Below are 134,081 nucleotides of genomic sequence, written 5' to 3' on the forward strand. Positions count from 1 at the left end.
GAACAAATAATTCTTCAGAACAACTATCAGACCCAGTCGCTACTTGCTATTATCTCACGGAAGAAACCCAAGAAAAACGAGGGAAATGCAGTAAGATGCTACGTGCAGTCTGCCGGAATTTCTTGAATCCTGCTAGACTGACCATGCTTTGTATCATAAAGCTCTGTTAAGGACCATAAGGACATGCTCTGAGCTCAAATCCCGAACTCTCAGATAGAATTTTGGCTGCTCAAATCCCATGCATCTGGCAAGCAAAATCATATCAGCTGGCAAAGAACACTGGACCAGAAGGAAACAACCATACTGACCTGCCACGCATACGTGCCAAGTACAACTGGTAAGAGAAGAAGAAAAGAACTCAAAGTCTTTCTGCCATGTGGTTTCACGTAAATGGGCAGCAAGCATAAATAAATTGTATTTTCTTAAAGAACCTCATCACACCACTTAAAGCAATAGACCTGACAGTGTTTTTCAAAAGGTTGATTTACTTTTCACAATACCTAACAACAATAACCTGACACACACACACACAGTTTAAAACCTCAACTTGATTGTAAGCGTAGGCTGCTGTCTGAATTCTTGCAATGCGATTTAAAATTCCAGCAAAATCTCCAGCAATGTGCAAATACACAAACAGGAAAAATAGCAAGGCAGACCATGAACAACAGCTAACGTACAGCTCACATCTACGGACATCTCTATGTGAGAGGAAATGTACAAATATGGCCCTGTCCTTCAGGAAGCGCCCTTCTGAACGACAACACTTCTGCCTCAGCAGTAACGTGAACCACTGAGAACCCAGCAGCACCACACAGCCCCTGCTAACCAGAAGAAGGGAAGAAATAAAGGTGGCACTATGCTTCAACCGGAATATTCCTATTTCTGAATTACGAGGAAGAAATTCCCAAAGTACTGAAAAGAGAGATGAATACAGCTTCCAATTTTCTTCAGTTTTCTCTTTGGTGCAACATGCAGTAGACTCGCTGCAAGCCTCATTTATTCCTTGTGGAGCAAGGAGACACACTCCTGGGATTATGCAGTGATGTCACCATTCAGCCCCAGTATCACATGTTCTTTTCCTTTGGCAAGTTTACAGGAGTGCTGGAGTTATGAATAATTTGCATGAAGTTGAATAATTAAAAACAATGCTCAACATAAAGATTGTAGGGCCACACACTCTCTCTTGCAAGCAGAATGCAGTACTGCAGGATCTGTAAACCCACACGCTAGCACTTCTGAAAATGATGAGACAGTTTTAATACCACGGAGCACAAAAGCAAGAGTAAACAGAAATTTATTCACTTAGGCAAGAAATTAGGAGCCAGAGCTCTTTGACTTCAGAGGAAGATGCTACACTCGTTACAGACACTCCTCCTCAACAGACTCAAACTGAGCAGAATGCAGGAAAATAGCACAGGATTTTTCACACCGTAGCTTTGGTGATACTGTAAAGCTCTCACCTTGGGGTCCAATAAAAAAATGTGGAGCACAGAGGACACATGACTCTCTGAAATTTGAGTATGTTCATTGACCAAGGGACATGAAGAGACAGCTCTGAAGGGATCTGAACATCATCGGATGGACAGAAGGAATAAGAGTGATAGCAGGGAAATGGAGTGAGCAGAAGGGAAGAGTGAGGGAACAAGAAACAGCTCTCTGAACAGCTATCAGAGGGAACAGCAGAGACCAGAGAGGAGGGAAAGGGGAGGAAAAGAGAATGTGCATGGAGAGAACTGCATGTACAAGGGAGGGGGGCTGTGGAAGTGAGAGAGAGGAGGGAGAAGCCTGTGCAATGGCAGGAGGGGGAGAGGCAGTATGGGGAGATAGTGAGAGAGAAAAGAGAGGACATAGGGGAAATAGTAGAGGGGGAGATAGGAGAGCAGAGAAAAGAGAAAGAGGAAAGAAAAAGGAAAGAAGCACAGCGGGCAGAGGAGTGTGGAGAGGGACAAAGGGAAGAGCATGAAGGAGGGATGGATTGGGAGAGTGAGTGGGAAGGGAGAGAAATGATTGTGAGGGAGCAAAGAGACAAAGGTGGAGAGCAGAAAGAAGCAAGGGAAAGGCAAGCAAGGAGCAAAGAAGGAAAGGGGAAGGCAGGCATGAAGCAAGAAGTGCAGGGAAGGAGAAAAAGGACAGAAGGCAAACAAGAGGACATAGGAAAATATGAGGAAAAGGAGAAAAGAATAATAGCAAGAGAATGGAAAAAGCAGTGAATGGGAAAGAGCACAAGTGAGCAGGGGATCATGGCAGAAAGAATGAATGGCAAAGAGAGTGTGAGGCAAAGGAAAAGCAAATGCATAAGCAAAAGCATGCAAGAGAGGGAAAGAGCTAGTAGGGAAAAGAGGGAAACAGCTAGTAGAAGGAGAAAGAAGTGCATGCAAGTAAAAGAGAAGCCCCAGAACTCAAGAAAGAAGTAGAGAGAAAAAGGGACAACTGAGAAACCTGTAAGAGAGAGAGAACAAGGTGGTGTGAAAAAGCATGCAAGAGAAGGGAAATGTACATGCAAGGTCCTGAGAGAAAAAGCTTAACAGAGAGGGTATGCTGGCTCTGGCTGGGGTGGAGTTAACTCCTCATAGCTCATACGCTGTTTTGAATTTATGACTAAAAAGTGTTGATATTACGTCAGTGTTTTAACTCTTGTTCAACAGAGGTTGCACAACATCAGGTTTCCTATGTTTCACATGCTGCCCCTCAGCCAGGGACTGCAGGAGTGCACAAGAAGTTGGGGAAGGCAAAGCCAGAACAGCCGGCCCAGACTGACCAAAGAAACATTCTGTGCTATATGACACACTCAGCAGTAAAAGCTGAAAGGGAAGAAGTGGTTCTGTTTAGGGAAAGCTCTAGAGAGCAAGAGATAGCATGTAAGCACATGAGAAAAAGGGAGGGCCCCAAAGCAAGACAAATGGAAAGAACATGACAGAGAGAAAAGAAAGGAGCCTGAAAGAGAAAGGGACTGTGTGTGCATGACAGAGAGAAAAAAAATTTCCTCCTTATTCCTTCTAAGAGAAGAAGCATGGAACTGAGGGAAACTGCATGCAGTCTAGAAGGCAAGCAGACATGAGAAAGAGGTGACAACAGCACATGCAAGAGGGAGAAGGAAAGCATGCAAGAAAGTGCATGCAAGAGGGTAAAAACAATATGCAGGCAAAGCCTGAGATAAAGTGTGTAAAATGGGTGATAAGTAGGAGTGCACAGAAAGGAAAGTGCAAGGCAGTCAAAGCAAAAGGAGGGAGAAAAATGCATGCGAGAAACAGGGAAAATGGAGAGGCAAGAAAACAGGCAAGGGATAAACTGAATGCATAAAGAAACAGAAGGCAGGGGGTGAAACTGCCAGAGAGAGAAAGGTAAAGGACAACAGACAGGAACAGTGTCACAGGAATGGGAAAGGAAGCCTGCACATGTGAGAAGGTGAATGGGCATGAGATGGACTTAGGGCATACGCACACAGAGAGCAAAACTAACTGGGTGATGGCACACAGAGAAAGAGGAAGAGCGAGGCACAGGGAGAACAGGGAAGTGCATGAATGGGAGAGTAAGAGAGGAAGGCATGCGGGAATGTCCATGTGAGAGAGAACGAGTGCACGAGAAATGAGCAAAAGGAAAAGTGTCAGCGCAAGGAAATCAGGCAAGAAAGAGAAAAGGCACAGGAAAAAGATATAAGCCATGGGAGAGAGAATGGATGAAAGAAGAAGATGGTTTGCACACACAAAAGAGAAAAAATGTGACAGAAAAGTGCACAGAAGAGAGAGCAAGCATGCAAGACAGTGCTAGTGTGCAAGAGATGGCAAGTACGCAAGAGACAGCAAAGACTGAGCATGGAGGGGGGAGGAAAAGACTAAGCAAGAGGGAGGGGGAAGAGCAAGCACCAGAGAAAAATGGTATGAGGCAGTTAAAGACGAAGAGCATCCTCTCCTTCCATCATGGAGAGAAGCTGCACTACAGGGGGAAAGCACGTGGCTGAAGGAATGCAGTGAAGGTGGGGGAACAGGCACAAGAGGGAAGAGAAAAGCATGAGGATGAAAAGGTGCATGAGAGCGGAAGTGAAATGGGAGAACCCACAGGAGAAAGGGGATGCGTGTGACAGAGGGAAACCAAGCAGAACAAAGGGGAAAAGCGCATGAGAGAAAGCATGTAAAAGAGGACATGGAAGCTTGAGGGTAAGAAACTGCAGCAAGAGAAGAAAAGCATGTATGAGAGGGTTATCATGCAAGTCTGGGGCAAGGGAAAGTTCACTAAGGAGGAAGGGAAAGTGTAAGGGAGTGAGCGCAAGGAAGAGGGACTATACGCAGGACAACACAAGCAAGAAAGGGAAGGGGCTGCATGAGAAGAAAAGTCAGAACACATAAACAGAAGTGAAAGAGTGAGGGGTTTGCATGAAGGGTGGAAACCTGCCCATGAGAGAGAGGAAGCATGCAGTGCAAAGACATGGAAAGTGTGTGTGCAAGAGAGAGGAAAACTTGAGGCTGTGAGAAGGAAAGGAGCACGAGAGAGTTAGAAGAGAGAGGGAGGCTGTGCCTGTGAATAAGGGAAGCTACAGAGGGAAGCCACGTTAGGAAAAAATGGTAGAGCATGCAAGAAATGAGAGAGGGGAAAAGTGTTGACAGAGAGGGAAAGCCAAACAAAGAGAGCAAACATAACCATGAGAGAAGAGAGGGAAGTGTGCCAAGAACTCCAAAGACAGTGAGGGAAGCCCAAGATACATACAAAAGGGAGTGAAGGAAAATGAGAGGTACAGAGAAAAAAAACACATGCAGAAGAGAGATGTGATTCATGCATAAAGAACAAAAAGAAAAGTACAGCATCACAGAAGAACACTTACAGACACGGAACATGAGCAAGTGAGACATGCAAGTGGCATATGCAGTTGAGCGAAATCACACACATTCAACACAGCAAAAATTTATTCTGTATTTCTATTTTATGTCTCTTCTTGTTTAGTTTAAAGCCGTTTTTATCCCTTATCCCACCCCTATGCTCCCTGACAAACAGCCCCTTCCCATGGGAAAAGAAGCATGTGCAAGAAAGGGAAAGTGTACGCAGGCAAGAGGAAAGGAAAGCACACACACAAGACTAAGAAAGCAAACCCAGGAGAGTTAAAGAGCAAGAAAAAAAGCACTGGAGAAAAGGCACAAGAAGAAGCAACAGCATGAGATGGACTGCACGAATAGGAGGCAGAGCAGACAAGAGGGAAAGTGGACAAGCCAGATCTCATGCAATAGTGAGGTTGCAGAAATTAGAAGAAAAGGATGAGAGTGGGCAAGGCAGCCAAAGATCTGTCTGATCTGTTAAGAACCAGGAAAAAAAAAAAGGCATTAAATGTCACCACATTTTCTTCACCTTACTTGCTAGGTGACCACCTTCACCAAGTGAGAGAATCACAGAATCATAAGGGTTGGAAAGACCATTGAGATCACCTAGTGAACGATCAACCCACGACTGTGACCACTGAACAGAAGAAACAGGCATCAGAGATGCTGGAGAAGGAAAGACCACAAAGACAGAAGGAAATCAGATATAGACAGAATCATAGACGGAAGGAGCAGGGAAGGAACGAGAAAGGGTCATGTGGTGGAGGGAGCAGTAGAGAGAGAAAGAAACAGTAAAGGTACACTGCCAAAGACATGGGAGGGAAAGTGCAAGTAGGTGTGAAAAGGAGCAAGCAAGAAATACTGCTGAAAAACAGCAAAGGGGAAAGCAAGGCTCTGGGAGAGCAAAGTGCAAAAGAAAGAAGGAACACATGAGAGCAGAAGTGTGCAAGTGAAATAAGGAAAGCATGAGAGAGGAGTATAAGAGGGAGGAAAAGAAGGAAAATAGGGTGGGCAATGTGTGAGGAAAGTGAGAGAAGCGGAGGGAGGGAGGATGAGTGGAGCGGGAGTATGAAAGAGACAAAAGCAGACAGAGCAGTATAAAAGTCCCAAAGAAGGGTGGCACAGAGCGTAAGAAGTAGATCGACAGCATGGCCAAGAGGGAAAGTGCATTCAAGAATGTTCCCAAGATGGAAAAGCATGCAAGCAATGGTGAAATGATGACAGACCAGAAGAAAGGGAGAACGGAAAAAAAGCAAGCATAATAGGGAAAAGAACGTGCAAAAGAACAGCAAAGCTGGGGGGCTTTAACGAGAGGTGCAGGGGAAGAACAGAAAGAGGGAACAGGAAGATGGAAAGGAGAAGCAGGAGAAAGGGGAGAAGAGTGTAAAGGGAGAAGTGCAAAGAAGAGGCAAAGTGAGAGAGAAGCAAAGCAAGAGTGAGGCAGGGGAAACGCCAGCCAGAGAAGCAGCAGGAGAGAGGAGGAGAGCAGGAGATGGAAGGGAAGGCTCAGGTTACAGACTGAAAGTGTGAGGGGTGGGGAAGAGCAAGAAATGGCGAATTTGAGAATGTGAGAGAGATTGGAAACCATGTGAGAAAGGACAAAATGGAGAAAAGGGAAAGGAAGACAGAAGGGAAAAGCAAGGGACAATCAGAACACACAGCAAAGACATACAAGAGAGCAAAAAAAAAAAAAAAAAGCTTCGACTTAGGATTTAAAGATTACTTCAGGCATGAACAGCACCTTTTGCCTGTCTTTTTTTTGGTCTGCAAATACATATGCCCGATGTTTAATAAATTCTATTATGAAAAGACATTAAACAGCTGCATTATCTCATTTCAGTCATAGTGATGAAAATACACATTTTTCACCACTCACAGCTCAAAACCAAGACTTCAGGTTTGTGGCTTAAAATTACACCAGGATACAAATATTTCTTGCTCCTAGAGACAGCAGGGCTCCAGTTTGGAGCCTGTGGTAGAACAGAAACCTCCCCTTCATCCACAACATAAGCTGCACGTAACTGGATTAAGGCTCACAAATGCAGAGATGTTTCCGATTCCTGACTCTGCACCACAACACTGGTGCTGAAATTGACAAACTGCCCAGACTGCTCAAATCATCAGCAAAAGGCATTTTTCAGAAACATAAAAAGCATACAACATTCACGTGTAGCTCATCCCAGGCATCTGTGAATTTGTTCCAAGTGATGGAGTGCCAGGAGAGCACTGGCAGAAGCAGGCAGCAGAATACACCTCACACAACAGCTGAGCTTACCAGGGCTCTCTGGAGGCCACGTACTGCAACCAGACTGCTGCAGCAGGGCCACTCAGAGGCCGCCCTCAACACCACATCCACGTAACTCCTGAACATCTCTGAGAGTTTCCACAACCTCTCTGGGCAACCTGTGCCGGTACGCCATCATCTGCACACTACATAAGTGCTTCCCCACACACACAGAGAACCTGCTGCGTGCAACTTTGTGCCCATTGCCCCTGTTCACTGAAGAAAGCCAGGCTCTTTTCTCTTTCCACTTTCTTCAGGTATTTCTGAACACTGATGAGATCCTCTGAACACTCTCCCACACTCAACAGTTCCAGCTCATACGTGAGATGCTCCAGTCTCTCAGTCACCTTGGTGGTCCTTAGTTAGGACTACCTTCATTAGCTCCACATCTCTTTTGTGCTGAGGAGATCAGAGCTAAACACAGTTGTCCAGATATGGCCTCACCAATAGACATGAAGAGACACCAAGCTTTCCCCCCTTGATGAGATGGCAATATTTTGGCTCACATGGCACAGGACAGCATTACCTTCCTTAGCAACACTGATGGTTTATGTACAACCAGGTGCTCATCACGACTCCAAGGTCCTCTTCTGCAAAGCTGCTTCCCATCTAGCTGGCACCCAGCAGCTACTGGTGCTGGACTCCACCTTGTTAACCTTCATAAGTTTCAGGGATCCACTGAGACTCACAGACGGCTCATCAGCTGGTATTGGAAGAGCTCTGCTGAAACATCTGCTCCTCGTGGCAGACACCTTTCTCCAAGACTAGCTCATCTATCTGAAGTGCATTTCTGCAGCTTACAGCTTCTAACACTCAGATGATACACGAGTAACTGACAATTTAGAGAACCTCTATTTACTTTAAAGTACCACTGAAACATTTCAAACTGCGCAATAGCTTATGGTCATAATGGCAGAAAGTGACGGGAGACAATTCAGTTTTGCATAAAAGCATTCCATGGCAATCCCTAATGATCTACATCAAGGAACAACAGATACAAAAACACTAGCTTGGGAAAACTAACCAGGGTATCTGCTGCATAACAGTCAAGAAGGTCTCCATAGACAGTAATGGAAGTTATCAAAAACTCTCCTCAAAGCTGCAATGATTTTTCTGAAAACATTTCAATTATATCATTCATCATACAGAAGTGATTAACAACAGGATCTCAAAGGACTCTCTATTAAACTCTTTATTAAACTCTTTAGTTTAATAAAGTAGCCTTTTTAGGTTCCAGCTGTCACAGATCTGCAAGGGCCAGCTGCTCTGCAAAAGAATGTAAGCTGGGAAACAAGCATGAACACCGGGCTGGTGACAGCAACGGATTCATCAACATTACTGCCGGCTCTGACACCTTACCAGGAGATGCTTCAGCTCATTAACGTGGACTTCTTTCCTTCCATCAGCAGCTGCTCCTGAACTGACCTTTATTCATACAGTGACACCACCAACTTCCAGCACGCTGGACCTTGACCTGCAAAACAGAGAAAAAAAAGGGGGATGACAGCCAACACAGAGACAACATGCTTTAATATTCACGAACAAAAAAAGCAACGACAATACAGAAGGGCAGCAGCAACAACACAGCAGTATGTGAAGAAATGGAAATCTGGCCTGACACCAGAGCGGCCCGTGGCTGACTGCCCCCCCCCCACCCGGCCCGGAGTGGCCTGGCAGCAACCGACCCCCTCCTCCCCCCCAGACTGGCCTGGCAGCGAACGCCCCCCCCCCCCCATGGCTTTTTTCCCCGCATGCAGCCGATTCTTTGGCCACGTGGGTTCAGTACATGGGGTTATGGGGGTCCTACAGGTCACAGAGTTATGGGGTGACATTGGGTCAGATGGGGTTCTGGATCACAGTGATGGGGTCAGAAGGTATGGTAGGATCAGATGGGGCGTCATGGAGTTATGGATCATGGGGGGTTAGATGGTGGGGGTGAGGTGGGTGCAGGGATCCCAGAGTTCTGCGGCCACACGGCAGCGGGTCGCAGTGTGATGGGAGCAGGCAGGGTCAGGGAATCATGGGCATGTGGGGGTATGGTTCACACAGGGCTGTGGGTCACGTGCAGCCACCTCACCGCCACCACCTAATCCCACATGACCCGTAACTCCATGATGCCCCATCTGATTCTACCATCCTTTCTGACCGCATCCCAAGGTCTCCATCCTCTGATCTTTTCTATTGCCCATCTCCCCTTCCCCATCTCCCCCACTATCTCGCACTCGTAATAAACTGGACGGGCTGACATCTACCCTTTGTGTATGAATCTCGCCGACAAGTTCACATAGACTAGAACCTGCTCTATCTCTCGTAATAGGAGCGACTCGGTGCCATCTCCTTGAAGAGGGACGATGGGGACACTCCCAAGACCCCCTGACTCTGACAGATATGGTGGCCACATTCCTCAGAGCCCTGGCACCCCGAGATCCTCATTTTCCAATGCGGTGCTCTCTTCCAGTGACGCACAGAGCAGAGCAAAGCCCACGATTTTGCAGCATGTGAAAGGTGTAGGTAAGTGTGAGGCCAGAGAGGAGACTTTTTCCTTCCAACTCGCTCTCCTTTAGATCCCTGGTGGGAATAGAAGGGGTTTTTGGGAGGTGCTGGGAGCAAGACACTGCAGCTGGGCTACTTGTAGGGAAGGGGTAAAGAGCAGCAGAGGAATGGCTGCCTCCCCTCAGCGTTCTGACCTTAAACCATCCCCAGGTTATGCATCCAGGAGAAGGAATGCCCTATTTTTTGAGAAGAATTTCTCTTCTTGTACAGAAACTCATTGGCTGCTGGACCACAGATGGAAGAAAATACGAGAAAGGCCTTGTATCAGGTCAGGCGTAGATTATCCTGATATTAGAATAGGAGGGACTATCACGACTGTTTCCAAGAAGCTATTATCACATCGCCCGCCGCAATTGCTGAGTTACTGTGACTTGCAGTGGGATTCCCAAGTCGCAGCCTGAACCAATACGTGAGCACGAGCGCCTGGTGCAAGAGGAGACAAGGCTGCATTCCTCAGCGCTTTCCTGGCGGCATGAATGCGGCCCGTGCTCGCCGCTCTCCAGGAAGGCCTGCACGGAGCGGGGCGGCGCAGGCTCGGCCTCGCCGCGGTCCCTCGCGTCCCCATCCTCCTCCTCCCGGGGCCCGACCGCCCCGGAAGTGGAGCGGGCGCGCGGTGACAAGCATCGCCGCGGGCAGCCCGGCTGGGGCCATCTGGGGCAAGCGCAGTGATGACGCAACGACGGCGCGACCGCGGAACGAAAGGACCCCGACCAATGGCGGCGCGGAGGCGGCGGGGCCAAGCGCGGGGTCTCCCCCAGTGGTGGTCTCGGAGCCGCCGCGATGGTGCTGGCGGAGCCGTGGGGCTCCGTGCAGGGAAAGCGGCGCTCCGCTGTCCCGCGTCCCCACCGCTGCCGCCCCCCCCGTGCCTTGGCGATGCCGGGCTCTCAGGGGAAGGCGGCGCGGGGGCCTGTCCGCCCCCCGTCGGCACCGAGCCGTCCTCCGCAGTCGCCGTTCGGACGGGAGCCGGTTGGGAACGCGGTCGTCTCTCTGTTTGTCGCTCTGTGCGTTCGTCGATTAAACGTTTTCCGTTCGTTTCTCGGCGCTTCTGCCCGCGGTCGTTTCTGCAGCTCCGGTAAGCCACCCCGTGCCCTCCGCCGGGTAAGGACGGGGTGGCGCAAACGGAAGAGATTAAGACTGGCTGCACAGTTTTGAAAACTGTGCTCTGCAGACCAGCTGCACAATAACGTCCTGCTGGCACGAATCCTGATCTTGTCTGCCTCAGAAAGTCTTCCTGGATGTTCCTAGAAGGCTGCTAATATTCTTGGTGCTCTTGGCCTAGCTGAATATAATTGGAAAACTCCCACTAGCTTAGCAGGACTGTCTTCTTATTTTCCGTGTGAAAGAACTGGATTAGTATTTTTCTTGCTCTCTTTTTTGGATTTTTCTAACAATCTCAAAAGCCTGTGAAGCATGGCTTCCTCACAGCTTTCACACCTGCTCAGTGACTCTATTTATGCATTTCTACATGAAATGAGCTTTATTTGTTTCTGCAATGTTGTTTTCACCTAACATATGTTTTAGTCTGGGAGTTAAATCTGAGTTGTTTATTTACTGCTGTGATAATGCTGAGTATCTGCACGAGGCACTGCAGCAGTGCAGTGCACGCTTACGCTCTCAAATCCCAGGGCCCCCATCCCAAGTGATAATGCAGATAATCTGGAGCCTTCTTAAATTCCAGCACCTTTCAGAGGCTGGCTTACCCGCTCTGCACACCAGTGTTTAGATATGCACACAAAAAAGCTGGGCATCTGCAAGGCTGAAAACGAGTCTTTCAGTGCTTATTAATTTTGCTGTAGGCCTTTTACATTAGTAAAGTATTCGGAAGGAAGGGCCAAAATACAAAGCTGCCACCACTTTCTCTAATTAATGCATGCAAAGCTTCACATCTCTAATTCCTTAGCAGTGTGTGCTGTGCAAATAAAAGCCCGGAGTCCAGAGGATGTGTAAGGAACTCCGAGCTCTGCACTTCCTGTGCAGTGCAGTCTGGCAAAATAAACTTCTGGCATTCGCTGTTCAGACGTGCAGTGTGCCTGAAGCAAAGTCCTTGCAATTCACTTCTATTCAGCAAAGGATTCTTCACCTATTTGAACAACTTGAAACATTTTAGAGTTGTGGAACACTTTTGAAAAAGGAAGGTCTTTAATATTGATATTCATGCCTATTTAGATTATCAATTTTCCATCCCAGCTCAGCTATTGATGGTTATGCCTGAGTAAGCCATAAAAAATCAGGTCTTTATTGGATACATTCCATGCCAAATATTGTTGCTGTGTTGTTTTTATTTTCTATAGGTAGGATGCTGCTGCATTTACAGTGCAATCAAATGAGAATGTGACAGAGACTCTGGTAAGTGGTGGATTTTGCTTCTTTTCTAAATGGTGTGTTTAAAAAAAAAAAAAAAAAAAAAAAGTACTGTTTTTTCTTTGTACAAAAATATTTGCTCCTTTGTACAAAAACATGGGTGTTTTCCATCCTCTAATTCATTAAATCTTGACCTGAAAGAATAGGTGGGTATATCATTGCAGCTGTAAATCTGTACTTTCTGAAAGTCTTTCACTAGGATAGCACTGCAAAAAAGGAAAAACAGGATGCCTTGACACTTTTAATTCTTGAAGGTACAGTCAGTTTACTTATTTATTGCACTTAAGAAAAGCAAGAATGAGTGCTTTGGTCCAATGTACAGCAAGGAAGTGCTCACGTGTGCTGTCGGTACACGTACCTCTAATATCACTGCAGCTTCATCTATCTTCCACATTTTAGCAGGTACCATCTTTTAAGGGGGGGAATGTTGTTGAAAGCGATCATACTTTGGTGGTTTCTGGGCTCCTCTTGCTAAATCCAGTTAGCCTGAATGAAGGATATGGAGTGGCAGCATTGCTGGGTGAACGCTGCCGTTACTGAGAGCAGAAGAGTGATTCTGTTTGTTGATGTGCCTTTGGTCACTGAGCACCGTGAGAGCATTCTGAGTATTTGTATTTGTAGTTCCAATGGCAAGTAGCCTAAAGACTGCTTGTGCACAAGTGACTCAGAGCACATCAGTGCCATCTGCATTGTAGCACATTACCTCTGATTTTAAGCCTGAAAGTTCCTTCCAGTATTAAGGCCCAGGAAACTCATTAGCCATCTGACCTGGGACAAATCTGCCTTTTGTTTCTCATTACAATCCTGTTTTTCCTTTGTGAAATTCCTTGGAACTGCTATTATCACACAGGACAGACTTCTGCACAGTGTGGTGTAATAGAATGAATGTTTCTTTATTCTTTGCCAAATCCTGAAGGTGGTGCTTAGGCAGATTTCCCTATACCTCATTAAAAATAAGCCTGCTAAAGGAATAGATGAGGAAGGAATTGAAAGATATGTTTTGGTGTGGTGGTGGGTTTTTCTGTTTGGTTTTGTTTTGTTGTTGTTTTCTGAAAAATGTCAGGGAGCAGATTTTCGTATTTTGAAGAATTTCAGAGATGTCTCTTCATTACAGAAGGCCTTCTGACCAGCTGCATCTTATCAACTGCAAAGCAGCTGCATAGATTTGAGGTTCATACTATGCTGAGCAATTTGTTCATGGCAAATTGATCTACTGGGGTTATTTAATCTGGCTGAGTCAGCCATCTTTATAGCTGGAATATGCTGAGCACAGCTTGCAGTTCCCTCCTTTAGTGTGTGTCCGTTTGCAAGGCTTTGTCCCCAGCAGAAATAGCACTTTTGCTGGGAGCTGTTTTGCTGCAGGACCAAACATCGTGCAGGACTGGTGATGTTTACCAGATACACTTCCTAAAGAATAAGCATAGGCCAGAATTTTAGGGGGTAAGAATTGCAGAAGAAGCATGGCCCATAAACGGAAGCTTTGTAGGTGATTGAGGTCTCAGGATGCAGTAAGCATTAAAAGAAACTAGGGATGACTTTTTTTCACTCAGAAGGTGGTGAGGTACTGGAACAGGCTGCCTGGGGAAGCTCTGGGTGCCTCTGGTCCTGATCATCCTGATCTAATGGGTGGCCCATAGCAGGGGGATTGGAACTGAATGGTCTTTAGGTCCCTTCCAATTCAAGCCATTCTGTGATTCTATGATGTTCAGTGTCAGAATTCATGCAGTTAGTACTTGCCTATGTGAAAACATGTCTGCAGCATGTTTCTTACTTTCAACAGAGAAGGGATCTTTTTGTCTGAGAACCAGTGGGATTAGGGGGATAGGGGATAATTTTAAAAAATCCTGTTTGAAATCATACTTTGGGACACTCCTCACTTCCTAGAGCATTTCTGAGCAAACTGAGTACTTCTCCCCCATTTCTGCTGCTGCTTTCAATAAGTCAGGAAGCTAGCACTCTCCTTCCTGGCAAGGGAGGGATGTAGGACTGACTCAGTTTCTGTGCAGGATGCTGAGAATGAAGACGCTCCGTAGATGATCATTAGTAATGTAAGGCTGTCCTCTTCCTGGCAAAGCCATTGGCACTGAGTCTGCTAGGAGTGAAGCAGCACTGTAATGCCAGGCAGAGCTCCCATTCCCTTCTTCCCTCCCCACCATCATGTGCTCCTCAACAAATTTTCCACTGTTTACTTAGAAATCTGTAAAAGAAAAGACTGAGGCTGAAGAAGCTCCACCTGGGGAAGTCAAGGTGGAGGAAACCCCTGCTGCTGCTGCTGTGGGAAAGGAGGCCATCCCTGCTGAGCCAGATGAGCCAACAGAGCAGGCTGCAGTGAGTGATCTGTCCCCCATGTCCATCTCCCAGCCTCATCTGGGCCATCTCTCATCACAGTGAGTGTGCCTGCTGTATTTCAGCCATCCCCTCCGTTCCTCATCATGGCTGGTTTTGTCAGCATCCAGCTGTGTCACAGCATGCCTCTCCAGCAACATTTGCTCCTGTTGGTCCCAAAATGTCATTCCTTTTAAGACTGGCATTTTAGCTGGAAGTTCACCTGCATGGTCTTACAGGCAGTCAGAGGTCAGTGCAGAGCATCAACAAAAGGTTTTCAGGTATGCAGATACTCTAGCCTTGCATGGATCTTTCTGTGGAGCTGATTGTGTTTCACATTCCTGCTAGGGGCAATGGCTCAGGCACTGCAAGCCTGATTGTGACATTTATTAACATAGGGGAACAGCATTAGGAAAGCGTACACACAGAAGTGAAGAGTGGCTTGGAAATGGTCTGAAGCTCTACTCAACCAGTGTCAGGTTGATTGTGTGCTGGTGGTGTTGGACCACTGCAGAAGCCACTCATGATACCAGGCAAACTGTGTGCAGCAGAAGGCTCTGGAGTACAGCTGTAGTTTAAAGGACTTCTCAAGGACAGAGAGATGATTTTGCCTGGATAGTTGCAACTGTGTCACTGGATTAAAAACTGGTATCCAATGTGCATGAAACGAAAAGGCAGGCTGAGCTTTAGTTGCAGCACCTGCCTGGTTATCATTTCTCCCTTGCTCCTATCTTCCTAACAGGGTAAAAAGAATTTGTTGTAGATGGAAATGGGGACAGTTTTCTGCATGCTGTTCTGGAGAACTTTGAGAGAGAGGGAGGATGATCCTTGTCTAATCCTTCCTATTTGCTCTGGATTCCTACCTGTGAGAGCAGCATCGTAACGGTAGAGGAAAGCAATGCCAATGTGTTCCCTAGAATTATGAATTGGACTTGATTCTAATTAAATCATGAATATTGAGTGTATTTAATTTTAATTTACTCCTTGTTCATGTCTATAGTAAACCCTAGAGCGAGTGACCTCAGCATCACCTTCTTATAATAACAGACACAAAGAAAGGCCCCATGGTCTGCAGAGATCAGGCTTTTCCCCATGCGTGTTTTCTTTTGAGTTGATCTAAATCACTGTAATAATTTGTCCACTCTATAGCAAAGCAAACAATGAAACTGCCTATCTGAAGCACGTTGTTCCAGCAGACCGTTGTTGAAAATCCTCCATGGCTAGGCAGAGTAAATTTGATGGTTTGGAATAAAGAAGAAGGAAAGGATGGTGAGTAGAGGAAGGATGGGACATCAGTCATTGGTCAGGAGGTCTCTTCTGGTACTCACTCTACTGAGTGGCAGTAAGTAAAGTGAAGAACAGATATCAGAGAAGCTTAAAAGGCTATTTCTGTATGATTTGAGTTTGTTTTTTCTGTAAGGATTTCGGGAAGGAAAGAAAAATTGTGACGGAAATATTTTTTTCTAAAAGGAAGCCAACTGCTTTTCTTGTACGAAGACAAAGCTCCAAAATCTTCATTGTCTGAGTGCTAATTAGATGGCAGGCTGGGGCGCAGCACCACTCATCCGTTCACTGGCCCTGTCCTGTGACCTGTTTCGCTGCCTCACCATCACTGAGGCATTCTCGGTCCGTGTTCTTTCATGCTCCAAATGGCTGCAGAGCTGTTGGAGAGGAAGACAGTGAGAGATGGGCAAGTGAGTGGCAATCCAGGAGGAAGTCATAGGCATTAAATAGAAGTCAGACAGTCCTGACTGGGTTTATTTTCATTTTCTGTTACCTTTAGAATACAAAGTTGTCTTTACCAATTTGGAAGAGATGTCTAGGCAAATGAGCTCCGTGTTGATTTCTTAAAAATTCAGAAGTAGAATTATTCTTCATTTGGCTCTGAGGGGCAATGATTCCAGGAATTGCTTTCCAGGACTTGCAAAGGAGAGTCTTGAACATCAGGATTAACAACAGCCGTGATCAAAGCTGAGGACATTTCACTGAGATGTAGAATATAAAAGCATGTCATTTCTCAGCAGCAGCTCAGCGTTCATTCAATTTGAGTGATGAGTTACTTAAAAGTGGAGTGGTAAAATATTAATAATATCTTTCTGATAGGAATCTTTTATTGATTTTAGTAATTGCAAGTTTGTGGCGACAGCCCCTCATCAGCACAATTTCTCTGTGATGAATTTACTGTCAAGCCACGTTAATTGGTAGAATGTATGGCAGTCATTAGTTGTTGCAGGAGCTTTGAGTAAATTTTCTGGTATGGGCTCTCATTTAAACTAGGAGGGGTAGTGCAGAGAACAGGGTACAATTCCCTGCTCAGGAGTTTTGGGTTCTGTTACTTGCAGTTTCATAATCAGCCTGAAGTGCATTGCCAAACACTTCATTCCCAGAGCTCATCTTAATTGCTGCATGGGATCTTACTACATGTCCTTGTTGTGATCCATCGGTGCCACAGAACAAATAAATTTCTGTTAGGTGCTGGCGACCTTTGATTCTTATTTTCATTGCAGGGAACAGAATTTTTCACAGTTAGAGGGACAGAATCACCACATGCTGCAGAAGAGCTGAAGCGAATGGCAAGAAGTCCTTCTTGCGTGGACTTTTGCCCACAGAAACTGTTTTGTTTCTTCTTTCCGTAGTATGTAAAATCCAAAGGATGCAGTCTAAAAGATATAGTTTATTAACCACTGATTGATTTCAGTTTCAAATAATAATATCCCTCTCACCACATCAATTTTTCAAAGTCAGGCAAAGATGACAAGTGTACAGGACAAAGAGAAATCGTAGCAAGTCTTGTTATTTTGTTCTCCTATCTGTGAAATGCTGCACCCAGAGTTCACAGCATTACTCAGAGATCAGCTATTTTGACTTCCAGATGCTCCTTGGTTTGGAAAGAGCCTTTTTGTGCTTTGGGTCTGATGCTTGCCTGGACTTTAATATTCTTTCATTCCATCAGTCAGACACTCAGCTAAACACAGTGATTTTCAAAGCTTTGTGTGGGCACATATGAAACTGCCAGCTGGAAGCTCTCTCAGACACTGAACAGTGACAGAAGCCAAGAAAGAGCCTTCAGCTTAGAGATGTCTAATGATGGCTGAATCCCACCGTAGGTACAACTCATGGCACCCAAACTGCAGACTGTATGATCTGGGAGAGCAGTGCAAAGAAGAGTGGTCAGCTGTGTCCTAACAGCTTATTAAGAATTAGCGTGGAGCCAAGTAAAGGTACAGCACTGGAGTATGAGGCCATTTAAAGGTGAAACATTTATTTCAAAAATGGGGGAGAACTGATGTAGAGCAGTGTTCTTCTGTTCTAAGTCAGCAGAGGCAGATTGCACTCTGTTTATGGAACTGCAGCATTACTTAGGCACTGTTTCAGTAAACCTATTTACTAGACGTTTACGCCTAGCGTGGCATAAAAATAAACATTGCACTGCCGTGCTTCCCTGCTAAAACTCAGTCATCCTTACCATCCTGACTCCTAACTAATCAAAAGATCAGTGCTGCTAACTTTACCAGTACAAAATAGTCCTTAAGAAGTAAGGGCAACTCTCCTTACCTTTCTCTTTCCCAAAAAATCTGCTTCCAGTTATGCTTGAAACGAGCCCTCATTTAGAAGTATATGTATGAATGCATCAAATTTTGAATGAGGCCCAAGCTGTAAGCTTGGTTGATGGAATTCTTATGGGAAAGAGTTTCCAGGTTACTGATAGGAGAAGGGTAGGGACAAACACATTCCTGACATAGAGCAGTGCTCATTTCTGAAGGCAAATTGGCTTCTAAGTACAGCTTATTAAGAAATTCAGCACTTTTTAATAGTACAAGTCAGAAAAGTGTTTCTGTACCAACTTGCCATTGCCATCAGACGCATGGCTTTTATGAGACAATGGATATATTTGTTTACCTCTCCTGTTTTAAAAAAAAAAAAAAAAAAAAGAGCAACATGCTGTAGCAAGCATGCATGCTTTGCTAGAGTAAGAAATAATTATATTTTGCAGTTGAAGCTTGTGGGATTTTTTTCTTTTTAAAACCCTCTACAGTCTGTTTTAAAAATTAATGTAAAAATCAGGTCTTCGCAGCATGGTTTGGCAGCTTGAAAGAAGAATTAATCCTGTATGTATAAAAGAAAAGGTGATGTCACACTGCAGTTTTAGCAGGATAAAGCTGTGAGGGGTTTGCATGGTAATGCTGCTGTCAGCAGCTGCCTTGCCCTGGCATCTGGACAGGTCTGGGTCTTATGAGGTGACTGCAGGAAGATGAGCTTAGAAAACACACGAGTGAAGTGAAGTTTGGATATAACGCAGCATCCTTTTATTAAACAAGATAACATGCAAACATTTCAGATGAAACTTGCAGGAGTTTTGGTGTGGCAGGTGTGTGGAGGCAGTGAGCTGGAGGCTGAGCACTGAGGTCTGATCACAAGTGCTGAAGATGGCGATCTGCTCTACCTGCACTCACACAGATCTGCATGACTTGTCTTCACCCTTACAGGGCTTTTGAAAAATCTGACATATGTATGTTTGCAGAGCAGCCTCAACATTTATTAGTGAAAGAGATTTCTATAAGGGGGCTTACATTTACTTTTCCTCTGAAAAGCATCTTTAGAAATATCCTGCAATCTGCGGGAAGCCAAGACTGAGCAGAAGAGAAAAGCACTTCCAAGTCTTCCAAACGAGACATGAATTACAGCCATTTGGAGTGTTTGTTGACCTAAACTGGACCTGAACCTCTTGATCCAGGCTGAGCAATAGCCAGAACTGAATCCAAGCTCAAGCAGAAGGGATGTTGCTGACTGAATCCCAAAATGCTACAGTGGAATTGGAAGCCAGCAGGAGCACAACTGTCCTACAGAGTTTAGGAAATTGTACGTTTTTTCCTCTTCCAAACCTGGAACTCGTGCAGTTTTATAGCTTCTGTAGCAAAGGATCTTGTGTTAGATCCCATCTGTGCTGTAAGAAGTATTGTTTGGGGTGGAGAGCATCACTGTTCAGAGCAATTGATTCCTTGGACATCTTCATGGGTGCCAGATTTAGAGCCACTGACACATGTCTGCTGTTCTAAATGTCAGGCACCCACTGCATGTACAGCTGAGTGTGGACCTGGAGGAAAGTGATTCTGCACAAACTGATGAGCTTTGTGACCCACCTCTTTGAACAATCCCCTGCTGTGTGTTTCAGCCCAACGCGTGTGGAAGAAGTGTTCCAGGAAGTTTTCCTGCAAACTGGTGAGTTACAGGGGCAGCAGCAGGTTATGATGGGAACATTCTGAGTCTTGGGTGGGAGAAATTGGAGGTAGCTGGAAAACTGTAAGGTCAGCAATGTTCTGGGCTGTTGCTTAATAAAAACATTCATCCAGTATGGTGCTACTATGGAAATACTGATAGCAAAAGTACATAAAATTGACATTAGCACTTCCAGTGTGGTGATCATTATGTAATTAACAGGCTTTATTTCTCGTGGTTTTTTGCTGTGTTCTTGTTTTGTTCTGTTTTTATCTTATAGCTACCTTTATTTCAGATATATAGCAGCAAGAATCTTTCCACTCCCTGTATGCTGTCCCATTTAGTTCCCACCATTCATTTCATCACATCCCATACATGCCATTCTTCCACTGAGCTTGATTAATGCCAGTTTCTCTGCAGTCATTCCCTCAGCATGAGTAAGATGATGACCATATTTCCTCTTTATACAGGAGAGTATTGGGGCAGGGGATAAGGAGACAACTGGAATTGCTGAGAAAGAGAGCGAGGTACGTATGAGCAGCCTCAGGAATGTGGTTGTGCTTTAATATCTTCAAGAGGAGCATGGCAAAAATATATATATGTCATCTGCATGTAATCATTGTGCAGAGAATACGACTGTGACACAGCTGTGGTACCAGAACATTTCTCATTCAATGCAAGACCTACCTTAGAAACTGCCTGTTGCAGCAGTACAGACTGATAAATATTTTGGGGCAGAAAACAATCAGATCCATGAACAGAAAGTGGCATAATGCTGTTTCTATTGACATTTGTGGTAAAGAGAGAATATGCTGCATAGATTCACAGTAGCTTTTATATTTCCCTCGAATTCGTTTGTCTAGCCTTCCTCTAAACAGCTTTAAAAAGGAAAAGGAATTTTGATTCATTTGTTTTTCCTTGCACAGCTGAAAATAATCATGCCACAAGTTCATTTTCTGAAATACAAATGTGGCACTGAATTAGGTAAATTACAAAGCAACTGAAACACTCAGGGACATACTTAATTTCTCTTTAGGTGGGCATGTTGAGGTAGCTCAAACCCAGTTTCTGTAGCTACAGGTGCTGATGCGCTGCAAATGAGAGTTGCACTGCTTGTCTAGCATTGTCTTATCACTGCCAAGTCTGGGCCAAGAAATGCCTTGCTCTGCCCTGAGCACAAAGGCTAAGCCTTTGAAATGCATCTTTCCTCTGTTCCAAACTAGGTGCCCTTGTAAAGTAACTTCTATCTGGTCAGCTTAACCTGCTTAGAGGAGCAGTATTACTGAATGCAGAAGAGATGCTGTCAGGGATCAGGCTGTTTGCTAAGCTGATATCCTGGCTCCAGTGGAGGACTGTCCTTCTGAGGCAACTTTCATAACCAGTTCTGCAGTATTACTCCAAAAGCCTTCCAAGACTTTGCAAGCAGTTGGTGTGCTCACTAAAGCATGATAATTAGTTCTTGATCTTATATGAGACGGCTGAGCTGTAATTATGACTAACTGTCCTAAAAATTACCCAGTCCTTTTCTAAATCAAGCCGTGGAGCAAGATCTTCAGCTCTGGAAAATGGGGAGAGCTCAGTGAGCTCCTCCCAGACCCCCAGCTGCAGACTCGGCTGCTCTCCTCCTCTTCATGGCCTCATTCTTGCTGCTGCTGAATCTGGGCACTGCACTGAGCTGACAGTTATATTAGAGGATAATGCAGCCAGCTGCAGCCTGGGTAAAGAAGCATTCACTGTTACTGCAACTCAAAGCCACGTGGCTCTGTTATCACAGCCTTCATTACATTGGATGGCCCTTGTTTTTTCTCCTGTGTGGCTGTGCAGATTTCAGTAGCACTTCTGCAGATAGCTGGTTTAGGATACTCTTAGTCTGTGTATTGTTATGGAAAACAGGTTTGTAGAGTTGGTTCTCAAAACGAAGACAGGAAATACCTGCAAGTACATGGCCCATTGCAGCTAGGTGTGGGATTCTTGTTCTGATTTCAGTGGAATTGAGTCTCCCTCTTTTTAGTTTAGTTTAGTTTTGTTTTTTTTTCTTTATCAAAGGCATTTGATACTAATAGTGAGGTTCATTCAGCACTAGCACACATGCTTTTGTAAAAGCCATTTTTTAATTATCTATCTTGCTTTGGTTCTGTATTCTAAGGCATGGGAAATACCCAGTTCTGCATATGTGAACGTGCTGTGCATTCAGTGAGTTACAGCTACAGCTGTTGAGAGCATCACCCTTTCAGTGCTGACTGTTTGCGAGCTGACTCATGTAAATTAAAATTCTCCTCCACTGCAAAAGAAAATTGGCTATACAAATGCAGTAAATAGAAAATAAATGTTGATCCTAATCACAACAGGCAGCAAGATCAGTGTCTGCAGCATGCTGTTAGAAGCACATGTGATGAAATCAATCTGATAGGCATTCTGTTCCCCTCCTTTCATACTGGTCTCTTCCAAGGCTTTTACAACCACCATTTATTTGAATACTAGCCTGGGTCAAGACTGCTAAATTGGTAATACTCTGTGAGACAGGTTTGCGTGCCTTACAAGTGACAGGAGAAGATGTCAACACTTGTCCATATCTTTTGATAATACTTCTGTTTGTGGCAGAGCATCCTTCCCTAGCAGAATTTTCAGTTGAAGCTAAAACTTCTCCAGTGGTTTCTGCAAAGCACTGGAGTATTTCCTGCTTCCAAGGACTGCAGAAGAAATTATTTACCACATCAGTTAATGTCAGCCACTAGGGGTAGATAGAGCTGAACAACAATGACTGAAGAATGATGGTGAACGAATGCAGGCAGTTCAGGTTGAGCTCAGAGAGCTGCATTAGTCTCATTCATGGGTGGAAAATCAAACTGAGGAAACAGAGCATCAGGCTGTGAACTGAATTTCTGCTGAACTTAGCTTGACGCTGGTACCTAGAAAATAGCTTTTCTTTAGTGTTAAAAACTTCCTGAAGCCAATTGAATTGACAGAATGTGTTTTTTTATTTACCTTCACCATCAAGACGAATCTCCAATAAACTTAATTCAAATGTATTACTGTAAACAAATACCAGTGTGTACTAACACAAATGTTGGGGTGATACATAAATTACCTCTGCTGGAGGAAGGATTTAACAATGGCCTTCAGGAAGGTACTTTTCTATCCACCTTTCAATAACTGAAATAAAATGCATGCTGACTTTTCAACACAGACTAATGACAAATGATTCAGTCATATCAAATCTACTTGGGTCTTTATTTATGTTTCTTTCTTTTTTAAAATCAGCCTAGCTATAGGCTAACATTTTCTGATACCTGATGACATCTGAATATTTCTAACCTTCATCTAGCTGTAGAGTATATTTGCTTCAGCTAACATAGCCCAAGTTGTACATCTCTGTTCAAAAGGAGTCTAACTAATGCTCTTGAAGGCAGTCCAGGTCTAGAGATGGCAGACAGCAGCTGGAGCAGGCTTGCAGCCTGTTCCCTAGAGCAGACTTTCAGTAGCACGGGGGACCTCCGGACAGTTTGCCAAGCTTCAACTCACCTTGAACCTGCAGGGAATTTCTCACACCACACAGCTTGGAGGCAAATCAGCCCTGAGAATGCAGTCCCATAACTGTTCCAGAGAACAGTGGAAGGAGGCCGTTGTATAGGCGTGAGAAAGAAGAGGCAGTGAGAACACATGAGCCTTGAGAAATGTTTCCTACGCTAGCAATACCCATCTGAAACTCTACTGCATGTTGACAGGAAGGTTTTGTAAATGTCCCTCTCCTGCCTGTAAATCAGCTTTGTTGTACAAGCCTACCCCTGTGCTCCCTACATGGTGCTTCAGGTATAGGATGGCAGCCTCCAGTGCTGCTTTCCCCCTTGGGTCAGGAGAAACCCCAGTGAAACCAAAGCCAGGGGCCGGCAGCACCTAAGGAGATCGCAGAGTACAGGATATCTCCAGCTGATATCCACAGCTCATGTCCTGAAAGGTTTCTCCTTTTATCCTGCAGGTGGTGAGTGCTGCAGATGGGGCACTGGAGTGGAAGACAGTGTGGTGGTGGCAGCAGGAGCTGGTGAGGGTGCTGCTCCCACGGAACAGGAGGCTGCTGCTGGAGGTGACAAACCTCAGGGAGAAGAAAAGGAGATTGATATTTCTCAGGTACCTCATGTTGTTGTGTGGGGAGCATTAGAGGAATCCAGCCAGATCCAGCAGCTCCAGCACAGGCGAGGCTGATGCAGCTCCATGCCCCAGGGTCCAACAAGCAGTGAGGATGAGCATGTATTCTCAGACAGTGCGCACACAGAGCACACAGACATATTTGTACACACACAGACAGCCATGGGAATCAAAGGCAGGCGCACGGGATACTCACACAAACACAAGCATTACCAGAGGCCTCATCATGTTCACCTTTGGCTGAGCAGGTAGAGCTCTACTAGTGAGAAGACATGTATTCGTATGTACATGCTGACGTCACTCAAGTCCACTCACCTGAATGTCTCCAGTGGCTGGCACCTGGATCTCTCCTGTAGCTGGCAGATGGGCACGCAGGCCCTCCAATCCACGGTCTGAGCCTAGTGCACACACAGGCAAGAACAACAGACAGCCCTCACCCTGGAGAGGAGTTAGCAAGCAACTTGATGAGAAGATAGGACAGACCACGCTCATCAGGTGCAGGACATGGCCAGGTAACATCTGAACTATCCATGCTTACATGCAAGCAGCCCATTTCTGCTGTTACCTGTGCCTTTGTTGTCCCACACTTGTTCCTCCCCAAATCACCTCAACCCACACACTGCTTTTGCTTTCTCCCTTAAATATCCCATAGTAAGTCTTGTACAGTAATGTGTCCCATGGCTCTTGGCAACAACCTCCCTCAGTCCTGAAGGTGCTCTGCTGTGTGATGGATTTCACACCAGGCACTGGGACAGCCCTGAAAGAGGTCCAGGTTACTTCTGCTTTTCACCTTGTGTTCCTCTAAGCTCTTAGAACTTTGACTTTTCTGCACAATTATTGTTCTCTGTCTAGAGGTAAGAATCCCACCTGCAGCAGAAGTAAAGAAACATGTTTTTCAACTTGAAATGAAGTAGGAAATACTCTTGTGGTGCTTTTGTTGTATTTTATTTCTTTTCCTAGGAAAAGGTCAGCAGCATCCCTTCAGTAGTAATGGAGTCAGCATTGAAGGAAGGGGAAGGAGAAGAACATGATGTCGTGATGAACGAGTCCAAAGATGCTGCAGCAGAGATGGGCACTCAGGCACTGACAGTGAAACTTGCCAAGTTGGAAGTGAGCAGAAACCAACTGAAGAAATGCAGACTGCACCTTCTCAAGATCAGCCTGTGTCAGCAGGAGGCACAGCTTCTGACATGCCACCGGGCTTTCTCTTTAAGGTCTGCTGGTTTGCTGTTCTTTTAGACATCTTTTCACATCTAGCTTCTGTGGATGTGTCTGAAAATTGAGTCATTGTGATGGTTTACTGAGGCCAAAGGATGCCTGGTTTCACAGCCACATGCTTGCATGCACATGCGCTCACCCAACCTTTGGTTGTTTCTTCTCCACACGTGAATTTTGAGAAACATATTTTCTGCACTTGGATTTTGTTGGTTATATCCCTCTGTAGCTGTAAGAATCATTAGAGGTCTCCTTTCATCTCGCCAAATCAGTACTGACAGTGAATCTTTTAAGTAAAATTCCACTGCCAGCGATTCAGTCAGCAGTATCATAGGATCATTTGCTAACAGTACCAAAAAGGTGTTTTTCTGGCCTGAGAATCTGTAGAGGAAGTTCCAGCCCTATTGAAATCTGTGGGACTTCAACAATTCACTGTAATGAAGTTGAAGTGTCCTTTTGTATGGGAACTGCTGAGTCACGGCCTGAGCCTCTGATTGATCACCTGAGGCGAGCCATGAGTCAGCCAGAGGAGCACAGGTGAAGGCAATTCAGCTGTGCTATCCTAGACCTATTGAAGAGCTGGCTACCAGAGGGGAAGGATCTCTTCTGGAGATCACCTCTCTTGGTGTTTTGTGGTGAGCAAAGCCGAAGGGTAAGCTCTTCCACTTATTCTCTTTTTGTTATCGTTGTCTACTTTGCCTAACTCTCTTGATTATATTGTGATTATAACATCTTGATATCTATTGATTATACACCTTTCATGTCTTTAGTATTGCTGTCCTTACGAACTGTTAGGGTATTCAGACAGAAAAGCTTAATGAAGCTGTAGGGAAATCCTCTCCTTGGCTGGTAAGAGCCACAGAGATTCCTGGTTCACAAGGTTCCTTCACTTCAGAATCAGTGAGCAGGAGAAACACTCCTTGAGGCTAGATGAACTTTATTTGCTTCCTGCTATTGTTTGCGTACTTCAGACTAGTTAGTCCCATAGCTCTCCATAAATATGCCATTCCTTCTGATCCAAGGTCACTGGTCAAGATTTTCAGCAAACAGTGAGGATGACATTAAGGTTAGAGTGCAGGAATTGTGCAGTTTTGGTGCAGACCTGCTCATCTGTTGTTCATCTTTTGTTTTTTGTCACGCTTCCTTGAGTCAAACGTAAATAAGAAGCAGCAGAATACATGACTGCCATCTGGTTCTCAATGCTGTATTGTTTCATTATTGCAGTTACCACAGAACTGTGCTTTGAGAAAACTAGGATAGTGCCTCTCTTCAGGAGAAGAGCTATTTAGTTACAATGGTCTGTTCAGGACAGTGTGCTAACCCCACAAATGTTTTAATGATCACCTCTTTGACAGAGAGATGTTTTTGGCATTCCTATCTGCCAGTGAATGGGAGTTCTTTCCAGGACAAACAGGAGCTGTGGTTCCCATTATTAACTTCTTTTGTCTTGTACTGAAACTGGTGCTGTACCTCTCCCTCTAATTTCCAGGGATGTTTCCATCAATCACAGTATCCAGCAGACAGCGTAAGTAAGGGTCTGAAGTGATATTTCTTGTGATTCTTCTCCAATTCTCTCTTATTGGCAAAATCCTGCCATCCCTCTCCTCAGGTCTAGGCATGATAGTGGGAAATGAAGGCAAGTTCCTTGCATGGTAGGAATAACGTAACAGGACTTGTCCAAGAGGCAGCACCTGTGGGATTCTGCAACCTTGGGAAAGGAGGTTTGGTTTCTTTCAGTAGTTTCAGGAAGATTTACTGAAGCTGTACCTGTTTTATAAACTGTGATTAAAAACTTTGATGTGGACATGAACAGTTTGAATGTATGTGTCTATGGCCATATATTTCCATAAAGAAAGAAGTGAAAGAGTACATTTTTCTTTTTTCACAGTGTCTCTGTTTTGATCATTTCTGTATATTTGGTATTTCCTTTAGGTTGAAGTTCTGCATGATTTGGAGGCAGCTAACGGTGATGAGCTTAATTTAAAATGAGGGGATATTGCACTAGTAATTCCTTCTGAGACCACAGCTGATCAGGTAACAACAACGTGATTAGTTATTTCTTTTGCTAATGTTTCCCTTTGTCTCAGTTTCCTTCTCACTCTTTATAGTTATTTTGAAATGTTGGTTCAAAACGTCTTTACTGTTAGAAAACACCAGCATTCTTATTTTGCCCTTTTACTTGGTTTGAATTGTGACCAAGCAGCACAGTTAACTAAGCTGAAGTCCCAGGTATGTACTGCCAGCAGGGTCCAACTTCAGTCCATTTTTCTAGGGCACTTTTATGTTGCTTTGTAGTGAATTTTATACAGGCTTACATACAGACACAGGCTGAATACAGAAGATGGCTTACAAATTGTGCATCCTGCTATCATTTTGTTGTAACACTGGGTCAGAACTGACTGTATTTCCCCACATGTTCAGAGTTTTACACGGAGACCTGGGGAAATACGCATTTGCCCAGAAAGAGCACTGAGACTGCACACCAACAGTTCTGTCCTGCAGCCAAATGGCACAGAGGTGTTCCTACATGTCCTGTGTGCCTCTTGGAACCTGAGCCTCACACAGCTGTGCTCTTGAGCTGCACCAGCAATCGCTTTGTCTTTGGTGCAAGAACCCAACAGTTCAGTGTCATTAAAGATGCTTTATTTTGTTTTAACAGCGTGTTTCAGGTTAATTTTTAAACAATTTAATTCCACACGTTATATTGATTTGCAGTCAAGTGAATGAATTTTTTACCTCCTCTTTAAGAGCAGCCCATCTTGTACAATTCATATGAGCCACTTTGTGGCTGCAGTGGCAGGAAGTGTTGATGAAAAGCATCCCATTGAACTGGGGGCTGGGAGGTTGGGCTCTGGACCTGCACAGTGAGACAGCCAGGTCTCTGCTCCGAATGAAGAGCAGTTCTTAAAACATGCCCAAATGCTGTCAGCGCATGTTTGGAGAGCCAGAGACTGTTCGTTATCTAAGCTGAACTCTCTCTTAATACAAGAGACAAGTAATTGCTTTGGTTTCTGATTCTTTTTTATTGTTGTTTCTGAATAAAAGATTGTTTTTACTTTCCTTTTCACTGGGACACTTTGTTATTTTATAGGGACAGATCCTCTTATGCTTACTCAAACTGTGCTGCGTCTCACCGCTTGGGCTGTTCAGCTGATTTCATTGTCAGTATTTGCAGAACCTACTCTAAGGATATAAAAATAGGCTGTCTTCAGTTATTTTTTCTTATAATGTTTTGTATTAAATCTATATAACCTTCCCTTGGTGAATCCATTGATTGTTTTTCTCTTGTGGTGTGCATCCAAATCCCATTAGCATTCATTGGAGTGAATCGTGTGCGGTGATGGAGAAAATAAAGCTCCATGTATTCGTGTTGCTGAGATTGTTCTGCTCATATCTTTATTACTCAGTGCATATTTGCCCTTTGTGTTTCACATCACCTAGAACTCAATTTTTCTCTTTTACCAGATAATTTGTTGATTTCAGAGAGTATTTGATCTTGGTTCTTTTTTCTCCTGCAAAATTGATCTAAAACCATCATCTGAGATAGCTAGTGCTGTCAGCCTGTGCTCCCTGTGCAAAGCCAACTCATCCCAGCCAGTGACTCCAACTTTTATCCGTAATTATTGAGTTGAAGTCATCATCCATTACAACTTCAGTCCTGAGCAGAATCTACTCTGTCCATCGTAGAAAACTTCAGTTCCCCCATCTCAGGTTTTCCAAAAGGTGACTTCAAAAATGTGCTGCCAGTTACTCCATCTCTCTCTGTACTGTCTGTAGAATAATAATGAATCAGCATTAGAAATTCCCTGTTACGTGTACTGTTAAGTGATGTTATCATCACTTTACTCTGACTCCTGTTCTTAAAAGGAACAAAGCACAGAGTTAGCCATGTGGTGAGATGAAAACAGGCTGATCACTGCAAAAATACTGCGTGGATTTTGTTCCAGGTGAAATGGATAGCGCTTAGGAGAACCCAGCACTTTCCAACAAGAAATCTTCCTTTTGATTGATGGATTTGGATTGCAGCATTGCATGTCAAGATCCGGCTTAGGCTGAAGCTTCCAGGAATTTCTGGAAAAGGTTGTTGAGTATCAACTGACTTTTAGTTTCTAGCAATTATGATGGCAGAGAAAACAAGAACTGTTATTTCTTCTGACTGTCAATACAGGAATGAGAGAACAGAACTCTCAGAAAAAAATAATCGGATGAAAACATGGGTTTTTTTCCCCCTCATCTGTGGCATTCTATAATGATTCTAGCACACTGCTGTGCTCTTACTGTGCAAGTATCCCAATATTGCTGTGAGAACTTTGAAAACATCTCCACGTACATTTGCACAAATGCAGGTTTGCTGTGACACTGGATGACTCCAGAGGCTGATTATCCAATGTTCAGTTCAGTTGGAGGTTAGGTGGGATAAAGGCCATCTAATGTGCTCACAGTCTCACAAAACCATGGCAGAACAGAGAAAACAGTCTGTGCAAAATCAGAGTATGCTGTGTAACAAATCACCACTTCTTTTAGCCTTTAAAACTTCTCCAGGCCTGAAGTCTGCAGAAAGGAATGGGAGAGAGCTGACCCTGAGGATGCTCTGTCTTTTCTCTTTCAGGAGGCTGCTTGACAGGCATTAAGGAATCTGAGTGGCTTCAGCACAGAGATGCGAATGGTTATAAAGGACTTTTCCCAGAGAACTTCACACGCCACCTGGAACAGTTCTTCTCACAGGACACGAAAATGGTTTGAAGCTCAGTCAGTGGGTTCTTCACCTCCTTGAAACACAGGAGCCCCCTTTTTTTGTAGTTCAGGCTGTTAATGGTTTACAGATTGGTTGCTTGTTGAAGCATATCAAAATGAGCACGAGTGCAAGCAGTTATGCTAGCCATTTCTGAAGCAGTGCGTGAAAAAAAATCAAATACAAACAGAAATGTCCTCATTTGTTCACATGCACGTGGCAACAGGTTTGTTTGTGCTTTGCCAGAGCTGTGGTGATCCTGTGTTTGGTCCTTTCCCATGAAATCCAAAGTTAGCCTCCTTGGTAGCAAAACCTGAACTTCTCTGCACTCAGTGCATCGTATTGAGTTGTACTGCAGAAAACTTAATTAGTAATCCTGTAGTAATGAGGTCAAACTATTACAAGTTTCACGTGTTTAAAAAATATAATTAACTGCTGCAATGTTTTCCAGTGTTACTTGGACGCGTGTCTGCAGGTGCATGTGGGTATGTGTGCATCTCAGCAATGTCATGCAGTGCTTTGGCTGTGCAGTGCCATCAGTGCATGCATTTCTCTCCCACTGTCTGGCATTACAGACAACAGTTTTGTTCCAAAGCAGAACCAGCTGCTCGATTGCCAAAGCACTGCACAGCATCCGTGTGAGTGAGGTGAGATTTTCATTCTGAGATGATGAATGGCATCGTTTTCAAAGCTGCTGAACCTTTGAGAAGGCATGGCTCGGTTTCCTCTTCCAGCTGCAGTAGTTACAGTGAGGTAATCTGGAAGGGGAACTGTTATGATGCTCATCTATACTTTTTAATTTAGTTGGCTGAATAAAAAAAAACACGACAAAGTTAATCTCTGAGAAATAAACATCTTTTCACAATAATATTTATGCAGCGCACCTTCACAGATCCTTTTAAATTAAGGTACATAATGTATGCTGTATCAAGAAGTCACCTGTAACTTCTGTTTTGCAGTGCTGTGTCATTAAAAATAAACCTGTGATCCACAGACGTTTCATCTGTGATGCTTTTGAAATTGTGTTACAATGAATTTCACGTGGTTCCTGTGTTCTCCTGGGGAATCTAACTTTAATTTAATGCCTCTTTTCCCAAAGAAGCACAGCACAGCTGGTGCACCATCTCAACTCTTGCTTTCAACCCCCAGGTTCCAGCAGGTCTGACTCCCAGCTCAGCACATCTCCTGGCTGCTCCTCCTGGAAATGGGCTCTGGCCACCAGCAGCAGCAGGGGAACTTGACTGTGCCCAGCTGTCACTCAGGCTGCTGCCTCTTATTCGTCTCTTGCTCATCCATTGATCTTGTGTGAAAAGAAAATTCTCCATCACTCTGCTCCGTTCTGTTTGCAAGCAAGGCAAATTTTTCTATTTTATTCTTTTGTTTGCTTGTTTGTTGCTGTTACGTTCAAGTGATGCCCTCCTCCCCAAAGCTGGATCAGCCCAGAACTGTTTCCCACTCCTGCACATCTCTGTTTAACGCACTGTATTGCACTTCGTGAATTACCAAATTTTATGCTTTCCTGGTGATTGTGAAGCAATAGCCGTTGTGTCTTTCTCTAGATTTCTCTAGAGACTTATTTCTGTCTAGGGCAGCACACACTGCTAACCTACAGCAGCTATCATTTCTATTTCTGCACTGAATGAACACTCAGAATATTTAGGGCCCCGATGTCCCGATCCTGTGGGCTGTGGACGCTGTGGGCTTGGAAGTGAGACAGAGTAACTGAAGAAGGAGGAGCGTTTCATGAGAGCGAACTGATCAATTGTGTATCTGCAGCTTGTCTCTCCAGTTTGCAGCCTTTCATGAATAATGGAAGGTGTGCAAGATGAATGGCACCTTTGTCCCAGTCCTCCTCCTCCTCCTCTCCCTCCCCTCGCCCCTTGTTCCACCCCTCCCCTATCTCACACCTGAATGCATCTGTCCCTGCCTCCAGGAGACAAAGCTGCTGTGGGCGCCATCCTGCTCGAACTGCGGGGGACTTGTTTGCACGGTGCTCTGCTTACTGATGCCCTAGCACCAGGAGAACACAAAGTAGATCATAGTCTCATTAAGCTCATGCTTAATGAATGTGTTTAAGTACCTTTCTGACTCGAGGAAGAAACATTGAACATTAAACAATGTTGCTATGGTAAGTGGATGAGGTGGTGGGCGTAGGTGCAGTTTGCAGGACTGGGCAGGCAGAGCACAAGCAGCCGTTCCACTGTACAAAAGCTCAAATAGGATTTTATTGTCAGTTTGCAAAACAGATTTAAAAGATCTTCTTTATTTGAAACAGTCACAGGTGATGACTCACCATTTGATAAGCCAATTCCTGTCTACAAAAAGTAGTTAGCCTAGCTAACATTTCTGAAAGCAGTGCAAAAGAGCACGGAGATGTTTTTCTATCTGCTGCAATGAGCAGAGCTGGCTCTGCTGTGTTCTTTGGCAGCAGAATGTTTGCTGCAGATCGGAAGCTGCAGGCAGCCCGTGGGGCTGAAGCCAGCTGCTTTGTGAGAGCAGAGCTTTGTCGTCATTTGGGGGGAGGAATTGGAGGTAATGTGATCTCTGTCCATGCCTAGAATCAGAGAATACAACGTGGGGGGTGGTTTCAAACCAAATGCACAGATACTTGATCAGATAGCCACTTCTCAAGCATTCCTCTCTCAGATCTGCACCCCCTGATTTCAGCTCCGATGCTGTCTTTGCATGTAGCTGCCTCCAGCAACATTTCAAACACACCTGTGTTATTCTTGTATGATGTCTTCACTCCGGCCCATCAGCACCACATGGGGAAAACCACAGCACTTCCCAAACACTTCCTCCTATGAATCGACAGGAAGACTTCATAATCAACATTATTCTAGCAAAGCTGAAATCAATCCAAAGGGGACTGTGCTTCGTAGTACAGTGTGCTTAGTAGCAGCTAACAGAAACTTTGCTGAGAGAAAATGCTTAGAAAGTAATGGAAGTATCACTCCATGCACAGACAGGACTTCTGCCCCGCCACAGGCCATAAATACAGAGCAGAGCAAAGCAGCATGCAGCCATTGGAAATACGGGCTGTAGGAGTCAGAGGCTCATGTGTGCCAGAGAGCATCAAGCTGCTCCATCCTGGTGGGTGTGTGCTGAAGCACCATTGTGCAAGGCCAGCATCTGCCATGCGCTCAAGCAAGGCACTCATCTACACTGCTGGGCACTGCTGGTCCTAATAGCCCAGGGCTCATCCGCCCGCACTCCTTACACAGCTGCTCAAAAAGTTTACTCCTTTACTCCAGCAGAGGGTGGCAAACACTAGAATTTGTGTTCATGGGATTGGAGATACCATCTGATTCACTCTTCAGATACGATTTTTTTTGCAATGACCTCTCAGTATCTAAAGTTGGCTCACAGCTGCAGACACACAGGGCAAATGAAATGAGTCTTATGTACACAGCAACTGGCTACTTCAGCATGCTGGAAAATGAAGACAGAGCAGCTCATTACCGAGCCGTTCTCTAACTCATTGCTGCAACACATCTCTGTGTTTCACGCGTGTTAAAACTTACAATATGGATCAAACTGGAGCAGCTGCTCATGGAAAATCTGTACCATGTAATGAGATATTTGGCTACTTCAATTCAAAAAGACAGTGTTAAGAAAGAAAGTAATTCTCTATGCTACCTCTGTTTAAAACAACTTTCTAGTTCATCTTGTTTAAATGAACAGCCAAATTACTAAAAATGAGAAGATTTTAAAACCTTTAAGTGGTCTCATGCTCTAGCTCCTTGGCACTACTTTGATCCTATTAAGCCAACATCCCTGACAATTTTCTTACAATTCTTACAATTTTCTTTTCTTTCTTTCTCCTGTTTGCAGCCTGGTCTAGTATGAGATATGGAGGTTGCTGGCCCTGCCTGTGGCAGGTGGGCTGGAGCTTAATGATCCTCGAGGTCCCTTTCAACCTTTCTGTGATTCTATGATCCTCTGCCTCCATCTCTCTCCGTTCACTTACCTGTGCTTAGCTCTGGCCTCACTGGGATAAGTGCTGTTGCCCTGCATTCACAGTGCTGTGGTATTTGACTTTCAGCTAAAACACCAGAACTAAATGAGCGTTAGCAGCCTTTTCATGCTGAGTGCCTGCAGCCAACAAGCCAGTCCCTGTGAGTGTCCTCAAAACAGAAAAGGAGGTAAAGGTGGGTGTAGGGATGTGCTTATGTAGGTTTCATGGACTCCTTAGGTTTCGTGCCATGATGACAGGGCATGTCATGTGCCCCTCTCAGCACTTGTGTGTGCCTGTGTGTCCCCTTTCTCTCACTGTCAAAACCTGAAACTTTCAAAGAGGCCTGAAGCATCAGCAGCTGGTAAATCTCATGGTTGTATCAGAGGCCTTGGGAGCCTGCCGCCTCTTGCTCTTTCAGTCCCAGAGCACTTATTGCTGGGAGCACTGCTTCTGTCTCCTGAGGAGCAGCAGCAGTAGAGGCACATCAGGCTTCCAGACCCAGCAGGGCACTGATGTCCAAGCACAGGGTCTCTAGCTGCTGTCTCCTCACCACTTCTCTCCCCTGTCACTTTCCAAACACGGCACAGTGGTTTAACACAGCCTGTGGCTAAGCACCACCCCTTCCCAGTGGGATGAGGGAGAGAACTGGAAAAAAAACACAACCACAAACTAGAACTCGTGGCTTGAGATGAAACTATTTACTAAGATAGAGAAAAGAGTTATAGTTGTGACTACATGTATACAAAGAATTATAGTTATGACTATATGCATATACAAATGCATATAGCAAGTGATGCACAAGCAGTTGCTCGCCACCCACCACCGAGTGCCCAGCTAGCCCCCTGAGCAGTGGAAAAGAGCAAGAAGAACAACTCACTTCCCCTTCAAAACTCTCCTTCTGCATGATGTCATATGGTAGGAATAGCCCCTTGGCCACTTGAGGCGGCTGTCCTGAATACATTCCCTCCCAGCTCCTTCTCCAGTTCAGCCAATCTTCTGAGAGGTGTTCAGGGGGCTGCCCACACTGATTGCCAGAGTTAGGGTCTTTGCCTTTTACATGGAATTAGTGATGGTGTTACAAAACAAAAAATGTCCAGGAAATGCTTGATAGGGAACTAGAGTTGTCCAAGAGAAAGAGAGCAAGGAAGGAAGAAGTGATATGGGAAGTGGCTAGGAGACAGAAGGGCATGAAGAATTAAGTCACTGAGTTTGCATCTCGAATGATTTCCAAGTTTCACCTCAGGACACAGAATCCTGAACCATGAGCATTCAAGCCTGGGAATTGTTACAGGATGAAAAAATGTAGCAAGAGCTCCAGGTTTCCCCTGTGCTTGTCTGCACCTTGCGGACAGAGCAGGAAAACCTGAACCCGCACTGCAGCAGTCCAACTTCCTCCAAGCTCCTGGTGCCTGGATGCCCTGACGCAGCACTGGGCAGGACTGAGGCCAGCACAGCACTCCTGCTCATCTTCCACTCATTGGACAGCTATAAATTCAACTTACATATTCCCCCCCCCCCCCCAAACCACGTGCATTTTTTCCAACAGAACTAGGCTTTCACTTCTGACTGTTTTGCCATTGAGGCAGGAAACCAACAGTGAGGTTTATAAAAATCTAAAGGTTATGGATGGTGAGCGCTTCATCAGAAAACGATCAGCTGTTGTCCTGGGATCTAGACCTTGCTCTAGAGACTCCCTTGGATGTTGTTTTGTTCGTTGACTGGTACTGCAGGAGGCCTGGGGCAGCTCCCAAGAGCACTGCCTACATGGCAACCAGGCTGCTCCTTGAGAATGAGTCCGATGAGGGGAAATTCAGCATCGAGAAGGACCTCGCCAAATCCCAGTGCACCCTGACAGTGGGCAGACTCACTGCACAAGATGCTGCTACCTACTACTGTACCAGATACCGGTACAGGCTGGGGGATGAGCTGCTGGAGAGGAGCTCTGTGGAGGGACCTGGGTGTCCTGGTGGACGACAGGTCGGCCATGAGCCAGCAGTGTGCCCTTGTGGCCAAGGCCAAGTGGGGTGCATTGCAAAGAGCGTGGCCAGCAGGTCGAGGGAGGTGATCCTCCCCCTCTGCTCTGCCCTGTTGAGGCCTCATCTGGAGCACTGCATCCAGTTCTGGGCTCCCCAGTACAAAACAGACAGGGATCTCTTGGAAAGAGTCCAGCGGTGGGCCACAAAGATGGTGAGGGGCCTGGAGCATCTCTGCTATGAAGAAAGGCTGAGTGATCTGGGTCTGTTCAGCCTTGAGAAAAGAAGGCTGAGAGGGGACCCGATCCAGGTCTATAAATATCTAAGGTGTGGGGGGCAGAATGGCGAGGCCGGACTTTTTTCAGTGGTGAATGGAGACAGGACAAGGGGAAACGGCCAGAAACTGCAGCACGGGAAGTTCTGCACCAATGTGCACAAGAACTTCTGTACAGTGAGGTGACGGAGCGCTGGAACAGGCTGCCCAGGGAGATCATGGGGTCTCCTTCTCTGGAGATGTTCAAGACCTGCCTGGATGCCGACCTGTGCAACCTGCTGTAGGGAACCTGCTTTGGCAGGGGGTTTGGACTCGATGAGCTCTGGAGGTCCCTTCCAACCCCTGCAATTCTGTGATTCTGTGATTCTATGATAATGTAAGGCAATACGATATGCAAAGGAGTCACAAGTGATAAATCAAGCAAAGACATCCGGACTGAGGATGGGACTGTGACTCTGCGGTGGCCCGTGTTTAACCTTCCCAGTTCCTTCCCGTGGCATGGGCAACATACTTGAGATGGGAAATCCCCTGCTGACCATCAGCCACGGTCTCTGACTTGTGTCAGAACTTCACACCAGCTCTGGCCTACTGTGCCAGCTGCTCAGAGCTACAGGAGGAACCGTTGGGCGACGCTGAGGATTCCTGGGTTCATCGACGGAAGCAGTTTTGTGAGACAAGGAAACTGTGAGGCAGCACATGCAGCAACTGCTGCTGACAAGGTACATGACACAAAGCCATTACCTGTGGGGACTTCCACTCGGCTGAAATAACTGCCTTGACAAGAACCTTCACTCTGTGGACAGATGCTAATTGTGCTTTTGGGGTATGGACTCAGCACCAGATACCCCAAGGAGACCAGCACAACCCAGAGAGCCCTCAAGTGCCTTGCGCCGTCCTGACATCTTCCTCAAGCCTTCAGAACCTGTACAGATAACTGGAGAGCTATTAGGAGTGCGCTTAAAGAGGAAGAGCCCAAAGTACATTTAACGAGTCTATTTATTTATGGATGTTTTCTCTGCTATTAAAGGCAAATTCAGGCAGCACGTTGCAGTCAGCATTCATCCCAGGCGTCTCCTAATGAGGTTTGCTCTTCCATGGTGTGGACAAACTTCCTTATGGACATTACATAACATCTTTCACACCTACAGCCTCAAAACAAACAAACCAACAAAACAACAAAAGCCCTCATCTATTTTGACTTGCACACTGCCAGTAACAACCCAGACTGTCCCTGTACAGATTAGCCATGATGTCCCTCCATCTCTGCACTGAATGATCCATACTAGGTTATGATAACTCCCTTTTGTTTAAATCTCTTCTTTGATGGTGATCACCGCAGGATTTTCCATGCCCCCTGAACATCTGCTCTCTTCCCATCAGCAATAGACCATGAGGTCAAACACTGGACAAACAGAGATCTCTGCTGGCTAAGCGTAAACTTCCAATTAATTAATGAACTTCTGACCCTCCCTCCACACTTGGTCCTTGTTTCTGGATATCTGCCTGGCCTCCCTTGCATAGAGATAAGCTCATAAGGAGGACAGAGGGGAGCACCTCGATGCCTGCCTGTCACACCCCAACCTTCTCACGGAGTCAGACAGTCCGGCCTTGTGTAGAGGCCATGGCTTCTTTGGTGCTTGTTCAATCTGTTTTCTTTAGCTGGCAGTTGCTTATCCTAACAGAACAACCCTACAAGATGTTTGCTATGTTTGTGGTACCGGGAATGGGAGGGTGGTTGGACTAGATGATCTTGCAGGTCGTTTCCAACCTTGCGATTCTATGATTCTATGATTCTATGATGCTAATCCCTAACACTATTCCCACATTGCTTGGAACATTTAACAGCTATTGCAGGTTTGCAGGAAAGACTTAGTCACATAATTCAGCAATTATGTTTCTACAGCATGCAAAACTGAGCAACTTCCTGACAACAGGTCATCAATGTTCCGGGCAGAGCACTTTGGAACAGTGCTTGTATCGCATGCTTGAAGATCGACACAGGCAACGGCTGCTGAAGGAGAACGAGTCCTAGCACACTGAGAGCAAAGGAGAGAAGAGAGAGAAAGCAGAGAGGGGTCAGCACTCCCAGCCGGGCTGGGCAGCAGCTGCCGGTGCCAGCGTCACAATGGGCAGCAGCCAGCACCGGCCATGCTGTCATCGCGTCGCCGTGGCACCGTTTGTGACACAGGTCCCATGTCCTGCGGTGGGTCCCACATCCTGAAGGAGCATCTGGCAGAGAGCAGACGCATCTGAAGGATGAGCTCTGGCATGGCTGGCGCCAACAAGGAGCAACCCGCTGGCACCAGGCGGAACGGGAAGAGCGAGGTTGGCCCCGCAGCGGGGCATGCCTGCAGTCCGACATGCAGCGACACCAAAGGTACACAGGGCCATGGCCGGCACAGGAGCGGTGCTGCAGCCACCCCTGGCACGGAGGCGACCCTTTCCATCTGCTGCCTTGCTCCCGCCTGGCAGCAGTGGCGGTGGCAGGAAGTGGCAGATCAGAGTGTGACCTGCTTTTCCTTTGCCCTCCAGAGCGAGTCGACGTCTGGGAAGCGGTGGCTGCCTACGTACGGGAGCAGCGCCTGGTGCAGAAGGTGTGTTGGTCGTCGGGTTCATCCTCTCCCTGTGCGGCTCAGCCTGGACTTCCTGGGAGTCTTCCTCTCCGCAGAAAGCAGGAGATTCCCCCAACGTTCCACTCCTGGGCATCCCAAGTTGTTTTTTTTTGGAGGTGGTAATGGTGGGCTGCAGGCCGGGGGCTTTTATTTTTGGTGGTGGTGGTGGTGGGCTGTAGGCCGGAATTTTTTTTTTGGTGGTGGTGGGCTGTGGGCCAGGCTTTTTTTTTTAGTGGTGGCGGTGGTGGCCTGTAGGCCGGAATTTATTTTTGGTGGCGGTGGTGATGGGCTGCAGGCCGGCCTTTATTTTTTTGTGGTGGTGGTGGTGGGCTGTAGGCCGGAATTTTTTTTTTGGTGGCGGTGGTGGTGGGCTGTAGGCCGTACTTTTTTTTTTTGGTGGTGGAGGTGGTGGTGGGTTCAGGGCCGGCCTTTTTTTTATGGTGGTGGTGGTGGTGGGCTCAGGGCCGTACTTTTTTTTTTGGTGGTGGTGGTGGTGATTCGGTTTTTTGGTTTTTTTTTTTGTTGGTCGTGGTGGTGGGCTGCAGGCCGTACTTTTTTTTTTGGTGGTGGTGGTGGTGATACGGCCTTTCTTTTTTTTTTGGTGGTGGTGGGTGGTGGTGGGCTCAGGGCTGGCCTTTTTTTTTTGGTGGTGGTGGTGGTGGGCTCAGGGCCGTACTTTTTTTTTTGGTGGTGGTGGTGGTGGGCTGCAGGCCGGACATTTTTTTTTTTTTGGTGGTGGTGGTGGTGGGATCTAGGCCAGACATTTTTTTTTTGGTGGTGGTGGTGGTGGTGGACTCAAGGCCGTAGTTTTTTTTTTGGAGGTGGTGGTGGTGATTCGGCCTTTTTTTTTTTTTTGCCGGTGGTGGTGGTGGGCTCAGAGCCGGCCTTTTTTTTTTAGTGGTAGTGGTGGTGGGCTACAGGCCGGACATTTTTTTTTTTTGGTGGTGGTGGTGGTCTGCAGGCCGGACATTTTTTTTGGTGGTGGTGGTGGTCTGCAGGCCTTACTTTTTTTTTGGTGGTGGTGGTGGTGGGCTCAGGGCTGGCCTTATTTTTTTTGGTGGTGGTGGTGGTGATTCGGCCTTTTTTATTTTGGTAGTGGTGATGGTGGGTTCAGGGCCGGCCTTTTTTTTTTTGTGGTGGTGGTGGTGATTCGGTTTTTTGTTTTTTTTTTTTTGTTGGTGGTGGTGGTGGGCTGCAGGCTGTCCTTTTTTTTTTGGTGGTGGTGGTGGTGATTCGGCTTTTTTTTTTTTTTGGTGGTGGTGGTGGTGGTGGTGGTGGGCTCAGGGCCGGCCTTTTTTTTTTGATGGTGGTGGTGGTGGGCTGAAGGCCGTACTATTTTTTTAGGCGCTGATGGTGGTGATTCGGCCTTTTTTTTTTTTTTCACTGGTGGTGGTGGTGGTGGGCTCGGAGCCGGCCTTTTTTTTTTTAGTGGTAGTGGTGGTGGGCTGCAGGCCGGACATTTTTTTTTTTTGGTGGTGGTGGTGGTCTGCAGGCCGGACATTTTTTTTGGTGGTGGTGGTGGTCTGCAGGCCGTACTTTTTTTTTGGTGGTGGTGGTTGTGGTGGGCTCAGGGCCGTCCTCTTTTTTTTGGTGGTGGTGGTGGTGGTGGGTCCAGGGCCGGCCTTTTTTTTATGGTGGTGGTGGTGGTGGGCTCAGGGCCGTACTTTTTTTTTTGGTGGTGGTGGTGGTGATTCGGTTTTTTGGTTTTTTTTTTTGTTGGTCGTGGTGGTGGGCTGCAGGCCGTACTTTTTTTTTTGGTGGGGGTGGTGGTGATACGGCCTTTCTTTTTTTTTTGGTGGTAGTGGGTGGTGGTGGGCTCAGGGCTGGCCTTTTTTTTTTGGTGGTGGTGGTGGTGGGCTCAGAGCCGTACTTTTTTTTTTGGTGGTGGTGGTGGTGGGATCTAGGCCAGACATTTTTTTTTTGGTGGTGGTGGTGGTGGTGGGTTCAGGGCCGGCCTTTTTCTTTTGGTGGTGGTGGTGGTGGGCTCAGGGCCGTCCTTATTTTTTTTGGTGGTGGTGGTGGTGGGCTCAGGGCCGTACTTTTTTTTTTTTGGTGGTGGTGGTGGGCTTTAGGCCGGACATTTTTTTTTTGGTGGTGGTGGTTGTGGTGGTGGGCTCAGGGCCGTACATTTTTTTTTTGGAGGTGGTGGTGGTGATTCGGCTTTTTTTTTTTTTTTTTGGTGGTGGTGGGTGGTGGTGTGCTGGGGGCCGTACTTTTTTTTTGGTGGTGGTGGTGGTGGGCTGCAGGTCGGACATTTTTTTTTTTTGGTGGTATTAGTGGTCTGCAGGCCGTACTTTTTTTTTGGTGGTGGTGGTGGTGGGCTGAGGGCCGGCCTTTTTATTTTGGTGGTGGTGGTGGCGGGCTCAGGGCTGGCCTTATTTTTTTTGGTGGTGGTGGTGGTGGGCTGTGGGCCGGCCTTCTTTTTTTGTTGGTGGTGGTGGTGATTCAGTTTTTGTTTTTTTTTTTTGGTGGTGGTGGTGGTGATTCGGCCTTTTTTTTTTTTTCAGTGGTGGTGGTGGTGGTGGGTTCAGGGCCGTCCTTTTTTTTTTGGTGGTGGTGGTGGTGGGCTCAGAGCCGTACTTTTTTTTTTGGTGGTGGTGGTGGTGGGATCTAGGCCAGACATTTTTTTTTTGGTGGTGGTGGTGGTGGTGGGTTCAGGGCCGGCCTTTTTCTTTTGGTGGTGGTGGTGGTGGGCTCAGGGCCGTCCTTATTTTTTTTGGTGGTGGTGGTGGTGGGCTCAGGGCCGTACTTTTTTTTTTTTGGTGGTGGTGGTGGGCTTTAGGCCGGACATTTTTTTTTTGGTGGTGGTGGTTGTGGTGGTGGGCTCAGGGCCGTACATTTTTTTTTTGGAGGTGGTGGTGGTGATTCGGCTTTTTTTTTTTTTTTTTGGTGGTGGTGGGTGGTGGTGTGCTGGGGGCCGTACTTTTTTTTTGGTGGTGGTGGTGGTGGGCTGCAGGTCGGACATTTTTTTTTTTTGGTGGTATTAGTGGTCTGCAGGCCGTACTTTTTTTTTGGTGGTGGTGGTGGTGGGCTGAGGGCCGGCCTTTTTATTTTGGTGGTGGTGGTGGCGGGCTCAGGGCTGGCCTTATTTTTTTTGGTGGTGGTGGTGGTGGGCTGTGGGCCGGCCTTCTTTTTTTGTTGGTGGTGGTGGTGATTCAGTTTTTGTTTTTTTTTTTTGGTGGTGGTGGTGGTGATTCGGCCTTTTTTTTTTTTTCAGTGGTGGTGGTGGTGGTGGGTTCAGGGCCGTCCTTTTTTTTTTGGTGGTGGTGGTGGTGGGCTCAGGGCCGTCCTTTTTTTTTCAGTGGTGGTGGTGGTGGTGGACTCAAGGCCGTAGTTTTTTTTTTGGAGGTGGTGGTGGTGATTCGGCCTTTTTTTTTTTTTTGCCGGTGGTGGTGGTGGGCTCGGAGCCGGCCTTTTTTTTTTTAGTGGTAGTGGTGGTGGGCTGCAGGCCGGACATTTTTTTTGGTGGTGGTGGTGGTCTGCAGGCCGTACTTTTTTTTTGGTGGTGGTGGTGGTGGGCTCAGGGCCGTCCTCTTTTTTTTGGTGGTGGCGGTGGTGATTCAACCTTTTTTTTTTTTTTCAGTTGTGGTGGTGGTGGTGGGCTCGGGGCCGGCCTTTTTTTTTTTTTGGTGGTTGTGGTGATTCGGCCCTTTTTTTTTTTTTTGGTGGTGGTAGTGGTGGGCTCAGTGCCATCCTTTTCTTTTTGGTGGTGGTGCTGGTGATTCGGCCTTTTTTTTTTTCAGTAGTAGTGATGTTGGTGGGCTGAGGGCCGGCCTTTTTTTTTTGGTGGTGGTGGTGGTGGGCTCAGGGCCGTACTTTTTTTTTTGGTGGTGGTGGTGGTGGGCTGCAGGCCGTACTTTTTTTTTATGCTGTGGTGGTGGTGGTCTGCAGGCCGTACTTTTTTTTTGGTGGTGGTGGTGGTCTGCAGGCCGTACTTTTTTTTTGGTGGTGGTGGTGGTGGGCTCAGGGCCGTCCTCTTTTTTTTGGTGGTGGCGGTGGAGATTCAACCTTTTTTTTTTTTTCAGTGGTGGTGGTGGTGGTGGGCTCGGGGCCGGCCTTTTTTTTTTTGTGGTGGTGGTGGTGATTCGGCCGTCCTTTTTTTTTTTTGGTGGTGGTGGTGGTGGGCTGCAGGCTGGCCTTATTTTTTTTGGTGATGGTGGTGGTGGGCTGCAGGCCGTCCTTTTTTTTTTGGTGGTGGTGGTGGTGATTCAACCTTTTTTTTTTTTTCTGTGGTGGTGGTGGTGGTGGGCTGGGGGCCGGCCTTTTTTTTTTTTTGGTGGTGGTGGTGATTCGGCCCTTTTTTTTTTTTTTTGGTGGTGGTAGTGGTGGGCTCAGTGCCATCCTTTATTTTTTGGTGGTGGTGGTGGTGATTCAGCCTTTTTTTTTTTCAGTGGTAGTGATGGTGGTGGGCTGGGGGCCGGCCTTTTTTTTTTGGTGGTGGTGGTGGTGGGCTCAGGGCCGTACTTTTTTTTTTGGTGGTGGTGGTGGTAGTGATTCGGCCGTCCTTTTTTTTTTTGGTGGTGGTGGTGGGCTGTAGGCCGGACATTTTTTTTTTTTGGTGGTGGAGGTGGTGGGCTCAGGGCCGTACTTTTTTTTTTGGAGGTGGTTGTGGTGATTCGGTCTTTTTTTTTTTTTGGTGGTGGTGGTGGTGGGTTCAGGGCCGGCCTTTTTTTTTGTTGGTGGTGGTGGTGGGCTGCAGGCCGTACTTTTTTTTGATGCTGTGGTGGTGGTGGTGATTCGGTCTTTTTTTTTTGGTGATGGTGGTGGTGATTCAGCTGTGTTTTTTTTTTTGGTGGTTGTAGTGGTGGGCTCAGTGCCGTCCTTCTTTTTTTGGTGTTGGTGGTGGTAATTCGGCCGTCCTTTTATTTTATGGTTGTGGTGGTGGTGGGCTGTAGGCCGGACATTTTTTTTTTTTGGTGGTGGTGGTGGTCTGCAGGCCGTACTTTTTTTTTGGTGGTGGTGGTGGTGGTGGGTTCAGGGCCGGCCTTTTTTTTTTGGTGGTGGTGGTGGTGATTCGGCCTTTTTTTTTTGGTGATGGTGGTGGTGATTCGGCCGTTTTTGTTTTTTTTTTTTATGCCGTGGTGGCGGTGATTCGGCCTTTTTTATTTTGGTGGTGGTGGTGGTGGGCTCATGGCCATACTTTTTTTTTGGTGGTGGTGGTGGTGGGCTGCAGGCCGTACTTTTTTTTTGGTGGTGGTGGTGGTGATTCGGCCTTTTTTTTGGTGGTGGTGGTGGGCTCAGGGCCGGCCTTTTTTTTATTGGTGGTGGTGGTGGTGGGCTGAAGGCCGTCCTATTTTTTTAGGCGCTGGTGGTGGTGATTCGGCCTTTTTTTTTTGGTGGTGGTGGTGGTGATTCGGCCTTTTTTATTTTGGTGGTGGTGATGGTGGGTTCAGGGCCGTTCTTTTTTTTTGGTGGTGGTGGTGGTGGGCTGAGGGCCGGCCTTTTTTTTTTGGTGGTGGTGGTGGTGGGCTGCAGGCCGTACTTTTTTTTTATGCTGTGGTGGTGGTGATTCGGCCTTCTTTTTTTTCTCAGTGGTGGTGGTGGAGGTGGGATGGGGGCCGTACTTTTTTTTTTGGTGGTGGTGGTGGTGATTCGGCCGTTTTTGTTTTTTTTTTGGTGGTGGTAGTGGTGGGCTCAGTGCCGTCCTTCTTTTTTTGGTGCTGGTGGTGGTAATTCGGCCGTACTTTTTTTTTGGTGGTGGTGGTGGTGGTGGGCTGTAGGCCGGACATTTATTTTTTGGTGGAGGTGGTGGTCTGCAGGCCGTACTTTTTTTTTGGTGGTGGTGGTGGTGGTGGGTTCAGGGCCGGCCTTTTTTTTTTGGTGGTGGTGGTGGTGATTCGGCCGTCCTTTTTTTTTTTGGTGGTGGTGGTGGTGGGCTGTAGGCCGGACATTTTTTTTTTTTGGTGGTGGTGGTGGTCTGCAGGCCGTACTTTTTTTGGTGGTGGTGGTGGTGGGCTCAAGGCCGTACTTTTTTTTTTGAAGGTGGTGGTAGTGATTTGGCCTTTTTTTTTTTTTTTTTTTTTGATGGTGGTGGTGGTGGGCTCTGGGCCGGCCTTTTTTTTTTGGTGGTGGTGGTGGTCTGCAGGCCGTACTTTATTTTTGGTGGTGGTGGTGGTGGGCTCTAGGTCGGACTTTTTTTTTTTTTTGGTGGTGGTGGTGGTGGGTTCAGGGCCGGTCTTTTTTTTTTGGTGGTGGTGGTGGTGGGCTGAGGGCCGTCCTTTTTTTTTTGGTGATGGTGGTGGTGGGCTCAGAGCCGTCCATTTTTTTTTTTTTGGTGGTGGTGGCGGTGATTCAACCTTTTTTTTTTTGTTGGTGGTGGTGGTGGTGGGCTCTAGGTCGGACTTTTTTTTTTTGTTGGTGGTGGTGGTGGTGGGTTCAGGGCCGGTCTTTTTATTTTGGTGGTGGTGGTGGTGGGCTCAGGGCTGGCCTTATTTTTTTTGGTGGTGGTGGTGGTGGGCTCAGGGCCGTCCTTTTTTTTTTGGTGGTGGTGGTGGTGGGCTGAGGGCCGTCCTTTTTTTTTTGGTGGTGGTGGTGGTGGGTTCAGAGCCGTCCATTTTTTTTTTTTTTGGTGGTGGTGGCGGTGATTCAACCTTTTTTTCTTTTTTGTTGGTGGTGGTGGTGGGCTGCAGGCCGGCCTTATTTTTTTGGTGGTGGTGGTGGTGGGCTCAGGGCCGTCTTTTTTTTCTTGGTGGTGGTGGTGGTGATTCGGCCTTTTTTTTTTTTTTCAGTGGTGGTGGTGGTGGTGGGCTGAGGGCCGGCCTTATTTTTTTGGTGATGGTGGTGGTGGTCTGCAGGCCGTACTTTTTTTTTGGTGGTGGTGGTGGTGGGCTCTGGGCCGGACATTTTTTTTTTTTGGTGGTGGTGGAGGTGATTCAACCTTTTTTTCTTTTTTGGTGGTGGTGGTGGTGGGCTGGGGGCCATCCTTTTTTTTTTGGTGGTGGTGGTGGTGGGCTCAGAGGCGTCCATTTTTTTTTCTTTGGTGGTGGTGGCGGTGATTCAACCTTTTTTTCTTTTTTGGTGGTGGTGGTGGTGGGCTGCAGGCTGGCCTTATTTTTTTGTTGGTGGTGGTGGTGGGCTCAAGGCCGTAGTTTTTTTTTTGGAGGTGGTGGTGATTCGGCCTTTTTTTTTTTTTTGCTGGTGGTGGTGGTGGGCTCAGGGCCGGCCTTTTATTTTTAGTGGTAGTGGTGGTGGGCTGCAGGCCGGACATCTTTTTTTTTTTGGTGGTGGTGGTGGGCTGCAGGCCGGACAATTTTTTTGGTGGTGGTGGTGGTGGTCTGCAGGCCGTACTTTTTTTTGGTGGTGGTGGTGGTGGGATCTAGGCCGGACATTTTTTTTTTGGTGGTAGTGGTGGGTTCAGGGCCGTTCTTTTTTTTTGGTGGTGGTGGTGGTGGGCTGAGGGCCATCCTTTTTTTTTTGGTGGTGGTGGTGGTGGGCTCAGAGGCGTCCATTTTTTTTTCTTTGGTGGTGGTGGCGGTGATTCAACCTTTTTTTCTTTTTTGGTGGTGGTGGTGGTGGGCTGCAGGCTGGCCTTATTTTTTTGTTGGTGGTGGTGGTGGGCTCAAGGCCGTAGTTTTTTTTTTGTTGGTGGTGGTGATTCGGCCTATTTTTTTTTTTTGGTGGTGGGTGGTGGTGGGCTCAGGGCCGGCCTTTTATTTTTAGTGGTAGTGGTGGTGGGCTGCAGGCCGTACTTTTTTTTTGGTGGTGGTGGTGGTCTGCAGGCCGTACTATATTTTTGGTGGTGGTGGTGGTGGGCTCTAGGTCGGACATTTTTTTTTTGTTGGTGGTGGTGGTGGTGGGTTCAGTGCCGGCCTTTTTTTTTTGTGGTGGTGGTGGTGGGCTCAGGGCCGTCCTTTTTTTTTTTTGGTGGTGGTGGTGGGCTGAGGGCCGTCCTTTTTTTTTTGGTGGTGGTGATGGTGGGTTCAGGGCCGTCCTTTTTTTTTGGTGGTGGTGGTGGTGGGCTGAGGGCCATCCTTTTTTTTTTGGTGGTGGTGATGGTGGGTTCAGGGCCGTTCTTTTTTTTTGGTGGTGGTGGTGGTGGGCTGAGGGCCATCCTTTTTTTCAGTGGTGGTGGTGGTGGTGGGCTCAGAGGCGTCCATTTTTTTTTCTTTGGTGGTGGTGGCGGTGATTCACCCTTTTTTTCTTTTTTGGTGGTGGTGGTGGTGGGCTGCAGGCTGGCCTTATTTTTTTGTTGGTGGTGGTGGTGGGCTCAAGGCCGTAGTTTTTTTTTTGGAGGTGGTGGTGATTCGGCCTTTTTTTTTTTTTTGCTGGTGGTGGTGGTGGGCTCAGGGCCGGCCTTTTATTTTTAGTGGTAGTGGTGGTGGGCTGCAGGCCGGACATTTTTTTTTTTTGGTGGTGGCGGTGGGCTGCAGGCCGGACAATTTTTTTGGTGGTGGTGGTGGTCTGCAGGCCGTACTTTTTTTTTGGTGGTGGTGGTGGTGGGCTGTAGGCCGGACATTTTTTTTTTGTTGGTGGTTGTGGGTTCAGGGCCGTACTTTTTTTTTTGGTGGTGGTGGTGGTGGTGATTCGGCCTTATTTTTTTTTTTGTTGGTGGTGGTGGTGGGCTCAGGGCCGGCCTTTTTTTTTGGTGGTGGTGGTGGTGGTGGTGGGCTGCAGGCCGTACTTTTTTTTTTGGTGGTGGTGGTGGTGATTCGGCCTTTTTTTTGGTGGTGGTGGTGGTGGTGGGCTCAGGGCCGGCCTTTTTTTTATTGGTGGTGGTGGTGGTGGGCTGAAGGCCGTCCTATTTTTTTAGGCGCTTGTGGTGGTGATTCGGTCTTTTTTTTTTTTTTTTCAGTGGTGGTGGTGGTGGTGGGCTGAGGGCCGGCCTTATTTTTTTGGTGATGGTGGTGGTGGGCTTAGGGCCGTCCTTATTATTTTTTGGTGGTCGTGGAGGTGATTCAACCTTTTTTTTCTTTTTTGGAGGTGGTGGTGGTGGTCTGCAGGCCGTACTTTTTTTTTGGTGGTGGTGGTGGTGGGCTCTAGGCCGGACATTTTTTTTTTTTGGTGGTGGTGGAGGTGATTCAACCTTTTTTTCTTTTTTGGTGGTGGTGGTGGTGGGCTGGGGGCCGGCCTTTTTTTTTTGGTGGAGGTGGTGGTGATTCGGCCGTTTTTTTTTTTTTCATTGGTGGTGGTGGTGGTGGGCTGGGGGCCGGCCTTTTTTTTTTGGTGATGGTGGTGGTGGGCTCAGGGCCGTCCTTATTATTTTTTGGTGGTCGTGGAGGTGCTTCAACCTTTTTTTTCTTTTTTGGAGGTGGTGGTGTTGGTCTGCAGGCCGTACTTTTTTTTGGTGGTGGTGGTGGTGGGCTCTAGGCCGGACATTTTTTTTTTTGTTGGTGGTGGTGGCGGTGGGTTCAGGGCCGGTCTTTTTATTTTGGTGGTGGTGGTGGTGGGCACAGGGCTGGCCTTATTTTTTTTGGTGGTGGTGGTGGTGGGCTCAGGGCCGTACTTTTTTTTTTGGTGGTGGTGGTGGTGGTTCGGTTTTTTGTTTTTTGTTTGTGGTGGTAGTGGGCTGCAGGCCGTCCTTTTTTTTTTGGTGGTGGTGGTGGTGATTCGGTTTTTTTTTTTTTTTTTTTTGTTGTGGTGGTGGTGGGCTGAAGGCCGGCCTATTTTTTTAGGCGCTGGTGGTGGTGATTCGGCCTTTTTTTTTTTTTTCAGTGGTGGTGGTGGTGGTGGGTTCAGGGCCGGCCTTATATTTTTGGTGGTGGTGGTGGTGGTCTGCAGGCCGTACTTTTTTTTTATGCGGTGGTGGTGGTGGTGATTCGGCCTTTTTTTTTTGGTGGTGGTGGTGGTGATTCGGCCTTTTTTACTTTGGTGGTGGTGGTGGTGGGCTGGGGGCCGTACTTTTTTTTTTGGTGGTGGTGGTGGTGATTCGGCCGTTTTTTTTTTTTTTTTTAGCGGTGGTAGTGGTGGGCTGGGGGCCGTACTTTTTTTTTTGGTGGTGATGGTGGGCTGTAGGCCGGACATTTTTTTTTGTTGGTGGTGGTGGTGGTCTGCAGGCCGTACTTTTTTTTGGTGGTGGTGGTGGTGGGATCTAGGCCGGACATTTTTTTTTTGGTGGTGGTGGTGGTTGTGGGTTCAGGGCCGGCCTTTTTTTTTTGTGGTGGTGGTGGTGGGCTCAGGGCTGGCCTAATTTTTTTTGGTGGTGGTGGTGGTGGACTCAGAGGCGTCCATTTTTTTTTCTTTGGTGGTGGTGGCGGTGATTCAACCTTTTTTCTTTTTCGTTGGTGGTGGTGGTGGGCTGCAGGCTGGCCTTATTTTTTTGTTGGTGGTGGTGGTGGGCTCAAGGCCGTAGTTTTTTTTTTGTTGGTGGTGGTGATTCGGCCTTTTTTTTTTTTTTGCTGGTGGTGGTGGTGGGCTCAGGGCCGGCCTTTTATTTTTAGTGGTAGTGGTGGTGGGCTCTAGGTCGGACATTTTTTTTTTGTTGGTGGTGGTGGTGGTGGGCTCAGAGGCGTCCATTTTTTTTTCTTTGGTGGTGGTGGTGGTGATTCACCCTTTTTTTCTTTTTTGTGGTGGTGGTGGTGGGCTGCAGGCTGGCCTTATTTTTTTGTTGGTGGTGGTGGTGGGCTCAAGGCCGTAGTTTTTTTTTTGGAGGTGGTGGTGATTCGGCCTTTTTTTTTTTTTTGCTGGTGGTGGTGGTGGGCTCAGGGCCGGCCTTTTATTTTTAGTGGTAGTGGTGGTGGGCTGCAGGCCGGACATCTTTTTTTTTTTGGTGGTGGCGGTGGTCTGCAGGCCGGACAATTTTTTTGGTGGTGGTGGTGGTCTGCAGGCCGTACTTTTTTTTTGGTGGTTGTGGTGGTGGGCTCTAGGCCGGACATTTTTTTTTTGTTGGTGGTGGTGGGTTCAGGGCCGTACTTTTTTTTTTGAAGGTGGTGGTGGTGATTCGGCCTTATTTTTTTTTTTGGTGGTGGTGGTGGTGGGCTCAGGGCCGGCCTTTTTTTTTGGTGGTGGTGGTGGTGGTGGTGGGCTGCAGGCCGTACTTTTTTTTTTGGTGGTGGTGGTGGTGATTCGGCCTTTTTTTTGGTGGTGGTGGTGGTGGTGGGCTCAGGGCCGGCCTTTTTTTTATTGGTGGTGGTGGTGGTGGGCTGAAGGCCGTCCTATTTTTTTAGGCGCTTGTGGTGGTGATTCGGCCTTTTTTTTTTTTTTCAGTGGTGGTGGTGGTGGTGGGCTGAGGGCCGGCCTTATTTTTTTGGTGATGGTGGTGGTGGTCTGCAGGCCGTACTTTTTTTTTGGTGGTGGTGGTGGTGGGCTCTGGGCCGGACATTTTTTTTTTTTGGTGGTGGTGGTGGTGGGCTCTGGGCCGGACATTTTTTTTTTTTGGTGGTGGTGGAGGTGATTCAACCTTTTTTTCTTTTTTGGTGGTGGTGGTGGTGGGCTGGGGGCCATCCTTTTTTTTTTGGTGGTGGTGGTGGTGGGCTCAGAGGCGTCCATTTTTTTTTCTTTGGTGGTGGTGGCGGTGATTCAACCTTTTTTTCTTTTTTGGTGGTGGTGGTGGTGGGCTGCAGGCTGGCCTTATTTTTTTGTTGGTGGTGGTGGTGGGCTCAAGGCCGTAGTTTTTTTTTTGGAGGTGGTGGTGATTCGGCCTTTTTTTTTTTTTTGCTGGTGGTGGTGGTGGGCTCAGGGCCGGCCTTTTATTTTTAGTGGTAGTGGTGGTGGGCTGCAGGCCGGACATCTTTTTTTTTTTGGTGGTGGTGGTGGGCTGCAGGCCGGACAATTTTTTTGGTGGTGGTGGTGGTGGTCTGCAGGCCGTACTTTTTTTTGGTGGTGGTGGTGGTGGGATCTAGGCCGGACATTTTTTTTTTGGTGGTAGTGGTGGGTTCAGGGCCGTTCTTTTTTTTTGGTGGTGGTGGTGGTGGGCTGAGGGCCATCCTTTTTTTTTTGGTGGTGGTGGTGGTGGGCTCAGAGGCGTCCATTTTTTTTTCTTTGGTGGTGGTGGCGGTGATTCACCCTTTTTTTCTTTTTTGGTGGTGGTGGTGGTGGGCTGCAGGCTGGCCTTATTTTTTTGTTGGTGGTGGTGGTGGGCTCAAGGCCGTAGTTTTTTTTTTGTTGGTGGTGGTGATTCGGCCTTTTTTTTTTTTTGGTGGTGGGTGGTGGTGGGCTCAGGGCCGGCCTTTTATTTTTAGTGGTAGTGGTGGTGGGCTGCAGGCCGTACTTTTTTTTTGGTGGTGGTGGTGGTCTGCAGGCCGTACTATATTTTTGGTGGTGGTGGTGGTGGGCTCTAGGTCGGACATTTTTTTTTTGTTGGTGGTGGTGGTGGTGGGTTCAGTGCCGGCCTTTTTTTTTTGTGGTGGTGGTGGTGGGCTCAGGGCCGTCCTTTTTTTTTTTTGGTGGTGGTGGTGGGCTGAGGGCCGTCCTTTTTTTTTTGGTGGTGGTGATGGTGGGTTCAGGGCCGTCCTTTTTTTTTGGTGGTGGTGGTGGTGGGCTGAGGGCCATCCTTTTTTTTTTGGTGGTGGTGATGGTGGGTTCAGGGCCGTTCTTTTTTTTTGGTGGTGGTGGTGGTGGGCTGAGGGCCATCCTTTTTTTCAGTGGTGGTGGTGGTGGTGGGCTCAGAGGCGTCCATTTTTTTTTCTTTGGTGGTGGTGGCGGTGATTCACCCTTTTTTTCTTTTTTGGTGGTGGTGGTGGTGGGCTGCAGGCTGGCCTTATTTTTTTGTTGTTGGTGGTGGTGGGCTGAAGGCCGTCCTATTTTTTTAGGCGCTTGTGGTGGTGATTCGGCCTTTTTTTTTTTTTTCAGTGGTGGTGGTGGTGGTGGGCTGAGGGCCGGCCTTATTTTTTTGGTGATGGTGGTGGTGGTCTGCAGGCCGTACTTTTTTTTTGGTGGTGGTGGTGGTGGGCTCTGGGCCGGACATTTTTTTTTTTTGGTGGTGGTGGAGGTGATTCAACCTTTTTTTCTTTTTTGGTGGTGGTGGTGGTGGGCTGGGGGCCATCCTTTTTTTTTTGGTGGTGGTGGTGGTGGGCTCAGAGGCGTCCATTTTTTTTTCTTTGGTGGTGGTGGCGGTGATTCAACCTTTTTTTCTTTTTTGGTGGTGGTGGTGGTGGGCTGCAGGCTGGCCTTATTTTTTTGTTGGTGGTGGTGGTGGGCTCAAGGCCGTAGTTTTTTTTTTGGAGGTGGTGGTGATTCGGCCTTTTTTTTTTTTTTGCTGGTGGTGGTGGTGGGCTCAGGGCCGGCCTTTTATTTTTAGTGGTAGTGGTGGTGGGCTGCAGGCCGGACATCTTTTTTTTTTTGGTGGTGGTGGTGGGCTGCAGGCCGGACAATTTTTTTGGTGGTGGTGGTGGTGGTCTGCAGGCCGTACTTTTTTTTGGTGGTGGTGGTGGTGGGATCTAGGCCGGACATTTTTTTTTTGGTGGTAGTGGTGGGTTCAGGGCCGTTCTTTTTTTTTGGTGGTGGTGGTGGTGGGCTGAGGGCCATCCTTTTTTTTTTGGTGGTGGTGGTGGTGGGCTCAGAGGCGTCCATTTTTTTTTCTTTGGTGGTGGTGGCGGTGATTCAACCTTTTTTTCTTTTTTGGTGGTGGTGGTGGTGGGCTGCAGGCTGGCCTTATTTTTTTGTTGGTGGTGGTGGTGGGCTCAAGGCCGTAGTTTTTTTTTTGTTGGTGGTGGTGATTCGGCCTTTTTTTTTTTTTGGTGGTGGGTGGTGGTGGGCTCAGGGCCGGCCTTTTATTTTTAGTGGTAGTGGTGGTGGGCTGCAGGCCGTACTTTTTTTTTGGTGGTGGTGGTGGTCTGCAGGCCGTACTATATTTTTGGTGGTGGTGGTGGTGGGCTCTAGGTCGGACATTTTTTTTTTGTTGGTGGTGGTGGTGGTGGGTTCAGTGCCGGCCTTTTTTTTTTGTGGTGGTGGTGGTGGGCTCAGGGCCGTCCTTTTTTTTTTTTGGTGGTGGTGGTGGGCTGAGGGCCGTCCTTTTTTTTTTGGTGGTGGTGATGGTGGGTTCAGGGCCGTCCTTTTTTTTTGGTGGTGGTGGTGGTGGGCTGAGGGCCATCCTTTTTTTTTTGGTGGTGGTGATGGTGGGTTCAGGGCCGTTCTTTTTTTTTGGTGGTGGTGGTGGTGGGCTGAGGGCCATCCTTTTTTTCAGTGGTGGTGGTGGTGGTGGGCTCAGAGGCGTCCATTTTTTTTTCTTTGGTGGTGGTGGCGGTGATTCACCCTTTTTTTCTTTTTTGGTGGTGGTGGTGGTGGGCTGCAGGCTGGCCTTATTTTTTTGTTGGTGGTGGTGGTGGGCTCAAGGCCGTAGTTTTTTTTTTGGAGGTGGTGGTGATTCGGCCTTTTTTTTTTTTTTGCTGGTGGTGGTGGTGGGCTCAGGGCCGGCCTTTTATTTTTAGTGGTAGTGGTGGTGGGCTGCAGGCCGGACATTTTTTTTTTTTGGTGGTGGCGGTGGGCTGCAGGCCGGACAATTTTTTTGGTGGTGGTGGTGGTCTGCAGGCCGTACTTTTTTTTTGGTGGTGGTGGTGGTGGGCTCTAGGCCGGACATTTTTTTTTTGTTGGTGGTTGTGGGTTCAGGGCCGTACTTTTTTTTTTGGTGGTGGTGGTGGTGGTGATTCGGCCTTATTTTTTTTTTTGTTGGTGGTGGTGGTGGGCTCAGGGCCGGCCTTTTTTTTTGGTGGTGGTGGTGGTGGTGGTGGGCTGCAGGCCGTACTTTTTTTTTTGGTGGTGGTGGTGGTGATTCGGCCTTTTTTTTGGTGGTGGTGGTGGTGGTGGGCTCAGGGCCGGCCTTTTTTTTATTGGTGGTGGTGGTGGTGGGCTGAAGGCCGTCCTATTTTTTTAGGCGCTTGTGGTGGTGATTCGGTCTTTTTTTTTTTTTTTTCAGTGGTGGTGGTGGTGGTGGGCTGAGGGCCGGCCTTATTTTTTTGGTGATGGTGGTGGTGGGCTTAGGGCCGTCCTTATTATTTTTTGGTGGTCGTGGAGGTGATTCAACCTTTTTTTTCTTTTTTGGAGGTGGTGGTGGTGGTCTGCAGGCCGTACTTTTTTTTTGGTGGTGGTGGTGGTGGGCTCTAGGCCGGACATTTTTTTTTTTTGGTGGTGGTGGAGGTGATTCAACCTTTTTTTCTTTTTTGGTGGTGGTGGTGGTGGGCTGGGGGCCGGCCTTTTTTTTTTGGTGGAGGTGGTGGTGATTCGGCCGTTTTTTTTTTTTTCATTGGTGGTGGTGGTGGTGGGCTGGGGGCCGGCCTTTTTTTTTTGGTGATGGTGGTGGTGGGCTCAGGGCCGTCCTTATTATTTTTTGGTGGTCGTGGAGGTGCTTCAACCTTTTTTTTCTTTTTTGGAGGTGGTGGTGTTGGTCTGCAGGCCGTACTTTTTTTTGGTGGTGGTGGTGGTGGGCTCTAGGCCGGACATTTTTTTTTTTGTTGGTGGTGGTGGCGGTGGGTTCAGGGCCGGTCTTTTTATTTTGGTGGTGGTGGTGGTGGGCACAGGGCTGGCCTTATTTTTTTTGGTGGTGGTGGTGGTGGGCTCAGGGCCGTACTTTTTTTTTTGGTGGTGGTGGTGGTGGTTCGGTTTTTTGTTTTTTGTTTGTGGTGGTAGTGGGCTGCAGGCCGTCCTTTTTTTTTTGGTGGTGGTGGTGGTGGGCTCAGAGGCGTCCATTTTTTTTTCTTTGGTGGTGGTGGCGGTGATTCAACCTTTTTTTCTTTTTTGGTGGTGGTGGTGGTGGGCTGCAGGCTGGCCTTATTTTTTTGTTGGTGGTGGTGGTGGGCTCAAGGCCGTAGTTTTTTTTTTGGAGGTGGTGGTGATTCGGCCTTTTTTTTTTTTTTGCTGGTGGTGGTGGTGGGCTCAGGGCCGGCCTTTTATTTTTAGTGGTAGTGGTGGTGGGCTGCAGGCCGGACATCTTTTTTTTTTTGGTGGTGGTGGTGGGCTGCAGGCCGGACAATTTTTTTGGTGGTGGTGGTGGTGGTCTGCAGGCCGTACTTTTTTTTGGTGGTGGTGGTGGTGGGATCTAGGCCGGACATTTTTTTTTTGGTGGTAGTGGTGGGTTCAGGGCCGTTCTTTTTTTTTGGTGGTGGTGGTGGTGGGCTGAGGGCCATCCTTTTTTTTTTGGTGGTGGTGGTGGTGGGCTCAGAGGCGTCCATTTTTTTTTCTTTGGTGGTGGTGGCGGTGATTCAACCTTTTTTTCTTTTTTGGTGGTGGTGGTGGTGGGCTGCAGGCTGGCCTTATTTTTTTGTTGGTGGTGGTGGTGGGCTCAAGGCCGTAGTTTTTTTTTTGTTGGTGGTGGTGATTCGGCCTTTTTTTTTTTTTGGTGGTGGGTGGTGGTGGGCTCAGGGCCGGCCTTTTATTTTTAGTGGTAGTGGTGGTGGGCTGCAGGCCGTACTTTTTTTTTGGTGGTGGTGGTGGTCTGCAGGCCGTACTATATTTTTGGTGGTGGTGGTGGTGGGCTCTAGGTCGGACATTTTTTTTTTGTTGGTGGTGGTGGTGGTGGGTTCAGTGCCGGCCTTTTTTTTTTGTGGTGGTGGTGGTGGGCTCAGGGCCGTCCTTTTTTTTTTTTGGTGGTGGTGGTGGGCTGAGGGCCGTCCTTTTTTTTTTGGTGGTGGTGATGGTGGGTTCAGGGCCGTCCTTTTTTTTTGGTGGTGGTGGTGGTGGGCTGAGGGCCATCCTTTTTTTTTTGGTGGTGGTGATGGTGGGTTCAGGGCCGTTCTTTTTTTTTGGTGGTGGTGGTGGTGGGCTGAGGGCCATCCTTTTTTTCAGTGGTGGTGGTGGTGGTGGGCTCAGAGGCGTCCATTTTTTTTTCTTTGGTGGTGGTGGCGGTGATTCACCCTTTTTTTCTTTTTTGGTGGTGGTGGTGGTGGGCTGCAGGCTGGCCTTATTTTTTTGTTGGTGGTGGTGGTGGGCTCAAGGCCGTAGTTTTTTTTTTGGAGGTGGTGGTGATTCGGCCTTTTTTTTTTTTTTGCTGGTGGTGGTGGTGGGCTCAGGGCCGGCCTTTTATTTTTAGTGGTAGTGGTGGTGGGCTGCAGGCCGGACATTTTTTTTTTTTGGTGGTGGCGGTGGGCTGCAGGCCGGACAATTTTTTTGGTGGTGGTGGTGGTCTGCAGGCCGTACTTTTTTTTTGGTGGTGGTGGTGGTGGGCTGTAGGCCGGACATTTTTTTTTTGTTGGTGGTTGTGGGTTCAGGGCCGTACTTTTTTTTTTGGTGGTGGTGGTGGTGGTGATTCGGCCTTATTTTTTTTTTTGTTGGTGGTGGTGGTGGGCTCAGGGCCGGCCTTTTTTTTTGGTGGTGGTGGTGGTGGTGGTGGGCTGCAGGCCGTACTTTTTTTTTTGGTGGTGGTGGTGGTGATTCGGCCTTTTTTTTGGTGGTGGTGGTGGTGGTGGGCTCAGGGCCGGCCTTTTTTTTATTGGTGGTGGTGGTGGTGGGCTGAAGGCCGTCCTATTTTTTTAGGCGCTTGTGGTGGTGATTCGGTCTTTTTTTTTTTTTTTTCAGTGGTGGTGGTGGTGGTGGGCTGAGGGCCGGCCTTATTTTTTTGGTGATGGTGGTGGTGGGCTTAGGGCCGTCCTTATTATTTTTTGGTGGTCGTGGAGGTGATTCAACCTTTTTTTTCTTTTTTGGAGGTGGTGGTGGTGGTCTGCAGGCCGTACTTTTTTTTTGGTGGTGGTGGTGGTGGGCTCTAGGCCGGACATTTTTTTTTTTTGGTGGTGGTGGAGGTGATTCAACCTTTTTTTCTTTTTTGGTGGTGGTGGTGGTGGGCTGGGGGCCGGCCTTTTTTTTTTGGTGGAGGTGGTGGTGATTCGGCCGTTTTTTTTTTTTTCATTGGTGGTGGTGGTGGTGGGCTGGGGGCCGGCCTTTTTTTTTGGTGATGGTGGTGGTGGGCTCAGGGCCGTCCTTATTATTTTTTGGTGGTCGTGGAGGTGCTTCAACCTTTTTTTTCTTTTTTGGAGGTGGTGGTGTTGGTCTGCAGGCCGTACTTTTTTTTGGTGGTGGTGGTGGTGGGCTCTAGGCCGGACATTTTTTTTTTTGTTGGTGGTGGTGGCGGTGGGTTCAGGGCCGGTCTTTTTATTTTGGTGGTGGTGGTGGTGGGCACAGGGCTGGCCTTATTTTTTTTGGTGGTGGTGGTGGTGGGCTCAGGGCCGTACTTTTTTTTTTGGTGGTGGTGGTGGTGGTTCGGTTTTTTGTTTTTTGTTTGTGGTGGTAGTGGGCTGCAGGCCGTCCTTTTTTTTTTGGTGGTGGTGGTGGTGATTCGGTTTTTTTTTTTTTTTTTTTTGTGGTGGTGGTGGTGGGCTGAAGGCCGGCCTATTTTTTTAGGCGCTGGTGGTGGTGATTCGGCCTTTTTTTTTTTTTTCAGTGGTGGTGGTGGTGGTGGGTTCAGGGCCGGCCTTATATTTTTGGTGGTGGTGGTGGTGGTCTGCAGGCCGTACTTTTTTTTTATGCGGTGGTGGTGGTGGTGATTCGGCCTTTTTTTTTTGGTGGTGGTGGTGGTGATTCGGCCTTTTTTACTTTGGTGGTGGTGGTGGTGGGCTGGGGGCCGTACTTTTTTTTTTGGTGGTGGTGGTGGTGATTCGGCCGTTTTTTTTTTTTTTTTTAGCGGTGGTAGTGGTGGGCTGGGGGCCGTACTTTTTTTTTTGGTGGTGATGGTGGGCTGTAGGCCGGACATTTTTTTTTGTTGGTGGTGGTGGTGGTCTGCAGGCCGTACTTTTTTTTGGTGGTGGTGGTGGTGGGATCTAGGCCGGACATTTTTTTTTTGGTGGTGGTGGTGGGTTCAGGGCCGGCCTTTTTTTTTTGTGGTGGTGGTGGTGGGCTCAGGGCTGGCCTAATTTTTTTTGGTGGTGGTGGTGGTGGACTCAGAGGCGTCCATTTTTTTTTCTTTGGTGGTGGTGGCGGTGATTCAACCTTTTTTCTTTTTTGTTGGTGGTGGTGGTGGGCTGCAGGCTGGCCTTATTTTTTTGTTGGTGGTGGTGGTGGGCTCAAGGCCGTAGTTTTTTTTTTGTTGGTGGTGGTGATTCGGCCTTTTTTTTTTTTTTGCTGGTGGTGGTGGTGGGCTCAGGGCCGGCCTTTTATTTTTAGTGGTAGTGGTGGTGGGCTCTAGGTCGGACATTTTTTTTTTGTTGGTGGTGGTGGTGGTGGGCTCAGAGGCGTCCATTTTTTTTTCTTTGGTGGTGGTGGTGGTGATTCACCCTTTTTTTCTTTTTTGTGGTGGTGGTGGTGGGCTGCAGGCTGGCCTTATTTTTTTGTTGGTGGTGGTGGTGGGCTCAAGGCCGTAGTTTTTTTTTTGGAGGTGGTGGTGATTCGGCCTTTTTTTTTTTTTTGCTGGTGGTGGTGGTGGGCTCAGGGCCGGCCTTTTATTTTTAGTGGTAGTGGTGGTGGGCTGCAGGCCGGACATCTTTTTTTTTTTGGTGGTGGCGGTGGTCTGCAGGCCGGACAATTTTTTTGGTGGTGGTGGTGGTCTGCAGGCCGTACTTTTTTTTTGGTGGTTGTGGTGGTGGGCTCTAGGCTGGACATTTTTTTTTTGTTGGTGGTGGTGGGTTCAGGGCCGTACTTTTTTTTTTGAAGGTGGTGGTGGTGATTCGGCCTTATTTTTTTTTTTGTTGGTGGTGGTGGTGGGCTCAGGGCCGGCCTTTTTTTTTTGGTTGTGGTGGTGGTGGTGGGCTGCAGGCCGTACTTTTTTTTTTGGTGGTGGTGGTGGTGATTCGGCCTTTTTTTTGGTGGTGGTGGTTGTGGTGGGCTCAGGGCCGGCCTTTTTTTTATTGGTGGTGGTGGTGGTGGGCTGAAGGCCGTCCTATTTTTTTAAGCGCTTGTGGTGGTGATTCGGCCTTTTTTTTTTTTTTCAGTGGTGGTGGTGGTGGTGGGCTGAGGGCCGGCCTTATTTTTTTGGTGATGGTGGTGGTGGTCTGCAGGCCGTACTTTTTTTTTGGTGGTGGTGGTGGTGGGCTCTGGGCCGGACATTTTTTTTTTTTGGTGGTGGTGGAGGTGATTCAACCTTTTTTTCTTTTTTGGTGGTGGTGGTGGTGGGCTGGGGGCCATCCTTTTTTTTTTGGTGGTGGTGGTGGTGGGCTCAGAGGCGTCCATTTTTTTTTCTTTGGTGGTGGTGGCGGTGATTCAACCTTTTTTTCTTTTTTGGTGGTGGTGGTGGTGGGCTGCAGGCTGGCCTTATTTTTTTGTTGGTGGTGGTGGTGGGCTCAAGGCCGTAGTTTTTTTTTTGGAGGTGGTGGTGATTCGGCCTTTTTTTTTTTTTTGCTGGTGGTGGTGGTGGGCTCAGGGCCGGCCTTTTATTTTTAGTGGTAGTGGTGGTGGGCTGCAGGCCGGACATCTTTTTTTTTTTGGTGGTGGTGGTGGGCTGCAGGCCGGACAATTTTTTTGGTGGTGGTGGTGGTGGTCTGCAGGCCGTACTTTTTTTTGGTGGTGGTGGTGGTGGGATCTAGGCCGGACATTTTTTTTTTGGTGGTAGTGGTGGGTTCAGGGCCGTTCTTTTTTTTTGGTGGTGGTGGTGGTGGGCTGAGGGCCATCCTTTTTTTTTTGGTGGTGGTGGTGGTGGGCTCAGAGGCGTCCATTTTTTTTTCTTTGGTGGTGGTGGCGGTGATTCAACCTTTTTTTCTTTTTTGGTGGTGGTGGTGGTGGGCTGCAGGCTGGCCTTATTTTTTTGTTGGTGGTGGTGGTGGGCTCAAGGCCGTAGTTTTTTTTTTGTTGGTGGTGGTGATTCGGCCTTTTTTTTTTTTTGGTGGTGGGTGGTGGTGGGCTCAGGGCCGGCCTTTTATTTTTAGTGGTAGTGGTGGTGGGCTGCAGGCCGTACTTTTTTTTTGGTGGTGGTGGTGGTCTGCAGGCCGTACTATATTTTTGGTGGTGGTGGTGGTGGGCTCTAGGTCGGACATTTTTTTTTTGTTGGTGGTGGTGGTGGTGGGTTCAGTGCCGGCCTTTTTTTTTTGTGGTGGTGGTGGTGGGCTCAGGGCCGTCCTTTTTTTTTTTTGGTGGTGGTGGTGGGCTGAGGGCCGTCCTTTTTTTTTTGGTGGTGGTGATGGTGGGTTCAGGGCCGTCCTTTTTTTTTGGTGGTGGTGGTGGTGGGCTGAGGGCCATCCTTTTTTTTTTGGTGGTGGTGATGGTGGGTTCAGGGCCGTTCTTTTTTTTTGGTGGTGGTGGTGGTGGGCTGAGGGCCATCCTTTTTTTCAGTGGTGGTGGTGGTGGTGGGCTCAGAGGCGTCCATTTTTTTTTCTTTGGTGGTGGTGGCGGTGATTCACCCTTTTTTTCTTTTTTGGTGGTGGTGGTGGTGGGCTGCAGGCTGGCCTTATTTTTTTGTTGGTGGTGGTGGTGGGCTCAAGGCCGTAGTTTTTTTTTTGGAGGTGGTGGTGATTCGGCCTTTTTTTTTTTTTTGCTGGTGGTGGTGGTGGGCTCAGGGCCGGCCTTTTATTTTTAGTGGTAGTGGTGGTGGGCTGCAGGCCGGACATTTTTTTTTTTTGGTGGTGGCGGTGGGCTGCAGGCCGGACAATTTTTTTGGTGGTGGTGGTGGTCTGCAGGCCGTACTTTTTTTTTGGTGGTGGTGGTGGTGGGCTGTAGGCCGGACATTTTTTTTTTGTTGGTGGTTGTGGGTTCAGGGCCGTACTTTTTTTTTTGGTGGTGGTGGTGGTGGTGATTCGGCCTTATTTTTTTTTTTGTTGGTGGTGGTGGTGGGCTCAGGGCCGGCCTTTTTTTTTGGTGGTGGTGGTGGTGGTGGTGGGCTGCAGGCCGTACTTTTTTTTTTGGTGGTGGTGGTGGTGATTCGGCCTTTTTTTTGGTGGTGGTGGTGGTGGTGGGCTCAGGGCCGGCCTTTTTTTTATTGGTGGTGGTGGTGGTGGGCTGAAGGCCGTCCTATTTTTTTAGGCGCTTGTGGTGGTGATTCGGTCTTTTTTTTTTTTTTTTCAGTGGTGGTGGTGGTGGTGGGCTGAGGGCCGGCCTTATTTTTTTGGTGATGGTGGTGGTGGGCTTAGGGCCGTCCTTATTATTTTTTGGTGGTCGTGGAGGTGATTCAACCTTTTTTTTCTTTTTTGGAGGTGGTGGTGGTGGTCTGCAGGCCGTACTTTTTTTTTGGTGGTGGTGGTGGTGGGCTCTAGGCCGGACATTTTTTTTTTTTGGTGGTGGTGGAGGTGATTCAACCTTTTTTTCTTTTTTGGTGGTGGTGGTGGTGGGCTGGGGGCCGGCCTTTTTTTTTTGGTGGAGGTGGTGGTGATTCGGCCGTTTTTTTTTTTTTCATTGGTGGTGGTGGTGGTGGTCTGGGGGCCGGCCTTTTTTTTTTGGTGATGGTGGTGGTGGGCTCAGGGCCGTCCTTATTATTTTTTGGTGGTCGTGGAGGTGCTTCAACCTTTTTTTTCTTTTTTGGAGGTGGTGGTGTTGGTCTGCAGGCCGTACTTTTTTTTGGTGGTGGTGGTGGTGGGCTCTAGGCCGGACATTTTTTTTTTTGTTGGTGGTGGTGGCGGTGGGTTCAGGGCCGGTCTTTTTATTTTGGTGGTGGTGGTGGTGGGCACAGGGCTGGCCTTATTTTTTTTGGTGGTGGTGGTGGTGGGCTCAGGGCCGTACTTTTTTTTTTGGTGGTGGTGGTGGTGGTTCGGTTTTTTTTTTTTTGTTTGTGGTGGTAGTGGGCTGCAGGCCGTCCTTTTTTTTTTGGTGGTGGTGGTGGTGATTCGGTTTTTTTTTTTTTTTTTTTTGTTGTGGTGGTGGTGGGCTGAAGGCCGGCCTATTTTTTTAGGCGCTGGTGGTGGTGATTCGGCCTTTTTTTTTTTTTTCAGTGGTGGTGGTGGTGGTGGGTTCAGGGCCGGCCTTATATTTTTGGTGGTGGTGGTGGTGGGCTGCAGGCCGTACTTTTTTTTTATGCGGTGGTGGTGGTGGTGATTCGGCCTTTTTTTTTTGGTGGTGGTGGTGGTGATTCGGCCTTTTTTACTTTGGTGGTGGTGGTGGTGGGCTGGGGGCCGTACTTTTTTTTTTGGTGGTGGTGGTGGTGATTTGGCCGTTTTTTTTTTTTTTTTTAGCGGTGGTAGTGGTGGGCTGGGGGCCGTACTTTTTTTTTTGGTGGTGATGGTGGGCTGTAGGCCGGACATTTTTTTTTGTTGGTGGTGGTGGTGGTCTGCAGGCCGTACTTTTTTTTGGTGGTGGTGGTGGTGGGATCTAGGCCGGACATTTTTTTTTTGGTGGTGGTGGTGGGTTCAGGGCCGGCCTTTTTTTTTTGGTGGTGGTGGTGGTGGGCTGGGGGCCGTACTTTTTTTTTTGGTGGTGGTGGTGGTGATTCGGCTTTTTTTTTTTTTTTATGGTGGTGGTGGTGGGCTGAAGGCCGTCCTATTTTTTTAGGCGCTGGTGGTGGTGATTCAGCCTTTTTTTTTTTTTTCAGTCTTGGTGGTGGTGGTGGGTTCAGGGCCGGCCTTTTTATTTTGGTGGTGGTGGTGGTGGGCTGGGGGCCGTACTTTTTTTTTTTTGTTGGTGGTGGTGATTCGGCTTTTTTTTTTTGGTGGTGGTTGTGGTGATTCGGCCTTTTTTATTTTGGTGGTGGTGATGGTGGGTTCAGGGCCGTTCTTTTTTTTTGGTGGTGGTGGTGGTGATTCGGTTTTTTGTTTTTTTTTTTTTTGTTAGTTGTGGTGGTGGGCTGCAGGCCGTCCTTTTTTTTTTGGTGGTGGTGGTGGTGATTCGGCTTTTTTTTTTTTTTTTGGTGGTGGTGGTGGCGGGCTCAGGACCGGAATTTTTTTTTTTGGAGGTGGTGGTGGTGATTTGGCCTTTTTTTTTTTTTTTTTTTTGGTGGTGGTGGTGGTGGGCTCAGGGCCGGCCTTTTTTTTTTGGTGGTGGTGGTGGTGGGCTGCAGGCCGGACATTTTTTTTTTTTGGTGGTGGTGGTGGTCTGCAGGCCGTACTTTATTTTTGGTGGTGGTGGTGGTGGGCTCTAGGTCGGACATTTTTTTTTCAGTGGTGGTGGTGATTCGGCTTTTTTTTTTTTTTTTTGGTGGTGGGTGGTGGTGGGCTCAGGACCATCGTTTTTTTTTTGGAGGTGGTGGTGGTGATTCGGCCTTTTTTTTTTTTTTTTTTATTTGGTGGTGGTGGTGGTGGGCTCAGGGCCGGCCTTATTTTATTGGTGGTGGTGGTGGTGGTGGGCTGCAGGCCGGACATTTTTTTTTGTTGGTGGTGGTGGTGGTCTGCAGGCCGTACTTTTTTTTGGTGGTGGTGGTGGGTTCTGGGCCGGCCTTTTTTTTTTGTGGTGGTGGTGGTGGGCTCAGGGCTGGCCTAATTTTTTTTGGTGGTGGTGGTGGTGGACTCAGAGGCGTCCATTTTTTTTTCTTTGGTGGTGGTGGCGGTGATTCAACCTTTTTTCTTTTTTGTTGGTGGTGGTGGTGGGCTGCAGGCTGGCCTTATTTTTTTGTTGGTGGTGGTGGTGGGCTCAAGGCCGTAGTTTTTTTTTTGTTGGTGGTGGTGATTCGGCCTTTTTTTTTTTTTTGCTGGTGGTGGTGGTGGGCTCAGGGCCGGCCTTTTATTTTTAGTGGTAGTGGTGGTGGGCTCTAGGCCGGACATTTTTTTTTTGTTGGTGGTGGTGGTGGTGGGCTCAGAGGCGTCCATTTTTTTTTCTTTGGTGGTGGTGGTGGTGATTCACCCTTTTTTTCTTTTTTGTGGTGGTGGTGGTGGGCTGCAGGCTGGCCTTATTTTTTTGTTGGTGGTGGTGGTGGGCTCAAGGCCGTACTTTTTTTTTTGGTGGTGGTGGTGGTGATTCGGCCTTTTTTTTGGTGGTGGTGGTGGTGGTGGGCTCAGGGCCGGCCTTTTTTTTATTGGTGGTGGTGGTGGTGGGCTGAAGGCCGTCCTATTTTTTTAGGCGCTTGTGGTGGTGATTCGGCCTTTTTTTTTTTTTTCAGTGGTGGTGGTGGTGGTGGGCTGAGGGCCGGCCTTATTTTTTTGGTGATGGTGGTGGTGGTCTGCAGGCCGTACTTTTTTTTTGGTGGTGGTGGTGGTGGGCTCTGGGCCGGACATTTTTTTTTTTGGTGGTGGTGGAGGTGATTCAACCTTTTTTTCTTTTTTGGTGGTGGTGGTGGTGGGCTGGGGGCCATCCTTTTTTTTTTGGTGGTGGTGGTGGTGGGCTCAGAGGCGTCCATTTTTTTTTCTTTGGTGGTGGTGGCGGTGATTCAACCTTTTTTTCTTTTTTGGTGGTGGTGGTTGTGGGCTGCAGGCTGGCCTTATTTTTTTGTTGGTGGTGGTGGTGGGCTCAAGGCCGTAGTTTTTTTTTTGGAGGTGGTGGTGATTCGGCCTTTTTTTTTTTTTTGCTGGTGGTGGTGGTGGGCTCAGGGCCGGCCTTTTATTTTTAGTGGTAGTGGTGGTGGGCTGCAGGCCGGACATCTTTTTTTTTTTGGTGGTGGTGGTGGGCTGCAGGCCGGACAATTTTTTTGGTGGTGGTGGTGGTGGTCTGCAGGCCGTACTTTTTTTTGGTGGTGGTGGTGGTGGGATCTAGGCCGGACATTTTTTTTTTGGTGGTAGTGGTGGGTTCAGGGCCGTTCTTTTTTTTTGGTGGTGGTGGTGGTGGGCTGAGGGCCATCCTTTTTTTTTTGGTGGTGGTGGTGGTGGGCTCAGAGGCGTCCATTTTTTTTTCTTTGGTGGTGGTGGCGGTGATTCAACCTTTTTTTCTTTTTTGGTGGTGGTGGTGGTGGGCTGCAGGCTGGCCTTATTTTTTTGTTGGTGGTGGTGGTGGGCTCAAGGCCGTAGTTTTTTTTTTGTTGGTGGTGGTGATTCGGCCTTTTTTTTTTTTTGGTGGTGGGTGGTGGTGGGCTCAGGGCCGGCCTTTTATTTTTAGTGGTAGTGGTGGTGGGCTGCAGGCCGTACTTTTTTTTTGGTGGTGGTGGTGGTCTGCAGGCCGTACTATATTTTTGGTGGTGGTGGTGGTGGGCTCTAGGTCGGACATTTTTTTTTTGTTGGTGGTGGTGGTGGTGGGTTCAGTGCCGGCCTTTTTTTTTTGTGGTGGTGGTGGTGGGCTCAGGGCCGTCCTTTTTTTTTTTTGGTGGTGGTGGTGGGCTGAGGGCCGTCCTTTTTTTTTTGGTGGTGGTGATGGTGGGTTCAGGGCCGTCCTTTTTTTTTGGTGGTGGTGGTGGTGGGCTGAGGGCCATCCTTTTTTTTTTGGTGGTGGTGATGGTGGGTTCAGGGCCGTTCTTTTTTTTTGGTGGTGGTGGTGGTGGGCTGAGGGCCATCCTTTTTTTCAGTGGTGGTGGTGGTGGTGGGCTCAGAGGCGTCCATTTTTTTTTCTTTGGTGGTGGTGGCGGTGATTCACCCTTTTTTTCTTTTTTGGTGGTGGTGGTGGTGGGCTGCAGGCTGGCCTTATTTTTTTGTTGGTGGTGGTGGTGGGCTCAAGGCCGTAGTTTTTTTTTTGGAGGTGGTGGTGATTCGGCCTTTTTTTTTTTTTTGCTGGTGGTGGTGGTGGGCTCAGGGCCGGCCTTTTATTTTTAGTGGTAGTGGTGGTGGGCTGCAGGCCGGACATTTTTTTTTTTTGGTGGTGGCGGTGGGCTGCAGGCCGGACAATTTTTTTGGTGGTGGTGGTGGTCTGCAGGCCGTACTTTTTTTTTGGTGGTGGTGGTGGTGGGCTCTAGGCCGGACATTTTTTTTTTGTTGGTGGTTGTGGGTTCAGGGCCGTACTTTTTTTTTTGGTGGTGGTGGTGGTGGTGATTCGGCCTTATTTTTTTTTTTGTTGGTGGTGGTGGTGGGCTCAGGGCCGGCCTTTTTTTTTGGTGGTGGTGGTGGTGGTGGTGGGCTGCAGGCCGTACTTTTTTTTTTGGTGGTGGTGGTGGTGATTCGGCCTTTTTTTTGGTGGTGGTGGTGGTGGTGGGCTCAGGGCCGGCCTTTTTTTTATTGGTGGTGGTGGTGGTGGGCTGAAGGCCGTCCTATTTTTTTAGGCGCTTGTGGTGGTGATTCGGTCTTTTTTTTTTTTTTTTCAGTGGTGGTGGTGGTGGTGGGCTGAGGGCCGGCCTTATTTTTTTGGTGATGGTGGTGGTGGGCTTAGGGCCGTCCTTATTATTTTTTGGTGGTCGTGGAGGTGATTCAACCTTTTTTTTCTTTTTTGGAGGTGGTGGTGGTGGTCTGCAGGCCGTACTTTTTTTTTGGTGGTGGTGGTGGTGGGCTCTAGGCCGGACATTTTTTTTTTTTGGTGGTGGTGGAGGTGATTCAACCTTTTTTTCTTTTTTGGTGGTGGTGGTGGTGGGCTGGGGGCCGGCCTTTTTTTTTTGGTGGAGGTGGTGGTGATTCGGCCGTTTTTTTTTTTTTCATTGGTGGTGGTGGTGGTGGGCTGGGGGCCGGCCTTTTTTTTTTGGTGATGGTGGTGGTGGGCTCAGGGCCGTCCTTATTATTTTTTGGTGGTCGTGGAGGTGCTTCAACCTTTTTTTTCTTTTTTGGAGGTGGTGGTGTTGGTCTGCAGGCCGTACTTTTTTTTGGTGGTGGTGGTGGTGGGCTCTAGGCCGGACATTTTTTTTTTTGTTGGTGGTGGTGGCGGTGGGTTCAGGGCCGGTCTTTTTATTTTGGTGGTGGTGGTGGTGGGCACAGGGCTGGCCTTATTTTTTTTGGTGGTGGTGGTGGTGGGCTCAGGGCCGTACTTTTTTTTTTGGTGGTGGTGGTGGTGGTTCGGTTTTTTGTTTTTTGTTTGTGGTGGTAGTGGGCTGCAGGCCGTCCTTTTTTTTTTGGTGGTGGTGGTGGTGGGCTCAGAGGCGTCCATTTTTTTTTCTTTGGTGGTGGTGGCGGTGATTCAACCTTTTTTTCTTTTTTGGTGGTGGTGGTGGTGGGCTGCAGGCTGGCCTTATTTTTTTGTTGGTGGTGGTGGTGGGCTCAAGGCCGTAGTTTTTTTTTTGGAGGTGGTGGTGATTCGGCCTTTTTTTTTTTTTTGCTGGTGGTGGTGGTGGGCTCAGGGCCGGCCTTTTATTTTTAGTGGTAGTGGTGGTGGGCTGCAGGCCGGACATCTTTTTTTTTTTGGTGGTGGTGGTGGGCTGCAGGCCGGACAATTTTTTTGGTGGTGGTGGTGGTGGTCTGCAGGCCGTACTTTTTTTTGGTGGTGGTGGTGGTGGGATCTAGGCCGGACATTTTTTTTTTGGTGGTAGTGGTGGGTTCAGGGCCGTTCTTTTTTTTTGGTGGTGGTGGTGGTGGGCTGAGGGCCATCCTTTTTTTTTTGGTGGTGGTGGTGGTGGGCTCAGAGGCGTCCATTTTTTTTTCTTTGGTGGTGGTGGCGGTGATTCAACCTTTTTTTCTTTTTTGGTGGTGGTGGTGGTGGGCTGCAGGCTGGCCTTATTTTTTTGTTGGTGGTGGTGGTGGGCTCAAGGCCGTAGTTTTTTTTTTGTTGGTGGTGGTGATTCGGCCTTTTTTTTTTTTTGGTGGTGGGTGGTGGTGGGCTCAGGGCCGGCCTTTTATTTTTAGTGGTAGTGGTGGTGGGCTGCAGGCCGTACTTTTTTTTTGGTGGTGGTGGTGGTCTGCAGGCCGTACTATATTTTTGGTGGTGGTGGTGGTGGGCTCTAGGTCGGACATTTTTTTTTTGTTGGTGGTGGTGGTGGTGGGTTCAGTGCCGGCCTTTTTTTTTTGTGGTGGTGGTGGTGGGCTCAGGGCCGTCCTTTTTTTTTTTTGGTGGTGGTGGTGGGCTGAGGGCCGTCCTTTTTTTTTTGGTGGTGGTGATGGTGGGTTCAGGGCCGTCCTTTTTTTTTGGTGGTGGTGGTGGTGGGCTGAGGGCCATCCTTTTTTTTTTGGTGGTGGTGATGGTGGGTTCAGGGCCGTTCTTTTTTTTTGTTGGTGGTGGTGGTGGGCTGAGGGCCATCCTTTTTTTCAGTGGTGGTGGTGGTGGTGGGCTCAGAGGCGTCCATTTTTTTTTCTTTGGTGGTGGTGGCGGTGATTCACCCTTTTTTTCTTTTTTGGTGGTGGTGGTGGTGGGCTGCAGGCTGGCCTTATTTTTTTGTTGGTGGTGGTGGTGGGCTCAAGGCCGTAGTTTTTTTTTTGGAGGTGGTGGTGATTCGGCCTTTTTTTTTTTTTTGCTGGTGGTGGTGGTGGGCTCAGGGCCGGCCTTTTATTTTTAGTGGTAGTGGTGGTGGGCTGCAGGCCGGACATTTTTTTTTTTTGGTGGTGGCGGTGGGCTGCAGGCCGGACAATTTTTTTGGTGGTGGTGGTGGTCTGCAGGCCGTACTTTTTTTTTGGTGGTGGTGGTGGTGGGCTCTAGGCCGGACATTTTTTTTTTGTTGGTGGTTGTGGGTTCAGGGCCGTACTTTTTTTTTTGGTGGTGGTGGTGGTGGTGATTCGGCCTTATTTTTTTTTTTGTTGGTGGTGGTGGTGGGCTCAGGGCCGGCCTTTTTTTTTGGTGGTGGTGGTGGTGGTGGTGGGCTGCAGGCCGTACTTTTTTTTTTGGTGGTGGTGGTGGTGATTCGGCCTTTTTTTTGGTGGTGGTGGTGGTGGTGGGCTCAGGGCCGGCCTTTTTTTTATTGGTGGTGGTGGTGGTGGGCTGAAGGCCGTCCTATTTTTTTAGGCGCTTGTGGTGGTGATTCGGTCTTTTTTTTTTTTTTTTTCAGTGGTGGTGGTGGTGGTGGGCTGAGGGCCGGCCTTATTTTTTTGGTGATGGTGGTGGTGGGCTTAGGGCCGTCCTTATTATTTTTTGGTGGTCGTGGAGGTGATTCAACCTTTTTTTTCTTTTTTGGAGGTGGTGGTGGTGGTCTGCAGGCCGTACTTTTTTTTTGGTGGTGGTGGTGGTGGGCTCTAGGCCGGACATTTTTTTTTTTTGGTGGTGGTGGAGGTGATTCAACCTTTTTTTCTTTTTTGCTGGTGGTGGTGGTGGGCTCAGGGCCGGCCTTTTATTTTTAGTGGTAGTGGTGGTGGGCTGCAGGCCGGACATCTTTTTTTTTTTGGTGGTGGTGGTGGGCTGCAGGCCGGACAATTTTTTTGGTGGTGGTGGTGGTGGTCTGCAGGCCGTACTTTTTTTTGGTGGTGGTGGTGGTGGGATCTAGGCCGGACATTTTTTTTTTGGTGGTAGTGGTGGGTTCAGGGCCGTTCTTTTTTTTTGGTGGTGGTGGTGGTGGGCTGAGGGCCATCCTTTTTTTTTTGGTGGTGGTGGTGGTGGGCTCAGAGGCGTCCATTTTTTTTTCTTTGGTGGTGGTGGCGGTGATTCAACCTTTTTTTCTTTTTTGGTGGTGGTGGTGGTGGGCTGCAGGCTGGCCTTATTTTTTTGTTGGTGGTGGTGGTGGGCTCAAGGCCGTAGTTTTTTTTTTGTTGGTGGTGGTGATTCGGCCTTTTTTTTTTTTTGGTGGTGGGTGGTGGTGGGCTCAGGGCCGGCCTTTTATTTTTAGTGGTAGTGGTGGTGGGCTGCAGGCCGTACTTTTTTTTTGGTGGTGGTGGTGGTCTGCAGGCCGTACTATATTTTTGGTGGTGGTGGTGGTGGGCTCTAGGTCGGACATTTTTTTTTTGTTGGTGGTGGTGGTGGTGGGTTCAGTGCCGGCCTTTTTTTTTTGTGGTGGTGGTGGTGGGCTCAGGGCCGTCCTTTTTTTTTTTTGGTGGTGGTGGTGGGCTGAGGGCCGTCCTTTTTTTTTTGGTGGTGGTGATGGTGGGTTCAGGGCCGTCCTTTTTTTTTGGTGGTGGTGGTGGTGGGCTGAGGGCCATCCTTTTTTTTTTGGTGGTGGTGATGGTGGGTTCAGGGCCGTTCTTTTTTTTTGGTGGTGGTGGTGGTGGGCTGAGGGCCATCCTTTTTTTCAGTGGTGGTGGTGGTGGTGGGCTCAGAGGCGTCCATTTTTTTTTCTTTGGTGGTGGTGGCGGTGATTCACCCTTTTTTTCTTTTTTGGTGGTGGTGGTGGTGGGCTGCAGGCTGGCCTTATTTTTTTGTTGGTGGTGGTGGTGGGCTCAAGGCCGTAGTTTTTTTTTTGGAGGTGGTGGTGATTCGGCCTTTTTTTTTTTTTTGCTGGTGGTGGTGGTGGGCTCAGGGCCGGCCTTTTATTTTTAGTGGTAGTGGTGGTGGGCTGCAGGCCGGACATTTTTTTTTTTTGGTGGTGGCGGTGGGCTGCAGGCCGGACAATTTTTTTGGTGGTGGTGGTGGTCTGCAGGCCGTACTTTTTTTTTGGTGGTGGTGGTGGTGGGCTCTAGGCCGGACATTTTTTTTTTGTTGGTGGTTGTGGGTTCAGGGCCGTACTTTTTTTTTTGGTGGTGGTGGTGGTGGTGATTCGGCCTTATTTTTTTTTTTGTTGGTGGTGGTGGTGGGCTCAGGGCCGGCCTTTTTTTTTGGTGGTGGTGGTGGTGGTGGTGGGCTGCAGGCCGTACTTTTTTTTTTGGTGGTGGTGGTGGTGATTCGGCCTTTTTTTTGGTGGTGGTGGTGGTGGTGGGCTCAGGGCCGGCCTTTTTTTTATTGGTGGTGGTGGTGGTGGGCTGAAGGCCGTCCTATTTTTTTAGGCGCTTGTGGTGGTGATTCGGTCTTTTTTTTTTTTTTTTTCAGTGGTGGTGGTGGTGGTGGGCTGAGGGCCGGCCTTATTTTTTTGGTGATGGTGGTGGTGGGCTTAGGGCCGTCCTTATTATTTTTTGGTGGTCGTGGAGGTGATTCAACCTTTTTTTTCTTTTTTGGAGGTGGTGGTGGTGGTCTGCAGGCCGTACTTTTTTTTTGGTGGTGGTGGTGGTGGGCTCTAGGCCGGACATTTTTTTTTTTTGGTGGTGGTGGAGGTGATTCAACCTTTTTTTCTTTTTTGGTGGTGGTGGTGGTGGGCTGGGGGCCGGCCTTTTTTTTTTGGTGGAGGTGGTGGTGATTCGGCCGTTTTTTTTTTTTTCATTGGTGGTGGTGGTGGTGGGCTGGGGGCCGGCCTTTTTTTTTTGGTGATGGTGGTGGTGGGCTCAGGGCCGTCCTTATTATTTTTTGGTGGTCGTGGAGGTGCTTCAACCTTTTTTTTCTTTTTTGGAGGTGGTGGTGTTGGTCTGCAGGCCGTACTTTTTTTTGGTGGTGGTGGTGGTGGGCTCTAGGCCGGACATTTTTTTTTTTGTTGGTGGTGGTGGCGGTGGGTTCAGGGCCGGTCTTTTTATTTTGGTGGTGGTGGTGGTGGGCACAGGGCTGGCCTTATTTTTTTTGGTGGTGGTGGTGGTGGGCTCAGGGCCGTACTTTTTTTTTTGGTGGTGGTGGTGGTGGTTCGGTTTTTTGTTTTTTGTTTGTGGTGGTAGTGGGCTGCAGGCCGTCCTTTTTTTTTTGGTGGTGGTGGTGGTGATTCGGTTTTTTTTTTTTTTTTTTTTGTGGTGGTGGTGGTGGGCTGAAGGCCGGCCTATTTTTTTAGGCGCTGGTGGTGGTGATTCGGCCTTTTTTTTTTTTTTCAGTGGTGGTGGTGGTGGTGGGTTCAGGGCCGGCCTTATATTTTTGGTGGTGGTGGTGGTGGTCTGCAGGCCGTACTTTTTTTTTATGCGGTGGTGGTGGTGGTGATTCGGCCTTTTTTTTTTGGTGGTGGTGGTGGTGATTCGGCCTTTTTTACTTTGGTGGTGGTGGTGGTGGGCTGGGGGCCGTACTTTTTTTTTTGGTGGTGGTGGTGGTGATTCGGCCGTTTTTTTTTTTTTTTTTAGCGGTGGTAGTGGTGGGCTGGGGGCCGTACTTTTTTTTTTGGTGGTGATGGTGGGCTGTAGGCCGGACATTTTTTTTTGTTGGTGGTGGTGGTGGTCTGCAGGCCGTACTTTTTTTTGGTGGTGGTGGTGGTGGGATCTAGGCCGGACATTTTTTTTTTGGTGGTGGTGGTGGGTTCAGGGCCGGCCTTTTTTTTTTGTGGTGGTGGTGGTGGGCTCAGGGCTGGCCTAATTTTTTTTGGTGGTGGTGGTGGTGGACTCAGAGGCGTCCATTTTTTTTTCTTTGGTGGTGGTGGCGGTGATTCAACCTTTTTTCTTTTTTGTTGGTGGTGGTGGTGGGCTGCAGGCTGGCCTTATTTTTTTGTTGGTGGTGGTGGTGGGCTCAAGGCCGTAGTTTTTTTTTTGTTGGTGGTGGTGATTCGGCCTTTTTTTTTTTTTTGCTGGTGGTGGTGGTGGGCTCAGGGCCGGCCTTTTATTTTTAGTGGTAGTGGTGGTGGGCTCTAGGTCGGACATTTTTTTTTTGTTGGTGGTGGTGGTGGTGGGCTCAGAGGCGTCCATTTTTTTTTCTTTGGTGGTGGTGGTGGTGATTCACCCTTTTTTTCTTTTTTGTGGTGGTGGTGGTGGGCTGCAGGCTGGCCTTATTTTTTTGTTGGTGGTGGTGGTGGGCTCAAGGCCGTAGTTTTTTTTTTGGAGGTGGTGGTGATTCGGCCTTTTTTTTTTTTTTGCTGGTGGTGGTGGTGGGCTCAGGGCCGGCCTTTTATTTTTAGTGGTAGTGGTGGTGGGCTGCAGGCCGGACATCTTTTTTTTTTTGGTGGTGGCGGTGGTCTGCAGGCCGGACAATTTTTTTGGTGGTGGTGGTGGTCTGCAGGCCGTACTTTTTTTTTGGTGGTTGTGGTGGTGGGCTCTAGGCTGGACATTTTTTTTTTGTTGGTGGTGGTGGGTTCAGGGCCGTACTTTTTTTTTTGAAGGTGGTGGTGGTGATTCGGCCTTATTTTTTTTTTTGGTGGTGGTGGTGGTGGGCTCAGGGCCGGCCTTTTTTTTTTGGTTGTGGTGGTGGTGGTGGGCTGCAGGCCGTACTTTTTTTTTTGGTGGTGGTGGTGGTGATTCGGCCTTTTTTTTGGTGGTGGTGGTTGTGGTGGGCTCAGGGCCGGCCTTTTTTTTATTGGTGGTGGTGGTGGTGGGCTGAAGGCCGTCCTATTTTTTTAAGCGCTTGTGGTGGTGATTCGGCCTTTTTTTTTTTTTTCAGTGGTGGTGGTGGTGGTGGGCTGAGGGCCGGCCTTATTTTTTTGGTGATGGTGGTGGTGGTCTGCAGGCCGTACTTTTTTTTTGGTGGTGGTGGTGGTGGGCTCTGGGCCGGACATTTTTTTTTTTTGGTGGTGGTGGAGGTGATTCAACCTTTTTTTCTTTTTTGGTGGTGGTGGTGGTGGGCTGGGGGCCATCCTTTTTTTTTTGGTGGTGGTGGTGGTGGGCTCAGAGGCGTCCATTTTTTTTTCTTTGGTGGTGGTGGCGGTGATTCAACCTTTTTTTCTTTTTTGGTGGTGGTGGTGGTGGGCTGCAGGCTGGCCTTATTTTTTTGTTGGTGGTGGTGGTGGGCTCAAGGCCGTAGTTTTTTTTTTGGAGGTGGTGGTGATTCGGCCTTTTTTTTTTTTTTGCTGGTGGTGGTGGTGGGCTCAGGGCCGGCCTTTTATTTTTAGTGGTAGTGGTGGTGGGCTGCAGGCCGGACATCTTTTTTTTTTTGGTGGTGGTGGTGGGCTGCAGGCCGGACAATTTTTTTGGTGGTGGTGGTGGTGGTCTGCAGGCCGTACTTTTTTTTGGTGGTGGTGGTGGTGGGATCTAGGCCGGACATTTTTTTTTTGGTGGTAGTGGTGGGTTCAGGGCCGTTCTTTTTTTTTGGTGGTGGTGGTGGTGGGCTGAGGGCCATCCTTTTTTTTTTGGTGGTGGTGGTGGTGGGCTCAGAGGCGTCCATTTTTTTTTCTTTGGTGGTGGTGGCGGTGATTCAACCTTTTTTTCTTTTTTGGTGGTGGTGGTGGTGGGCTGCAGGCTGGCCTTATTTTTTTGTTGGTGGTGGTGGTGGGCTCAAGGCCGTAGTTTTTTTTTTGTTGGTGGTGGTGATTCGGCCTTTTTTTTTTTTTGGTGGTGGGTGGTGGTGGGCTCAGGGCCGGCCTTTTATTTTTAGTGGTAGTGGTGGTGGGCTGCAGGCCGTACTTTTTTTTTGGTGGTGGTGGTGGTCTGCAGGCCGTACTATATTTTTGGTGGTGGTGGTGGTGGGCTCTAGGTCGGACATTTTTTTTTTGTTGGTGGTGGTGGTGGTGGGTTCAGTGCCGGCCTTTTTTTTTTGTGGTGGTGGTGGTGGGCTCAGGGCCGTCCTTTTTTTTTTTTGGTGGTGGTGGTGGGCTGAGGGCCGTCCTTTTTTTTTTGGTGGTGGTGATGGTGGGTTCAGGGCCGTCCTTTTTTTTTGGTGGTGGTGGTGGTGGGCTGAGGGCCATCCTTTTTTTTTTGGTGGTGGTGATGGTGGGTTCAGGGCCGTTCTTTTTTTTTGGTGGTGGTGGTGGTGGGCTGAGGGCCATCCTTTTTTTCAGTGGTGGTGGTGGTGGTGGGCTCAGAGGCGTCCATTTTTTTTTCTTTGGTGGTGGTGGCGGTGATTCACCCTTTTTTTCTTTTTTGGTGGTGGTGGTGGTGGGCTGCAGGCTGGCCTTATTTTTTTGTTGGTGGTGGTGGTGGGCTCAAGGCCGTAGTTTTTTTTTTGGAGGTGGTGGTGATTCGGCCTTTTTTTTTTTTTTGCTGGTGGTGGTGGTGGGCTCAGGGCCGGCCTTTTATTTTTAGTGGTAGTGGTGGTGGGCTGCAGGCCGGACATTTTTTTTTTTTGGTGGTGGCGGTGGGCTGCAGGCCGGACAATTTTTTTGGTGGTGGTGGTGGTCTGCAGGCCGTACTTTTTTTTTGGTGGTGGTGGTGGTGGGCTGTAGGCCGGACATTTTTTTTTTGTTGGTGGTTGTGGGTTCAGGGCCGTACTTTTTTTTTTGGTGGTGGTGGTGGTGGTGATTCGGCCTTATTTTTTTTTTTGTTGGTGGTGGTGGTGGGCTCAGGGCCGGCCTTTTTTTTTGGTGGTGGTGGTGGTGGTGGTGGGCTGCAGGCCGTACTTTTTTTTTTGGTGGTGGTGGTGGTGATTCGGCCTTTTTTTTGGTGGTGGTGGTGGTGGTGGGCTCAGGGCCGGCCTTTTTTTTATTGGTGGTGGTGGTGGTGGGCTGAAGGCCGTCCTATTTTTTTAGGCGCTTGTGGTGGTGATTCGGTCTTTTTTTTTTTTTTTTCAGTGGTGGTGGTGGTGGTGGGCTGAGGGCCGGCCTTATTTTTTTGGTGATGGTGGTGGTGGGCTTAGGGCCGTCCTTATTATTTTTTGGTGGTCGTGGAGGTGATTCAACCTTTTTTTTCTTTTTTGGAGGTGGTGGTGGTGGTCTGCAGGCCGTACTTTTTTTTTGGTGGTGGTGGTGGTGGGCTCTAGGCCGGACATTTTTTTTTTTTGGTGGTGGTGGAGGTGATTCAACCTTTTTTTCTTTTTTGGTGGTGGTGGTGGTGGGCTGGGGGCCGGCCTTTTTTTTTTGGTGGAGGTGGTGGTGATTCGGCCGTTTTTTTTTTTTTCATTGGTGGTGGTGGTGGTGGTCTGGGGGCCGGCCTTTTTTTTTTGGTGATGGTGGTGGTGGGCTCAGGGCCGTCCTTATTATTTTTTGGTGGTCGTGGAGGTGCTTCAACCTTTTTTTTCTTTTTTGGAGGTGGTGGTGTTGGTCTGCAGGCCGTACTTTTTTTTGGTGGTGGTGGTGGTGGGCTCTAGGCCGGACATTTTTTTTTTTGTTGGTGGTGGTGGCGGTGGGTTCAGGGCCGGTCTTTTTATTTTGGTGGTGGTGGTGGTGGGCACAGGGCTGGCCTTATTTTTTTTGGTGGTGGTGGTGGTGGGCTCAGGGCCGTACTTTTTTTTTTGGTGGTGGTGGTGGTGGTTCGGTTTTTTTTTTTTTGTTTGTGGTGGTAGTGGGCTGCAGGCCGTCCTTTTTTTTTTGGTGGTGGTGGTGGTGATTCGGTTTTTTTTTTTTTTTTTTTTGTTGTGGTGGTGGTGGGCTGAAGGCCGGCCTATTTTTTTAGGCGCTGGTGGTGGTGATTCGGCCTTTTTTTTTTTTTTCAGTGGTGGTGGTGGTGGTGGGTTCAGGGCCGGCCTTATATTTTTGGTGGTGGTGGTGGTGGGCTGCAGGCCGTACTTTTTTTTTATGCGGTGGTGGTGGTGGTGATTCGGCCTTTTTTTTTTGGTGGTGGTGGTGGTGATTCGGCCTTTTTTACTTTGGTGGTGGTGGTGGTGGGCTGGGGGCCGTACTTTTTTTTTTGGTGGTGGTGGTGGTGATTTGGCCGTTTTTTTTTTTTTTTTTAGCGGTGGTAGTGGTGGGCTGGGGGCCGTACTTTTTTTTTTGGTGGTGATGGTGGGCTGTAGGCCGGACATTTTTTTTTGTTGGTGGTGGTGGTGGTCTGCAGGCCGTACTTTTTTTTGGTGGTGGTGGTGGTGGGATCTAGGCCGGACATTTTTTTTTTGGTGGTGGTGGTGGGTTCAGGGCCGGCCTTTTTTTTTTGGTGGTGGTGGTGGTGGGCTGGGGGCCGTACTTTTTTTTTTGGTGGTGGTGGTGGTGATTCGGCTTTTTTTTTTTTTTTATGGTGGTGGTGGTGGGCTGAAGGCCGTCCTATTTTTTTAGGCGCTGGTGGTGGTGATTCAGCCTTTTTTTTTTTTTTCAGTCTTGGTGGTGGTGGTGGGTTCAGGGCCGGCCTTTTTATTTTGGTGGTGGTGGTGGTGGGCTGGGGGCCGTACTTTTTTTTTTTTGTTGGTGGTGGTGATTCGGCTTTTTTTTTTTGGTGGTGGTTGTGGTGATTCGGCCTTTTTTATTTTGGTGGTGGTGATGGTGGGTTCAGGGCCGTTCTTTTTTTTTGGTGGTGGTGGTGGTGATTCGGTTTTTTGTTTTTTTTTTTTTTGTTAGTTGTGGTGGTGGGCTGCAGGCCGTCCTTTTTTTTTTGGTGGTGGTGGTGGTGATTCGGCTTTTTTTTTTTTTTTTGGTGGTGGTGGTGGCGGGCTCAGGACCGGAATTTTTTTTTTTGGAGGTGGTGGTGGTGATTTGGCCTTTTTTTTTTTTTTTTTTTTGGTGGTGGTGGTGGTGGGCTCAGGGCCGGCCTTTTTTTTTTGGTGGTGGTGGTGGTGGGCTGCAGGCCGGACATTTTTTTTTTTTGGTGGTGGTGGTGGTCTGCAGGCCGTACTTTATTTTTGGTGGTGGTGGTGGTGGGCTCTAGGTCGGACATTTTTTTTTCAGTGGTGGTGGTGATTCGGCTTTTTTTTTTTTTTTTTTGGTGGTGGGTGGTGGTGGGCTCAGGACCATCGTTTTTTTTTTGGAGGTGGTGGTGGTGATTCGGCCTTTTTTTTTTTTTTTTTTATTTGGTGGTGGTGGTGGTGGGCTCAGGGCCGGCCTTATTTTATTGGTGGTGGTGGTGGTGGTGGGCTGCAGGCCGGACATTTTTTTTTGTTGGTGGTGGTGGTGGTCTGCAGGCCGTACTTTTTTTTGGTGGTGGTGGTGGGTTCTGGGCCGGCCTTTTTTTTTTGTGGTGGTGGTGGTGGGCTCAGGGCTGGCCTAATTTTTTTTGGTGGTGGTGGTGGTGGACTCAGAGGCGTCCATTTTTTTTTCTTTGGTGGTGGTGGCGGTGATTCAACCTTTTTTCTTTTTTGTTGGTGGTGGTGGTGGGCTGCAGGCTGGCCTTATTTTTTTGTTGGTGGTGGTGGTGGGCTCAAGGCCGTAGTTTTTTTTTTGTTGGTGGTGGTGATTCGGCCTTTTTTTTTTTTTTGCTGGTGGTGGTGGTGGGCTCAGGGCCGGCCTTTTATTTTTAGTGGTAGTGGTGGTGGGCTCTAGGCCGGACATTTTTTTTTTGTTGGTGGTGGTGGTGGTGGGCTCAGAGGCGTCCATTTTTTTTTCTTTGGTGGTGGTGGTGGTGATTCACCCTTTTTTTCTTTTTTGTGGTGGTGGTGGTGGGCTGCAGGCTGGCCTTATTTTTTTGTTGGTGGTGGTGGTGGGCTCAAGGCCGTACTTTTTTTTTTGGTGGTGGTGGTGGTGATTCGGCCTTTTTTTTGGTGGTGGTGGTGGTGGTGGGCTCAGGGCCGGCCTTTTTTTTATTGGTGGTGGTGGTGGTGGGCTGAAGGCCGTCCTATTTTTTTAGGCGCTTGTGGTGGTGATTCGGCCTTTTTTTTTTTTTTCAGTGGTGGTGGTGGTGGTGGGCTGAGGGCCGGCCTTATTTTTTTGGTGATGGTGGTGGTGGTCTGCAGGCCGTACTTTTTTTTTGGTGGTGGTGGTGGTGGGCTCTGGGCCGGACATTTTTTTTTTTTGGTGGTGGTGGAGGTGATTCAACCTTTTTTTCTTTTTTGGTGGTGGTGGTGGTGGGCTGGGGGCCATCCTTTTTTTTTTGGTGGTGGTGGTGGTGGGCTCAGAGGCGTCCATTTTTTTTTCTTTGGTGGTGGTGGCGGTGATTCAACCTTTTTTTCTTTTTTGGTGGTGGTGGTTGTGGGCTGCAGGCTGGCCTTATTTTTTTGTTGGTGGTGGTGGTGGGCTCAAGGCCGTAGTTTTTTTTTTGGAGGTGGTGGTGATTCGGCCTTTTTTTTTTTTTTGCTGGTGGTGGTGGTGGGCTCAGGGCCGGCCTTTTATTTTTAGTGGTAGTGGTGGTGGGCTGCAGGCCGGACATCTTTTTTTTTTTGGTGGTGGTGGTGGGCTGCAGGCCGGACAATTTTTTTGGTGGTGGTGGTGGTGGTCTGCAGGCCGTACTTTTTTTTGGTGGTGGTGGTGGTGGGATCTAGGCCGGACATTTTTTTTTTGGTGGTAGTGGTGGGTTCAGGGCCGTTCTTTTTTTTTGGTGGTGGTGGTGGTGGGCTGAGGGCCATCCTTTTTTTTTTGGTGGTGGTGGTGGTGGGCTCAGAGGCGTCCATTTTTTTTTCTTTGGTGGTGGTGGCGGTGATTCAACCTTTTTTTCTTTTTTGGTGGTGGTGGTGGTGGGCTGCAGGCTGGCCTTATTTTTTTGTTGGTGGTGGTGGTGGGCTCAAGGCCGTAGTTTTTTTTTTGTTGGTGGTGGTGATTCGGCCTTTTTTTTTTTTTGGTGGTGGTGGTGGTGATTCGGCTTTTTTTTTTTGGTGGTGGTTGTGGTGATTCGGCCTTTTTTATTTTGGTGGTGGTGATGGTGGGTTCAGGGCCGTTCTTTTTTTTTGGTGGTGGTGGTGGTGATTCGGTTTTTTGTTTTTTTTTTTTTTGTTAGTTGTGGTGGTGGGCTGCAGGCCGTCCTTTTTTTTTTGGTGGTGGTGGTGGTGATTCGGCTTTTTTTTTTTTTTTTGGTGGTGGTGGTGGCGGGCTCAGGACCGGAATTTTTTTTTTTGGAGGTGGTGGTGGTGATTTGGCCTTTTTTTTTTTTTTTTTTTTGGTGGTGGTGGTGGTGGGCTCAGGGCCGGCCTTTTTTTTTTGGTGGTGGTGGTGGTGGGCTGCAGGCCGGACATTTTTTTTTTTTGGTGGTGGTGGTGGTCTGCAGGCCGTACTTTATTTTTGGTGGTGGTGGTGGTGGGCTCTAGGTCGGACATTTTTTTTTCAGTGGTGGTGGTGATTCGGCTTTTTTTTTTTTTTTTTGGTGGTGGGTGGTGGTGGGCTCAGGACCATCGTTTTTTTTTTGGAGGTGGTGGTGGTGATTCGGCCTTTTTTTTTTTTTTTTTTATTTGGTGGTGGTGGTGGTGGGCTCAGGGCCGGCCTTATTTTATTGGTGGTGGTGGTGGTGGTGGGCTGCAGGCCGGACATTTTTTTTTGTTGGTGGTGGTGGTGGTCTGCAGGCCGTACTTTTTTTTGGTGGTGGTGGTGGGTTCTGGGCCGGCCTTTTTTTTTTGTGGTGGTGGTGGTGGGCTCAGGGCTGGCCTAATTTTTTTTGGTGGTGGTGGTGGTGGACTCAGAGGCGTCCATTTTTTTTTCTTTGGTGGTGGTGGCGGTGATTCAACCTTTTTTCTTTTTTGTTGGTGGTGGTGGTGGGCTGCAGGCTGGCCTTATTTTTTTGTTGGTGGTGGTGGTGGGCTCAAGGCCGTAGTTTTTTTTTTGTTGGTGGTGGTGATTCGGCCTTTTTTTTTTTTTTGCTGGTGGTGGTGGTGGGCTCAGGGCCGGCCTTTTATTTTTAGTGGTAGTGGTGGTGGGCTCTAGGCCGGACATTTTTTTTTTGTTGGTGGTGGTGGTGGTGGGCTCAGAGGCGTCCATTTTTTTTTCTTTGGTGGTGGTGGTGGTGATTCACCCTTTTTTTCTTTTTTGTGGTGGTGGTGGTGGGCTGCAGGCTGGCCTTATTTTTTTGTTGGTGGTGGTGGTGGGCTCAAGGCCGTACTTTTTTTTTTGGTGGTGGTGGTGGTGATTCGGCCTTTTTTTTGGTGGTGGTGGTGGTGGTGGGCTCAGGGCCGGCCTTTTTTTTATTGGTGGTGGTGGTGGTGGGCTGAAGGCCGTCCTATTTTTTTAGGCGCTTGTGGTGGTGATTCGGTCTTTTTTTTTTTTTTTTCAGTGGTGGTGGTGGTGGTGGGCTGAGGGCCGGCCTTATTTTTTTGGTGATGGTGGTGGTGGTCTGCAGGCCGTACTTTTTTTTTGGTGGTGGTGGTGGTGGGCTCTGGGCCGGACATTTTTTTTTTTTGGTGGTGGTGGAGGTGATTCAACCTTTTTTTCTTTTTTGGTGGTGGTGGTGGTGGGCTGGGGGCCATCCTTTTTTTTTTGGTGGTGGTGGTGGTGGGCTCAGAGGCGTCCATTTTTTTTCTTTGGTGGTGGTGGCGGTGATTCAACCTTTTTTTCTTTTTTGGTGGTGGTGGTTGTGGGCTGCAGGCTGGCCTTATTTTTTTGTTGGTGGTGGTGGTGGGCTCAAGGCCGTAGTTTTTTTTTTGGAGGTGGTGGTGATTCGGCCTTTTTTTTTTTTTTGCTGGTGGTGGTGGTGGGCTCAGGGCCGGCCTTTTATTTTTAGTGGTAGTGGTGGTGGGCTGCAGGCCGGACATCTTTTTTTTTTTGGTGGTGGTGGTGGGCTGCAGGCCGGACAATTTTTTTGGTGGTGGTGGTGGTGGTCTGCAGGCCGTACTTTTTTTTGGTGGTGGTGGTGGTGGGATCTAGGCCGGACATTTTTTTTTTGGTGGTAGTGGTGGGTTCAGGGCCGTTCTTTTTTTTTGGTGGTGGTGGTGGTGGGCTGAGGGCCATCCTTTTTTTTTTGGTGGTGGTGGTGGTGGGCTCAGAGGCGTCCATTTTTTTTTCTTTGGTGGTGGTGGCGGTGATTCAACCTTTTTTTCTTTTTTGGTGGTGGTGGTGGTGGGCTGCAGGCTGGCCTTATTTTTTTGTTGGTGGTGGTGGTGGGCTCAAGGCCGTAGTTTTTTTTTTGTTGGTGGTGGTGATTCGGCCTTTTTTTTTTTTTGGTGGTGGGTGGTGGTGGGCTCAGGGCCGGCCTTTTATTTTTAGTGGTAGTGGTGGTGGGCTGCAGGCCGTACTTTTTTTTTGGTGGTGGTGGTGGTCTGCAGGCCGTACTATATTTTTGGTGGTGGTGGTGGTGGGCTCTAGGTCGGACATTTTTTTTTTGTTGGTGGTGGTGGTGGTGGGTTCAGTGCCGGCCTTTTTTTTTTGTGGTGGTGGTGGTGGGCTCAGGGCCGTCCTTTTTTTTTTTTGGTGGTGGTGGTGGGCTGAGGGCCGTCCTTTTTTTTTTGGTGGTGGTGATGGTGGGTTCAGGGCCGTCCTTTTTTTTTGGTGGTGGTGGTGGTGGGCTGAGGGCCATCCTTTTTTTTTTGGTGGTGGTGATGGTGGGTTCAGGGCCGTTCTTTTTTTTTGGTGGTGGTGGTGGTGGGCTGAGGGCCATCCTTTTTTTCAGTGGTGGTGGTGGTGGTGGGCTCAGAGGCGTCCATTTTTTTTTCTTTGGTGGTGGTGGCGGTGATTCACCCTTTTTTTCTTTTTTGGTGGTGGTGGTGGTGGGCTGCAGGCTGGCCTTATTTTTTTGTTGGTGGTGGTGGTGGGCTCAAGGCCGTAGTTTTTTTTTTGGAGGTGGTGGTGATTCGGCCTTTTTTTTTTTTTTGCTGGTGGTGGTGGTGGGCTCAGGGCCGGCCTTTTATTTTTAGTGGTAGTGGTGGTGGGCTGCAGGCCGGACATTTTTTTTTTTTGGTGGTGGCGGTGGGCTGCAGGCCGGACAATTTTTTTGGTGGTGGTGGTGGTCTGCAGGCCGTACTTTTTTTTTGGTGGTGGTGGTGGTGGGCTGTAGGCCGGACATTTTTTTTTTGTTGGTGGTTGTGGGTTCAGGGCCGTACTTTTTTTTTTGGTGGTGGTGGTGGTGGTGATTCGGCCTTATTTTTTTTTTTGTTGGTGGTGGTGGTGGGCTCAGGGCCGGCCTTTTTTTTTGGTGGTGGTGGTGGTGGTGGTGGGCTGCAGGCCGTACTTTTTTTTTTGGTGGTGGTGGTGGTGATTCGGCCTTTTTTTTGGTGGTGGTGGTGGTGGTGGGCTCAGGGCCGGCCTTTTTTTTATTGGTGGTGGTGGTGGTGGGCTGAAGGCCGTCCTATTTTTTTAGGCGCTTGTGGTGGTGATTCGGTCTTTTTTTTTTTTTTTTCAGTGGTGGTGGTGGTGGTGGGCTGAGGGCCGGCCTTATTTTTTTGGTGATGGTGGTGGTGGGCTTAGGGCCGTCCTTATTATTTTTTGGTGGTCGTGGAGGTGATTCAACCTTTTTTTTCTTTTTTGGAGGTGGTGGTGGTGGTCTGCAGGCCGTACTTTTTTTTTGGTGGTGGTGGTGGTGGGCTCTAGGCCGGACATTTTTTTTTTTTGGTGGTGGTGGAGGTGATTCAACCTTTTTTTCTTTTTTGGTGGTGGTGGTGGTGGGCTGGGGGCCGGCCTTTTTTTTTTGGTGGAGGTGGTGGTGATTCGGCCGTTTTTTTTTTTTTCATTGGTGGTGGTGGTGGTGGGCTGGGGGCCGGCCTTTTTTTTTTGGTGATGGTGGTGGTGGGCTCAGGGCCGTCCTTATTATTTTTTGGTGGTCGTGGAGGTGCTTCAACCTTTTTTTTCTTTTTTGGAGGTGGTGGTGTTGGTCTGCAGGCCGTACTTTTTTTTGGTGGTGGTGGTGGTGGGCTCTAGGCCGGACATTTTTTTTTTTGTTGGTGGTGGTGGCGGTGGGTTCAGGGCCGGTCTTTTTATTTTGGTGGTGGTGGTGGTGGGCACAGGGCTGGCCTTATTTTTTTTGGTGGTGGTGGTGGTGGGCTCAGGGCCGTACTTTTTTTTTTGGTGGTGGTGGTGGTGGTTCGGTTTTTTGTTTTTTGTTTGTGGTGGTAGTGGGCTGCAGGCCGTCCTTTTTTTTTTGGTGGTGGTGGTGGTGATTCGGTTTTTTTTTTTTTTTTTTTTTGTGGTGGTGGTGGGCTGAAGGCCGGCCTATTTTTTTAGGCGCTGGTGGTGGTGATTCGGCCTTTTTTTTTTTTTCAGTGGTGGTGGTGGTGGTGGGTTCAGGGCCGGCCTTATATTTTTGGTGGTGGTGGTGGTGGGCTGCAGGCCGTACTTTTTTTTTATGCGGTGGTGGTGGTGGTGATTCGGCCTTTTTTTTTTGGTGGTGGTGGTGGTGATTCGGCTTTTTTTTTTTTTTTATGGTGGTGGTGGTGGGCTGAAGGCCGTCCTATTTTTTTAGGCGCTGGTGGTGGTGATTCAGCCTTTTTTTTTTTTTTCAGTCTTGGTGGTGGTGGTGGGTTCAGGGCCGGCCTTTTTATTTTGGTGGTGGTGGTGGTGGGCTGGGGGCCGTACTTTTTTTTTTGGTGGTGGTGGTGGTGATTCGGCTTTTTTTTTTTGGTGGTGGTTGTGGTGATTCGGCCTTTTTTATTTTGGTGGTGGTGATGGTGGGTTCAGGGCCGTTCTTTTTTTTTGGTGGTGGTGGTGGTGATTCGGTTTTTTGTTTTTTTTTTTTTTGTTAGTTGTGGTGGTGGGCTGCAGGCCGTCCTTTTTTTTTTGGTGGTGGTGGTGGTGATTCGGCTTTTTTTTTTTTTTTTGGTGGTGGTGGTGGCGGGCTCAGGACCGGAATTTTTTTTTTTGGAGGTGGTGGTGGTGATTTGGCCTTTTTTTTTTTTTTTTTTTTGGTGGTGGTGGTGGTGGGCTCAGGGCCGGCCTTTTTTTTTTGGTGGTGGTGGTGGTGGTCTGCAGGCCGTACTTTTTTTTGGTGGTGGTGGTGGTGGGATCTAGGCCGGACATTTTTTTTTTGGTGGTAGTGGTGGGTTCAGGGCCGTTCTTTTTTTTTGGTGGTGGTGGTGGTGGGCTGAGGGCCATCCTTTTTTTTTTGGTGGTGGTGGTGGTGGGCTCAGAGGCGTCCATTTTTTTTTCTTTGGTGGTGGTGGCGGTGATTCAACCTTTTTTTCTTTTTTGGTGGTGGTGGTGGTGGGCTGCAGGCTGGCCTTATTTTTTTGTTGGTGGTGGTGGTGGGCTCAAGGCCGTAGGTTTTTTTTTGTTGGTGGTGGTGATTCGGCCTTTTTTTTTTTTTGGTGGTGGGTGGTGGTGGGCTCAGGGCCGGCCTTTTATTTTTAGTGGTAGTGGTGGTGGGCTGCAGGCCGTACTTTTTTTTTGGTGGTGGTGGTGGTCTGCAGGCCGTACTATATTTTTGGTGGTGGTGGTGGTGGGCTCTAGGTCGGACATTTTTTTTTTGTTGGTGGTGGTGGTGGTGGGTTCAGGGCCGTTCTTTTTTTTTGGTAGTGGTGGTGGTGGGCTGAGGGCCATCCTTTTTTTCAGTGGTGGTGGTGGTGGTGGGCTCAGAGGCGTCCATTTTTTTTTCTTTGGTGGTGGTGGCGGTGATTCACCCTTTTTTTCTTTTTTGGTGGTGGTGGTGGTGGGCTGCAGGCTGGCCTTATTTTTTTGTTGGTGGTGGTGGTGGGCTCAAGGCCGTAGTTTTTTTTTTGGAGGTGGTGGTGATTCGGCCTTTTTTTTTTTTTTGCTGGTGGTGGTGGTGGGCTCAGGGCCGGCCTTTTATTTTTAGTGGTAGTGGTGGTGGGCTGCAGGCCGGACATTTTTTTTTTTTGGTGGTGGCGGTGGGCTGCAGGCCGGACAATTTTTTTGGTGGTGGTGGTGGTCTGCAGGCCGTACTTTTTTTTTGGTGGTGGTGGTGGTGGGCTGTAGGCCGGACATTTTTTTTTTGTTGGTGGTTGTGGGTTCAGGGCCGTACTTTTTTTTTTGGTGGTGGTGGTGGTGGTGATTCGGCCTTATTTTTTTTTTTGTTGGTGGTGGTGGTGGGCTCAGGGCCGGCCTTTTTTTTTGGTGGTGGTGGTGGTGGTGGTGGGCTGCAGGCCGTACTTTTTTTTTTGGTGGTGGTGGTGGTGATTCGGCCTTTTTTTTGGTGGTGGTGGTGGTGGTGGGCTCAGGGCCGGCCTTTTTTTTATTGGTGGTGGTGGTGGTGGGCTGAAGGCCGTCCTATTTTTTTAGGCGCTTGTGGTGGTGATTCGGTCTTTTTTTTTTTTTTTTCAGTGGTGGTGGTGGTGGTGGGCTGAGGGCCGGCCTTATTTTTTTGGTGATGGTGGTGGTGGGCTTAGGGCCGTCCTTATTATTTTTTGGTGGTCGTGGAGGTGATTCAACCTTTTTTTTCTTTTTTGGAGGTGGTGGTGGTGGTCTGCAGGCCGTACTTTTTTTTTGGTGGTGGTGGTGGTGGGCTCTAGGCCGGACATTTTTTTTTTTTGGTGGTGGTGGAGGTGATTCAACCTTTTTTTCTTTTTTGGTGGTGGTGGTGGTGGGCTGGGGGCCGGCCTTTTTTTTTTGGTGGAGGTGGTGGTGATTCGGCCGTTTTTTTTTTTTTCATTGGTGGTGGTGGTGGTGGGCTGGGGGCCGGCCTTTTTTTTTTGGTGATGGTGGTGGTGGGCTCAGGGCCGTCCTTATTATTTTTTGGTGGTCGTGGAGGTGCTTCAACCTTTTTTTTCTTTTTTGGAGGTGGTGGTGTTGGTCTGCAGGCCGTACTTTTTTTTGGTGGTGGTGGTGGTGGGCTCTAGGCCGGACATTTTTTTTTTTGTTGGTGGTGGTGGCGGTGGGTTCAGGGCCGGTCTTTTTATTTTGGTGGTGGTGGTGGTGGGCACAGGGCTGGCCTTATTTTTTTTGGTGGTGGTGGTGGTGGGCTGAAGGCCGTCCTATTTTTTTAGGCGCTTGTGGTGGTGATTCGGCCTTTTTTTTTTTTTTCAGTGGTGGTGGTGGTGGTGGGCTGAGGGCCGGCCTTATTTTTTTGGTGATGGTGGTGGTGGTCTGCAGGCCGTACTTTTTTTTTGGTGGTGGTGGTGGTGGGCTTTGGGCCGGACATTTTTTTTTTTTGGTGGTGGTGGAGGTGATTCAACCTTTTTTTCTTTTTTGGTGGTGGTGGTGGTGGGCTGGGGGCCATCCTTTTTTTTTTGGTGGTGGTGGTGGTGGGCTCAGAGGCGTCCATTTTTTTTTCTTTGGTGGTGGTGGCGGTGATTCAACCTTTTTTTCTTTTTTGGTGGTGGTGGTGGTGGGCTGCAGGCTGGCCTTATTTTTTTGTTGGTGGTGGTGGTGGGCTCAAGGCCGTAGTTTTTTTTTTGGAGGTGGTGGTGATTCGGCCTTTTTTTTTTTTTTGCTGGTGGTGGTGGTGGGCTCAGGGCCGGCCTTTTATTTTTAGTGGTAGTGGTGGTGGGCTGCAGGCCGGACATCTTTTTTTTTTTGGTGGTGGTGGTGGGCTGCAGGCCGGACAATTTTTTTGGTGGTGGTGGTGGTGGTCTGCAGGCCGTACTTTTTTTTGGTGGTGGTGGTGGTGGGATCTAGGCCGGACATTTTTTTTTTGGTGGTAGTGGTGGGTTCAGGGCCGTTCTTTTTTTTTGGTGGTGGTGGTGGTGGGCTGAGGGCCATCCTTTTTTTTTTGGTGGTGGTGGTGGTGGGCTCAGAGGCGTCCATTTTTTTTTCTTTGGTGGTGGTGGCGGTGATTCAACCTTTTTTTCTTTTTTGGTGGTGGTGGTGGTGGGCTGCAGGCTGGCCTTATTTTTTTGTTGGTGGTGGTGGTGGGCTCAAGGCCGTAGTTTTTTTTTTGTTGGTGGTGGTGATTCGGCCTTTTTTTTTTTTTGGTGGTGGGTGGTGGTGGGCTCAGGGCCGGCCTTTTATTTTTAGTGGTAGTGGTGGTGGGCTGCAGGCCGTACTTTTTTTTTGGTGGTGGTGGTGGTCTGCAGGCCGTACTATATTTTTGGTGGTGGTGGTGGTGGGCTCTAGGTCGGACATTTTTTTTTTGTTGGTGGTGGTGGTGGTGGGTTCAGTGCCGGCCTTTTTTTTTTGTGGTGGTGGTGGTGGGCTCAGGGCCGTCCTTTTTTTTTTTTGGTGGTGGTGGTGGGCTGAGGGCCGTCCTTTTTTTTTTGGTGGTGGTGATGGTGGGTTCAGGGCCGTCCTTTTTTTTTGGTGGTGGTGGTGGTGGGCTGAGGGCCATCCTTTTTTTTTTGGTGGTGGTGATGGTGGGTTCAGGGCCGTTCTTTTTTTTTGGTGGTGGTGGTGGTGGGCTGAGGGCCATCCTTTTTTTCAGTGGTGGTGGTGGTGGTGGGCTCAGAGGCGTCCATTTTTTTTTCTTTGGTGGTGGTGGCGGTGATTCACCCTTTTTTTCTTTTTTGGTGGTGGTGGTGGTGGGCTGCAGGCTGGCCTTATTTTTTTGTTGGTGGTGGTGGTGGGCTCAAGGCCGTAGTTTTTTTTTTGGAGGTGGTGGTGATTCGGCCTTTTTTTTTTTTTTGCTGGTGGTGGTGGTGGGCTCAGGGCCGGCCTTTTATTTTTAGTGGTAGTGGTGGTGGGCTGCAGGCCGGACATTTTTTTTTTTTGGTGGTGGCGGTGGGCTGCAGGCCGGACAATTTTTTTGGTGGTGGTGGTGGTCTGCAGGCCGTACTTTTTTTTTGGTGGTGGTGGTGGTGGGCTGTAGGCCGGACATTTTTTTTTTGTTGGTGGTTGTGGGTTCAGGGCCGTACTTTTTTTTTTGGTGGTGGTGGTGGTGGTGATTCGGCCTTATTTTTTTTGTTGGTGGTGGTGGTGGTGGGCTCAGGGCCGGCCTTTTTTTTTGGTGGTGGTGGTGGTGGTGGTGGGCTGCAGGCCGTACTTTTTTTTTTGGTGGTGGTGGTGGTGATTCGGCCTTTTTTTTGGTGGTGGTGGTGGTGGTGGGCTCAAGGCCGGCCTTTTTTTTATTGGTGGTGGTGGTGGTGGGCTGAAGGCCGTCCTATTTTTTTAGGCGCTTGTGGTGGTGATTCGGTCTTTTTTTTTTTTTTTCAGTGGTGGTGGTGGTGGTGGGCTGAGGGCCGGCCTTATTTTTTTGGTGATGGTGGTGGTGGGCTTAGGGCCGTCCTTATTATTTTTTGGTGGTCGTGGAGGTGATTCAACCTTTTTTTTCTTTTTTGGAGGTGGTGGTGGTGGTCTGCAGGCCGTACTTTTTTTTTGGTGGTGGTGGTGGTGGGCTCTAGGCCGGACATTTTTTTTTTTTGGTGGTGGTGGAGGTGATTCAACCTTTTTTTCTTTTTTGGTGGTGGTGGTGGTGGGCTGGGGGCCGGCCTTTTTTTTTTGGTGGAGGTGGTGGTGATTCGGCCGTTTTTTTTTTTTTCATTGGTGGTGGTGGTGGTGGGCTGGGGGCCGGCCTTTTTTTTTTGGTGATGGTGGTGGTGGGTTCAGGGCCGTCCTTATTATTTTTTGGTGGTCGTGGAGGTGCTTCAACCTTTTTTTTCTTTTTTGGAGGTGGTGGTGTTGGTCTGCAGGCCGTACTTTTTTTTGGTGGTGGTGGTGGTGGGCTCTAGGCCGGACATTTTTTTTTTTGTTGGTGGTGGTGGCGGTGGGTTCAGGGCCGGTCTTTTTATTTTGGTGGTGGTGGTGGTGGGCACAGGGCTGGCCTTATTTTTTTTGGTGGTGGTGGTGGTGGGCTCAGGGCCGTACTTTTTTTTTTGGTGGTGGTGGTGGTGGTTCGGTTTTTTGTTTTTTGTTTGTGGTGGTAGTGGGCTGCAGGCCGTCCTTTTTTTTTTGGTGGTGGTGGTGGTGATTCGGTTTTTTTTTTTTTTTTTTTTTTGTGGTGGTGGTGGGCTGAAGGCCGGCCTATTTTTTTAGGCGCTGGTGGTGGTGATTCGGCCTTTTTTTTTTTTTTCAGTGGTGGTGGTGGTGGTGGGTTCAGGGCCGGCCTTATATTTTTGGTGGTGGTGGTGGTGGGCTGCAGGCCGTACTTTTTTTTTATGCGGTGGTGGTGGTGGTGATTCGGCCTTTTTTTTTTGGTGGTGGTGGTGGTGTTTCGGCCTTTTTTACTTTGGTGGTGGTGGTGGTGGGCTGGGGGCCGTACTTTTTTTTCTGGTGGTGGTGGTGGTGATTCGGCCGTTTTTTTTTTTTTTTTGGTGGTGGTAGTGGTGGGCTCAGTGCCGTACTTTTTTTTTTGGTGGTGGTGGTGGTGGGCTGTAGGCCGGACATTTTTTTTTGTTGGTGGTGGTGGTGGTCTGCAGGCCGTACTTTTTTTTGGTGGTGGTGGTGGTGGGATCTAGGCCGGACATTTTTTTTTTGGTGGTGGTGGTGGTTGTGGGTTCAGGGCCGGCCTTTTTTTTTTGATGGTGGTGGTGGTGGGCTCAGGGCTGTACTTTTTTTTTTGGTGGTGGTGGTGGTGATTCGGTTTTTTGTTTTTTTTTTTTTTGTTAGTTGTGGTGGTGGGCTGCAGGCCGTCCTTTTTTTTTTGGTGGTGGTGGTGGTGATTCGGCTTTTTTTTTTTTTTTTGGTGGTGGTGGTGGCGGGCTCAGGACCGGAATTTTTTTTTTTGGAGGTGGTGGTGGTGATTTGGCCTTTTTTTTTTTTTTTTTTTTGGTGGTGGTGGTGGTGGGCTCAGGGCCGGCCTTTTTTTTTTGGTGGTGGTGGTGGTGGGCTGCAGGCCGGACATTTTTTTTTTTTGGTGGTGGTGGTGGTCTGCAGGCCGTACTTTATTTTTGGTGGTGGTGGTGGTGGGCTCTAGGTCGGACATTTTTTTTTCAGTGGTGGTGGTGATTCGGCTTTTTTTTTTTTTTTTTGGTGGTGGGTGGTGGTGGGCTCAGGACCATCGTTTTTTTTTTGGAGGTGGTGGTGGTGATTCGGCCTTTTTTTTTTTTTTTTTATTTGGTGGTGGTGGTGGTGGGCTCAGGGCCGGCCTTATTTTATTGGTGGTGGTGGTGGTGGTGGGCTGCAGGCCGGACATTTTTTTGGTGGTGGTGGTGGTGGGATCTAGGCCGGACATTTTTTTTTTGGTGGTGGTGGTGGTTGTGGGTTCAGGGCCGTACATTTTTTTTTGGTGGTGGTGGTGGTGATTCGGTTTTTTGTTTTATTGGTGGTGGTGGTGGTCTGCAGGCCGTACTTTATTTTTGGTGGTGGTGGTGGTGGGCTCTAGGTCGGACATTTTTTTTTTGTTGGTGGTGGTTATGGTGGGTTCAGGGCCGGCCTTTTTTTTTTGTGGTGGTGGTGCTGGGCTCAGGGCTGGCCTAATTTTTTTTCGTGGTGGTGGTGGTGGGCTCAGAGGCGTCCATTTTTTTTTCTTTGGTGGTGGTGGCGGTGATTCAACCTTTTTTTCTTTTTTGGTGGTGGTGGTGATGGGCTGAGGGCCGTCCTTTTTTTTTTGGTGGTGGTGATGTTGGGTTCAGGGCCGTCCTTTTTTTTTGGTGGTGGTGGTGGTGGGCTGGGGGCCGTCCTTTTTTTTTTGGTGGTGGTGATGGTGGGTTCAGGGCCGTTCTTTTTTTTTGGTGGTGGTGGTGGTGGGCTGAGGGCCGTCCTTTTTTTTTTGGTGGTGGTGGTGGTGGGCTCAGAGGCGTCCATTTTTTTTTCTTTGGTGGTGGTGGCGGTGATTCACCCTTTTTTTCTTTTTTGGTGGTGGTGGTGGTGGGCTGGGGGCCGTCCTTTTTTTTTTGGTGGTGGTGATGGTGGGTTCAGGGCCGTTCTTTTTTTTTGGTGGTGGTGGTGGTGGGCTGAGGGCCATCCTTTTTTTCAGAGGTGGTGGTGGTGGTGGGCTCAGAGGCGTCCATTTTTTTTTCTTTGGTGGTGGTGGCGGTGATTCACCCTTTTTTTCTTTTTTGGTGGTGGTGGTGGTGGGCTGCAGGCTGGCCTTATTTTTTTGTTGGTGGTGGTGGTGGGCTCAAGGCCGTAGTTTTTTTTTTGGAGGTGGTGTTGATTCGGCCTTTTTTTTTTTTTTGCTGGTGGTGGTGGTGGGCTCAGGGCCGGCCTTTTATTTTTAGTGGTAGTGGTGATGGGCTGCAGGCCGGACATTTTTTTTTTTTGGTGGTGGCGGTGGGCTGCAGGCCGGACAATTTTTTTGGTGGTGGTGGTGGTCTGCAGGCCGTACTTTTTTTTTGGTGGTGGTGGTGGTGGGCTCTAGGCCGGACATTTTTTTTTTGTTGGTGGTTGTGGGTTCAGGGCCGTTCTTTTTTTTTGGTGGTGGTGGTGGTGGTGATTCGGCCTTATTTTTTTTTTTGTTGGTGGTGGTGGTGGGCTCAGGGCCGGCCTTTTTTTTTGGTGGTGGTGGTGGTGGTGGTGGGCTGCAGGCCGTACTTTTTTTTTTGGTGGTGGTGGTGGTGATTCGGCCTTTTTTTTGGTGGTGGTGGTGGTGGTGGGCTCAGGGCTGGCCTTTTTTTTATTGGTGGTGGTGGTGGTGGGCTGAAGGCCGTCCTATTTTTTTAGGCGCTTGTGGTGGTGATTCGGTCTTTTTTTTTTTTTTTTCAGTGGTGGTGGTGGTGGTGGGCTGAGGGCCGGCCTTATTTTTTTGGTGATGGTGGTGGTGGGCTTAGGGCCGTCCTTATTATTTTTTGGTGGTCGTGGAGGTGATTCAACCTTTTTTTTCTTTTTTGGAGGTGGTGGTGGTGGTCTGCAGGCTGTACTTTTTTTTTGGTGGTGGTGGTGGTGGGCTCTAGGCCGGACATTTTTTTTTTTTGGTGGTGGTGGAGGTGATTCAACCTTTTTTTCTTTTTTGGTGGTGGTGGTGGTGGGCTGGGGGCCGGCCTTTTTTTTTTGGTGGAGGTGGTGGTGATTCGACCGTTTTTTTTTTTTTCATTGGTGGTGGTGGTGGTGGTCTGGGGGCCGGCCTTTTTTTTTTGGTGATGGTGGTGGTGGGCTCAGGGCCGTCCTTATTATTTTTTGGTGGTCGTGGAGGTGCTTCAACCTTTTTTTTCTTTTTTGGAGGTGGTGGTGTTGGTCTGCAGGCCGTACTTTTTTTTGGTGGTGGTGGTGGTGGGCTCTAGGCCGGACATTTTTTTTTTTGTTGGTGGTGGTGGCGGTGGGTTCAGGGCCGGTCTTTTTATTTTGGTGGTGGTGGTGGTGGGCACAGGGCTGGCCTTATTTTTTTTAGTGGTGGTGGTGGTGGGCTCAGGGCCGTACTTTTTTTTTTGGTGGTGGTGGTGGTGGTTCGGTTTTTTGTTTTTTGTTTGTGGTGGTAGTGGGCTGCAGGCCGTCCTTTTTTTTTTGGTGGTGGTGGTGGTGATTCGGTTTTTTTTTTTTTTTTTTTTTTGTGGTGGTGGTGGGCTGAAGGCCGGCCTATTTTTTTAGGCGCTGGTGGTGGTGATTCGGCCTTTTTTTTTTTTTTCAGTGGTGGTGGTGGTGGTGGGTTCAGGGCCGGCCTTATATTTTTGGTGATGGTGGTGGTGGTCTGCAGGCCGTACTTTTTTTTTATGCGGTGGTGGTGGTGGTGATTCGGCCTTTTTTTTTTGGTGGTGGTGGTGGTGATTCGGCCTTTTTTATTTTGGTGGTGGTGGTGGTGGGCTGGGGGCCGTACTTTTTTTTTTGGTGGTGGTGGTGGTGATTCGGCCGTTTTTTTTTTTTTTTTTAGCGGTGGTAGTGGTGGGCTGGGGGCCGTACTTTTTTTTTTGGTGGTGGTGGTGGTCTGCAGGCCGTACTTTTTTTGGTGGTGGTGGTGGTGGGATCTAGGCCGGACATTTTTTTTTTGGTGGTGGTGGTGGGTTCAGGGCCGGCCTTTTTTTTTTGGTGGTGGTGGTGGTGGGCTGGGGGCCGTACTTTTTTTTTTGGTGGTGGTGGTGGTGATTCGGCTTTTTTTTTTTTTTTATGGTGGTGGTGGTGGGCTGAAGGCCGTCCTATTTTTTTAGGCGCTGGTGGTGGTGATTCAGCCTTTTTTTTTTTTTTCAGTCTTGGTGGTGGTGGTGGGTTCAGGGCCATCCTTTTTTTTTTGGTGGTGGTGGTGGTGGGCTGCAGGCCGTACTTTTTTTTTATGCAGTGGGGTTGGTGGTGATTCGGTTTTTTTTTTTTTGGCGGTGGTGGTGGTGATTCGGCCTTTTTTTTTTTGATGGTGGTGATGGTGGGTTCAAGGCCGTCCTTTTTTTTTGGTGGTGGTGGTGGTGGGCTGGGGGCCGTACTTTTTTTTTTGGTGGTGGTGGTGGTGATTCGGCCGTTTTTTTTTCTTTTTTGGTGGTGGTAGTGGTGGGCTCAGTGCCGTACTTTTTTTTTGGTGGTGGTGGTGGTGGGCTGTAGGCCGGACATTTTTTTTTGTTGGTGGTGGTGGTGGTCTGCAGGCCGTACTTTTTTTTGGTGGTGGTGGTGGTGGGATCTAGGCCGGACATTTTTTTTTTGGTGGTGGTGGTGGTTGTGGGTTCAGGGCCGTACTTTTTTTTTTGGTGGTGGTGGTGGTGATTTGGTTTTTTGTTTTTTTTTTTTGTTAGTCGTGGTGGTGGGCTGTAGGCCGTCCTTTTTTTTTTGGTGGTGGTGGTGTTGATTCGGCTTTTTTTTTTTTTTTGGTGGTGGTGGTGGTCTGCAGGCCGTACTTTATTTTTGGTGGTGGTGGTGGTGGGCTCTAGGTCGGACATTTTTTTTTCAGTGGTGGTGGTGGTGGTGGATTCAGGGCCGGCCTTTTTTTTTTGTGGTGGTGGTGTTGGGCTCAGGGCTGGCCTTATTTTTTTTGGTGGTGGTGGTGGTGGGCTCAGGGCCGTCCTTTTTTTTTTGGTGGTGGTGGTGGTGGGCTGAGGGCCGTCCTTTTTTTTTTGGTGGTGGTTGTGGTGGGCTGAGGGCCATCCTTTTTTTTTTGGTGGTGGTGATAGTGGGCTCAGAGCCATCCATTTTTTTTTCTTTGGTGGTGGTGGCGGTGATTCAACCTTTTTTTCTTTTTTGGTGGTGGTGGTGGTGGGCTGCAGGCTGGCCTTATTTTTTTGTTGGTGGTGGTGGTGGGCTCAAGGCCGTAGTTTTTTTTTTGTTGGTGGTGGTGATTCGGCCTTTTTTTTTTTTTTTGGCGGTGGGTGGTGGTGGGCTCAGGGCCGGCCTTTTATTTTTAGTGGTAGTGGTGGTGGGCTGCAGGCCGGACATTTTTTTTTTTTGGTGGTGGTGGTGGGCTGCAGGCCGGACAATTTTTTTGGTGGTGGTGGTGGTGGTCTGCAGGCCGTACTTTTTTTTGGTGGTGGTGGTGATGGGATCTAGGCCGGACATTTTTTTTTTGGTGGTAGTGGTGGGTTCAGGGCCGGCCTTTTTATTTTGGTGGTGGTGGTGGTGGGCTGGGGGCCGTACTTTTTTTTTTGGTGGTGGTGGTGGTGATTCGGCTTTTTTTTTTTGGTGGTGGTTGTGGTGATTCGGCCTTTTTTATTTTGGTGGTGGTGATGGTGGGTTCAGGGCCGTTCTTTTTTTTTGGTGGTGGTGGTGGTGGGCTGGGGGCCGTACTTTTTTTTTTGGTGGTGGTGGTGGTGATTCGGCCGTTTTTTTTTTTTTATTGGTGGTGGTAGTGGTGGGCTCAGTGCCGTACTTTTTTTTTTGGTGGTGGTGGTGGTGGGCTGTAGGCCGGACATTTTTTTTTGTTGGTGGTGGTGGTGGTCTGCAGGCCGTACTTTTTTTTGGTGGTGGTGGTGGTGGGATCTAGGCCGGACATTTTTTTTTTGATGGTGGTGGTGGTGGGCTCAGGGCTGTACTTTTTTTTTTGGTGGTGGTGGTGGTGATTCGGTTTTTTGTTTTTTTTTTTTTTGTTAGTTGTGGTGGTGGGCTGCAGGCCGTCCTTTTTTTTTTGGTGGTGGTGGTGGTGATTCGGCTTTTTTTTTTTTTTTTGGTGGTGGTGGTGGCGGGCTCAGGACCGGAATTTTTTTTTTTGGAGGTGGTGGTGGTGATTTGGCCTTTTTTTTTTTTTTTTTTTTGGTGGTGGTGGTGGTGGGCTCAGGGCCGGCCTTTTTTTTTTGGTGGTGGTGGTGGTGGGCTGCAGGCCGGACATTTTTTTTTTTTGGTGGTGGTGGTGGTCTGCAGGCCGTACTTTATTTTTGGTGGTGGTGGTGGTGGGCTCTAGGTCGGACATTTTTTTTTCAGTGGTGGTGGTGATTCGGCTTTTTTTTTTTTTTTTTGGTGGTGGGTGGTGGTGGGCTCAGGACCATCGTTTTTTTTTTGGAGGTGGTGGTGGTGATTCGGCCTTTTTTTTTTTTTTTTTTATTTGGTGGTGGTGGTGGTGGGCTCAGGGCCGGCCTTATTTTATTGGTGGTGGTGGTGGTGGTGGGCTGCAGGCCGGACATTTTTTTGGTGGTGGTGGTGGTGGGATCTAGGCCGGACATTTTTTTTTTGGTGGTGGTGGTGGTTGTGGGTTCAGGGCCGTACATTTTTTTTTGGTGGTGGTGGTGGTGATTCGGTTTTTTGTTTTATTGGTGGTGGTGGTGGTCTGCAGGCCGTACTTTATTTTTGGTGGTGGTGGTGGTGGGCTCTAGGTCGGACATTTTTTTTTTGTTGGTGGTGGTTATGGTGGGTTCAGGGCCGGCCTTTTTTTTTTGTGGTGGTGGTGCTGGGCTCAGGGCTGGCCTAATTTTTTTTCGTGGTGGTGGTGGTGGGCTCAGAGGCGTCCATTTTTTTTTCTTTGGTGGTGGTGGCGGTGATTCAACCTTTTTTTCTTTTTTGGTGGTGGTGGTGATGGGCTGAGGGCCGTCCTTTTTTTTTTGGTGGTGGTGATGTTGGGTTCAGGGCCGTCCTTTTTTTTTGGTGGTGGTGGTGGTGGGCTGGGGGCCGTCCTTTTTTTTTTGGTGGTGGTGATGGTGGGTTCAGGGCCGTTCTTTTTTTTTGGTGGTGGTGGTGGTGGGCTGAGGGCCGTCCTTTTTTTTTTGGTGGTGGTGGTGGTGGGCTCAGAGGCGTCCATTTTTTTTTCTTTGGTGGTGGTGGCGGTGATTCACCCTTTTTTTCTTTTTTGGTGGTGGTGGTGGTGGGCTGGGGGCCGTCCTTTTTTTTTTGGTGGTGGTGATGGTGGGTTCAGGGCCGTTCTTTTTTTTTGGTGGTGGTGGTGGTGGGCTGAGGGCCATCCTTTTTTTCAGAGGTGGTGGTGGTGGTGGGCTCAGAGGCGTCCATTTTTTTTTCTTTGGTGGTGGTGGCGGTGATTCACCCTTTTTTTCTTTTTTGGTGGTGGTGGTGGTGGGCTGCAGGCTGGCCTTATTTTTTTGTTGGTGGTGGTGGTGGGCTCAAGGCCGTAGTTTTTTTTTTGGAGGTGGTGTTGATTCGGCCTTTTTTTTTTTTTTGCTGGTGGTGGTGGTGGGCTCAGGGCCGGCCTTTTATTTTTAGTGGTAGTGGTGGTGGGCTGCAGGCCGGACATTTTTTTTTTTTGGTGGTGGCGGTGGGCTGCAGGCCGGACAATTTTTTTGGTGGTGGTGGTGGTCTGCAGGCCGTACTTTTTTTTTGGTGGTGGTGGTGGTGGGCTCTAGGCCGGACATTTTTTTTTTGTTGGTGGTTGTGGGTTCAGGGCCGTTCTTTTTTTTTGGTGGTGGTGGTGGTGGTGATTCGGCCTTATTTTTTTTTTTGTTGGTGGTGGTGGTGGGCTCAGGGCCGGCCTTTTTTTTTGGTGGTGGTGGTGGTGGTGGTGGGCTGCAGGCCGTACTTTTTTTTTTGGTGGTGGTGGTGGTGATTCGGCCTTTTTTTTGGTGGTGGTGGTGGTGGTGGGCTCAGGGCTGGCCTTTTTTTTATTGGTGGTGGTGGTGGTGGGCTGAAGGCCGTCCTATTTTTTTAGGCGCTTGTGGTGGTGATTCGGTCTTTTTTTTTTTTTTTTCAGTGGTGGTGGTGGTGGTGGGCTGAGGGCCGGCCTTATTTTTTTGGTGATGGTGGTGGTGGGCTTAGGGCCGTCCTTATTATTTTTTGGTGGTCGTGGAGGTGATTCAACCTTTTTTTTCTTTTTTGGAGGTGGTGGTGGTGGTCTGCAGGCCGTACTTTTTTTTTGGTGGTGGTGGTGGTGGGCTCTAGGCCGGACATTTTTTTTTTTTGGTGGTGGTGGAGGTGATTCAACCTTTTTTTCTTTTTTGGTGGTGGTGGTGGTGGGCTGGGGGCCGGCCTTTTTTTTTTGGTGGAGGTGGTGGTGATTCGACCGTTTTTTTTTTTTTCATTGGTGGTGGTGGTGGTGGTCTGGGGGCCGGCCTTTTTTTTTTGGTGATGGTGGTGGTGGGCTCAGGGCCGTCCTTATTATTTTTTGGTGGTCGTGGAGGTGCTTCAACCTTTTTTTTCTTTTTTGGAGGTGGTGGTGTTGGTCTGCAGGCCGTACTTTTTTTTGGTGGTGGTGGTGGTGGGCTCTAGGCCGGACATTTTTTTTTTTGTTGGTGGTGGTGGCGGTGGGTTCAGGGCCGGTCTTTTTATTTTGGTGGTGGTGGTGGTGGGCACAGGGCTGGCCTTATTTTTTTTAGTGGTGGTGGTGGTGGGCTCAGGGCCGTACTTTTTTTTTTGGTGGTGGTGGTGGTGGTTCGGTTTTTTGTTTTTTGTTTGTGGTGGTAGTGGGCTGCAGGCCGTCCTTTTTTTTTTGGTGGTGGTGGTGGTGATTCGGTTTTTTTTTTTTTTTTTTTTTTTGTGGTGGTGGTGGGCTGAAGGCCGGCCTATTTTTTTAGGCGCTGGTGGTGGTGATTCGGCCTTTTTTTTTTTTTTCAGTGGTGGTGGTGGTGGTGGGTTCAGGGCCGGCCTTATATTTTTGGTGATGGTGGTGGTGGTCTGCAGGCCGTACTTTTTTTTTATGCGGTGGTGGTGGTGGTGATTCGGCCTTTTTTTTTTGGTGGTGGTGGTGGTGATTCGGCCTTTTTTATTTTGGTGGTGGTGGTGGTGGGCTGGGGGCCGTACTTTTTTTTTTGGTGGTGGTGGTGGTGATTCGGCCGTTTTTTTTTTTTTTTTTAGCGGTGGTAGTGGTGGGCTGGGGGCCGTACTTTTTTTTTTGGTGGTGGTGGTGGTCTGCAGGCCGTACTTTTTTTGGTGGTGGTGGTGGTGGGATCTAGGCCGGACATTTTTTTTTTGGTGGTGGTGGTGGGTTCAGGGCCGGCCTTTTTTTTTTGGTGGTGGTGGTGGTGGGCTGGGGGCCGTACTTTTTTTTTTGGTGGTGGTGGTGGTGATTCGGCTTTTTTTTTTTTTTTATGGTGGTGGTGGTGGGCTGAAGGCCGTCCTATTTTTTTAGGCGCTGGTGGTGGTGATTCAGCCTTTTTTTTTTTTTTCAGTCTTGGTGGTGGTGGTGGGTTCAGGGCCATCCTTTTTTTTTTGGTGGTGGTGGTGGTGGGCTGCAGGCCGTACTTTTTTTTTATGCAGTGGGGTTGGTGGTGATTCGGCCTTTTTTTTTTTGGCGGTGGTGGTGGTGATTCGGCCTTTTTTTTTTTGATGGTGGTGATGGTGGGTTCAAGGCCGTCCTTTTTTTTTGGTGGTGGTGGTGGTGGGCTGGGGGCCGTACTTTTTTTTTTGGTGGTGGTGGTGGTGATTCGGCCGTTTTTTTTTCTTTTTTGGTGGTGGTAGTGGTGGGCTCAGTGCCGTACTTTTTTTTTGGTGGTGGTGGTGGTGGGCTGTAGGCCGGACATTTTTTTTTGTTGGTGGTGGTGGTGGTCTGCAGGCCGTACTTTTTTTTGGTGGTGGTGGTGGTGGGATCTAGGCCGGACATTTTTTTTTTGGTGGTGGTGGTGGTTGTGGGTTCAGGGCCGTACTTTTTTTTTTGGTGGTGGTGGTGGTGATTTGGTTTTTTGTTTTTTTTTTTTGTTAGTCGTGGTGGTGGGCTGTAGGCCGTCCTTTTTTTTTTGGTGGTGGTGGTGTTGATTCGGCTTTTTTTTTTTTTTTGGTGGTGGTGGTGGTCTGCAGGCCGTACTTTATTTTTGGTGGTGGTGGTGGTGGGCTCTAGGTCGGACATTTTTTTTTCAGTGGTGGTGGTGGTGGTGGATTCAGGGCCGGCCTTTTTTTTTTGTGGTGGTGGTGTTGGGCTCAGGGCTGGCCTTATTTTTTTTGGTGGTGGTGGTGGTGGGCTCAGGGCCGTCCTTTTTTTTTTGGTGGTGGTGGTGGTGGGCTGAGGGCCGTCCTTTTTTTTTTGGTGGTGGTTGTGGTGGGCTGAGGGCCATCCTTTTTTTTTTGGTGGTGGTGATAGTGGGCTCAGAGCCATCCATTTTTTTTTCTTTGGTGGTGGTGGCGGTGATTCAACCTTTTTTTCTTTTTTGGTGGTGGTGGTGGTGGGCTGCAGGCTGGCCTTATTTTTTTGTTGGTGGTGGTGGTGGGCTCAAGGCCGTAGTTTTTTTTTTGTTGGTGGTGGTGATTCGGCCTTTTTTTTTTTTTTTGGCGGTGGGTGGTGGTGGGCTCAGGGCCGGCCTTTTATTTTTAGTGGTAGTGGTGGTGGGCTGCAGGCCGGACATTTTTTTTTTTTGGTGGTGGTGGTGGGCTGCAGGCCGGACAATTTTTTTGGTGGTGGTGGTGGTGGTCTGCAGGCCGTACTTTTTTTTGGTGGTGGTGGTGATGGGATCTAGGCCGGACATTTTTTTTTTGGTGGTAGTGGTGGGTTCAGGGCCGGCCTTTTTATTTTGGTGGTGGTGGTGGTGGGCTGGGGGCCGTACTTTTTTTTTTGGTGGTGGTGGTGGTGATTCGGCTTTTTTTTTTTGGTGGTGGTTGTGGTGATTCGGCCTTTTTTATTTTGGTGGTGGTGATGGTGGGTTCAGGGCCGTTCTTTTTTTTTGGTGGTGGTGGTGGTGGGCTGGGGGCCGTACTTTTTTTTTTGGTGGTGGTGGTGGTGATTCGGCCGTTTTTTTTTTTTTATTGGTGGTGGTAGTGGTGGGCTCAGTGCCGTACTTTTTTTTTTGGTGGTGGTGGTGGTGGGCTGTAGGCCGGACATTTTTTTTTGTTGGTGGTGGTGGTGGTCTGCAGGCCGTACTTTTTTTTGGTGGTGGTGGTGGTGGGATCTAGGCCGGACATTTTTTTTTTGGTGGTGGTGGTGGTTGTGGGTTCAGGGCCGGCCTTTTTTTTTTGATGGTGGTGGTGGTGGGCTCAGGGCTGTACTTTTTTTTTTGGTGGTGGTGGTGGTGATTCGGTTTTTTGTTTTTTTTTTTTTTGTTAGTTGTGGTGGTGGGCTGCAGGCCGTCCTTTTTTTTTTGGTGGTGGTGGTGGTGATTCGGCTTTTTTTTTTTTTTTTTGGTGGTGGGTGGTGGTGGGCTCAGGGCCGGCCTTATTTTATTGGTGGTGGTGGTGGTGGTGGGCTGCAGGCCGGACATTTTTTTTTGTTGGTGGTGGTGGTGGTCTGCAGGCCGTACTTTTTTTTGGTGGTGGTGGTGGTGGGATCTAGGCCGGACATTTTTTTTTTGGTGGTGGTGGTGGTGATTCGGTTTTTTGTTTTATTGGTGGTGGTGGTGGTCTGCAGGCCGTACTTTATTTTTGGTGGTGGTGGTGGTGGGCTCTAGGTCGGACATTTTTTTTTTGTTGGTGGTGGTTATGGTGGGTTCAGGGCCGGCCTTTTTTTTTGTGGTGGTGGTGGTGGGCTCAGGGCTGGCCTAATTTTTTTTCGTGGTGGTGGTGGTGGGCTCAGAGGCGTCCATTTTTTTTTCTTTGGTGGTGGTGGCGGTGATTCAACCTTTTTTTCTTTTTTGGTGGTGGTGGTGGTGGGCTGAGGGCCGTCCTTTTTTTTTTGGTGGTGGTGATGGTGGGTTCAGGGCCGTCCTTTTTTTTTGGTGGTGGTGGTGGTGGGCAGGGGGCCGTCCTTTTTTTTTTGGTGGTGGTGATGGTGGGTTCAGGGCCGTTCTTTTTTTTTGGTGGTGGTGGTGGTGGGCTGAGGGCCATCCTTTTTTTCAGAGGTGGTGGTGGTGGTGGGCTCAGAGGCGTCCATTTTTTTTTCTTTGGTGGTGGTGGCGGTGATTCACCCTTTTTTTCTTTTTTGGTGGTGGTGGTGGTGGGCTGCAGGCTGGCCTTATTTTTTTGGTGGTGGTGGTGGTGGTGGGCTCAAGGCCGTAGTTTTTTTTTTGGAGGTGGTGGTGATTCGGCCTTTTTTTTTTTTTGCTGGTGGTGGTGGTGGGCTCAGGGCCGGCCTTTTATTTTTAGTGGTAGTGGTGGTGGGCTCTAGGTCGGACATTTTTTTTTTGTTGGTGGTGGTGGTGGTGGGTTCAGTGCCGGCCTTTTTTTTTTGTGGTGGTGGTGGTGTGCTCAGGGCTGGCCTAATTTTTTTGGTGGTGGTGGTGGTGGGCTCAGGGCTGGCCTAATTTTTTTTGGTGGTGGTGGTGGTGGGCTCAGGGCCGTCCTTTTTTTTTTTGGTGGTGGTGGTGGGCTGAGGGCCGTCCTTTTTTTTTTGGTGGTGGTGATGGTGGGTTCAGGGCCGTCCTTTTTTTTTGGTGGTGGTGGTGGTGGGCTGAGGGCCGTCCTTTTTTTTTTGGTGGTGGTGATGGTGGGTTCAGGGCCGTTCTTTTTTTTTGGTGGTGGTGGTGGTGGGCTGAGGGCCATCCTTTTTTTTTTGGTGGTGGTGGTGGTGGGCTCAGAGGCGTCCATTTTTTTTTCTTTGGTGGTGGTGGCGGTGATTCACCCTTTTTTTCTTTTTTGGTGGTGGTGGTGGTGGGCTCAAGGCCGTAGTTTTTTTTTTGGAGGTGGTGGTGATTCGGCCTTTTTTTTTTTTTTGCTGGCGGTGGTGGTGGGCTCAGGGCCGGCCTTTTATTTTTAGTGGTAGTGGTGGTGGGCTCTAGGTCGGACATTTTTTTTTTGTTGGTGGTGGTGGTGGTGGGTTCAGTGCCGGCCTTTTTTTTTTGTGGTGGTGGTGGTGTGCTCAGGGCTGGCCTAATTTTTTTTGGTGGTGGTGGTGGTGGGCTCAGGGCTGGCCTAATTTTTTTTTTGTTGGTGGTGGTGGGCTCAGGGCCGTCCTTTTTTTTTTTGGTGGTGGTGGTGGGCTGAGGGCCGTCCTTTTTTTTTTGGTGGTGGTGATGGTGGGTTCAGGGCCGTCCTTTTTTTTTGGTGGTGGTGGTGGTGGGCTGAGGGCCGTCCTTTTTTTTTTGGTGGTGGTGATGGTGGGTTCAGGGCCGTTCTTTTTTTTTGGTGGTGGTGGTGGTGGGCTGAGGGCCGTCCTTTTTTTTTTGGTGGTGGTGATGGTGGGTTCAGGGCCGTTCTTTTTTTTTGGTGGTGGTGGTGGTGGGCTGAGGGCCATCCTTTTTTTCAGAGGTGGTGGTGGTGGTGGGCTCAGAGGCGTCCATTTTTTTTTCTTTGGTGGTGGTGGCGGTGATTCACCCTTTTTTTCTTTTTTGGTGGTGGTGGTGGTGGGCTGCAGGCTGGCCTTATTTTTTTGTTGGTGGTGGTGGTGGGCTCAAGGCCGTAGTTTTTTTTTTGGAGGTGGTGTTGATTCGGCCTTTTTTTTTTTTTTGCTGGTGGTGGTGGTGGGCTCAGGGCCGGCCTTTTATTTTTAGTGGTAGTGGTGGTGGGCTGCAGGCCGGACATTTTTTTTTTTTGGTGGTGGCGGTGGGCTGCAGGCCGGACAATTTTTTTGGTGGTGGTGGTGGTCTGCAGGCCGTACTTTTTTTTTGGTGGTGGTGGTGGTGGGCTCTAGGCCGGACATTTTTTTTTTGTTGGTGGTTGTGGGTTCAGGGCCGTTCTTTTTTTTTGGTGGTGGTGGTGGTGGTGATTCGGCCTTATTTTTTTTTTTGTTGGTGGTGGTGGTGGGCTCAGGGCCGGCCTTTTTTTTTGGTGGTGGTGGTGGTGGTGGTGGGCTGCAGGCCGTACTTTTTTTTTTGGTGGTGGTGGTGGTGATTCGGCCTTTTTTTTGGTGGTGGTGGTGGTGGTGGGCTCAGGGCTGGCCTTTTTTTTATTGGTGGTGGTGGTGGTGGGCTGAAGGCCGTCCTATTTTTTTAGGCGCTTGTGGTGGTGATTCGGTCTTTTTTTTTTTTTTTTCAGTGGTGGTGGTGGTGGTGGGCTGAGGGCCGGCCTTATTTTTTTGGTGATGGTGGTGGTGGGCTTAGGGCCGTCCTTATTATTTTTTGGTGGTCGTGGAGGTGATTCAACCTTTTTTTTCTTTTTTGGAGGTGGTGGTGGTGGTCTGCAGGCCGTACTTTTTTTTTGGTGGTGGTGGTGGTGGGCTCTAGGCCGGACATTTTTTTTTTTGGTGGTGGTGGAGGTGATTCAACCTTTTTTTCTTTTTTGGTGGTGGTGGTGGTGGGCTGGGGGCCGGCCTTTTTTTTTTGGTGGAGGTGGTGGTGATTCGACCGTTTTTTTTTTTTTCATTGGTGGTGGTGGTGGTGGTCTGGGGGCCGGCCTTTTTTTTTTGGTGATGGTGGTGGTGGGCTCAGGGCCGTCCTTATTATTTTTTGGTGGTCGTGGAGGTGCTTCAACCTTTTTTTTCTTTTTTGGAGGTGGTGGTGTTGGTCTGCAGGCCGTACTTTTTTTTGGTGGTGGTGGTGGTGGGCTCTAGGCCGGACATTTTTTTTTTTGTTGGTGGTGGTGGCGGTGGGTTCAGGGCCGGTCTTTTTATTTTGGTGGTGGTGGTGGTGGGCACAGGGCTGGCCTTATTTTTTTTGGTGGTGGTGGTGGTGGGCTCAGGGCCGTACTTTTTTTTTTGGTGGTGGTGGTGGTGGTTCGGTTTTTTGTTTTTTGTTTGTGGTGGTAGTGGGCTGCAGGCCGTCCTTTTTTTTTTGGTGGTGGTGGTGGTGATTCGGTTTTTTTTTTTTTTTTTTTTTTTGTGGTGGTGGTGGGCTGAAGGCCGGCCTATTTTTTTAGGCGCTGGTGGTGGTGATTCGGCCTTTTTTTTTTTTTTCAGTGGTGGTGGTGGTGGTGGGTTCAGGGCCGGCCTTATATTTTTGGTGGTGGTGGTGGTGGTCTGCAGGCCGTACTTTTTTTTTATGCGGTGGTGGTGGTGGTGATTCGGCCTTTTTTTTTTGGTGGTGGTGGTGGTGATTCGGCCTTTTTTATTTTGGTGGTGGTGGTGGTGGGCTGGGGGCCGTACTTTTTTTTTTGGTGGTGGTGGTGGTGATTCGGCCGTTTTTTTTTTTTTTTTTAGCGGTGGTAGTGGTGGGCTGGGGGCCGTACTTTTTTTTTTGGTGGTGGTGGTGGTCTGCAGGCCGTACTTTTTTTGGTGGTGGTGGTGGTGGGATCTAGGCCGGACATTTTTTTTTTGGTGGTGGTGGTGGGTTCAGGGCCGGCCTTTTTTTTTTGGTGGTGGTGGTGGTGGGCTGGGGGCCGTACTTTTTTTTTTGGTGGTGGTGGTGGTGATTCGGCTTTTTTTTTTTTTTTATGGTGGTGGTGGTGGGCTGAAGGCCGTCCTATTTTTTTAGGCGCTGGTGGTGGTGATTCAGCCTTTTTTTTTTTTTTCAGTCTTGGTGGTGGTGGTGGGTTCAGGGCCATCCTTTTTTTTTTGGTGGTGGTGGTGGTGGGCTGCAGGCCGTACTTTTTTTTTATGCAGTGGGGTTGGTGGTGATTCGGCCTTTTTTTTTTTGGCGGTGGTGGTGGTGATTCGGCCTTTTTTTTTTTGATGGTGGTGATGGTGGGTTCAAGGCCGTCCTTTTTTTTTGGTGGTGGTGGTGGTGGGCTGGGGGCCGTACTTTTTTTTTTGGTGGTGGTGGTGGTGATTCGGCCGTTTTTTTTTCTTTTTTGGTGGTGGTAGTGGTGGGCTCAGTGCCGTACTTTTTTTTTGGTGGTGGTGGTGGTGGGCTGTAGGCCGGACATTTTTTTTTGTTGGTGGTGGTGGTGGTCTGCAGGCCGTACTTTTTTTTGGTGGTGGTGGTGGTGGGATCTAGGCCGGACATTTTTTTTTTGGTGGTGGTGGTGGTTGTGGGTTCAGGGCCGTACTTTTTTTTTTGGTGGTGGTGGTGGTGATTTGGTTTTTTGTTTTTTTTTTTTGTTAGTCGTGGTGGTGGGCTGTAGGCCGTCCTTTTTTTTTTGGTGGTGGTGGTGTTGATTCGGCTTTTTTTTTTTTTTTGGTGGTGGTGGTGGTCTGCAGGCCGTACTTTATTTTTGGTGGTGGTGGTGGTGGGCTCTAGGTCGGACATTTTTTTTTCAGTGGTGGTGGTGGTGGTGGATTCAGGGCCGGCCTTTTTTTTTTGTGGTGGTGGTGTTGGGCTCAGGGCTGGCCTTATTTTTTTTGGTGGTGGTGGTGGTGGGCTCAGGGCCGTCCTTTTTTTTTTGGTGGTGGTGGTGGTGGGCTGAGGGCCGTCCTTTTTTTTTTGGTGGTGGTTGTGGTGGGCTGAGGGCCATCCTTTTTTTTTTGGTGGTGGTGATAGTGGGCTCAGAGCCATCCATTTTTTTTTCTTTGGTGGTGGTGGCGGTGATTCAACCTTTTTTTCTTTTTTGGTGGTGGTGGTGGTGGGCTGCAGGCTGGCCTTATTTTTTTGTTGGTGGTGGTGGTGGGCTCAAGGCCGTAGTTTTTTTTTTGTTGGTGGTGGTGATTCGGCCTTTTTTTTTTTTTTTGGCGGTGGGTGGTGGTGGGCTCAGGGCCGGCCTTTTATTTTTAGTGGTAGTGGTGGTGGGCTGCAGGCCGGACATTTTTTTTTTTTGGTGGTGGTGGTGGGCTGCAGGCCGGACAATTTTTTTGGTGGTGGTGGTGGTGGTCTGCAGGCCGTACTTTTTTTTGGTGGTGGTGGTGATGGGATCTAGGCCGGACATTTTTTTTTTGGTGGTAGTGGTGGGTTCAGGGCCGGCCTTTTTATTTTGGTGGTGGTGGTGGTGGGCTGGGGGCCGTACTTTTTTTTTTGGTGGTGGTGGTGGTGATTCGGCTTTTTTTTTTTGGTGGTGGTTGTGGTGATTCGGCCTTTTTTATTTTGGTGGTGGTGATGGTGGGTTCAGGGCCGTTCTTTTTTTTTGGTGGTGGTGGTGGTGGGCTGGGGGCCGTACTTTTTTTTTTGGTGGTGGTGGTGGTGATTCGGCCGTTTTTTTTTTTTTATTGGTGGTGGTAGTGGTGGGCTCAGTGCCGTACTTTTTTTTTTGGTGGTGGTGGTGGTGGGCTGTAGGCCGGACATTTTTTTTTGTTGGTGGTGGTGGTGGTCTGCAGGCCGTACTTTTTTTTGGTGGTGGTGGTGGTGGGATCTAGGCCGGACATTTTTTTTTTGGTGGTGGTGGTGGTTGTGGGTTCAGGGCCGGCCTTTTTTTTTTGATGGTGGTGGTGGTGGGCTCAGGGCTGTACTTTTTTTTTTGGTGGTGGTGGTGGTGATTCGGTTTTTTGTTTTTTTTTTTTTTGTTAGTTGTGGTGGTGGGCTGCAGGCCGTCCTTTTTTTTTTGGTGGTGGTGGTGGTGATTCGGCTTTTTTTTTTTTTTTTTGGTGGTGGGTGGTGGTGGGCTCAGGGCCGGCCTTATTTTATTGGTGGTGGTGGTGGTGGTGGGCTGCAGGCCGGACATTTTTTTTTGTTGGTGGTGGTGGTGGTCTGCAGGCCGTACTTTTTTTTGGTGGTGGTGGTGGTGGGATCTAGGCCGGACATTTTTTTTTTGGTGGTGGTGGTGGTGATTCGGTTTTTTGTTTTATTGGTGGTGGTGGTGGTCTGCAGGCCGTACTTTATTTTTGGTGGTGGTGGTGGTGGGCTCTAGGTCGGACATTTTTTTTTTGTTGGTGGTGGTTATGGTGGGTTCAGGGCCGGCCTTTTTTTTTTGTGGTGGTGGTGGTGGGCTCAGGGCTGGCCTAATTTTTTTTCGTGGTGGTGGTGGTGGGCTCAGAGGCGTCCATTTTTTTTTCTTTGGTGGTGGTGGCGGTGATTCAACCTTTTTTTCTTTTTTGGTGGTGGTGGTGGTGGGCTGAGGGCCGTCCTTTTTTTTTTGTTGGTGGTGATGGTGGGTTCAGGGCCGTCCTTTTTTTTTGGTGGTGGTGGTGGTGGGCAGGGGGCCGTCCTTTTTTTTTTGGTGGTGGTGATGGTGGGTTCAGGGCCGTTCTTTTTTTTTGGTGGTGGTGGTGGTGGGCTGAGGGCCATCCTTTTTTTCAGAGGTGGTGGTGGTGGTGGGCTCAGAGGCGTCCATTTTTTTTTCTTTGGTGGTGGTGGCGGTGATTCACCCTTTTTTTCTTTTTTGGTGGTGGTGGTGGTGGGCTGCAGGCTGGCCTTATTTTTTTGGTGGTGGTGGTGGTGGTGGGCTCAAGGCCGTAGTTTTTTTTTTGGAGGTGGTGGTGATTCGGCCTTTTTTTTTTTTTTGCTGGTGGTGGTGGTGGGCTCAGGGCCGGCCTTTTATTTTTAGTGGTAGTGGTGGTGGGCTCTAGGTCGGACATTTTTTTTTTGTTGGTGGTGGTGGTGGTGGGTTCAGTGCCGGCCTTTTTTTTTTGTGGTGGTGGTGGTGTGCTCAGGGCTGGCCTAATTTTTTTTGGTGGTGGTGGTGGTGGGCTCAGGGCTGGCCTAATTTTTTTTGGTGGTGGTGGTGGTGGGCTCAGGGCCGTCCTTTTTTTTTTTGGTGGTGGTGGTGGGCTGAGGGCCGTCCTTTTTTTTTTGGTGGTGGTGATGGTGGGTTCAGGGCCGTCCTTTTTTTTTGGTGGTGGTGGTGGTGGGCTGAGGGCCGTCCTTTTTTTTTTGGTGGTGGTGATGGTGGGTTCAGGGCCGTTCTTTTTTTTTGGTGGTGGTGGTGGTGGGCTGAGGGCCATCCTTTTTTTTTTGGTGGTGGTGGTGGTGGGCTCAGAGGCGTCCATTTTTTTTTCTTTGGTGGTGGTGGCGGTGATTCACCCTTTTTTTCTTTTTTGGTGGTGGTGGTGGTGGGCTCAAGGCCGTAGTTTTTTTTTTGGAGGTGGTGGTGATTCGGCCTTTTTTTTTTTTTTGCTGGCGGTGGTGGTGGGCTCAGGGCCGGCCTTTTATTTTTAGTGGTAGTGGTGGTGGGCTCTAGGTCGGACATTTTTTTTTTGTTGGTGGTGGTGGTGGTGGGTTCAGTGCCGGCCTTTTTTTTTTGTGGTGGTGGTGGTGTGCTCAGGGCTGGCCTAATTTTTTTTGGTGGTGGTGGTGGTGGGCTCAGGGCTGGCCTAATTTTTTTTTTGTTGGTGGTGGTGGGCTCAGGGCCGTCCTTTTTTTTTTTGGTGGTGGTGGTGGGCTGAGGGCCGTCCTTTTTTTTTTGGTGGTGGTGATGGTGGGTTCAGGGCCGTCCTTTTTTTTTGGTGGTGGTGGTGGTGGGCTGAGGGCCGTCCTTTTTTTTTTGGTGGTGGTGATGGTGGGTTCAGGGCCGTTCTTTTTTTTTGGTGGTGGTGGTGGTGGGCTGAGGGCCATCCTTTTTTTCAGTGGTGGTGGTGGTGGTGGGCTCAGAGGCGTCCATTTTTTTTTCTTTGGTGGTGGTGGCGGTGATTCACCCTTTTTTTCTTTTTTGGTGGTGGTGGTGGTGGGCTGCAGGCTGGCCTTATTTTTTTGGTGGTGGTGGTGGTGGTGGGCTCAAGGCCGTAGTTTTTTTTTTGGAGGTGGTGGTGATTCGGCCTTTTTTTTTTTTTTGCTGGTGGTGGTGGTGGGCTCAGGGCCGGCCTTTTATTTTTAGTGGTAGTGGTGGTGGGCTCTAGGTCGGACATTTTTTTTTTGTTGGTGGTGGTGGTGGTGGGTTCAGTGCCGGCCTTTTTTTTTTGTGGTGGTGGTGGTGTGCTCAGGGCTGGCCTAATTTTTTTTGGTGGTGGTGGTGGTGGGCTCAGGGCTGGCCTAATTTTTTTTGGTGGTGGTGGTGGTGGGCTCAGGGCCGTCCTTTTTTTTTTTGGTGGTGGTGGTGGGCTGAGGGCCGTCCTTTTTTTTTTGGTGGTGGTGATGGTGGGTTCAGGGCCGTCCTTTTTTTTTGGTGGTGGTGGTGGTGGGCTGAGGGCCGTCCTTTTTTTTTTGGTGGTGGTGATGGTGGGTTCAGGGCCGTTCTTTTTTTTTGGTGGTGGTGGTGGTGGGCTGAGGGCCATCCTTTTTTTTTTGGTGGTGGTGGTGGTGGGCTCAGAGGCGTCCATTTTTTTTTCTTTGGTGGTGGTGGCGGTGATTCACCCTTTTTTTCTTTTTTGGTGGTGGTGGTGGTGGGCTCAAGGCCGTAGTTTTTTTTTTGGAGGTGGTGGTGATTCGGCCTTTTTTTTTTTTTTGCTGGCGGTGGTGGTGGGCTCAGGGCCGGCCTTTTATTTTTAGTGGTAGTGGTGGTGGGCTCTAGGTCGGACATTTTTTTTTTGTTGGTGGTGGTGGTGGTGGGTTCAGTGCCGGCCTTTTTTTTTTGTGGTGGTGGTGGTGTGCTCAGGGCTGGCCTAATTTTTTTTGGTGGTGGTGGTGGTGGGCTCAGGGCTGGCCTAATTTTTTTTTTGTTGGTTGTGGTGGGCTCAGGGCCGTCCTTTTTTTTTTTGGTGGTGGTGGTGGGCTGAGGGCCGTCCTTTTTTTTTTGGTGGTGGTGATGGTGGGTTCAGGGCCGTCCTTTTTTTTTGGTGGTGGTGGTGGTGGGCTGAGGGCCGTCCTTTTTTTTTTGGTGGTGGTGATGGTGGGTTCAGGGCCGTTCTTTTTTTTTGGTGGTGGTGGTGGTGGGCTGAGGGCCATCCTTTTTTTCAGTGGTGGTGGTGGTGGTGGGCTCAGAGGCGTCCATTTTTTTTTCTTTGGTGGTGGTGGCGGTGATTCACCCTTTTTTTTCTTTTTTGGTGGTGGTGGTGGTGGGCTCAAGGCCGTAGTTTTTTTTTTGGAGGTGGTGGTGATTCGGCCTTTTTTTTTTTTTTGCTGGTGGTGGTGGTGGGCTCAGGGCCGGCCTTTTATTTTTAGTGGTAGTGGTGGTGGGCTGCAGGCCGGACATTTTTTTTTTTTGGTGGTGGCGGTGGGCTGCAGGCCGGACAATTTTTTTGGTGGTGGTGGTGGTCTGCAGGCCGTACTTTTTTTTTGGTGGTGGTGGTGGTGGGCTCTAGGCCGGACATTTTTTTTTTGTTGGTGGTGGTGGGTTCAGGGCCGTACTTTTTTTTTTGAAGGTGGTGGTGGTGATTCGGCCTTATTTTTTTTTTTGATGGTGGTGGTGGTGGGCTCAGGGCCGGCCTTTTTTTTTTGGTGGTGGTGGTGGTGGTGGGCTGCAGGCCGTACTTTTTTTTTTGGTGGTGGTGGTGGTGATTCGGCCTTTTTTTTGGTGGTGGTGGTGGTGGTGGGCTCAGGGCCGGCCTTTTTTTTATTGGTGGTGGTGGTGGTGGGCTGAAGGCCGTCCTATTTTTTTAGGCGCTTGTGGTGGTGATTCGGCCTTTTTTTTTTTTTTCAGTGGTGGTGGTGGTGGTGGGCTGAGGGCCGGCCTTATTTTTTTGGTGATGGTGGTGGTGGGCTTAGGGCCGTCCTTATTATTTTTTGGTGGTCGTGGAGGTGATTCAACCTTTTTTTTCTTTTTTGGAGGTGGTGGTGGTGGTCTGCAGGCCGTAATTTTTTTTTGGTGGTGGTGGTGGTGGGCTCTAGGCCGGACATTTTTTTTTTCTGGTGGTGGTGGAGGTGATTCAACCTTTTTTTCTTTTTTGGTGGTGGTGGTGGTGGGCTGGGGGCCGGCCTTTTTTTTTTGGTGGTGGTGGTGGTGGGCTCAGAGGCGTCCATTTTTTTTTCTTTGGTGGTGGTGGCGGTGATTCAACCTTTTTTTCTTTTTTGGTGGTGGTGGTGGTGGGCTGCAGGCTGGCCTTATTTTTTTGTTGGTGGTGGTGGTGGGCTGGGGGCCGTAGTTTTTTTTTTGGAGGTGGTGGTGATTCGGCCTTTTTTTTTTTTTTGCTGGTGGTGGTGGTGGGCTCAGGGCCGGCCTTTTATTTTTAGTGGTAGTGGTGGTGGGCTGCAGGCCGGACATCTTTTTTTTTTTGGTGGCGGTGGTGGGCTGCAGGCCGGACAATTTTTTTGGTGGTGGTGGTGGTGGTCTGCAGGCCGTACTTTTTGTTGGTGGTGGTGCTGGTGGGATCTAGGCCGGACATTTTTTTTTTGGTGGTAGTGGTGGGTTCAGGGCCGTTCTTTTTTTTTGGTGGTGGTGGTGGTGGGCTGAGGGCCATCCTTTTTTTTTTGGTGGTGGTGGTGGTGGGCTCAGAGGCGTCCATTTTTTTTTCTTTGGTGGTGGTGGCGGTGATTCAACCTTTTTTTCTTTTTTGGTGGTGGTGGTGGTGGGCTGCAGGCTGGCCTTATTTTTTTGTTGGTGGTGGTGGTGGGCTCAAGGCCGTAGTTTTTTTTTTGTTGGTGGTGGTGATTCGGCCTTTTTTTTTTTTTTGGCGGTGGGTGGTGGTGGGCTCAGGGCCGGCCTTTCATTTTTAGTGGTAGTGGTGGTGGGCTGCAGGCAGTACTTTTTTTTTGGTGGTGGTGGTGGTCTGCAGGCCGTACTATATTTTTGGTGGTGGTGGTGGTGGGCTCTAGGTCGGACATTTTTTTTTTGTTGGTGGTGGTGGTGGTGGGTTCAGTGCCGGCCTTTTTTTTTTGTGGTGGTGGTGGTGTGCTCAGGGCTGGCCTAATTTTTTTTGGTGGTGGTGGTGGTGGGCTCAGGGCCGTCCTTTTTTTTTTTTGGTGGTGGTGGTGGGCTCAGGGCCGTCCTTTTTTTTTTGGTGGTGGTGATGGTGGGTTCAGGGCCGTCCTTTTTTTTTGGTGGTGGTGGTGGTGGGCTGAGGGCCGTCCTTTTTTTTTTGGTGGTGGTGATGGTGGGTTCAGGGCCGTTCTTTTTTTTTGGTGGTGGTGGTGGTGGGCTGAGGGCCATCCTTTTTTTCAGTGGTGGTGGTGGTGGTGGGCTCAGAGGCGTCCATTTTTTTTTCTTTGGTGGTGGTGGCGGTGATTCACCCTTTTTTTCTTTTTTGGTGGTGGTGGTGGTGGGCTGCAGGCTGGCCTTATTTTTTTGTTGGTGGTGGTGGTGGGCTCAAGGCCGTAGTTTTTTTTTTGGAGGTGGTGGTGATTCGGCCTTATTTTTTTTTTTGGTGGTGGTGGTGGTGGGCTCAGGGCCGGCCTTTTTTTTTTGGTGGTGGTGGTGGTGGTGGGCTGCAGGCCGTACTTTTTTTTTTGGTGGTGGTGGTGGTGATTCGGCCTTTTTTTTGGTGGTGGTGGTGGTGGTGGGCTCAGGGCCGGCCTTTTTTTTATTGGTGGTGGTGGTGGTGGGCTGAAGGCCGTCCTATTTTTTTAGGCGCTTGTGGTGGTGATTCGGCCTTTTTTTTTTTTTTCAGTGGTGGTGGTGGTGGTGGGCTGAGGGCCGGCCTTATTTTTTTGGTGATGGTGGTGGTGGGCTGCAGGCCGGACATTTTTTTTTTTTGGTGGTGGTGGTGGTGGTCTGCAGGCCGTACTTTTTTTTGGTGGTGGTGGTGGTGGGATCTAGGCCGGACATTTTTTTTTTGGTGGTAGTGATGGGTTCAGGGCCGTTCTTTTTTTTTGGTGGTGGTGGTGGTGGGCTGAGGGCCATCCTTTTTTTTTTGGTGGTGGTAGTGGTGGGCTCAGAGGCGTCCATTTTTTTTTCTTTGGTGGTGGTGGCGGTGATTCAACCTTTTTTTCTTTTTTGGTGGTGGTGGTGGTGGGCTGCAGGCTGGCCTTATTTTTTTGTTGGTGGTGGTGGTGGGCTCAAGGCCATAGTTTTTTTTTTGTTGGTGGTGGTGATTCGGCCTATTTTTTTTTTTTGGTGGTGGGTGGTGGTGGGCTCAGGGCCGGCCTTTTATTTTTAGTGGTAGTGGTGGTGGGCTGCAGGCCGTACTTTTTTTTTGGTGGTGGTGGTGGTCTGCAGGCCGTACTATATTTTTGGTGGTGGTCGTGGTGGGCTCTAGGTCGGACATTTTTTTTTTGTTGGTGGTGGTGGTGGTGGGTTCAGTGCCGGCCTTTTTTTTTTGTGGTGGTGGTGGTGTGCTCAGGGCTGGCCTAATTTTTTTTGGTGGTGGTGGTGGTGGGCTCAGGGCCGTCCTTTTTTTTTTTTGGTGGTGGTGGTGGTTGTGGGTTCAGGGCCGTCCTTTTTTTTTTTGGTGGTGGTGATGGTGGGTTCAGGGCCGTCCTTTTTTTTTGGTGGTCGTGGTGGTGGGCTGAGGGCCGTCCTTTTTTTTTTGGTGGTGGTGATGGTGGGTTCAGGGCCGTTCTTTTTTTTTGGTGGTGGTGGTTGTGGGCTGAGGGCCATCCTTTTTTTTTTGGTGGTGGTGGTGGTGGGCTCAGAGGCGTCCATTTTTTTTTCTTTGGTGGTGGTGGCGGTGATTCACCCTTTTTTTCTTTTTTGGTGGTGGTGGTGGTGGGCTGCAGGCTGGCCTTATTTTTTTGTTGGTGGTGGTGGTGGGCTCAAGGCCGTAGTTTTTTTTTTGGAGGTGGTGGTGATTCGGCCTTTTTTTTTTTTTTGCTGGTGGTGGTGGTGGGCTCAGGGCCGGCCTTTTATTTTTAGTGGCAGTGGTGGTGGGCTGCAGGCCGGACATTTTTTTTTTTTGGTGGTGGCGGTGGGCTGCAGGCCGGACAATTTTTTTGGTGGTGGTGGTGGTCTGCAGGCCGTACTTTTTTTTTGGTGGTGGTGGTGGTGGGCTCAGGGCTGGCCTAATTTTTTTTGGTGGTGGTGGTGGTGGGCTCAGGGCCGTCCTTTTTTTTTTTTGGTGGTGGTGGTGGGCTGAGGGCCGTCCTTTTTTTTTTGGTGGTGGTGATGGTGGGTTCAGGGCCGTCCTTTTTTTTTGGTGGTGGTGGTGGTGGGCTGAGGGCCGTCCTTTTTTTTTTGGTGGTGGTGATGGTGGGTTCAGGGCCGTTCTTTTTTTTTGGTGGTGGTGGTGGTGGGCTGAGGGCCATCCTTTTTTTCAGTGGTGGTGGTGGTGGTGGGCTCAGAGGCGTCCATTTTTTTTTCTTTGGTGGTGGTGGTGGTGGGTTCAGGGCCGGCCTTTTTTTTTTGTGGTGGTGGTGGTGGGCTCAGAGCCATCCATTTTTTTTTTTTTGGTGGTGGTGGCGGTGATTCAACCTTTTTTTCTTTTTTGTTGGTGGTGGTGGTGGGCTGCAGGCTGGCCTTATTTTTTTGGTGGTGGTGGTGGTGGGCTCAGGGCCGTCCTTTTTTTCTTGATGGTGGTGGTGGTGATTCGGCCTTTTTTTTTTTTCAGTGGTGGTGGTGGTGGTGGGCTGGGGGCCGTACTTTTTTTTTTGGTGGTGGTGTTGGTGATTCGGCCGTTTTTTTTTTTTTTGGTGGTGGTAGTGGTGGGCTCAGTGCCGTCCTTTTTTTTTTGGTGGTGGTGGTTCAGTTTTTTGTTTTTTTTTTTGTTGGTGGTGGTGGTGGGTTCAGGGCCGGCCTTTTTTTTTTGTGGTGGTGGTGGTGGGCTCAGGGCTGGCCTTATTTTTTTTGGTGGTGGTGGTGGTGGGCTCAGGGCCGTCCTTTTTTTTTTGGTGGTGGTGGTGGTGGGCTGAGGGCCGTCCTTTTTTTTTTGGTGGTGGTGATGGTGGGCTCAGAGCCATCCATTTTTTTTTTTTTGGTGGTGGTGGCGGTGATTCAACCTTTTTTTCTTTTTTGTTGGTGGTGATGGTGGGTTCAGGGCCGTTCTTTTTTTTTGGTGGTGGTGGTGGTGGGCTCAGGGCCGTCCTTTTTTTCTTGATGGTGGTGGTGGTGATTCGGCCTTTTTTTTTTTTCAGTGGTGGTGGTGGTGGTGGGCTGGGGGCCGTACTTTTTTTTTTGGTGGTGGTGTTGGTGATTCGGCCGTTTTTTTTTTTTTTGGTGGTGGTAGTGGTGGGTCAGTGCCGTCCTTTTTTTTTTGGTGGTGGTGGTGGTGGTTCGGTTTTTTGTTTTTTTTTTTTGGTGGTGGTGGTGGTGGGCTGAAGGCCGTCCTATTTTTTTAGGCGCTGGTGGTGGTGATTCGGCCTTTTTTTTTTTTTTCAGTGGTGGTGGTGGTGGTGGATTCAGGGCCAACCTTATTTTTTTTGGTGGTGGTGGTGGTGGGCTGAAGGCTGTCCTTTTTTTTCTGCGGTGGTGGTGGTGGTGATTCGGCCTTTTTTTTTTGGTGGTGGTGGTGGTGATTCGGCCTTTTTTATTTTGGTGGTGGTGATGGTGGGTTCAGGGCCGTTCTTTTTTTTTGGTGGTGATGGTCGTGGGCTGAGGGCCCTCCTTTTTTTTTTGGTGGTGGTGGTGGTGGGCTCAGAGCCGTCCTTTTTTTTATGCGGTGGTGGTGGTGGTGATTCGGCCTTTTTTTTTTGGTGGTGGTGGTGGTGATTCGGCCTTTTTTTTTTGGTGGTGGTGATGGTGGGTTCAGGGCCGTCCTTTTTTTTTGGTGGTGGTGGTGGTGGGCTGAGGGCCATCCTTTTTTTTTTGGTGGTGGTGGTGGTTGGCACAGAGGCGTCCATTTTTTTTTCTTTGGTGGTGGTGGCGGTGATTCAACCTTTTTTTCTTTTTTGGTGGTGGTGGTGGTGGGCTGCAGGCTGGCCTTATTTTTTTGTTGGTGGTGGTGGTGGGCTCAAGGCCGTAGTTTTTTTTTTGGAGGTGGTGGTGATTCGGCCTTTTTTTTTTTTTGGTGGTGGGTGGTGGTGGGCTCAGGGCCGGCCTTTTATTTTTAGTGGTAGTGGTGGTGGGCTGCAGGCCGGACATTTTTTTTTTTCGGTGGTGGTGGTGGTCTGCAGGCCGGACAATTTTTTTGGTGGTGGTGGTGGTCTGCAGGCCGTACTTTTTTTTTGGTGGTGGTGGTGGTGGGCTCTAGGCCGGACATTTTTTTTTTGTTGGTGGTGGTGGGTTCAGGGCCAGTCTTTTTATTTTGGTGGTGGTGGTGGTGGGCTCAGGGCTGGCCTTATTTTTTTTGGTGGTGGTGGTGGTGGGCTGCAGGCCGTACTTTTTTTTTATGCGGTGGTGGTGGTGGTGATTCGGCCTTTTTTTTTGTTTCAGTGGTGGTGGTGATTCGGCCTTTTTTATTTTGGTGGTGGTGATGGTGGGTTCAGGGCCGTTTTTTTTTTTTTGGTGGTGGTGGTGGTGGGCTGCAGGCCGTCCTTTTTTTTTGGTGGTGGTGGTGGTGGGCTCAGAGGCGTCCATTTTTTTTTTTTGGTGGTGGTGGAGGTGATTCAACCTTTTTTTCTTTTTTGGTGGTGGTGGTGGTGGGCTGCAGGCTGGCCTTATTTTTTTTTTGTTGGTGGTGGTGGGCTCAGGGCCGTCCTTTTTTTCTTGGTGGTGGTGTTGATTCGGCCTATTTTTTTTTTTTCAGTGGTGGTGGTGGTGGTGGGTTCAGGGCCGTCCTTTTTTTTTTGGTGGTGGTGGTGGTGGGCTGAGGGCCGTTCTTTTTTTTTTGGTGGTGGTGGTGGTGGGCTCAGAGCCGTCCATTTTTTTTTTTTTGGTGGTGGTGGCGGTGGGCTCAGAACCATCCTTTTTTTTTTTTTGGTGGTGGTGGCGGTGATTCAACCTTTTTTTCTTTTTTGGTGGTGGTAGTGGTGGGCTCAGGGCCGTCCTTATTTTTTTTTTCGTGGTAGTGGTGGGCTCAGGGCCGTCCTATTTTTCTTGGTGGAGGTGGTGGTGATTCGGCCGATTTTTTTTTTTTTTGGTGATTGTGGTGATTCGGCCTTTTTTTTTTTTCAGTGGTGGTTGTGGTGGTGGGCTGGGGGCTGGCCTTTTTTTTTTGGAGGTGGTGGTGGTGATTCGGCCTTTTTTTTTTGTTGTTGGTGGTGGTGGGCTGCAGGCCGTACTTTTTTTTGATGCTGTGGTGGTGGTGGTGATTCAGTCTTTTTTTTTTGGTGATGGTGGTGGTGATTCCGCCTTTTTTTTTTGGTGATGGTGGTGGTGATTCGGCCGTTTTTGTTTTTTTTTTTTTATGCTCTGGTGGCGGTGATTCGGCCTTTTTTATTTTGGTGGTGGTGGTGGTGGGCTCAGGGCCATACTTTTTTTTTTGGTGGTGGTGGTGTTGGGCTGCAGGCCGTACTTTTTTTTTATGCGGTGGTGGTGGTGGTGATTCAGCCTTCTTTTTTTGGTGATGGTGGTGGTGATTCGGCCGTTGTTTTTTTTTTTTTTTTGTGGTGGTGTTGGTGATTTGGCTTTTTTTATTTTGGTGGTGGTGATGGTGGGTTCAGGGCCGTCCTTTATTTTTTGGTGGTGGTGGTGGTGGGCTGGGGGCCGGCCTTTTTTTTTTGGTGGTGGTGGTGGTGGGCTCAGAGCCGTCCATTTTTTTTTTTTTTGGTGGTGGTGGCGGTGATTCAACCTTTTTTTCTTTTTTGGTGGTGGTGGTGGTGTGCTGCAGGCCGGCCTTATTTTTTTGGTGGTGGTGGTGGTGGGCTCAGGGCCGTCCTTTTTTTCTTGGTGGTGGTGGTGGTGATTTGGCCTATTTTTTTTTTTTTTGGTGGTGGTGGTGGTGGGCTGGTGGCCGGCCTTTTTTTTTTGGTGGTGGTGGTGGTGATTCAGTTTTTCAGCTCGTGGAGAGCTTCTTTGTATAGATGGACCTGGGAGTTCTGGTGAATGAAAAGATTGACACAAGCCAGCAGTGTCAGGAAGCACAGAAGCCAACTGTGTCCTGGACTACATCACAAGAGACATGGCCAGGAGGATGAGGGAAGTGATTATCCTGTTCTGCTCTGCCCTTGTGAGGCTCCATCTGGAGAACTACATCCACAACTGGGGCCTCCAGCACAAGATAGAAAAAGTATTTGTTAGAGTGGATACACGGGAGGGCCTCAGAGACAAACAGAGGGCTGGAGTACAAAGAATGGCTGAGACAGCTGGAGTTGTTCAGCCTGGAGAAGGCTTCAAGGAGGTCACATTGCAGCCTTACAGTACTTAAAGGAAGCTTGTAAAAAACAACTTTTTACATGGTCTGATAGTGAAAGGGGAATGGTTTTAAACTAAGAGAAAGGAATTAGAAGAGTCAGATAATAGGAGGAAATTCTTTACTCATAGTGTGATGAAGCACTGGAACAGGCTGCCCTGAGAAGCTGTGGATTCCCCATCCCTGGAGGCATTCAAGGCCAGTTGATGGAGCCCTGGATGGAGCCCTGGGCAGCCTGAGCCGGTGGTTGGAAACTCTGCCCATGGCTGGGGGGATTGGAAACAGAAGGTCTTTAAGGGCCCTTTTAACTCGACTTATTCTATGATTCTATTCTATGAACCGCAGAATAGAGAGAGTACCTGAGACACTGATGAGGACAAAGAAGGACTTTCAGGTGAGGCATCCAGAATTAGATGAACCTGAATCTGGTGTCCAAGTAGAGAGGAAAAGGCATGTAATAGTTACTGGAAACTCTCTCCTGCAGTGTGTGGGGGTACTCAGCTGGCAACTCAGCTTGATATTTCTGAAAGCATGTTGCTTCTCAGAGGTCAGGACCAAGGAACTCTCAGAGACTGTCAAGGTTCTTCTGGCTCATGGGCCTATCACTGCTCTTTCATGTGGACAGCAATGACACTATCAGGAATAAACTGGAGCCCTGGTGGAGAGGCTGAAAACCATCAGAGCCTACATTACTTCTGCAAATAGGTTTGCTCTTCTAATGAGGAATGCAAAATGAGCGCGCTGGGGAAGACCAGAAGGAAATTGAGGGCACAAGGGATAAAGCAGATGTTTAGGAGACAGAGGAGGTTCTCACGTTTCCCTGAAAAAGCTATGTGATATTGGAGGCATTTCAAATGTTTGTAGAGAAACACACAGAGAATGGGGAACAGACAGGAGGAAAACTGTACTGCTGCAGAAACACGACCTCTTCAGAATTGTAGAAATCTGATGGGTAGTTCTCTAGATTGAATTTATTCTATGGATTGACAAAATAAGGTGGATGGATTGAGAAAATATAAGGCGGGAAGCTAAGAAGAATGGGTCATACTTGATGCAAACAAGTGGCTAGAATGGTTGAGGTTGGAAGGGACATCTGGAGGTCATCCAGTCCCAATTCCCTGCTCATACAGGGTCACTAAATCTGATTGCCCAGGACCACATCTAGAAGACTTTCAAGCACTCCCACAGAGGGAGACTCCACAGCCTCTCTGAATACCTATTTCAGTGCTCGGTCACCTACACAGCAAAGAAATATTTCCTCATGTTCAGAAGGAACTTCCTGTGTTCCAGTTTGTATCTCTGTAGTCTTCCTGGGATCTACAACCCACTGTCTATAATTTTTTTTTATTTTTATTTTTTTTAAATTTTAGCATCATGAGGAAGTCCTGACTCAGTCACACTGGTCTCTCTTTTCCATTGCCCAATTTCTTGCATGTTGGAATTGAGAGTTCTTGTACCCTAAGAAAAATATCTTTAAATATATCCAAGATTTCTTCTGCTTCTTTACTGCTGAAAGCAATTTCCCAGGAGATCCCATCCATCAATGCTCAAACAACTGAAAGTTTGCCTACCTGAGGGTAAGGGTCTTGCCCTGTAGCCTGGCCTATACTCCTCAAAATCACTTCTTCTACTGGGGCGTGATGACTGCAGCCATGCTACATCCAGCCCACTTCACTGAGTTCTCTGTATTGTGACACAGTAACACGTCTCTTCTTGTTGACTGGGCTTTCTATCCTCCGGATTAAGAATCTATCCTCAACACAACCCAGGAGTGTGGGAGTCCCAGGGGTCTCCTAGACTGCTTGCAACCTGCTGTACCACTTTCTTCCAGAAGATGCCTAGGTGGTTGAAATCTCCTAACAGGATCAGAGCCCACTGGCATGATGCTTCCTGTGAGTGAAGACATCCTCCCCCTGTAACAAACATCAACCATCAAGTTTCCTTTATTGAACTGACTAGCCAGTGCTTATCTGAAAGGGACTGTGTGAATATTTCTGTTTTCTAGAGCAGGAGTCTTCTCCTGAGGAGCAGATGATAGAAGAACCAACAGCTTTTAACACCAGTTGGGTCTGGACAATTTCACCACTGTCAACAAAACTGTGTAACTTCTCCAGTATCAGGATAGTAGTGGCACTCCAGAAAGCAAATGGGTCCTGGGCCCTCACCTCAGCCCTGATCTCTGCCTTGGGGCTCAGGAAGGCTGATGTTGAGGGACAAAGTCTCAGTAAGGTAAGTAGATCAGTGTCAAGTGTGGGAAAATGTCACAAGCTGAACTTTTCTTAGCTCCAAGTTTACAGTCTGAGTTGAACAGACAGGAGATGAAAACCTTCAGTATATAGAGCCTCTCTACTTGTGGAAAGATTAGATCAGTACAGGTATCTTTTTCATGATCTGATAATAATAGGACAAGAGGCAATGGTTTTAAACTAAAAGAGGGGAGATTTAGATAAGGGGTTAGGAGGAAACTTTTTACTCAGAAAGTGATGAAGCTCTGGCACAGGTTTCCCATAGAAGCTGTGGAAGCTCCATCCCTAGAGGCATTCAAAGTCAGATTGGATGGGATCTGGCGGGTGGGAGACCCAGACCTGCCCATGGCCAGGGGGTTTGAACTAGATGATCTTTAATGTCCTTTCCAACCCACGCCATTCTATGATTCTATAAATCCATGTCTAAATCTATGAGACTATGAGTGTATGATTCTATGATCTGGAAACTTCCTGGCTTCGATGGTTTTAAAGCCTAGATAAATTTGTGTGTGCGGAGGTCTTTTTTTTCAGACAAAGCTTTGTCCAAAGGTTTATTCATCTTTCTTCCCACTAATTGTTCAATCTCTTCCCATCCCCCTCCCTCCCAAATAGGATGTGAAGCCAGTTTTTGCCACAGTTTTGGCCTTAGTGTGGTTGCACCAGTATAAATGGAGGGTGTCCTGGTCAGAACTTCTGGAGGCCAAAGCTCGTAGTTGGCTGTGGGACAGAGCTGGTAAGATTTTGCTTAGAAAATTCATACTATGGGCCTTTCCTGGAAAATGCACAACCAATTTCCATGTTCCTCTTTCCCCTGCTCCTGTGTGGCAGTCTATGGGACTCAATACACACTATCTTCCCTTTCTGAGTAGTGTACCCTCTCAACATTTTCTTTCTTCTTGCAGAGATCCATCTGGATGAATGTCTGGAAGCAGTGAATTCTCTCCTAGGCTGTTTTGTAGAGCCCACCATCTTCAGGATCTGAACTTCCCCATGCTACAGGGGGTGTATCCATGCAAGGGATACACCGGGACAACTGATGAAGGGAAAGGGAAGGGGGGGGGAGGGAGAGAGGACGGGAAGAACTTGGGCAAGTTGGGGATGGGGTCAGGGATGTTGTCTTTCAAGGTGAGAGCTGCTTAGAAATTGACTGGATGATTACTTGTGGAAGATGGTGATCATGTTTACATCAGAAGTTATTGCCTGTACATAATTGGTGGGGTTTTTTTTCCTCTTTCCTCACTTACTAAATTGTCTTTATGTCAACATGAGTTCTTTTGCTTTTGATCTTCCTATTCTCTTCACCATGCTGCTGTAGGAGTGAGGGAACTGAAATGTGTATGTTCTGTGTAAACCCAAGGAAAGATTTATGCAGAATATGTGAATCTGCATGCTATTCTATGCCATGCCAGCCCTGGCCATTGTGAAGCTATGTAGAGAACCTCTGTTTATAGTATGAGTCAAGGATCAGCACAGTCCACCCAGCACTACCCCAAAACTAGGAAATAAATAGTAAAAAGGTGCATTCCTTAAACAGGAGGCCAAGTAAAAAGTTTTTGTAACTAGTAAGCCGCCACAAAATGTCCAGAGCAAGACATCCATATGCAGACAGCTTTATGGGAATGAAAACTGACCTGTGATAGCTCCCTGTATGGTAATGCTGAGTCACAGCCTGAACCACTGATTATCTGGGCAAAAGACCCAGTCAGCCCTGGGAGCACAGGTGAAGGCAATTTACCTGTGTGATAGGAAGGGGTTGGAGCCTGGCTGCACCTCTCTTAGACCTCATTTAAGGGCTGACTGTGCCTGCCCTGCTGACTGCTATCTTTTCTTGGCGATTCCTCCTTGGTGAAGCTTTCATTTGCAAACCCAGATTCTTCAGGTACTGGTGAGCAATCTGCTTCCTTTATAGCACCTCTCTCTTGTCATCACACCTTTGTTGTAACCCCTTTCCCATTGCCCTGATCTGCCCAATTGCTACATTCCCTGTTACCATTTCTCGGAACTGTTTGCTAATGCAAACTGTCACAAGTAAAAGCAACTATAGAATATAACTTTGTTTACTCCCTGTTTTCTTCTGAAACAAAGCTGGTACTGATCAGACAGTCTCAAAATTGCTCTTCTCTTACAGTGGGAGGGATTTTGCTCCCCCAGTCCTCTTGTAGATGTCCAGGGACTTGAGAGATGCTTGGCTGCCTCTGAACGCTGAGATAAAGAGCTCAAATACCTCGGCCTTCTTGTGTCTATTGTTGCCATTTCTTCCTTCTCATGTACCAGAGGGGGTGTATGCTCCACAGCCTTTCCCTTCTGACCAGTGTACCTGTAGAATCCCTTCTTGTTAACTTTCACATCCCTTCCCAAGTTCAGTTCCACATGCTGCCTGGTTTTCCTGATCTGCACATCTAGGTTGCATCCTTATATTCTTCCCAGGCCACCTACCTCTGATCCCATAGTGTGTGCATTTCCTCCTTATCTCACAATTGGACCAGAATGTCCTTCTTCAACCATGCTGGTTTCCTGCCTCCCCTGTTTCACTTCACATGCTTGGGGATGGAGAGCTCTGGTGCTCTAAGAAAACTCTCCTTAAAGAGCTGCCAGCTCTGCTCCATTCCTTTGTCCCCCAGTACAGCTTAGCACAGGAACGGCTTACCTAGAGAAGTGCAGCTGTCCTCTCCCTGTAATTGTTCAAGGCCAGATTGGATGGGGCTTTGGGCAACCTGGTCTGGTGGAAGGTGTCCCCATCCATTGCAGGGGTGTTGGAATTAGATGGTCATTAAGATCTCTTCCAACCCAAAACTTTCTGTGATAATATAATTCTATGATTTCTGATATCCTTGGTTGGTCATTTCATGGTATGAATCCCTTCATGGTAAACAGATCCTTGAGCTCAGATTAAAAAAAAAAAAAAAATGCTTTTAACTGCTTACTAGTCTGTATTACTCAAAAAGGAACTGGTGGTTAACTTAAGAGTATATCATGACAATAACATTGCCTGGGAACTTCTGAGTTCTTCTAACTTTTAGAAGTCTGCTTTGTCTCCAGCAGCTGCTCCAGGATGTATCTGGTTCGTACCAGATGCACCCTGTTTTGTATCACACCATGGCAATGTATCAGTTACCCTAAAACACCTCTATTTGAATAACATTTCTAACTCACATGGGTGTTATTCTCTATTCAGTTTGACTTCCAAGTCTGACTGTGAGGGAAATGAATCTTTATTTCTTTGGTACTCCAGAGCATCTGAGGTAGCCCAAGATGAATTTCTTGTTCCCTTGGTGTTCCTTCGTCAGTTCTAACAAAAATGTCAGTGAAGGTGTCAGACGCATGTATAGCAATGAGAGTAACAGCCTCGGTATCATCTAAGTCCTGGGTGTTGAGCTATACTTTGTACAGAATTCTCCTGGAGAAGCTGCAGCCATGGCCTGGAAAGGTGCCCTCAGTGCTGGGTAAAGAACTGGCTGGAGGGCTGGACCCAGAGAGTGGTGGTGAATGGAATTGCATCCAGCTGGTGACCGGTAACCAGCGGTGTTCCCCAGGGATCTGTTTAATATCTGTTCTGTTTAATGTCTTTATTGATGACCTGGATGTCAGAACTGAGTGCACCCTCAGTAAGTTTGCAGGCAACGCCATGTTGGAGGAAGCGTGGATCTGCCCAAGGGCAGGCAGCCCTACAGAGGGACCTGGACAGGCCGATTGCTGGGCTGAGGCCAACAGGACGGAGTTGCAGAGAAAGGCAGTGGAGCTGTGAAGGGTCTGCAGCTCAAGTCTTATGGGGAGCACCTGAGGGAACTGGGATTGTTCAGTGGAGAAGAGAAGGAATTAGGGCTTCTCATTACTTTCTTGGAGGGAGATCATTAACCCAGATGAAGTGAAATGTGAGCAACAAATGGGAGGAGCTGGAAGCCTTTGAGCCACAGGGAAAACTATGATCTAGTTGTCATCACAGAAACGTGGTGGAATTACTTTCATGACAGGAGTGCTGCAGCGGATGGCTGTAAATATTTTGGAAAGGATAGGCTAGTGAGGAGAGTCAGCAAGGTAGCCGTATATGTTAGGGAGTGTTTTGATTGCCTGTAGCTTAATGACGGTGACGATAGGGTTGAGTATTTATGATTAAGAACCAGGATGGCCAGCAAGGTAGATGTCATGGTGGGAGTCTGTTATAGACCACCCAACCAGGATGAAGAGACAGGTGCAGCACTGTATAAGTAGCTGTCTCACAATCGCTAGCCCTTGCTCTCATGGGGAGCTTCAACTGACCAGGTATCTGGTGGAAATATAGAATACAGCAGGGAGAAAACAGTCTAGGAGGTTTCTGAAATGTGTGGAAGATAACTTCGTGACACAGCTGGTGAGTGAGCCAACCTGGGAAGACATGTTGTTGGAACTTTTGCTTGTGAACAGAGAAGGACTTGTGGGTGATGTGAAGGTTGAAGGCTGTTTTGAGCATGGCAGTCACAAACTAATAGTTTTTGATCCTTGGAAAAGTGAAGAGGGAAGTTAGTAGAACTGCCTCATTAGATTCCTGGATGGCAAACTTCAGTCTGTTTAGGAGACTTGTTGACAGAGTCCTTTGGGTATTTTCCTGATGGTCAAAAGTCTCCAGGAAGGTTAGACGCTCCTCAAGAAGGAAATACTAAGGTTCAGGAACAGGCCATCCCCACGTGCCAAAAGATGAACTGGCAGGGAAGAAGACCAGCCTAGCTGAACAGAGAGCTAAAACAGGAACAAACAGAGTTCATGGTCTTTGGAAGAAGGGGCAAGCCACTTAGGAGGACTACAAAGAGATCATGAGTCTATGCAGTGGGGAAATCATAGAATCATAGTATCACCAAAATTGGAAAAGATCTCTAAGATCATCCAGTCCAACCATCCATGTATCATCAGTATTTCTCACTAAATCACATCCCTCAGTACATCTAAAATGAGAACGGGCAAAACCCAGCTGGAGCTTTATCTGGCTACTGCCATTTAAGACCACAAAAATGCTTCTGTAATTACATCAGCAACTAAAGGAGGACTAAGAAGAACCTCTATACTTTATTGGTTGTGGGGGTAAATACAGCGATGAAGGATGAGATACTTAATGCCTTCTTTGCTTCAGTCCTTAGTAGAAAGGCCAGTTGTTCTCTGGAGATCCAGCATCCTGAGCTAGAAGATGGGGATGAGAAGCAAGAACAGCCATCATATTGCAAGAAGAAATGGATAGCGACTTGCAACGACTCTTAGATGCACACAGGTTTATGAAACCAGATAGGATCCCCCCAAGAGTACCAAAGAAGGTGGCTAATGTGCTCATCAAACCATTTTCTCTCATTTGTCAGCCATCCTGGCTATCGGGGGAGGTCCCAGTTGACTAGAGGTCAGCTAAGAAGCAGGGCTGGAAGAAATACGGGGGGAACTACAAGCCCATCATTCAGATTTCAGTGCTGCGGAAGGTTATGGCATAGGTCTTCTCATGTGCCATCACACAGCACATACAAAACAAGCAGATGGACAGGCTCAGGCAGCATGGATTTATGACAGGTAGATCCTGCTTGTCTAGCCAGATTTCCTGCTATGAAAACTGATCTGTTTAGTGGGAAAGACTGTAAAACTGCTCCTGGAGAAGCTCCCACATTCTCCTGCGTAAACTGCTCCTGGCTTCAATAGGCATATGCTTTGCTGGGTAAAAATCTGTTTGGGTCCCAGGCCCAGATAGTTGTGGTGAAGGGAGTTCAGTAGTTAGGCCAGTTCTTTTATATCTTTATCAATGATCTGAACGGGCTGCCCAGGGAAGTATCTGTATCAGCACTCCTGGAAGTATTTACAAGATGTGCAGTGTAGTGCTTAGGGGGACTTGGTGTAGTGGTGGACTTTGCAGTGTTACATTAACTGTTGGAGATGATGGTCTTGGAGGCATTTTCCAACCTAAATAATTCTATGACTAGAATCTGGTCTGGCACATGAAGTGTCACCAGGAGTTTTTGTATTTGTACAGCTCTCTGCTACTCCCTATCTCTATTATTTACCATGGAATCCCAGGAGCAGCTCCTATGCAGCTCGCAGCAGGGCAGGGCCACAGCATGCAGGAGGTGTGGAGAGAGGAGAGATGGGAGAGGTTTAAAGGCTGGATGGAGTGCAGCAATAGAGAACAGCTCTGAACAAGATGAACTGTTGGATCCTAGCACAGTGAGTCTTGGGTTGAAGGATGATGTATGTGGGGTTATCAAAGGGCAAAGCTGGCACATCCAGTAACTGTTGTCAGGATGGCTTTCCTTCTTCCTCTAACAGGTTAGGAGGTGTTGTAGAGAATTACATTTATGAGGGTATGTTTAAAGAAGAAGATGAAGGCATGAGATACTTGAAGGGGAAGGCATTTTCTGAAGTCTGTGACTTCAGAAAATTCCTGCTGTGGAGGGGAGGCAGGTGTCGTGGGCATGGAATATCAGTCTACAGGAGGATGTAATTCCTACAGCATTGCACTGACAGATCAGTATTGTTGGTGATGAACTGCAGAAATTTCCTGTTCCCTCCCCACTCCACTTTGACCTACAGAGTGCACTAGCATCACCTTCATGATGCCATCAAGGTTCTTCTGAAGTGATCTTTAGGATCTCTGGCACTGCTCTCTGGTGCTCACAAGGACCTTTTCCTTCCTTCAGGACACCCTGTCTCCAAGACATTCCCTTGTCTTTCCCTGGGATTCTTGTTGAGATGCAGGTTGCCTTCCAGAAGGGCTCACCTCTCTTGTAGTATCTGTGCCTTCTCTCTTAACCCCTTGGAGGAGTCACCTTGGTGCTAAAGCCATGCATGGCTCCATATGGGAATTTACAGTGAGTCCTCTCTATCTCTGCCGAGGTGAGGAGCACTGAGATCCTCCTCAGCTAAAATGAGGCTGGGTGAGTGTTTTGTTCCTCTGCATTTGGAATCTGGATTTGTCTGCTCTCAGCAGTGTGCAGGTTTTTCACAAGGAAACACACAAGAGCAATCATCCTCCTTCTCAAAGAGCTGTCAGCACAGCTGAGACCAGGGCTGATGGACAGAGTGGTTCTCTTCACTCTGCAGTAATGAATAGTCCCTTTGCCTAGTGGGACCCAAAAGATTTCACTTGGAGTGCAAAAGCAATGCCAATGCTTTCTGCCTTGACACTCCTTTGGTGTGGTGAGGCAATTAAATTAAAATAAATGAAATCCAACCTGATGGTGCTGTTCTGTAGTTGGGTGAATTGGTAGGGACAATGCTGGTAAGGTTTTTGATATTATGAGTGGATATGTTCTGAGGTCAGTGCATGTTCCTATTTACCTACTGCTGTAGGCTGAACAGACTCCTGCAGTGCTCCTGTTCCTTGTGATCACCTTAGAGCCAACCAGGGCTTAATCAAGAGAAAGACACAATATTCTCTGAAAGACAAGGTACATCGGGGGTCTTCTGTGAGAAGAGTTACAGGATTTGATCAGAGAAGCATCTCCTAATTTGTTATGGCCCTTTCCTCCCTCGACAGGTCCCTGTGCCCAGACAGAGCAGATGTCTAACAGCACCTCCACCACTGAGTTCCTCCTCCTGGCGTTCACAGACACGTGGGAGCTGCAGCTCCTGCACTTCTGGCTCTCCCTGGGCATCTACCTGGCTGCCCTCCTGGGCAATGGTCTCGTCATCATGGCTGTAGTCTGTGATCATCATATGCACACTCCTATGTACTTCTTCCTCCTTAACCTCGCCTTCTGTGATTTGGGCTCTATCTCCACCACTCTTCCCAAAGCCATGTCCAGTTTCCTTTGGGGCAGTGGGGCCATGTCATACACAGGATGTGCTGCACAAGTATTTTTTCTCTTTTTCTGTACTACAGCTGAGTGTGCTCTTCTTACTGTCATGTCCTACGACCGCTACATTGCCATCTGCAAGCCCCTGCACTATGGGACCCTCCTGGGCAGCAGAGCTTGTGCCACCATGGCAGCAGCTGCCTGGGGCTCTGGGGTCCTCAGTGCTCTGCTGCACACTGCCAGTACATTCTCACTGCCACTCTGCCAAGGGAATGCTGTGGACCAGTTCTTCTGTGAAGTTCCCCAGATCCTCAAGCTCTCCTGCTCCAGCTCCTATCTCAGGGAAGTTGCTCTTCTTGTGCTTAGTCTCTCTTCTGCATCTGGGTGCTTGGTTTTCATTGTGCTCTCCTATGTGCAGATCTTCAGGGCTGTGGTGAGGATGCCCTCTGAGCAGGGCCGGCACAAAGCCTTCTCCACGTGCCTCCCTCATCTGGCTGTGGTCTCCCTGTTTGTCAGCACTGGCACTTTTGCCTATCTGAAGCTGCCCTCCATCTCCTCCCCATCCCTGGACCTGGCTGTGGCAGTGCTGTACTCGGTGGTTTCCCCAGCAGTGAACCCTCTCATCTACAGCATGAGGAACCGGGAGGTCAGGGGTGCCCTGAAGAAACAGATGACCAGACTTTTCAGAAGTAGACATCTATCTTTCTTCCTGCAGATCATTCATAGTAAAACTCTTGATTGTCAGAACCTGTCATCTGCTCATGGTGGTTTTCTTCCCCTTTGGTTTTCTGTGAAAACATTCTCCAAGAGAAATGCCACTTGTCATTCTCCTGAGTACCTAAACAAAATAAAGGGCCCTACAACAACCTCAATAGAGTTGATTCTTTTCCTAGCAGCTGCTTCCTATCCCCAGTCTCACATGAATGATAGAAATGCATGCAAGAATTCCCCCCACCCTCTGTGCCACCATGTGGTTTTACCTGTGTTACCTTGAGTTACCATGAGAAGAACATGAGAAAATGTGATGGCAAATCTACTTCAAATCTAGACACACATATTGTGAAGAAAAAAAGAGCAGTGGAGGATTTCCAGGATAGTTATTGCTCCACTCTCTATTGGACAGTCCCATAGGATACGAGATATTATTTTAAATCTGATCTGCTCTTAAGTAAATTAATTCTGGTTTGTATTTACATGACTTGAGGAATGGTTTTCCTCTATTCTTCCCGTTAGAAGGAAATAACGTTAGAGAAAACAAGTATGCACTGCTGATCAGTATGTGACTCTTAGGCTGGTGTCAGTGGCAACATTTTGGTTTTTTTCCGTTGTGGGATGATTGGCACAACACCAGGCCAAGTGCTGGGATGCTACAGGGGTGTGGGACACCCTTGGCAGGGGTTGCACCCACCAGCATTATCAAAAACCTGGTGCTGGGTTGCCAAGATATGGTGACATTTGTTGGCTGGACAGGGAAGTGTAAGAGCACAGGAGCACGGTCTGTAAAATCAAGCAGCTACAAGTCCTAGACTTAGCCCACAGCCTCCACTTAATGACCAGGTCCACGATTCCCCTGTGGCCAGGGGTGCTTCCTCTGCTGCGTCTTCCTCTGAGGACTGAGGACTGAGCTCATGTCCTTCTAACACAGTCTGAGCCCAGGCTGTGGATGTCTTGCATGCTGATGAGTAAGAATTGTATGCCATCTGCAGAGGGTCCAGGTGGCTGAAAAGTTTATGCAACTGAGAATTCTAAAAATGGTGTGCAGCTACATCAAGTGCTAGAAATTGTAGCTCGTAAGCAACACTGATCGTTTTATATATATATATATATATGTTTACACACATACATAATAACTCTCTAATTACAACCATGCCACTGTGGCCAATCCTTCTGCCAAGGATCCCTAAGAGAACCCAGCTGACCTCTGCAGCACTGGGTGACAAAAACAAACTTCATTAGAGACAGCTTGGATTTGGCACAGAGCTGAGGACCGTGCTTTCTTGTTCTCATAGATCTTATCCGTTTTACTTTAAATAAATAAATAAACCTTTCTGTGGCTGTCTGCAGTCAATTCTCCGAGGAAAGCAGGAAAAAGTTGGTGGAAAAGAGCTGTAACATCCAGCTTTCACAACAGCAGAGATATCAGAGGTAAAGAAAAGTGAAGCAAGTCTCAGGTGACCAATGAGAGAAATGGCACACCTGGGGAGGTGAGCAATCAGATTATCTATACGGCGTCCATCCTCAAGAGACTGTTTTTCCCACCTGCCCAGATCTCCTTAGGAGACACCCTGGATCAATATCAGTTGGGGAATGTTGCTATCACTATTTGTCTAAAATGAAAAGCAAGGAAAAACACCTGGAAAAATAAAACATTCTTTTTTAGTATGTAGTCACTGAAAACTTCCTTTTTAACTGCACTCTTGAAATCTAATTAACCATAAATCTCTAAGACTAAATGAAAGTGGCTTGTCAAGGCACTCTGTACTTTAATGAGTCCCATGGTGACAAGTCAATGAGCCTCGGGTATTGAGAGGAAACTGATGTCACCACTCTGGAAGATAAAGTCAGAAGGAAATGCTAAAGTGTCTTGAAGTATTAATGGGACCCAGAGAGGGCCATTAATGACATGCCTCCCCATGGACTCGTTAGAAAAGATAATTGGAGGCCATGATTACAGGAAGGCAAGGGCACTTGATACACAGCTCTGATGCCTCTGAAAGCCTTTGCTTTGTTTGATGAAGCAAAAAAACTGAGCCTTGCCCCCCAGACCTTGGGAAGGGAGATTTCTGTTCCTCATCATGGCCCTTCCTGAGCAGTGGGATGTAGGATGTGCAATACTGAATGAAGGAGAATCAAACACCTCCAGGCTTCCCTCAGTATCGCCAGGAAACAACAAGGTCTCAGTGCCATGTGGACCATGCGTCTCCTCATGGGTTTCAATAACGAAACAGGTGCCAGAGCAAAGGGGACAAAGACCTTGGTGCTGTCGGGGCCTTCCAGCCTCACCGGTGCACTCCACTGTAACCACTGCTGTCCTACACTGTCCCACACATGCCCCCATTCCCTGCGGGCTGTAGCCATCCTCCTCACTTTTCCAACTTGCTCTCAGTGTCATTTCCATACCCTCACCAGTATCTCTCCATCCTCACCAAATGGTCACTGAAACACAAAGGCATGGGCTGATCACAGACTCCTTGTGTGACTTCTGACACCACTGCATCACCCTTTGAGGGACATTTCTTCTTCACCTTCAAAGTTGCACTCTGTGATGGTTGACCTTTTTCCTTCTGTTTCCTACTGCAAGGAAAGGTCCACCATCTCAGAAGCCACACCTCAAGCAGATGTCCCAACCCATTAACTTTCTTGTGCTCTGTCTGCTGACCCGACAGCAGTTGTTTCACCATCATCTTCCAAGCCATATACCTGTCGCTGACCTTTCATATGCTCAGATAGACATGATCAAGACATACATCTATCCTGCTGCATGGCAGTTAGCATGGGTGAGTCCCTGCAAAGGGGAAGAAACTAAGCTAGCTTTCAACCCTGAGGTGACAGACTATAGCAAAGTACAAGAAAAGGGAGGCTGGATTCTCTTCTGTGCTCAGAGAGAAGTGCCCCTGTACAAGGGAGATGGGGCTCTGGGGATGGGAAAAGGAGAGGTGAAGTGGAAAGGACAAGGAAAGGACAACCACATTAAATTGGACCAACCAACTGGTACCTGTAATAGAATCAGTGACACCAGAAAAGTGTGAGAGGTGTAAGTAATTGGAGAGTCCTTAATGAGAGGACCGAAGCACCTGTTTGCCACTTGGAGGAGCTATGGGTGTTGCAACAGCGTCAGCTCCACCAGATGCAGCTGACTGAAGACATCTGTCACCAGGTCCTCCTCCTGGGGGCTCTGAGCACCCCAAAATCCCATGCCCTCCCTGCCTCACCTCCCCCCCCTCACAAAAAGCTGCATTTCATCATGGGGAAACCTTTTTTCCCACTTTTTACCCCCCAAAAACCAACCTCATGCCACTGCTTTCTTCTTGGCAACACCCTACCATGGAGTTGGGGTGATGCCAGTGGTCTTGGCCCACCCCCCAAATTTCAGTGTGGAGGATATGGGGGGACATGACACGAGTGTGGGTTTTGTGGGAAGGGCTTTGGGAGTGAAAGCGCCTGGCAGATCCACCCGAGGTCCCACATGGGTGAACGGCTCTACAGCTGTAGTGTCTGTGGCAACCAGTTCACCATGTGTGGCAACCTGAAGGTTCACTACCACCAGCATAGACAGAAGGTCCCCCACCTAGCTGTGAGCCCCCAGACCACCAAAAGGGGCCAGTTGGCCTCCAGCAACACCCAGCTGGCCTCCAGCAACACCCAGTTGGCATCCAACAGCATACAACTGCTTGTCAACACTCAGCTGGCCTCTGGAAACACCCAGTTGGCCTCCAGCAACGCCCAGAAGGATCCAAAGATCCTGATGGAACTGGCTAACGTGGGGGCCATGCCACTCTCCGTCATATTTGAAGTCATGGTGAGATCCCTATTGACTAGAAAAAGGAAAACATCACTCCCATTTTTAAGAAGGGTAGAAAGGAAGACACAGGGAACTACAGGCCAGTGAGACTCATCTCTGTGTCTGGGAATATCACAGAACTTATCTTGGAAGAGATGTTATGGTACCTGCAAGACAAGGAGGTGATCTGAGAAAGTCAGTATGCCTTCACCAAGAGCAGATTGTACCTCAACATTATAGTGGCCTTTTAGAACAGTCACAACGCTAGTGGACTAAGGAAGAAAAATTAATATCATCTATCATCTGAAATTCTGCAAAGCTTTTGACATGATCCCACATCACATCCTTCTTTCTAAATTGAAGATAAATGGATTTGAAGGCTGGGCTATTTGGAGGATAAGGAATTGGTTGGATGGTCGCAGCCAGAGGGCTGCTGTCAATGGCTCCATGTCCAGGTGGAGGCTGGTGATGAGTGGTGTCCCCCAGGGGTCCATCTTGGGACCGGAGCTCTTCAGCATCTCCACCAAAGACATAGAAGATGGGTTTGAGCGCACACTCAGCAAATTTTTGGATGACACCAAGCTGAGTGGTGCAGTTGACACAAAAGCAGGAAGGGATGCCATCCAGAGGGACCTGGACAGCCTTGAAAAGACAAAGTCATGACAGTGTGGCTTTGGGGATGGATGAGTGTTAATCTCCTTTTCCTGCAAGGAAATAAGTAGTACATGAAAAGGTTCCACAATTTTCCCCATAGGAAGTCAGGCTTCTTCTCATCAAACTGCATCCCAGTCTTGGCTATCTGGACTTTAAACAAGATGAAGTACTGCAAATCACCTTTCAAACCTGTGGTGCTCTCCCACACACAGAAGCTTTGAATATACTCCCACAAGCTAACTGCCCCACCTATTATAAATCTCAGGAGCAGCCTCACTTGGGCAGGAGCCACAGAGCACAAGGTCCAGTGCAGGGGATTTTTTTTGCCTCAGCTCTGCAAGCACAAAGATAGATTTCACTTGGCTACGTAGCAGAATGCAATGCCTTCCCCTACCAGCAGAGGAAAAAAGTTTCCTACCAGAGCCAAATATTATGACACTGAATGATTTGCACAACGAGGCTTCTTGTTAGTGAGTCATAAAAACAACAGTGAATGCATGAGAGACAGGGCAGCCAATATAATTCCTCTCTTTAAAAAGCTGCACAGAGATTATACAAATTTGCAGTAATAGGGAAACTGAGTGTCACAATAATTGAAAATAGAGGGAACTGCTGCATCAAGAGCTTGCAGTGATAAAGCAAGCGATGGACACATAAAATAAATAAATAAATAATGACTGCTCTGGGGAAAGTTTTCTACCAGGATTCCCCCAAAAATATTGTTGGCGAGCATCCCTGATACCTTTACGCTGCAAGGAATGCAAGCTTGGATTATCACCAGCAGAGACCAGGTTAGCATGGTAGCAGTGCACAAGCCGAAGACCTGATGACATGGAAAAATGTAGCCAGAACTCACCGCCAGCACATGCAATGAGCTGGTGAGGTGCTGGCACTGCTGCCCAGAGAGCTGTGGGTGCCCCATCCCTGCAGGCACTCAAGGCCAGGTGGGATGGGGCCCTGGGCAGTCTGAGCTGGTGGGGGGCAGCCCTGCCCACGGCTGGGGATGGCACTGGGTGGGCTTTGAGCTCCCCTCCAATGAGGCCCTTCTATGGACTGCAGACCAAAGACATAGGGATGGAGCACAGATAAACAGACAGGAAAGTGGGGAGGTGAGAATGTCCAAAACAAGCCTGGGATGTCCTCATCCTGATAACAACGTACAAAAACTCCACTAGAGACAATGGGATTTTTCTCAAAAACTGCAGCAGAACCAAGACTTCACCGCAGGACTGAATGAGTAAATGATCCTGTGACTTCCTCTTCCCAAACTCTCTTCTTTCTTCAAACAGACAAGCTGGAAAATGCTCCATATGCAACAGAAAATGAAAACACGATCTGGCAACCTTTGGAAGGCTCCCACTACGTTGCCTTCCATGAGTCATTGCTACACAAATAAGAGCTGCCAATGTGGGAGACTTTGGGGCAAGACTCCAGCAAGACAGAAGAAACAAATACCAAAACAAGAGAGACAGTATTCAAACAGCTTGCATGGAAGAATAAATATTGACTGGAAAAAGCCAGCTCATTCTCCTCCTTGTGGGGGTGGATCTGGCACAGAGAAAATGACACTGGGCTGAACAAGGAAATGTCTTAGCAAATTCTGGAATGTGATACTGGAGTTCTGAGCTGCACAAGGGCTCTGCTCATGAACAAAAGCATCCCCAATCTAGAGAACAGGCTGCAAACTCACAAGAAATTCACATGACACCAAGAGTAAACAGGGGTGTGTAAAAATGCAGTCCTATCAGCCCTGTGTCTGTAGGCAAGCACCTTGTAAACTCTTCTTTGCCTGCATTTAGAAGAAAATACCTCCCTGCCCAAATACTATGAGATATACGCTGTGACCAGAAACCCAGGGCATTTTTATGATGCTAAAAAAAGAAAAAAAATCCTACAGCTATCAGTTCTTCTTTGTTATCCACTCTCACACAAATTAGATTACCCATTTCCCTGCCAAAAGAGTGGTGGAGGACTGCATGTCTTCTTCTCAGCAGCTCCCAGCTCCAGAGCTGCTCTTGCTGGATAAGGCCCACACAGCTGTGGCTTCTGCATCAGCCCCTGTACAAGAACAACTATTTGCTTTGGACCAACAGAAACAAAGTATCTGTCAGTCAATTCTGCTAGATTGAAGACAGGAAGGCTAAGTGAAAGGAGGCAGTTAAGCGAGCCTGGAAGGGACGAATGGGACTGAAAGCAAAGATTTCTACCTGTGTGACCCCACTTACGGATGAGTTCTTACAGCCACAGGTTCCAGAGACAGGTCAGCCTAACAGAACAGGTCTATTCTTTGCAGTAAACCTCTCCATTTGCAAACTGCTGTCCCCATCCCTCAGAGCTGCAGGTGGCCATCAGCCTGCCAAGGATGCTGCATGGGAAGCAGGAAAAGCTGAAGGATCATAACAATGCTTGGAAGCCGAGAGTAGATTAAGCTTTTCT

General features: G+C 48.4%; 2 protein-coding genes across 2 annotated transcripts; both read left to right on the forward strand.

Moving 5' to 3' along the window:
- Positions 1–10,422: 10,422 nt before the first annotated feature.
- On the forward strand, positions 10,423–119,733 carry LOC306954690 (von Willebrand factor A domain-containing protein 5A-like; the record flags this gene model as incomplete). Its single annotated transcript, XM_079545850.1, has 4 exons — positions 10,423–10,714; positions 118,511–118,734; positions 119,364–119,484; positions 119,654–119,733. The coding sequence occupies 4 exons, from the start codon at positions 10,423–10,425 to the stop codon at positions 119,731–119,733; spliced, it is 717 nt and encodes a 238-aa protein (XP_079401976.1).
- Positions 119,734–126,254: 6,521 nt separating this feature from the next.
- Positions 126,255–128,140, forward strand: LOC306954691 (olfactory receptor 14L1-like; the record flags this gene model as incomplete). Its single annotated transcript, XM_079545851.1, has 3 exons — positions 126,255–126,548; positions 126,909–127,179; positions 128,136–128,140. 3 exons carry the CDS (start codon positions 126,255–126,257, stop codon positions 128,138–128,140), a joined length of 570 nt encoding a protein of 189 aa, XP_079401977.1.
- Positions 128,141–134,081: the final 5,941 nt, after the last annotated feature.

Source organism: Tetrao urogallus (assembly GCF_951394365.1).
Source record: "Tetrao urogallus genome assembly, chromosome: 22".
Lineage (NCBI taxonomy): Eukaryota > Metazoa > Chordata > Aves > Galliformes > Phasianidae > Tetrao > Tetrao urogallus.